The sequence below is a fragment of the Falco punctatus genome (genome assembly GCF_963210335.1).
Source record: "Falco punctatus genome assembly, contig: scaffold_170, whole genome shotgun sequence".
Taxonomy (NCBI): Eukaryota; Metazoa; Chordata; class Aves; order Falconiformes; family Falconidae; genus Falco; species Falco punctatus.
In genome coordinates this window covers 1-124654 of record NW_027660306.1, presented here as the reverse complement: position 1 = coordinate 124654, position 124654 = coordinate 1, and the positions used below count along the sequence as shown (strand labels likewise).

General features: G+C 54.8%; 3 protein-coding genes, 7 long non-coding RNA genes and 4 gene segments (V, D, J or C); 9 read left to right on the top strand and 5 right to left on the bottom strand.

Annotated features, from left to right (window-relative positions):
- Positions 1 to 342: 342 nt before the first annotated feature.
- On the bottom strand, positions 343 to 785 carry LOC308057193 (Ig lambda chain C region-like; the record flags this gene model as incomplete). The annotated part of the segment is given in 2 exons: positions 716 to 785; positions 343 to 645 (listed from the first exon to the last, which is right to left on the bottom strand).
- A 12273-nt stretch (positions 786 to 13058) lies between these two features.
- LOC308057195 (Ig mu chain C region-like) lies at positions 13059 to 23246 on the bottom strand. The segment is given in 5 exons: positions 23086 to 23246; positions 19595 to 19909; positions 18230 to 18571; positions 15869 to 16198; positions 13059 to 13452 (listed from the first exon to the last, which is right to left on the bottom strand).
- LOC308057197 lies at positions 23191 to 24394 on the top strand. Its single transcript, XR_013925174.1, has 3 exons — positions 23191 to 23329; positions 23492 to 23832; positions 23874 to 24394. It is a non-coding gene; the product is annotated as an uncharacterized lncRNA (long non-coding RNA).
- Positions 24395 to 34673: 10279 nt separating this feature from the next.
- On the top strand, positions 34674 to 39414 carry LOC308057191 (Ig alpha chain C region-like). The segment is given in 4 exons: positions 34674 to 34842; positions 34911 to 35240; positions 37229 to 37546; positions 39019 to 39414.
- Positions 39415 to 54711: 15297 nt separating this feature from the next.
- Positions 54712 to 84312, bottom strand: LOC308057194 (Ig mu chain C region-like). The segment is given in 7 exons: positions 84195 to 84312; positions 68029 to 68335; positions 65293 to 65610; positions 64003 to 64332; positions 61754 to 62086; positions 57148 to 57272; positions 54712 to 54916 (listed from the first exon to the last, which is right to left on the bottom strand).
- Positions 59363 to 60516, top strand: LOC308057198. Its single transcript, XR_013925175.1, has 3 exons — positions 59363 to 59482; positions 59577 to 60034; positions 60502 to 60516. It is a non-coding gene; the product is annotated as an uncharacterized lncRNA (long non-coding RNA).
- LOC308057196 lies at positions 60594 to 61016 on the top strand. The gene is made up of 2 exons (XR_013925173.1): positions 60594 to 60804; positions 60971 to 61016. It is a non-coding gene; the product is annotated as an uncharacterized lncRNA (long non-coding RNA).
- Positions 69010 to 74461, top strand: LOC308057187. The gene is made up of 3 exons (XR_013925172.1): positions 69010 to 69277; positions 69559 to 69909; positions 74438 to 74461. It is a non-coding gene; the product is annotated as an uncharacterized lncRNA (long non-coding RNA).
- Positions 84313 to 89000: 4688 nt separating the features above from the next.
- LOC308057199 lies at positions 89001 to 94132 on the top strand. The gene is made up of 3 exons (XR_013925176.1): positions 89001 to 89303; positions 89346 to 93231; positions 93438 to 94132. It is a non-coding gene; the product is annotated as an uncharacterized lncRNA (long non-coding RNA).
- A 6-nt stretch (positions 94133 to 94138) lies between these two features.
- LOC308057200 lies at positions 94139 to 96702 on the top strand. The gene is made up of 3 exons (XR_013925177.1): positions 94139 to 94649; positions 94733 to 96048; positions 96214 to 96702. It is a non-coding gene; the product is annotated as an uncharacterized lncRNA (long non-coding RNA).
- A 4865-nt stretch (positions 96703 to 101567) lies between these two features.
- Positions 101568 to 105217, bottom strand: LOC308057189 (uncharacterized protein; the record flags this gene model as incomplete). Its single annotated transcript, XM_080411330.1, has 6 exons — positions 101568 to 101684; positions 101800 to 102019; positions 102634 to 102781; positions 102885 to 103304; positions 103756 to 104013; positions 104992 to 105217. The coding sequence occupies 6 exons, from the start codon at positions 105215 to 105217 to the stop codon at positions 101568 to 101570; spliced, it is 1389 nt and encodes a 462-aa protein (XP_080267456.1).
- A 5229-nt stretch (positions 105218 to 110446) lies between these two features.
- Positions 110447 to 112184, bottom strand: LOC308057188 (uncharacterized protein; the record flags this gene model as incomplete). Its single annotated transcript, XM_080411329.1, has 3 exons — positions 110447 to 111017; positions 111121 to 111540; positions 111959 to 112184. The coding sequence occupies 3 exons, from the start codon at positions 112182 to 112184 to the stop codon at positions 110596 to 110598; spliced, it is 1068 nt and encodes a 355-aa protein (XP_080267455.1). The 3' UTR covers positions 110447 to 110595.
- A 2655-nt stretch (positions 112185 to 114839) lies between these two features.
- On the top strand, positions 114840 to 118293 carry LOC308057190 (uncharacterized protein; the record flags this gene model as incomplete). The annotated part of the gene is made up of 4 exons (XM_080411331.1): positions 114840 to 115035; positions 116811 to 117101; positions 117535 to 117939; positions 118043 to 118293. The coding sequence occupies 4 exons, from the start codon at positions 114840 to 114842 to the stop codon at positions 118276 to 118278; spliced, it is 1128 nt and encodes a 375-aa protein (XP_080267457.1). The 3' UTR covers positions 118279 to 118293.
- A 1723-nt stretch (positions 118294 to 120016) lies between these two features.
- LOC308057186 lies at positions 120017 to 121171 on the top strand. Its single transcript, XR_013925171.1, has 2 exons — positions 120017 to 120240; positions 120552 to 121171. It is a non-coding gene; the product is annotated as an uncharacterized lncRNA (long non-coding RNA).
- Positions 121172 to 124654: the final 3483 nt, after the last annotated feature.

Here is a 124654-nt window from a genome sequence, read left to right as displayed (position 1 = left end):
GAACGAACCCCCGGGAGATGCCACCACCCAACCCAACGTCAAGAACGAACCCCTGGGAGATGCCACCACCCAACTCAATGTCAAGAACGAACCCCCGGGAGATGCCACCACCCAACCCAACGTGAAAAACGAACCCCCGGAGATGCCACCACCCAACTCAACATGGAACAACCCCCCGGGAGATGCCACCACCCAACTCAAAGTGAAGAACGAACCCCCGGGAGATGCCACCACCCAACTCAACATGGAACAACCCTCCGGGAGATGCCACCACCCAACCCAACGTCAAGAACGAACCCCCGGGAGATGCCACCACCCACCCCCAACGCCCCGGGCACTCACTGAGGCACTTGTGTCCGGTGACCTCGCGCACGGTGCTGGAGCCGGGGTGGGTGACCCTGCAGGTGTAGGCCTTCTCCTGCCAGTCCTCCAGGGAGACGTTGAGGTGGGAGGCGGCGCGGTAGGTGGCGCCGGTGGCCTCGGGCTCGGCGGTGGGGGGGAGGGGCGGGGAGGTCACGGGGTGGTGGTCCTCCAGCCACTCCACCGCCAGCGGCGCCGGGGAGAAGCCGCTGACCAGGCAGACGAGCGCGACGGTGGCGGCGTCGCAGGCGTGGAGGAGGGTGACGGTGGGGGGATGGGCGGGGACTGGGGGGGGGGGGGAGGGGGGGGGGGAGGGGTCAGGGGTGGCGCTGGGGGAGGGGTCCCAGTTCCACACCAGGCCCGTCCCAGTCCCAGTTCCATCCCAGTTCTATCCCAGTCCCATCCCAGTCCCGTCCCAGTCCCATCCCAGTCCTAGTCCCACTGAAATCCCAGTCCCATCCCAGTTCCATCCCAGTCCCACCCCAGTCCCATCCCAGTGCAGTCCCAGTTCCAGTGAGATTCCCAGTTCTCCCGCAATCCCAGTCCCATCCCAGTCCCATCCCAGTCCCACCCCAGTCCCATCCCAGTCCCAGTCCCAGTCCCACTGCCATCCCAGTCCCAGTCCCATCCCAGTCCCATCCCAGTCCCAGTCCCATCCCAATCCCAGTCCCACCCCAGTCCCATCCCAGTCCCACCCCAGTCCCATCCCAGTCCCGTCCCAGTCCCACCCCAGTCCCATCCCAGTCCCACCCCAGTCCCATCCCATCCCCATCCCAGTCCCATCCCAATCCCAGTCCCATCCCAGTCCTATGCCAGTCCCATCCCAGTCCCATCCAGTCCCAGTCCCAGTCCCACCCCACCCCCATCCCAGTCCCACCCCAGTACCATCCCAGTCCCACCCCAGTCCCAGTCCCATTACAATACCAGTCCCAGTCCCACCCCACCCCCATCCCAGTCCCACCCCAGTACCATCCCAGTCCCACCCCAGTCCCAGTCCCATTACAATACCAGTCCCAGTCCCATCCCAGTCCCACCCCAGTCCCACCCCAGTCCCATCCCAATCCCAGTCCCACCCCAGTCCCACCCCAATCCCAATCCCAGTCCCACCCCAGTCCCAGTCCCATCCCAGTCCCACCCCAGTCCCATCCCAATCCCAGTCCCACCCCAGTCCCAGTCCCATCCCAGTCCCATCCCAGTCCCACCCCAGTCCCAGTCCCATTACAATACCAGTCCCAGTCCCATCCCAGTCCCACCCCAGTACCATCCCAGTCCCACCCCAGTCCCACCCCAGTCCCAGTCCCATTACAATACCAGTCCCAGTTCCGTCCCAATCCCACCCCAGTCCCGACCCCCCGCCCCTCCCCCCCCCCCGCCCCTCCCCCCTCCCCCCCCCCGTACCTGCCACGGGGACGGTGCGCTGCGTGCCGGAGGGCGCGTGGGTGACGCGGCAGCGCAGGCCGGGGGGCAGCGTGGGCGGGGCCAGGACCGTCCCCAGCGCGTAGAGGCCGCCGGGGCGCCGGGCGGGGGGGAAGGTGCGTGGGGGAGGGGAGCCGGGGGGCAGGTCCCCCTCCCACCCCACCTCCACCGGCGGCGGGAAGAAGTCGGCCACCAGGCAGGCCACGGCGGTGGGGGAGGGGGAGGAGTCGCGCGCCGGGCAGGAGGCCAGCGGGAAGAGCGCCGGGGCGGTCACGCGGGCTGCGGGGGGAGGGGGAACGGTAGGGGGAGACCACGGGGGGACCTCGAGGAGCCCGAGGGCACCTCAAGGAGACCCCAAGGGCACCTCAAGGAGACCCCAAGGGCACCCAAGGGACCCAAGGAGACCCCGAGGAACCCGAGGGCACCTCAAGGAGACCCCAAGGGCACCTCAAGGTCACCCAAGGGACCTCAAGGGACCCAAGGGGACCTCGAGGAACCCGAGGGAACATCAAGGAGACCCCACGGGCACCTCAAGGGGGCCCCAAGGGCACCCAAGGGACCCGAGGAGACCCTGAGGAACCCAAGGGCACCTCAAGGACACCCCAAGGGGACCTCAAGGAGACCCCAAGGTCACCCAAGGGACCCAAGGGGACTTCGAGGAACCCAAGGGCACCTCAAGGAGACCCCAAGGGCACCTCAAGGAGACCCCAAGGGCAACCAAGGGACCCGAGGGGACCTCGAGGAACCCAAGGGAACATCAAGGAGACCCCAAAGGACCTCAAGGGACCCGAGGAGACCCCGAGGAACCCAAGGAGACCTCAAGGAGACCCCAAGGAGACCCCAAGGGGACCTCAAGGAGACCCAAGGTCACCCAAGCGACCCGAAGAGACCTCGAGGAACCCAAGAGAACATCAAGGAGACCCCAAGGGCACCTCAAGGGCACCCAAGGTCACCCAAGGGACCCGAGGGGACCTCGAGGAACCCAAGGAGACCTCAAGGAGACCTCAAGGGCACCTCAAGGAGACCCCAAGGGCACCCAAGGGACCCGAGGGGACCTCGAGGAACCCAAGGGAACATCAAGGAGACCCCAAGGGGACCTCAAGGTCTCCCAAGGGACCTCAAGGGACCCAAGGAGACCCCGAGGAACGCGAGGGCACCTCAAGGAGACCCCAAGGGGACCTCAAGAGCACCCAAGGGACCTCAAGGGACCCAAGGGGACCTCGAGGAACCCAAGGGAACATCAAGGAGACCCCAAGGGCACCTCAAGGAGACCCCAAGGTCACCCAAGCAACCCGAAGAGACCTCGAGGAACCCAAGAGAACATCAAGGAGACCCCACGGGCACCTCAAGAGCATCCAAGGTCACCCAAGGTCACCTCAAGGGGACCTCAAGGAGACCCCAAGGAGACCCCAGGTCACCCAAGGTCACCCAAGGTCACCCAAGGTCACCTCAAGGAGACCCCAAGGAACCCCAAGGAGATCCCAAGGGACACCGGGTGGACCCTAAGGAGACCCCAAGGAGACCCCGAGGTCACCCCAAGGTCACCCCGAGGTCACCCCAAGGTCACCCCAGGGGACACCAGAAGCTCAAGGAGACCCCAAGGGCATCTCAGCGCCCCGGGGCGCCCAGCGGCACCGGAACTGGCCCCCGCCCCATAGCGACCCCCGCCCCATAGCGACCCCCGCCCCATAGCGACCCCTGCCCCATAGCGACCCCCGCCCCATAGCGACCCCTGCCCCATAGATATCCCTGCCCCATAGCGACCCCCAGCTCTATAGGGACCCTACACTGCAGCATAGGGACCCCTGCCCCATAGCGACCCCTGCCCCATAGCGACCCCCGCCCCATAGCGACCCGTGCCCCATAGATATCCCTGCCCCATAGCGACCCCCAGCTCTATAGGGACCCTACACTGCAGCATAGGGACCCCTGCCCCATAGCGACCCCCTGCCCCATAGCGACCCCCGCCCCATAGCGACCCCCAGCTCTATAGGGACCCTACACTGTGGCTTAGGGACCCCCGCCCCATAGCGGCCTCTGCCCCATAGATCCCCCTGCCCCATAGCGACCCCCAGCTCTATAGGGACCCTACACTGCCGCATAGCGACCCCCGCCCCATAGCGACCCCTGCCCCATAGATCCCCCTGCCCCATAGCGACCCCTGCCCCATAGGGACCCTACACTGCAGCATAGGGACCCCCGCCCCATAGCGACCCCTGCCCCATAGATATCCCTGCCCCATAGCGACCCCCAGCTCTATAGGGACCCTACACTGCAGCATAGGGACCCCTGCCCCATAGCGACCCCTGCCCCATAGCGACCTCTGCCCCATAGATCCCCCTGCCCCATAGCGACCCCCAGCTCTATAGGGACCCTACACTGCAGCATAGCGACCCCTGCCCCATAGCACCTCCGCCCCATAGCGGCCTCTGCCCCATAGATCCCCCTGCCCCATAGCGACCCCTGCCCCATAGGGACCCTACACTGCAGCATAGGGACCCCCGCCCCATAGGGACCCCTGCCCCATAGATCCCCCTGCCCCATAGCGACCCCTGCCCAATAGGGACCCTACACTGCAGCATAGGGACCCCTGCCCCATAGCGGCCTCTGCCCCATAGATCCCCCTGCCCCATAGCGACCCCCAGCTCTATAGGGACCCTACACTGCAGCATAGCGACCCCCGCCCCATAGGGACCCCCTGCCCCATGGGTGCTCCTGCCCCATAGCGACCCCTGCCCCATAGATCCCCCTGCCCCATAGCGACCCCCAGCTCTATATGGACCCTACACTGCAGCATAGCGACCCCCGCCCCATAGCGACCCCTGCCCCATAGCGACCCCTGCCCCATAGCGACCCCCTGCCCCATGGGTGCTCCTGCCCTATAGGGACCCCTGCCCCATAGATCCCCCTGCCCCATAGCGACCCCCTGCCCCATGGGTGCTCCTGCCCTATAGGGACCCCTGCCCCATAGATCCCCCTGCCCCATAGCGACCCCTGCCCCATAGGGACCCTACACTGCAGCATAGCGACCCCCGCCCCATAGCGACCCCCTGCCCCATAGGTGCTCCTGCCCTATAGGGACCCCTGCCCCATAGGGACCCTGTACTGCAGCTTAGCTTAGGACCCCCTGCCCCATAGATCCCCCTGCCCCATAGGTGCTCCTGCCCCATAGGGAGCCCCTGCCCCACAGCGACCCCCTGCCCTATAGGGACCCTTGTTCCATCTCTGCCCCATAGGGTCCCCCTGCCCCATAGGGACCCCCTGCCCCATAGATCCCCCCCGCCCCATAGGGTCCCCCTTAACCAATAGGTGCTCCTGCCCCATAGGGAACCCTCTGCCCCATAGATCCCCCCCGCCCATAGGGACCCCCTGCCCCATAGATCCCCCTGCCCCATAGAACCCCCTTAACCAATAGGTGCTCCTGCCCCATAGATCCCCCTGCCCCATAGATCCCCCTGCCTCATAGCGACCCCTGCCCCATAGGGACCCCCCGCCCCATAGGGACCCCCCTGCCCCATAGCGCGCCCCCCGCCCCATAGCGCACGCCCCGCCCCCCCCCCCCAGCCCCACAGGAGACCCCCCCAGTCCCTACCGCAGCTCCGGCCCCTCCACCCCACGGCGACCCCTCTCCTGCCCCACGGCCGCGGTGTGGGGCTCTCGCGCCGCCGCCCCACGGCCCCCTGGGGGATGATGCAACGGCGCCCCTCCCCCCACCCCGCCCCTCCCCCACCCCCGCCCCACAACTTCCCCTTTCCCGCCCGGCACCCGCCGAGGTCCCACGGGAGAACCCGGTGCCCCACACCTGCTGTGGGGCTGGGCGGACCCAGAGCGCTCCATCGCACCCCACGGCGCCCCATAGCGCCCCATAGAGCCCCATAGCGACCCACAGAGCCCCACAGCGCCCCATAGAAACCCATAGCGCCCCATAGCACCCCATGGCGCCCCATAGAGCCCCATAGAGCTCCAAGGAGCCCCATAGCGCCCCATAGAGCCCCATAGAACCCCACAGTGCCCACAGCGCCCCATAGAGTCCCATAGCGACCCACAGGTCCCCACAGCGCCCCATAGAAACCCATAGCGCCCCATAGAGCCCCATAGCGCCCCATTGCACCCCATGGCGCCCCATAGCGCCCCATCTCACCCCACAGCACCCCACAGTGCCCCATAGCGCCCCATAGAAACCCATAGAACCTCATAGTGCCCCATAGCGCCCCATAGAGCTCCATAGCGACCCACAGGTCCCCACAGTGCCCCATAGCGCCCCATAGAGCCCCATAGCGACCCATGGAAACCCATAGAGCCCCATAGCGACCCATAGCGCCCCACAACCTGACCCACAGCACCCCATAGCGCCCCATAGGTCCCCGCAGCGCCCCACAGCGCCCCACAGTGCCCCATAGAGCCCCACAGCGCCCCATAGCGCCCCATAGCGCCCCATAGCGGGACCCACAGCGACCCATAGCGCCCCACAGCGCCCCATAGAGCCCCACAGCGCCCCACAGCGCCCCACAGCGCCCCATAGCGCCCCATAGAGCCCCACAGCGCCCCATAGCGACCCACAGCGCCCCATAGCGACCCATAGCGCCGCCCAGCACCCCACAGCTGGACCCACAGCGCCCCATAGCGTGACCCACAGAGCCCCATAGCGCCCCACAGCGCCCCACAGCGCCCCATAGCGCCCCATAGCGCCCCATAGCGTGCCCCACAGCTTCCCCCCCCCCCCCCGCCGCCGCACAGAGGCCGAGCCGCCCTGCCCCCACCGGGGGGGGTGTCGATGCCTTTATTGGGGGAGGGGGGGGCGGGGGGGAGGGGCTTATCGGGGGCGCGTGGGCGTGGCTTCTGTCCGGGGGGTGGGCGTGGCCTGCCGTGGGGGGCGGGGCCCTTAGACCCTCTCCTTGGCGCCGCCGCCGCCGCCACCCGCGCTTGAGGTAGAGGACGGTGGAGAAGAACCACTTGACCTGGGTGGGGGTGGGGTGGGGTGGGGTGGGAGGGGCGGTGAGGCCCCGCCCCCTCCCGGCAGGCCCCGCCCCCGGGGGGAGGTGCCATGGGGACCCACCTTGAAGAAGGTGACGGTGGCGCCGTAGCAGAGGCTGAGGAGGAAGAGGCCGAGGAAGAGGCCGAGGGCGGCCCAAGGCCCGTCGGGGTCGGTGGCCTCCAGGCAGGTGGTGGCCAGAAGGTCCAGGCCTGGGGGGGGGGGAGGGGGGAGGGGTGGAGGGAGGTGCTGGGGGTGGGGGAGGGGGGGGGGGGGGCCCATGGAGGAACCAACCCGTGGAGGAACCAACCCGTGGAGGAACCAACCCGTGGAGGAACCAACCCATGGAGGAACCAACCCATGGAGGAACCAACCCACCAACCAACCAACCAACCAACGGACCAACCGACCAACCCATGGACCAACCAACCCATTGACCAACCCACTGACCAACCCATGGACCAACCAACCCATTGACCAACCCACTGACCAACCCATGGACCAACCAACCCATTGACCAACCCACCGACCAACCCATGGACCAACCAACCCATTGACCAACCCACTGACCAACCCATGGACCAACCAACCCATTGACCAACCCACTGACCAACCCATGGACCAACCAACCCATTGACCAACCCACTGACCAACCCATGGACCAACCAACCCATTGACCAACCCACCGACCAACCCATGGACCAACCAACCCATTGACCAACCCACTGACCAACCCATGGACCAACCAACCCATTGACCAACCCACCGACCAACCCATGGACCAACCAACCCATTGACCAACCCACTGACCAACCCATGGACCAACCAACCCATTGACCAACCCACCGACCAACCCATGGACCAACCAACCCATTGACCAACCCACCGACCAACCCATGGACCAACCAACCCATTGACCAACCCACTGACCAACCCATGGACCAACCAACCCATTGACCAACCCACTGACCAACCCATGGACCAACCAACCCATTGACCAACCCACCGACCAACCCATGGACCAACCAACCCATGGACCAACCCACTGACCAACCCATGGACCAACCAACCCATTGACCAACCCACCGACCAACCCATGGACCAACCAACCCATTGACCAACCCACTGACCAACCCATGGACCAACCAACCCATTGACCAACCCACTGACCAACCCATGGACCAACCAACCCATTGACCAACCCACCGACCAACCCATGGACCAACCAACCAACCAACTGACCAACCCATGGAGGAACCAACCCATCGACCAACCAACCAACCCACTGACCAAGCAACCAACTGACCAACCAACCCATTGACCAACCAACGAACCCATGGAGGAACCAACCCATGGAGGAACCAACCCATGGACCAACCAACCAACCCATGGAGGAACCAACCCATGGACCAACCGACCAACCCATGGAGGAACCAACCCATCAACTGACCAACCAACTCATTGACCAACCAACCCATTGACCAACCAACCAACCAACCCACTGACCAACCAACCCATTGACCAACCAACCAACCAACCCACCAACCAACCAACCCATGGACCAACCAACCCATGGACCAACCAACCAATGAACCAACCAATCAACCAACCCATTGACCAACCAACCAACCAACCAACCCACCAACCAACCAACCCATGGACCAACCAACCAACCAACCCACCAACCAACCAACCCATGGACCAACCAACCAACCAACCAACCCATGGACCAACCAAGTGAGCTGTCAGCTGGGCGACCCGTTGAGCAACCACCCAACCCATGGACCGACCACCCAACCCACCAACCCATCAACCAACCCATGGACCGACCATGTCATCAACCAACCAACCGACCAACCCATTGACCAACCAACCCATCAACCAACCATGTCATCAACCAACCAACCCATGGACCGACCACCCAACCCATCGATGACCAGCCAACCCACCAACCAACCAACCATCTCACCAACCAACCAACCCACCAACCAACCAACCATCTCACCAACCAACCAACCAACCAACCCACCAACCCATTGACCAACCAACCAACCAACCAACCAACCGACCAACCGACCAACCCATGGACCAACCAACCCATGGACCAACCAACCCATTGACCAACCAACCCATGGACCAACCAACCAACCAACCCACCAACCAACCAACCCATGGACCAACCAACCCATGGACCGACCACCCAACCCATCGATGACCAGCCAACCCACCAACCAACCAACCATCTCACCAACCAACCAACCAACCAACCCACCAACCCATTGACCAACCAACCAACCAACCGACCGACCAACCGACCAACCCATGGACCAACCAACCCATGGACCAACCAACCCATTGACCAACCAACCCATGGACCAACCAACCAACCAACCCACCAACCAACCAACCCATGGACCAACCAACCCATGGACCAACCAACCCATGGACCAACCAACCAACCAACCCACCAACCAACCAACCCATGGACCAACCAACCCATGGACCAACCAACCAACCAACCCACCAACCAACCAACCCATGGACCAACCAACCCATGGACCAACCAACCCATGGACCAACCAACCAACCAACCCACCAACCAACCAACCCATGGACCAACCAACCCATGGACCAACCAACCAACCAACCCACCAACCAACCAACCCATGGACCAACCAACCAACCAACCCACCAACCAACCAACCCATGGACCAACCAACCCATTGACCAACCAACCCATGGACCAACCAACCCATGGACCAACCAACCAACCAACCCATTGACCAACCAACCCATGGACCAACCAACCAACCAACCCACCAACCAACCAACCCATGGACCAACCAACCCATGGACCAACCAACCAACCAACCCACCAACCAACCAACCCATGGACCAACCAACCCATGGACCAACCAACCCATGGACCAACCAACCAACCAACCCACCAACCAACCAACCCATGGACCAACCAACCCATGGACCAACCAACCAACCAACCCACCAACCAACCAACCCATGGACCAACCAACCCATTGACCAACCAACCCATGGACCAACCAACCCATGGACCAACCAACCAACCAACCCATTGACCAACCAACCCATGGACCAACCAACCAACCAACCCACCAACCAACCAACCCATGGACCAACCAACCCATGGACCAACCAACCAACCAACTGACCAACCAACCCATTGACCCACCAACCCATTGACCAACCCATTGACCAACCAACCCATCAACCAACCATGTCATCAACCAACCAACCCATCGATGACCAGCCAACCCACCAACCAACCAACCAACCCACCAACCCATTGACCAACCAACTGACCCACCATCCAACCATCCAACCAACCCATCAACTGACCACGTCATCTCCAACTGACCCATCGACCGACCAACCGTGTCATCTACTGACCCACCAACTGACCGACCAACCCATCAACCACGTCCCCGTCAACCCACCCACCCACCGACCCGCCGTGTCACCGACCAACCCACCCACCACCCAGGGACCCACCACCCAGCCAAACATCTCACCAACCAACCACCCATCCACCCATCCAACCAACCAACCACCTCACCACCCAACCCGTCAACCACCCATCCAACCATCCCACCATCCCACCAACCATTCATCCCACCACCCATCCATCCATCCCACCATCCCACCAACCACCCATCCATCCAACCAACCAACCATCCCACCAAACATCTCACCAACCAACCATCCCATCACCCATCCAACCATCTAACCATCTAACCATGCATCCATCTCACCAACCATCTCACCACCCATCCATCCAACCACCCATCCAACCATCCCACCAACCAACCAACCAACCACCCGTCCCACCATCCATCCAACCATCCCACCATCTCACCACCCGTCCAACCAACCAACCATCCAACCTTCTCACCAACCATCCAACCATCCCACCAACCACCCATCCATCCAACCAACCAGCCATCCCACCAAACATCTCACCAACCAACCAACCCACCACCCAACCAACCATCCCACCACCCAACCCATCAACCACCCATCCCACCATCCCACCACCCATCCAACCATCCAACCATCTCACCAACCATCTCACCACCCGTCCAACCAACCAACCATCCAACCTTCTCACCACCCATCCCACCAACCACCCATCCCACCACCCATCCCACCACCCATCCACCCATCCCACCACCCATCCAACCAACCAACCATCTCACCAACCAACCACCCATCCACCCATCCCACCACCCATCCAACCATCCAGCCATCTCACCATGCATCCATCCAACCACCCATCCAACCAACCAACCATCCAACCTTCTCACCAAGCATCCAACCAACCAACCAACCATCCCACCAACCATCTCACCAACCACCCATCCCACCATCCACCCGTCCACCCATCCCACCACCCATCCCACCATCCAACCAACCAACCATCCCACCACCCATCCAACCAACCAACCATCTCACCACCCATCCCACCACCCCAGCACCACCTGGTGACCCCTCCTCCCACCAGGCCCCACGGGGTGGACGCCCCATCCTGAGCCCCCAGCTGGCCCCACCCACCCCTGCCCAGGAGAGGACACGCTTGTCCCCGTGGAAGGGGTGGGAGATGGTGCCTCCACCCTGGGGAGATGCTCCTTGAGGTGGTGGGCACCTGCCACCATCTCCTGGAGGTCCCCGTGTCACCTCCTGCCCCTCACCAACGTTCTCCTTGGTGGAACCACCACCCATCTAGAAGCTCCACCACCTGCCACCATCTCCTGGAGGTCCCCGCGGCACCTCCCACCCCTCGCCAAGGTTCTCCTCGGATGGAACCACCACCCAGCTGGAAGCTCCACCACCTGCCACCATCTCCTGGAGGTCCCCGTGGCACCTCCCACCCCTCACCAACGTTCTCCTTGGTGGAACCACCATCCATCTAGAAGCTCCACCACCTGCCACCATCTCCTGGAGGTCCCCGTGTCACCTCCTGCCCCTCACCAACGTTCTCCTTGGTGGAACCACCACCCATCTAGAAGCTCCACCACCTGCCACCATCTCCTGGAGGTCCCCGTGTCACCTCCTGCCCCTCACCAACGTTCTCCTTGGTGGAACCACCACCCATCTAGAAGCTCCACCACCTGCCACCATCTCCTGGAGGTCCCCGTGGCACCTCCCGCCCCTCACCAACGTTCTCCTTGGTGGAACCACCATCCATCTAGAAGCTCCACCACCTGCCACCATCTCCTGGAGGTCCCCGCGGCACCTCCCACCCCTCGCCGAGGTTCTCCTTGGTGGAACCACCACCCAGCTGGAAGCTCCACCACCTGCCACCATCTCCTGGAGGTCCCCGCGGCACCTCCCGCCCCTCGCCGAGGTTCTCCTTGGTGGAACCACCACCCAGCTGGAAGCTCCACCACCTGCCACCATCTCCTGGAGGTCCCCGCGGCACCTCCCACCCCTCGCCGAGGTTCTCCTTGGTGGAACCACCACCCAGCTGGAAGCTCCACCACCTGCCACCATCTCCTGGAGGTCCCCGCGGCACCTCCCACCCCTCGCCGAGGTTCTCCTTGGTGGAACCACCACCCAGCTGGAAGCTCCACCACCTGCCACCATCTCCTGGAGGTCCCCGCGGCACCTCCCACCCCTCGCCGAGGTTCTCCTTGGTGGAACCACCACCCAGCTGGAAGCTCCACCACCTGCCACCATCTCCTGGAGGTCCCCGCGGCACCTCCCGCCCCTCGCCGAGGTTCTCCTTGGTGGAACCACCACCCAGCTGGAAGCTCCACCACCTGCCACCATCTCCTGGAGGTCCCCGCGGCACCTCCCACCCCTCGCCGAGGTTCTCCTTGGTGGAACCACCACCCAGCTGGAAGCTCCACCACCTGCCACCATCTCCTGGAGGTCCCCGCGGCACCTCCCGCCCCTCGCCGAGGTTCTCCTTGGTGGAACCACCACCCAGCTGGAAGCTCCACCACCTGCCACCATCTCCTGGAGGTCCCCGCGGCACCTCCCACCCCTCGCCGAGGTTCTCCTTGGTGGAACCACCACCCAGCTGGAAGCTCCACCACCTGCCACCATCTCCTGGAGGTCCCCGCGGCACCTCCCACCCCTCGCCGAGGTTCTCCTGGGTGGAACCACCACCCAGATGGATGGAACCACCACCACCCCCCCCCCAGCCCCACCATCTCCTGGAGGTCCCCACCCCTCCTGAAGACACCACGCCGTGGAGACCTGGCGCCGCGAGATGCCACCGCTTGGCTTTATTGGAGCTCGGGAGGTGACGGGGTGGGGTGAGGTGGGGTGGGGTGGGTGGGGAGGTCATCTCCAGAGGGGTGGGGTGGGGTGGGGTGGAGACCCCCCTCGTTAATTACCGGGGTTCTTGTGGACCTGGCGTTGGGTGAACTTGAGCGGCAAGCCTTGGTGGACCACCATGCAGCTGTAGGTGGTGCCACCCAACCAGGTGGCCTTGGGGACCATGATCTTGCTGTAGACGAAGAAGGTGCTGCCCCGCGGGTTGTCCCTCAGGGGTGGGGTGGTGACGTAGTCCTCCGGTGGGACCCCCTCGTGGTCCTTCAACCATTGGACCTGGACGTTCTCCGGTTGGAAACCGCGGGCCAGGCAGGTGAGGGTGACCTCGGGTTGGGTCATCTCCTCGGGGTGGGGTGGGAAGACGTAGACTTGGGGTGGGGACACCTTGCCTGGTGGGACAGGAGAAAAGTTGGTGGTTGGGGTGGTCTACGGTGGTCTACGGTGGTGGTGGGAGAGGTTTGGAGAAGACACTCACCCACCCTCTTGGAGGTGGTGGTGGTGGGTGGTGGTGGGAGAGGTTTGGAGAAGACACTCACCCACCCTCTTGGAGGTGGTGGTGGTGGGAGAGGTTTGGAGAAGACACTCACCCACCCTCTTGGAGGTGGTGGTGGTGGGAGAGGTTTGGAGAAGACACTCACCCACCCCCTTGGAGGTGGTGGTGGTGGGAGAGGTTTGGAGAAGACACTCACCCACCCTCTTGGAGGTGGTGGTGGTGGGAGAGGTTTGGAGAAGACACTCACCCACCCTCTTGGAGGTGGTGGTGGTGGGAGAGGTTTGGAGAAGACACTCACCCACCCTCTTGGAGGTGGTGGTGGTGGGAGAGCTTTGGAGAAGACACTCACCCACCCTCTTGGAGGTGGTGGTGGTGGGTGGTGGTGGGAGAGGTTTGGAGAAGACACTCACCCACCCTCTTGGAGGTGGTGGTGGTGGGTGGTGGTGGGAGAGGTTTGGAGAAGACACTCACCCGCCCTCTTGGAGGTGGTGGTGGTGGGTGGTGGTGGGAGAGGTTTGGAGAAGACACTCACCCACCCTCTTGGAGGTGGTGGTGGTGGGTGGTGGTGGGAGAGGTTTGGAGAAGACACTCACCCACCCTCTTGGAGGTGGTGGTGGTGGTGGTGGGAGAGGTTTGGAGAAGACACTCACCCACCCTCTTGGAGGTGGTGGTGGTGGGAGAGGTTTGGAGAAGACACTCACCCACCCTCTTGGAGGTGGTGGTGGTGGGTGGTGGTGGGAGAGGTTTGGAGAAGACACTCACCCACCCTCTTGGAGGTGGTGGTGGTGGGAGAGGTTTGGAGAAGACACTCACCCACCCTCTTGGAGGTGGTGGTGGGTGGTGGTGGGACAGGTTTGGAGAAGACACTCACCCACCCTCTTGGAGGTGGTGGTGGTGGGAGAGGTTTGGAGAAGACACTCACCCACCCTCTTGGAGGTGGTGGTGGGTGGTGGTGGGACAGGTTTGGAGAAGACACTCACCCACCCTCTTGGAGGTGGTGGTGGTGGGAGAGGTTTGGAGAAGACACTCACCCACCCTCTTGGAGGTGGTGGTGGTGGGTGGTGGTGGGAGAGGTTTGGAGAAGACACTCACCCACCCTCTTGGAGGTGGTGGTGGTGGGAGAGGTTTGGAGAAGACACTCACCCACCCTCTTGGAGGTGGTGGTGGGTGGTGGTGGGACAGGTTTGGAGAAGACACTCACCCACCCTCTTGGAGGTGGTGGTGGTGGGAGAGGTTTGGAGAAGACACTCACCCACCCTCTTGGAGGTGGTGGTGGGTGGTGGTGGGACAGGTTTGGAGAAGACACTCACCCACCCTCTTGGAGGTGGTGGTGGTGGGAGAGGTTTGGAGAAGACACTCACCCACCCTCTTGGAGGTGGTGGTGGTGGGAGAGGTTTGGAGAAGACACTCACCCACCCCCTTGGAGGTGGTGGTGGTGGGTGGTGGTGGGAGAGGTTTGGAGAAGACACTCACCCACCCTCTTGGAGGTGGTGGTGGTGGGAGAGGTTTGGAGAAGACACTCACCCACCCTCTTGGAGGTGGTGGTGGTGGGAGAGGTTTGGAGAAGACACTCACCCACCCTCTTGGAGGTGGTGGTGGGTGGTGGTGGGAGAGGTTTGGAGAAGACACTCACCCACCCTCTTGGAGGTGGTGGTGGTGGGAGAGGTTTGGAGAAGACACTCACCCACCCTCTTGGAGGTGGTGGTGGGTGGTGGTGGGACAGGTTTGGAGAAGACACTCACCCACCCTCTTGGAGGTGGTGGTGGTGGGTGGTGGTGGGAGAGGTTTGGAGAAGACACTCACCCACCCTCTTGGAGGTGGTGGTGGTGGGTGGTGGTGGGAGAGGTTTGGAGAAGACACTCACCCACCCTCTTGGAGGTGGTGGTGGTGGGAGAGGTTTGGAGAAGACACTCACCCACCCTCTTGGAGGTGGTGGTGGTGGGAGAGGTTTGGAGAAGACACTCACCCACCCTCTTGGAGGTGGTGGTGGTGGGAGAGGTTTGGAGAAGACACTCACCCACCCTCTTGGAGGTGGTGGTGGTGGGTGGTGGTGGGAGAGGTTTGGAGAAGACACTCACCCACCCTCTTGGAGGTGGTGGTGGTGGGTGGTGGTGGGAGAGGTTTGGAGAAGACACTCACCCACCCTCTTGGAGGTGGTGGTGGTGGGAGAGGTTTGGAGAAGACACTCACCCACCCTCTTGGAGGTGGTGGTGGTGGGTGGTGGTGGGAGAGGTTTGGAGAAGACACTCACCCACCCTCTTGGAGGTGGTGGTGGTGGGTGGTGGTGGGAGAGGTTTGGAGAAGACACTCACCCGCCCTCTTGGAGATGGTCTTGTTGAGGGGCACCTGGAGGTCATCGTGCTTGACCATGCAGGTGAAACGTTCTCCAGCTTCCCAGTCCTGGGTGGAGACCCTCAAGGTGCTGGTGGCCGTGAAGGTCCCGTTGAATTGTTCTTGGAGGTCCAAGAAGTCCGGGTTGAGGACACCTGGTTTCTCCTTGACCCAGGAGAGCTGGAAGCCGGAGTCGCTGGGCAGGTTGGTGGCCAAGCAGAAGACCTTGGGTTGGCGGGTGATGTAGAGGTCGGCCACGTTGGGGGGAAGGACGTAGAGGACGATGTTGGTGGGGTTGGGGGGCTCCAGGCCTGGAGGAGGGGGAGGTGGGGGGAGGTTGGTCTTCTGGAAGCCACCACCGTGGGCACGGGAGGTTCTCCGTCCACAGGTGGGACCCACCGTGGTCACCCTACTTGATGGAACCCACCGTGGTCCCTCAACGATCTCCATGGGTGGAACCCACCGTGGTCACACAACTTGATGGAACCCACCATGGTCACCCCACCTGGTGGAACCCACCATGGTCACTCAATGTTCTCCATGGGTGGAACCCATCATGGTCACCCAACTTGATGGAACCCACCATGGTCACACAACCTTCACTGGTGGAACCCATCATGGTCACCCAACTTGATGGAACCCACCATGGTCACTCAAACCTTCTCCATGGGTGGAACCCACCGTGGTCACCCAACTTGATGGAACCCACCATGGTCACCCAACCTGGTGGAACCCACCGTGGTCACTCAAACCTTCTCCACGGGTGGGACCCACCATGGTCACCCAACCTGGTGGAACCCACCGTGGTCACTCAAACCTTCTCCACGGGTGGGACCCACCATGGTCACCCAACCTGGTAGAACCCACCATGGTCACTCAACGTTCTCCATGGGTGGAACCCACCGTGGTCACCCAACCTGGTGGAACCCATCATGGTCACCCAACTTGATGGAACCCACCATGGTCACTCAAACCTTCTCCACGGGTGGAACCCACCATGGTCACGCAACCTGGTGGAACCCACCGTGGTCCCTCAACGTTCTCCATGGGTGGAAACCATCATGACCACCCAACTTCATGGAACCCACCATGGTCACCCAAGCTGGTGGAACCCACCATGGTCACCACACCTGATGGAACCCACCGTGGTCACCCAACCTGGTGGAACCCACCGTGGTCCCTCAACGTTCTCCATGGGTGGAACCCACCGTGGTCACCCAACCTGGTGGAACCCACCGTGGTCCCTCAACGTTCTCCATGGGTGGAACCCACCGTGGTCACCCAACTTGATGGAACCCACCGTGGTCACCCAACCTGGTGGAACCCACCGTGGTCACCCAAGCTGGTGGAACCCACCATGGTCCCTCAAACCTTCTCCACTGGTGGAACCCACCATGGTCACTCAAACCTTCTCCACGGGTGGAACCCACCATGGTCACCCAACCTGATGGAACCCACCATGGTCCCTCAACGTTCTCCAATGGGTGGAACCCACCGTGGTCACCCTACTTGATGGAACCCACCATGGTCCCTCAACGATCTCCATGGGTGGAACCCACCGTGGTCACCCAACCTGGTGGAACCCACCATGGTCACTCAACGTTCTCCATGGGTGGAACCCACCGTGGTCACCCAACCTGGTGGAACCCACCGTGGTCCCTCAACGTTCTCCATGGGTGGAAACCATCATGGTCACCCAACCTGGTGGAACCCACCGTGGTCACGCAACCTGGTGGAACCTACCATGGTCACTCAAACCTTCTCCACAGGTGGAACCCACCATGATCACCCCACCTGATGGAACCCACCGTGGTCACCCAACCTGGTGGAACCCACCATGGTTCCTCAACGTTCTCCACTGGTGGAACCCACCGTGGTCACCCAACCTGGTGGAACCCACCATGGTCACTCAACGTTCTCCATGGGTGGAACCCACCGTGGTCACCCAACTTGATGGAACCCACCGTGGTCATGCAAGGTTCTCCACTGGTGAAGCCCACCATGGTCACCCAACCTGGTGGAACCCACCGTGGTCCCTCAACCTTCTCCACTGGTGGAACCCACCATGGTCACCCAACCTGGTGGAACCCACCGTGGTCCCTCAAACCTTCTCCACGGGTGGAACCCACCATGGTCACCCAACCTGGTGGAACCCACCGTGGTCCCTCAACCTTCTCCACTGGTGGAACCCACCGTGGTCACCCAACCTGGTGGAACCCACCGTGGTCCCTCCACCTTCTCCACGGATGGAACTTCCTGTGGTCCCCCAACCTGGTGGAACCCACCGTGGTCACCCCAACCTTCTCCACCGGTGCCCCTCCCCCCCTCCGCCGTGCCCTCACCGGAGCAGTGTCGCGCGTGGTCCTGCACGGTGGTGCCCGTGGCGGGATGTTTGACCTGGCAGGTGAAGGTCCTCCCGTCCAACCACTCCGCCCGGCTGACGTTGGTCTGGCTGGTGGCCGAGTAGGTGCCGCTGCCAATGTCCCGCCGTGGTGGCCCTTGGGTGGCCGTCACCAGCCCGGGGACCCCGTCCACCATCCACTGGACCTCCAGGGTGGCCGGGGAGAAGCCGGAGATGAGGCAGAGGAGCTCCACCGACTCGTCCTCCGCCGCCGCCGCGCTGCAGGAGGAGCTGTAGAGGATCTGGACCTCTGGTGGGATGGCGGTGGTGGACGCGGGGCAGGCTGCGGGGGAGGGGCGAGGAGGAAGGAGTTATGGGGGCAGGAGGGGACCCCCCCCACCAGTTATGGGGCCTGGGGGGCACCTCGGAGCAGTTATGGGTTCTGGGGAGAACCTCGGACCAGTTATGGGTCCTGGGGAGAACCTCGGAGCAGTTATGGGTTCTGGGGAGAACCTCGGACCAGTTATGGGTCCTGGGGAGGACTTTGAACCAGTTATGGGTCCTGGGGAGAACCTCAGAGCAGTTATGGGTCCTGGAGAGGACTTTGAACCAGTTACGGGGCCTGGGGAGGCCCTCAGACCAGTTATGGGTCCTGGGGAGAGCCTCAAACCAGTTATGGGTCCTGGAGAGGACTTTGAACCAGTTATGGGTCCTGGGGAGAACCTCAGAGCAGTTATGGGTCCTGGAGAGGACTTTGAACCAGTTATGGGTCCTGAGGAGAACCTCAGAGTAGTTATGGGGCCTGGGGAGAACCTCGGACCAGTTATGGGTCCTGGGGGGAACCTCACACCAGTTATGGGTCCTGGAGAGGACTTTGAACCAGTTATGGGTCCTGAGGAGAACCTCAGAGTAGTTATGGGGCCTGGGGAGAACCTCGGACCAGTTATGGGTCCTGGGGGGAACCTCACACCAGTTATGGGGCCTGGAGAGGACTTTGAACCAGTTATGGGTCCTGAGGAGAACCTCAGAGTAGTTATGGGGCCTGGGGAGAACCTCGGACCAGTTATGGGTCCTGGGGGGAACCTCACACCAGTTATGGGGCCTGGAGAGGACTTTGAACCAGTTATGGGTCCGGGGGGGAACCTCAGACCAGTTATGGGTCCTGGGGAGGGCCTTGGACCAGTTATGGGTCCTGGGGAGAACCTCACACCAGTTATGGGTTCTGGAGAGGACTTTGAACCAGTTACGGGGCCTGGGGAGGACCTCAGACCAGTTATGGGTCCTGGGGAGAACCTCCCACCACTCCTGGCTCCAGGAGAAGACCTCCCACATCCTTCCTCCCCCCCCCCCCACCCCTCCCCCTTACCTGCCACCTCCTTGACCAGCCGGGTGTCGGTGGGGGGGTGGAGGAGGCCGCAGCTGTGGGGCGGGCGGCGGGCGCCGTGGGGCAGGCGCAGGAAGCTGGCGGCGCGGTAGAGGCCGGTGGCGGGGTCGCGGGTGGGGCCAAAGGTCACGGCCCCGGCGGTGACCCCGGCGGTGACCCCGGCGGTGACCCCGGTGGCCCAGGTGAAGGTGACGGGCGGCGGCAGGAAGCCGGTGGCCAGGCAGGCCCAGGTGGCGGCGTCGGGGGCTGCCCCACAGCAGGCGGCCAGCGGGAGGAGGGCGGGGGGCGAGGAGGGCGCTGTGGGGCGGGAGGGGGCGTCAGGGGGCGTCTGCCCCATAGAAGGGAGGAGGAGCTTCTGCCCCATAGAAAGGAGGAGGAGCTTCTGCCCCATAGAAAGGAGGAGGAGCTTCTGCCCCATAGAAGGGAGGAGGAGCTTCTGCCCCATAGAAAGGAGGAGGAGCTTCTGCCCCATAGAAGGGAGGAGGAGCTTCTGCCCCATAGAAAGGAGGAGGAGCTTCTGCCCCATAGAAGGGAGGAGGAGCTTCTGCCCCATAGAAAGGAGGAGGAGCTTCTGCCCCATAGAAGGGAGGAGGAGCTTCTGCCCCATAGAAGGGAGGAGGAGCTTCTGCCCCATAGAAGGGAGAAGGTCCTGCCCCATAGAAAGGAGGGAGAAGGTCCTGCCCCATAGAAGGGAGGAGCTTCTGCCCCATAGAAGGGAGAAGGTCCTGCCCCATAGAAAGGAGGGAGAAGGTCCTGCCCCATAGAAGGGCGGAGCTTCTGCCCCATAGAATGGAGAAGGTCCTGCCCCATGGAAGGGAGGGGGAGGTCCTGCCCCATAGAAGGGAGGAGCTTCTGCCCCATAGAAGGGAGAAGATCCTGCCCCATGGAAGGGAGAAGGTCCTGCCCCATAGAAAGGAGAAGGTCCTGCCCCATAGAAGGGTGGAGCTTCTGCCCCATAGAATGGAGAAGGTCCTGCCCCATGGAAGGGAGAAGGTCCTGCCCCATAGAAGGGCGGAGCTTCTGCCCCATGGAAGGGAGGGGGAGGTCCTGCCCCATGGAAGGGAGGAGCTTCTGCCCCATGGAAGGGAGAAGGTCCTGCCCCATAGAAGGGAGGAGCTTCTGCCCCATAGAATGGAGAAGGTCCTGCCCCATGGAAGGGAGGAGGAGCTTCTGCCCCATAGAAGGGAGAAGGTCCTGCCCCATAGAATGGAGAAGGTCCTGCCCCATAGAAGGGAGGAGCTTCTGCCCCATGGAAGGGAGGAGCTTCTGCCCCATAGAAAGGAGGAGGAGCTTCTGCCCCATAGAATGGAGAAGGTCCTGCCCCATGGAAGGGAGGGGGAGCTCCTGCCCCATAGCGGAGGGAGACTCTGCCCCATAGAATGGGGGGTCGTCAAGTCCACACCTGTCTCCAGCCCCACGGACACGCTCTAAAGCCAGCCCCACAGCCCGCCCCACAGATTCCCCCCGCCCCACAGCTCCCCCCGCCCCACAGCTCCTGCCCCACAGCTCCTGCCCCACAGATCCCGCACCCCACAGCTCCCCCTGCCCCACAGCTCCCCCCGCCCCACAGCTCACCCTGCCCCACAGCTCCCCCTGCCCCACAGCTCCCCCCGCCCCACAGCTCCCCCTGCCCCACAGCTCCCCCAGCCCAAGAGCTCCCCCCGCCCCACAGCTCTCCACGGATCCCCCACCCCACAGATCCCCCTGCCCCACACACCCTGCCCTACAGCCCCCTGCCCCACAGATCCCCCTGCCCCACAGACCCTGCCCCACAGCTCCTCCTGTCCTACGGATCCCCCCAGCCCCACAGCTGCCCCTGCCCCACACACCCTGCCCCACAGATCCTGCCCCACAACTCCCCTGCCCCACAGCTCCCCCCGCCCCACAGCTCTCCACAGATCCCCCACCCCACAGCTCCCCCTGGCCCACACCTCCTGCCCCACAGCTCCCCCTGCCCCACACCTCCTGCCCCACAGCTCCTGCCCCACAGTTCCCCTGCCCCACAGCTCCCCCAGCCCCACAGCTCCCCCCGCCCCACAGCTCCCCTGCCCCACAGCTCCCCCCGCCCCATAGCTCCCCTGCCCCACAGCTCCCCAGCCCCACAGCTCCTGCCCCACAGCTCCTGCCCCACAGCTCCCCTGCCCCACAGCTCCTGCCCCACAGCTCCTGCCCCACAGCTCCCCAGCCCCACAGCTCCTGCCCCACAGCTCCTGCCCCACAGCTCCCCCAACCCCACAGCTCCCCTGCCCCACATATCCTGCCCCACAGCTCCTGCCCCACAGCTCCTGCCCCACAGCTCCCCCTGCCCCACAGCTCCCCTGCCCCACAGCTCCTGCCCCACAGCTCCTGCCCCACAGCTCCCCAGCCCCACAGCTCCTGCCCCACAGCTCCCCCTGCCCCACAGCTCCCCTGCCCCACAGCTCCTGCCCCACAGCTCCCCAGCCCCACAGCTCCCCTGCCCCACAGCTCCTGCCCCACAGCTCCCCCTGCCCCACAGCTCCCCCAGCCCCACAGCTCCCCCCGCCCCACAGCTCCCCTGCCCCACAGCTCCCCCCGCCCCACAGCTCCCCAGCCCCACAGCTCCTGCCCCACAGCTCCTGCCCCACAGCTCCCCCCACCCCACAGCTCCCCTGCCCCACATCTCCTGCCCCACAGCTCCCCTGCCCCACACCCTGCCCCACAGCTCCCCTGCCCCACAGCTCCCCAGCCCCACAGCTCCTGCCCCACAGCTCCCCTGCCCCACAGCTCCCCTGCCCCACAGCTCCCCAGCCCCACAGCTCCTGCCCCACAGCTCCCCTGCCCCACAGCTCCCCTGCCCCACAGATCCCCCCCACCCCACACCTCCTGCCCCACAGCTCCTGCCCCACAGCTCCCCTGCCCCACAGCTCCTGCCCCACAGCTCCCCCCGCCCGACAGCTCCCCCAGCCCCACAGATCCTGCCCCACAGCTCCCCAGCCCCACAGCTCCTGCCCCACATATCCTGCCCCACAGCTCCTGCCCCACAGCTCCTGCCCCACAGCTCCCCTGCCCCACAGCTCCTGCCCCACATATCCTGCCCCACACCTCCTGCCCCACAGCTGCTGCCCCACAGCTCCCCCAGCCCCACACCTCCTGCCCCACAGCTCCCCCAGCCCCACAGCTCCTGCCCCACAGCTCCCCCAGCCCCACAGCTCCCCTGCCCCACAGCTCCTGCCCCACAGCTCCCCTGCCCCACACCCTGCCCCACAGCTCCCCTGCCCCACAGCTCCCCAGCCCCACACCTCCTGCCCCACAGCTCTGCTGCCCCACAGCTCCCCCAGCCCCACACCTCCTGCCCCACAGCTGCTGCCCCACAGCTCCCCTGCCCCACAGCTGCTGCCCCACAGCTGCTGCCCCACACCTCCTGCCCCACAGCTCCTGCCCCACAGCTCCCCAGCCCCACAGCTCCTGCCCCACATATCCTGCCCCACAGCTCCTGCCCCACAGCTCCCTACCGGCCGTTCCTGGGTCCGTCCCGGAGCCCCACAACCCCCGGCCCCAGTTTGGGGTCAATTCCCCCGATTTTGGGGCCCATCACCCGGATTTGACATTTTGGGCTCAAAACCGGAGATTTTGGGGCCGGGCTGAAGCCCCGCCCCCTGCGATGGACTTTTTGGGGCCATAAAACCCGTTTTTGGGTCCGTGATGAAGGTTTTTGGGTCCAGAACTGACGTTTTTGGGTCCACGCGGAGGTTCTGGGTCACTGAAGATCCTTTTTGGGTCCAAAATGGCCATTTTTGGGTCAAGGATGAAGTTCTGGGTCCAAAATGGTCATTTTTGGGCCCACGATGAGGTTCTGGGTGAAGGATGATTTTTTTTGGGTCCAAAATGGTCATTTTTGGGTCCATCAGGAAGTTCTAGGCCCGTCACGGACATTTTTTGGTCCATGATGAAGGTTTTGGGTTCAAAATGGTCATTTTTGGGTCCGTCGTAAAGTTCTTGCTCCATAATTGACATTTTTGGGTCCAAAAATGGACATTTTTGGGTCCATCATGAAGTTCTGGGTCCATAATGGACATTTTTGGGTCCAAAAATGGACATTTTTGGGTCCATCATGAAGTCCTGGGCCCATAATGGACATTTTTGGGTCCAAAAATGGACATTTTTGGGTCCATCATGAAGTTCTGGGTCTATGATGATCCTTTTTGGGTCCAAAATGGTCATTTTTGGGTCCATCAGGAAGTTCTTGGTCCATAAATGACGTTCTTGGTTCCATCACGAAGGTTTTTGGGTCCACGATGAGGATTTTTGGGTCCAAAACGGACATTTTTGGGTCCGCCACGAAGTTCTGGGTCCGTCATGGACGTTTTCTGGTCCAAAATGAAGATTTTTGGGTCCAAGATGAAGGTTTTTGGGTCCAAAACGGACATTTTTGGGTCCACCACGAAGTTCTGGGTCCAGAATGGACATTTTTGGGTCCAAGATGAAGATTTTTGGGTCCAAGTTGAAGGTTTTTGGGTCCAAAACGAAGGTTTTTGGGTCCACCACGAAGTTCTTGGTCCAGAATGGACATTTTTGGGTCCAAAACGAAGGTTTTTGGGTCCACCACGGAGGTTCCTGGGTCCCCGACGAAGCCCTGGGCCGTTAATTAACCCCAATTAGCGGCGCCGGGCGGCCGCGCGCCACCGCCCCTCCCCTTCCCCCCCCCCCCCCGCCCCTCCCCCCCCCGCCCCCGCCGCCGCTTCGGGCGAAATTCGCCAGAAACCGGGGGCGGAGGGGGGGGGAGGGGCGGCCCCGGATCGCCGCGTGAGGCCCCGCCCCCTCGTCCCAGCCCCGCCCCCAGACCCCCCAGCCCCGCCCCCGGCCCCCCCAGCCCCTCCCCCGACCCCCCAGCCCCTCCCCCCGCCCCTCCCCCCCCCCGCCCCCGGCCTCGTCAGGGCGTCTTTGGGGGGGCGGGGGGAGGGGCCCGGAGGGGGCGGGGGGATCCGGTGGGATCCGGTGGGATCCGGTGGGATCGGTCATCAGCGGGGAAATGGGGTCGTTAATTAGCGGGATCGTTAACTGCCGGGATCGGTAATCGATGGGATCGATAATTAACGGGATCTGTAATAGGACCGATAATTAATGGGATCATTAATCAATAGGATCGATAATTAACGGGATCGGTAATCGATGGGATCGATAATTAACGGGATCGGTAATCGATAGGATCGATAATCAACGGGATCTGTAATAGGACCGATAATTAATGGGATCATTAATCAATAGGATCGATAATTAACGGGATCGGTAATCGATGGGATCGATAATTAACGGGATCGGTAATCGATAGGATCGATAATTAACGGGATCTGTAATAGGACCGATAATTAACGGGATCATTAATCAATAGGATCGATAATTAACGGGATTGGCAATTAATAGGACCTATAATTAATGGGATCGGTAATCGATGGGATCAATAATTAACAGGATCATCAATCAATAGGACCGATTATCAACGGGATCTGTAATAGATAAGATCGATAATTAACGGGATCATTAATCAATAGGACCGATAATTAACGGGATCTGTAGTAGATGGGACCGATAATTAACGGGATCGGTAATCAATAGGACCGATAATTAACGGGATCGCTAATCGATAGGATCGATAATTAACGGGATCTGTAATAGGACCGATAATTAACGGGATCATTAATCAATAGGATCGATAATTAACGGGATCGGTAATCAATAGGACCGATAATTAACGGGATTGGCAATTAATAGGACCTATAATTAATGTGATCGGTAATCGATAGGATCGATAATTAACAGGATCATTAATCGATAGGATCGATAATTAACGGGATCTGTAATAGATAAGATCGATAATTAACGGGATCATTAATCAATAGGACCGATAATTAACGGGATCTGTAGTAGATGGGACCGATAATTAACGGGATCGGTAATCAATAGGACCGATAATTAACGGGATCGCTAATCGATAGGATCGATAATTAACGGGATCTGTAATAGGACCGATAATTAACGGGATCATTAATCAATAGGATCGATAATTAACGGGATTGGCAATTAATAGGACCTATAATTAATGTGATCGGTAATCGATAGGATCGATAATTAACAGGATCATTAATCGATAGGATCGATAATTAACGGGATCTGTAATAGATAAGATCGATAATTAACGGGATCATTAATCAATAGGACCGATAATTAATGGGATCGGTAATCGATAGGATCGATAATTAACGGGATCATTAATCAATAGGACCGATAATTAACAGGATCATTAATCGATAGGATCGATAATTAACAGGATCATTAATCGATAGGATCGATAATTAATGGGATCTGTAATAGATGGGATCGATAATTAATGGGATCGGTAATCGATAGGACCGATAATTAACGGGATCTGTAATAGATGGGATCGATAATTAACGGGATCATTAATCAATAGGACCGATAATTAACGGGATCGGTAATCGATAGGCCCGATAATTAACGGGATCGTAATCAATTGGCTCATTAATTAGCAGGATAATTCATTAACAGAACCGGTAACCGATAGGATCAATAACCAATGGGATCGGTAATCAGTAGGATCGATAATTAACGCAATCGGTAACCGACAGCATCACTAATTAACGGGATCGGAAAGAAACAGGATCATTGATTAGCATTAATTAATCAGCAGGGTCATTAATTAACAGAATTAATCCATTGGGATCCGATAGGATCGATAAGGAATGGGATTGGGAATCAACGGGATCGATACGAAACAGGATCATTAATTAACGGAATCCGTAACCAAGAGGATCGATAATTAATGGGATCGGTAATTAGTGGGATCGCTAATTAACGGGATCTCTAAGAAACAGGATCATTAATTAGCATTAATTAATCAGCAGGGTCATTAATTAAAAGAATTAATCCATTGGGATCCGATAGGATCGATAAGGAATGGGATTGGGAATCAACGGGATCGATAATTAACGGGATCGATAGGAAACAGGATCATTAATTAGCATTAATTAATCAGCAAGGTCATTAATTAAAAGAATTAATCCATTGGGATCTGATAGGATCGATAAGGAATGGGATTGGGAATCAACGGGATCGATAATCAACAGGATCGATAATTAACGGGATCGATAATTAACGGGATCATTAATTAACGGATTTGGTGAGAAATGGGATCAATAATTAGCAGGATCATTAATTACCGGAATTAATTACAGGAATTAATTACCGGATCGGGAGCTAATGGGATCGGGGATCAGTCGGATCGCTAACCAACGGAATCCGTAACCAAGTGGATCATTAATTAACAGGACTGATCGCCAGCGGGACCGACGCCCCCAGGCCCAGCGGCCAATGGGATCGGGGATCCACCGGGCCAATGGGATCCAGCGCCGGGGGGGGATCGGCCGCGACCGACGGGGTCCGTGACCGACGGGATCGACCGCCCACGGGATCGATAGCCAATGGGATCGATCACCGACGGGATCGACCACTGACGGGATCGACCACTGACGGGACTGATTACCAATAGGATCAACAGTCGATGGGATCACGGCCAGCGGGATCACCAGCCAAATGGATCACCGGCCAAATGGATCGCTGGCCAAACGGATCACAGGCCAATGGGATCACTGGCCAAACAGGATCCTTGGCCAATGGGATCACTGGCCAAACAGGATCCTTGGCCAAAGGGATCACTGGACAAACAGATCACTTGCCAAAGGGATCACTGGACAAACAGATCGCTTGCCAAAGGGATCACCGGCCAAATAGATCACTGGCCAATGGGATTGCTGGCTAAATTGATCACTGGCCAATGGGATCACTGGCCAACAGGATCCTTGGCCAAAGGGATCACTGGACAAAGAGATCACTTGCCAAATGGATCACTTGCCAAAGGGTTCACCGGCCAAATGGATCACTGGCCAATGGGATCACTGGCCAACAGGATCACTGGCCAACAGGATCACTGGCTAAATTGATCACTAGGTAAAGAAATTACTGGCCAAATGGATCACTGGCCAATGGGATCACTGGCCAAATGGATCACTGGCCAAACAGATCACTGGCCAAATGGATCACTGGCCAATGGGATCACTGGCCAAACAGGATCCTTGGCCAAAGGGATCCTGGACAAACAGATCACTTGCCAAAGGGATCACCGGCCAAATGGATCACTGGCCAATGGGATTGCTGGCCAAAGGGATCACTGGCCAATGGGATCCTTGGCCAAAGGGATCACTGGACAAACAGATCACTTCCCAAATGGATCACTGGCCAAAGGGATCACTGGCCAAATGGATCACTGGCCAATGGGATCGCTGGCTAAATTGATCACTGGCCAATGGGATCACTGGCCAACAGGATCCTTGGCCAAAGGGATCACTGGCCAAACAGATCACTTGCCAAAGGGATCACTGGCCAACAGGATCACTGGCTAAATTGATCACTAGGTAAAGAAATTACTGGCCAAATGGATCACTGGCCAATGGGATCACTGGCCAAACAGATCACTGGCCAGCGGGATCAATAGCCAATGGGATCACTGGCTAATCGATCACTAGCCAATGAGATCACTAGCCAATGGGATCACTACCCAATGGGATCCCCGGCCAAACGGATCCCCGGCCAACGGGATCCCTGGCCAGTGGGATCACCGGTCAAACAGATCCCTGGGCCAAAGGGATGCCCGGCCAGTGGGATCAAGAGCCGACAGGATCAATAGCAAAAGGGATAATTTGCCAAACGGATCCCGGGCCAAACAGATCCCCGGGCCAAATAGATCCCCGGGCCAAACAGATCCCCGGGCCAAACAGATCAGCAGCAAAACGGATCCCTGAGGGAATGGGATCACTGCCCAAACAGATCCCTGAGCCAATGTGATCACCAGCAAAACAGATCCCTGAGCCACTGGGATCCCGGGCCAAACAGATCCCTGGGTCAAAGGGATCAACAGCAAACCGGATCCCTGAGCCAATGGGATCTGTGGCCAAATGGATCCCTGGGCCAATGGGATCACCAGCAAACCGGATCCCCGGGCCAATGGGATCCTGGCTCAGGGATCACGAGCAGATCCCGACTGAGCCCCCGTCCCCCCGGCCCCGCCCCCCCCAGGGATCCACCCCGGCAGCGGGGGAGGGGGAGGGGCAGGATCCCAGCCAGAACGTGGGAGATGGGGGATCCCACCAGTGCGGGGCTCCAGTACCTCCCAGTACAGACCAGTTTAGGTCCTGCTGGTGATGCTGGGCTCCAGTACCTCCCAGTACAGACCAGTTTAGCACCCACCTACCAGTGCTGGGCTCCAGTACCTCCCAGTACAGACCAGTTTAGCACCCAGCTCCCACTGCTGGGCTCCAGTACCTCCCAGTACAGACCAGTTTAGGTCCTGCTGGTGATGCTGGGCTCCAGTACCTCCCAGTACAGACCAGTTTAGCACCCACCTACCAGTGCTGGGCTCCAGTACCTCCCAGTACAGACCAGTTTAGCACCCAGCTACCAGTGCTGGGCTCCAGTACCTCCCAGTACAGACCAGTTTAGGTCCTGCTGGTGATGCTGGGCTCCAGTACCTCCCAGTACAGACCAGTTTAGGTCCTGCTGGTGATGCTGGGCTCCAGTACCTCCCAGTACAGACCAGTTGAGCACCCACCTACCAGTGCTGGGCTCCAGTACCTCCCAGTACAGACCAGTTTAGGCCCCACCTACCAGTGCTGGGCTCCAGTACCTCCCAGTACAGACCAGTTTAGGTCCTGCTGGTGATGCTGGGCTCCAGTACCTCCCAGTACAGACCAGTTTAGCACCCACCTACCAGTGCTGGGCTCCAGTACCTCCCAGTACAGACCAGTTTAGCACCCAGCTCCCACTGCTGGGCTCCAGTACCTCCCAGTACAGACCAGTTTAGGCCCCAGCTACCAGTGCTGGGCTCCAGTACCACCCAGTACAGACCAGTTTAGGTCCTGCTGGTGATGCTGGGCTCCAGTACCTCCCAGTACAGACCAGTTGAGCACCCACCTACCAGTGCTGGGCTCCAGTACCTCCCAGTACAGACCAGTTTAGGTCCTGCTGGTGATGCTGGGCTCCAGTACCGCCCAGTACAGACCAGTTTTGCACCCACCTACCGGTGCTGGGCTCCAGTACCTCCCAGTACAGACCAGTTTAGCACCCACCTACCAGTGCTGGGCTCCAGTACCTCCCAGTACAGACCAGTTTAGCACCCAGCTACCAGTGCTGGGCTCCAGTACCTCCCAGTACAGACCAGTTTAGGTCCTGCTGGTGATGCTGGGCTCCAGTACCTCCCAGTACAGACCAGTTTAGCACCCAGCTACCAGTGCTGGGCTCCAGTACCTCCCAGTACAGACCAGTTTAGCACCCAGCTACCAGTGCTGGGCTCCAGTACCTCCCAGTACAGACCAGTTTAGCACCCACCTACCAGTGCTGGGCTCCAGTACCTCCCAGTACAGACCAGTTTAGCACCCAGCTACCAGTGCTGGGCTCCAGTACCTCCCAGTACAGACCAGTTTAGGTCCTGCTGGTGATGCTGGGCTCCAGTACCTCCCAGTACAGACCAGTTTAGGTCCTGCTGGTGATGCTGGGCTCCAGTACCACCCAGTACAGACCAGTTTAGCACCCACCTACCAGTGCTGGGCTCCAGTACCACCCAGTACAGACCAGTTTAGGCCCCAGCTACCAGTGCTGGGCTCCAGTACCTCCCAGTACAGACCAGTTTAGCACCCAGCTACCAGTGCTGGGCTCCAGTACCTCCCAGTACAGACCAGTTTAGCACCCAGCTACCAGTGCTGGGCTCCAGTACCACCCAGTACAGACCAGTTTAGGCCCCAGCTACCAGTGCTGGGCTCCAGTACCTCCCAGTACAGACCAGTTTAGCACCCAGCTACCAGTGCTGGGCTCCAGTACCTCCCAGTACAGACCAGTTTAGCACCCACCTACCAGTGCAGGGCTCCAGTACCACCCAGTACAGACCAGTTTAGGTCCTGCTGGTGACGCTGGGCTCCAGTACCACCCAGTATAGACCAGTTTAGGTCCTGCTGGTGATGCTGGGCTCCAGTACCACCCAGTACAGACCAGTTTAGGTCTTGCTGGTGATGCTGGGCTCCAGTACCACCCAGTAGAGACCAGTTTAGGTCCTGCTGGTGACGCTGGGCTCCAGTACCACCCAGTACAGACCAGTTTAGGTCCTGCTGGTGATGCTGGGCTCCAGTACCACCCAGTACAGACCAGTTTAGGTCCTGCTGGTGATGCTGGGCTCCAGTACCACCCAGTACAGACCAGTTTAGCACCCAGCTCCCACTGCTGGGCTCCAGTACCTCCCAGTACAGACCAGTTTAGGTCCTGCTGGTGACGCTGGGCTCCAGTACCACCCAGTACAGACCAGTTTAGGTCCTGCTGGTGATGCTGGGCTCCAGTACCACCCAGTACAGACCAGTTTAGGTCTTGCTGGTGATGCTGGGCTCCAGTACCACCCAGTAGAGACCAGTTTAGGTCCTGCTGGTGACGCTGGGCTCCAGTACCACCCAGTACAGACCAGTTTAGGTCTTGCTGGTGATGCTGGGCTCCAGTACCACCCAGTAGAGACCAGTTTAGGTCTTGCTGGTGATGCTGGGCTCCAGTACCACCCAATAGAGACCAGTTTAGGTCCTGCTGGTGATGCTGGCTCCAGTACCACCCAGTACAGACCAGTTTAGGTCCTGCTGGTGATGCTGGGCTCCAGTACCTCCCAGTACAGACCAGTTTAGGCCCCACCTACCAGTGCTGTGCTCCAGTACCACCCAGTACAGACCAGTTTAGGCCCCAGCTACTAGTGCTGGGCTCCAGTACCACCCAGTACAGACCAGTTTAGGTCCTGCTGGTGATGCTAGGCTCCAGTACCTCCCAGTACAGACCAGTTTAGGTCCTTTTGGTGATGCTGGGCTCCAGTACCACCCAGTACAGACCAGTTGAGGTCCTTTTGGTGATGCTGGGCTCCAGTACCACCCAGTACAGACCAGTTTAGGTCCTGCTGGTGATGCTGGGCTCCAGTACCACCCAGTACAGACCAGTTTAGGTCCTGCTGGTGACGCTGGGCTCCAGTACCTCCCAGTACAGACCTGTTTAGCACCCAGCTCCCACTGCTGGGCTCCAGTACCACCCAGTTCATCCCAGTTTGAATCCCAGATTGTCCTGGTTGGGGTCTCCAAGCCCAGGGTGGGGTCTCCAAGCCCACCTTGGGGTCTCCAAGCCCAGGTTGGTTTCTCCAAGCCCAGGTTAGGGTCTCCAACCCAGCTCATCTCCAAGCCCACCTAGAAAGCCCAGGTTGGGGTCTCCAAGCCAAGTTCAGGTCCAAGCCCACCTAGAAAAGCCCAGGTTGGGGTCTCCAAGCCAAGTTCAGGTCCAAGCCCACCTAGAAAAGCCCAGGTTGGGGTCTCCAAGCCGATGTTGGGGTCTCCAAACCCAGGTTGGGGTCTCCAACCCAGCTCATCTCCAAGCCCACCTAGAAAGCCCAACCTTGGGGTCTGCAAGCCAAGTTCAGGTCCAAGCCCACCTAGAAAAGCCCAGGTTGGGGTCTCCAAGCCTAGCTCCAAGCCCACCTGAGAAGCCCAGATGAAGTTCTCCAAGCCCAGGTTGGGGTCTCCAAGCCCAGCCCAGCTCCAAACCCACCTCGAGATGCCCAGATGAAGTTCTCCAAGCCCAGCTCAGCCTCCGCCTTCTTCTAGGAGAGCCAGGTTGAAGGTGTCCTCACCCTCCGGTGGCCCCGTGTCCTCCTCGGAGCCACCCCACCCCACCCCCCACCCCCATCTGAAGAAGCAGGGACCACCCCCCATCAAAGCCAACCCCCAAAGCGGTGGTGGGACCCCAAGCCCACGTCCCCGTCTTTGAGGAACCACTCACCGCTGGTGGGACGGGGGTGGTGGTGGCGATGGTGGTGGTGGCCAGGTCCCCGTGGCGCGATGACGTCAGAGGGGTGGGGGTGGGGGGTGGTGGGTGGGGGTGGGGGTGGTGGGGTCGTCGTTTGGGGTGGGAAAAGCGTCTGGGAGGAAGTTCTCGCGCCCCGGTGAACTTCCTCTTCTGGTGGTGACCTTTTCACCGGCGCTTTCACATCGTCTTTCGGCCAGACCGCTTCCCCCACCGCCTGTCCCACCACCTGTCCTGTCCCACCACCTGTCCCACCACCACCTTCTCCAAAGTTCTTCTCCTCCCCAGTCAAGGCCGCCGCCCCCACCGTCTACCCGCTGATCTCCTGCGAGGACTGCCAGGACAAGGTCACCTTCGGTTGCTTGGTCAACAACTTCTTCCCCGAACCCGTCACCGTCACCTGGGTCTCCAGGATTTCAGGAGAAGCTGAGACCTTCCCGGTCATCTACAGACCAGGGACCTACTACACCCTCAGCAGCGAGTTCACCGTCCCCGCCCTTAACGTGGACAACGAGATCTTCCAGTGCAGGGTGGACCACAGAAGCACCGGAACCATCATCAAGAACATCACGGGTGAGGAGAAGGTGGTGAGGAGGAGATCCCGGCATGGCACGAGGTCTTGGTGGACCTCAAAGAGGGGCTGGTGTCTCTCCAAGGCGTGTGCGATGTCTTGGTGGACACCTAGATGACACCTAGATGGGTTGATGTTTCTCCAAGGCTTGCACGAGGTCTTGGTGGACCTCGAAGAGGGGCTGGTGTTTCTCCAAGGCTTCCACGAGGTCTTGGTGGACACCTAGATGACCCCTGGATGGGTTGGTGTTTCTCCAAGGCTTCCACGAGGTCTTGGTGGACACCTAGATGACCCCTGGATGGGTTGGTGTCTCTCCAAGGCCTGAACGAGGTCTTGGTGGACACCTAGATGACCCCTAGATGGGTTGGTGTCTCTCCAAGGCTTGCACGAGGTCTTGGTGGACCCCTGGATGGGTTGGTGTCTCTCCAAGGCTTGCACGAGGTCTTGGTGGACCTCGAAGAGGGGTTGATGTTTCTCCAAGGCTTGCATGAGGTCTTGGTGGACACCTAGATGACCCCTAGATGGGTTGGTGTCTCTCCAAGGCTTGCACGAGGTCTTGGTGGACCTCGAAGAGGGGTTGATGTTTCTCCAAGGCTTGCATGAGGTCTTGGTGGACACCTAGACCACCCCTAGATGGGTTGGTGTTTCTCCAAGGCTTGCACGAGGTCTTGGTGGACACCTAGATGACCCCTGGATGGGTTGGTGCTTCTCCAAGGCTTGCACGAGGTCTTGGTGGACACCTCGAAGAGGGGTTGATGTTTCTCCAAGGCTTGCGCGAGGTCTTGGTGGACACCTAGATGACCCCTGGATGGGTTGGTGTTTCTCCAAGGCTTCCACGAGGTCTTGGTGGACACCTAGATGACCCCTGGATGGGTTGGTGTCTCTCCAAGGCCTGAACGAGGTCTTGGTGGACACCTAGATGACCCCTAGATGGGTTGGTGTCTCTCCAAGGCTTGCACGAGGTCTTGGTGGACCTCGAAGATGGGTTGATGTTTCTCCAAGGCTTGCACGAGGTCTTGGTGGACCTCGAAGAGGGGTTGATGTTTCTCCAAGGCTTGCATGAGGTCTTGGTGGACACCTAGATGACCCCTAGATGGGTTGGTGTTTCTCCAAGGCTTGCACGAGGTCTTGGTGGACACCTCGAAGAGGGGTTGATGTTTCTCCAAGGCTTGCGCGAGGTCTTGGTGGACACCTAGATGACCCCTGGATGGGTTGGTGTTTCTCCAAGGCTTGCACGAGGTCTTGGTGGACACCTAGACAACCCCTAGATGGGTTGGTGTTTCTCCAAGGCCTGAACGAGGTCTTGGTGGACACCTAGACCACCCCTAGATGGGTTGGTGTTTCTCCAAGGCTTGCACGAGGTCTTGGTGGACACCTAGACCACCCCTAGATGGGCTGGTGTTTCTCCAAGGCTTGCACGAGGTCTTGGTGGACACCTAGATGACCCCTAGATGGGTTGGTGTGTCTCCAAGACCTGAACGAGGTCTTGGTGGACCCCTGGATGGGTTGATGTTTCTCCAAGTCTTGCACGAGGTCTTGGTGGACCTCGAAGATGGGTTGATGTTTCTCCAAGGCTTGCACGAGGTCTAGATGGACCTCGAAGATGGGTTGATGTTTCTCCAAGGCCTGAACGAGGTCTTGGTGGACCTCGAAGATGGGTTGATGTTTCTCCAAGTCTTGCACGAGGTCTTGGTGGACCTCGAAGATGGGTTGATGTTTCTCCAAGGCTTGAACGAGGTCTTGGTGGACCCCTGGATGGGTTGATGTTTCTCCAAGTCTTGCACGAGGTCTTGGTGGACCCCTCTCCCTGATGTCCCTTCTCTTCAGGTCAGTCTGTGTGTCCGTCAGAGAAGGTGACAATCAAGCTCCTGAGCGACCCGGTCCAGGACAGCTCGGAGGGGAAGGTCCTTCTGCTGTGCCTCGTGGAGGGGAAGACGGCTGGTGACGCCAAGGTGCAGTGGCTGAGGAACCAGGAGGTGGTGGACCTGCGGCAGGAGGACAACACCTGCGACCAGTGCTCCACGGAGAAGGCCACCTTCACCAGCAAGGTCAACGTCAGCCTGGAGAGCTGGAACCTGGGGGCCGAGTTCTCCTGCAAGGTCACCCACCCTTCGCTGGAGGAACCGGCCATCCTCAACATCAGCACCTTCTGCTCAGGTAGGCGGGGTTTCTTGGAGGACATGGGGAGATGGAACATCTCAGAAGGTTGGTGGGCTCCACAGAGAGCCCAGAAGGTGCGTAGGGTTGGTGGGCTCCATGGAAAGCCCAGAAGGTCCGTAGGGTTGGTGGGCTCCATGGAAAGCCCAGAAGGTGCGTAGGGTTGGTGGGCTCCATGGAAAGCCCAGAAGGTCCGTAGGGTTGGTGGGCTCCATGGAAAGCCCAGAAGGTCCGTAGGGTTGGTGGGCTCCATGGAAAGCCCAGAAGGTGCGTAGGGTTGGTGGGCTCCATGGAAAGCCCAGAAGGTGCGTAGGGTTGGTGGGCTCCATGGAAAGCCCAGAAGGTCCGTAGGGTTGGTGGGCTCCACGGAGAGCCCAGAAGGTCTGTAGGGTTGGTGGGCTCCATGGAAAGCCCAGAAGGTCCGTAGGGTTGGTGGGCTCCATGGAAAGCCCAGAAGGTCCGTAGGGTTGGTGGGCTCCATGGAAAGCCCAGAAGGTCAAGCCATTGGTCGGTTGGGACACGGAGAGGTGGTGGGGTGGGGGGTTGGCCAGGAGGGTGGTCAGATGATGGAAAACCGGGTGGTTGGTTGGTTGGAGAACGTAGAGATGGATGGATGGTCAAGGTAGGTGGATGGTTGACCTTGGTGGGTGGTTGAACTTGGTGGATGGATGACCTGGGTGGATGGTTGACCTGGGTGGGTGGATGGTTGACCTTGGTGGATGGTCAAGGTGGATGGTTGACTTTCAAGGTGGATGGTCAAGGTGGATGGTTGACCTTGGGGGGTGGTTGAACTTGGTGGATGGATGCCCTGGGTGGATGGTTGACCTTGGTGGATGGTCAAGGTGGATGGTTGACCTGGGTGGGCGGATGGTTGACCTTGGTGGATGGTCAAGGTGGATGGTTGACTTTCAAGGTGGATGGTCAAGGTGGATGGTTGACCTTGGGGGGTGGTTGAACTTGGTGGATGGATGCCCTGGGTGGATGGTTGACCTTGGTGGATGGTCAAGGTGGATGGTTGACCTGGGTGGGCGGATGGTTGACCTTGGTGGATGGTCAAGGTGGATGGTTGACTTTCAAGGTGGATGGTCAAGGTGGATGGTTGACCTTGGGGGGTGGTTGAACTTGGTGGATGGATGCCCTGGGTGGATGGTTGACCTTGGTGGATGGTCAAGGTGGATGGTTGACCTGGGTGGGCGGATGGTTGACCTTGGTGGATGGTCAAGGTGGATGGTTGACCTTGGTGGATGGTCAAGGTGGATGGTTGACTTTCAAGGTGGATGGTTGACCTTGGTGGATGGTCAAGGTGGATGGTTGACCTGGGTGGATGGTCAAGGTGGATGGTTGACTTTCAAGGTGGATGGTTGACCTTGGGGGGTGGTTGAACTTGGTGGATGGTTGACCTGGGTGGATGGTTGACCTTGGTGGATGGTCAAGGTGGATGGTTGACCTGGGTGGGTGGATGGTTGACCTTGGTGGATGGTCAAGGTGGATGTTTGACCTTGGTGGATGGTCAAGGTGGATGGTTGACTTTCAAGGTGGATGGTTGACCTTGGTGGATGGTCAAGGTGGATGGTTGACTTTCAAGGTGGATGGTTGACCTTGGTGGATGGTCAAGGTGGATGGTTGACTTTCAAGGTGGATGGTTGACCTGGGTGGATGGTCAAGGTGGATGGTTGACCTGGGTGGATGGTTGACCTGGGTGGGTGGTTGACCTGGGTGGATGGTTGACCTTGGTCGCTGGTTGACCTGGGTGGTGGACAGACGGGTGGGTGCAGCCCCATCCCCCACCCCCACAAACCACCCCACGACCCCACACAATGATGATGGCCAAGGAGACGTGACACCACCGTGATGGTGGCAACCAAGGGCCAGCATTTTGGGGTGGGGTGGGGTGGTGGTCACCAAATGTCTTCCCCCTCCTCGACGTTTGGCGTCAGCCCAAGGTCCACCCCCCTCAACACCCCTCCCCCACCCACCCCCACCACCAGATGACAGACCAGATGTGGAGGTCACCATCACCCCCCCATCCCTGGAGGACCTCTACCTCAGCCAGAACGCCAACATCACCTGCTTGGCCGTCAACCTGAAGTCCCCCGAGGACGTGAAGTTCTCCTGGAGCCGGGACAAAGGTAACGCCTTGGAGGCCACCAAGGGACCGGTGGTCAAGTTGGAGAACGGTCTCTACCAGATGAGCAGCACCCTCAAGCTCTGCGCCGACGAGTGGAACTCCGGTGAGAAGTTCACCTGCACCGTCAACATCCCCGACCTCGGCGAGCCCATCGTCAGGTCCATTAGGAAAGACACAGGTAGGCCCCCGTCCCACGTCCCACCATCGCGGTCCCGGTGTGGGACGGTCCAACGGAAGAGGCTGGGCTGCTGGGGGAGTCTGCTGGAAGGGTCTGCTGGAAGGGGCTGGTCTACTGGAAGGGTCTGCTGGGAGAGGCTGGTCTACAGGAAGGGTCTACTGGAAGGATCTACTGGAAGGGTCTACTGGAAGGGGATAGTCTACTGGAAGGGTCTACTGGAAGGGGCTGGTCTACTAGAAGGGTCTACTGGAAGGGTCTACAGGAAGGATCTACTGGAAGGGTCTACTGGAAGGGTCTACTGGAAGGGTCTACTGGAAGGGTCTTCTGGAAGGGTCTTCTGGAAGGGTCTACTGGAAGGGTCTACTGGAAGGGTCTGCTGGAAGGGTCTTCTGGAAGGGTCTACTGGAAGGGGATAGTCTACTGGAAGGGTCTACTGGGAGAGGCTGGTCTACTGGAAGGGTCTACTAGAAGGGTCTACTGGAAGGGTCTGCTGGAAGGGTCTACTGGAAGGGTCTGCTGGAAGGGTCTGCTGGAAGGGTCTACTGGAAGGGTCTGCTGGAAGGGTCTACTGGGAGAGGCTGGTCTACTGGAAGGGTCTGCTGGAAGGGTCTACTGGAAGGGTCTGCTGGAAGGGTCTGCTGGAAGGGTCTACTGGAAGGGTCTGCTGGAAGGGTCTACTGGGAGAGGCTGGTCTACAGGAAGGATCTACTGGAAGGGTCTACTGGGAGAGTCTACTGGAAGGATCTAATGGAAGGGGATAGTCTACTGGAAGGGTCTACTGGGAGAGGCTGGTCTACAGGAAGGATCTACTAGAAGGGTCTACTGGAAGGGTCTGCTGGGAGAGGCTGGTCTACTGGGATGGTCTACTGGAAGGGTCTGCTGGAAGGGTCTACTGGAAGGGTCTACTGTGAGAGGCTGGTCTACAGGAAGGATCTACTGGAAGGGTCTACTGGAAGGGTCTACTGGAAGGGTCTACTGGGAGAGGCTGGTCTACTGGAAGGGTCTACTGGAAGGGTCTGCTGGAAGGGTCTGGTCTACTGGAAGGGTCTACTGGGAGAGGCTGGTCTACAGGAAGGATCTACTGGAAGGGTCTGCTGGAAGGGTCTACTGGAAGGGGATAGTCTACTGGAAGGGTCTACTGGGAGAGGTTGGTCTTCTGGAAGGGTCTACTGGAAGGATCTACTGGAAGGGTCTACTGGGAGAGGCTGGTCTACTGGAAGGGTCTACTGGAAGGGTCTACTGGGAGAGGCTGGTCTACTGGACGGGTCTACTGGGATGGTCTACTGGAAGGGTCTACTGGGATGGTCTACTGGAAGGGTCTACTGGAAGGGTCTACTGGAAGGGTCTACTGGGATGGTCTACTGGAAGGGTCTAGCCTACTGGGAGAGCCAACTGGGCCGGCCAACTGGGGGAGCTCCACCCCTCCCACCACCCTTGACCTTCTCTCGCCCCTCCCCCCCTCCCCCTCCCAGACGTCCCCGTGAAGCCACCTTCCGTCTACGTCTTCCCGCCGCCGGCGGAGCAGCTGGCCCAGCAGGAGGTGGCCACCTTGACCTGCTTGGCTTTGGGTTTCACTCCCCGCGACATCCTGGTGACCTGGACCCGAGAGGACCATCCGGTGACCCCCGGTAGCTTCTCCACCTTCGGTCCTCAAGCGGAAGGTGACACCTACACGGTCTACAGCAAGTTGGACGTGCCGGTGGCCGCCTGGCAGCGCGGCGAGACCTTCGCGTGCGTGGTGGGACACCAGGGGATCCCCATGAACTTCGTGCAGAGGAGCTTGGACAAGTCCATGGGTAAACCCACCGCCGTCAACGTCTCGGTGGTCCTGGCCGACGCCGACGTCACCTGCTACTAGAGTTGGGGGGGAGGGGACGGGGTTGTCCACCTGGGGTGGGGTGGGGTGGGAGAAGATGTAAATCCGCATCCGAATAAAAAAAACGACCCAAAAAAAGGTGAAAAAAAACCCAAAAAACAACAAAAAAACCCGGCGATAAAACGCCGAAAGCGCCGCGCGATGCGCCGACGGCAACTGGGACGGTGTACTGGGCTGGGCTGGTCTACTGGGAGGTACTGGTCTACTGGGAGAGGCAACTGGGCCGGTCTACTGGACTGGTCTGGTCTACTGGGAGAGGCAACTGGGCCGGTCTACTGGACGGGTCTGGTCTACTGGAAGGGTGTGGTCTACTGGGAGAGGCAACTGGGCTGGTCTACTGGACTGGTCTGGTCTACTGGGAGGTTCTGGTCTACTGGGAGAGCCAACTGGGCTGGTCTACTGGGAGGTTCTGGTCTACTGGGAGAGCCAACTGGGCCGGTCTACTGGACGGGTCTGGTCTACTGGAAGGTTCTGGTCTACTGGGAGAGGCAACTGGGCCGGTCTACTGGACGGGTCTGGTCTACTGGAAGGGTGTGGTCTACTGGGAGAGGCAACTGGTCTGGTCTACTGGGAGGTTCTGGTCTACTGGGAGAGCCAACTGGGCCGGTCTACTGGACGGGTCTGGTCTACTGGAAGGTTCTGGTCTACTGGGAGAGGCAACTGGGCCGGTCTACTGGACTGGTCTGGTCTACTGGGAGAGGCAACTGGGCCGGTCTACTGGACGGGTCTGGTCTACTGGAAGGGTGTGGTCTACTGGGAGAGGCAACTGGGCCGGTCTACTGGACGGGTCTGGTCTACTGGAAGGTTCTGGTCTACTGGGAGAGCCAACTGGGCTGGTCTACTGGGAGGTTCTGGTCTACCGGGAGAGCCAACTGGGCCGGTCTACTGGACGGGTCTGGTCTACTGGACTGGTCTGGTCTACTGGGAGGTTCTGGTCTACTATGAGAGCCAACTGGGCTGGTCTACTGGACTGGTCTGGTCTACTGGGAGAGGCAACTGGGCCGGTCTACTGGACGGGTCTGGTCTACTGGGAGGTTCTGGTCTACTGGGAGAGGCAACTGGGCCGGTCTACTGGACGGGTCTGGTCTACTGGGAGAGCCAACTGGGCTGGTCTACTGGACGGGTCTGGTCTACTGGGAGGTTCTGGTCTACTGGGAGAGGCAACTGGGCCGGTCTACTGGACGGGTCTGGTCTACTGGAAGGGTGTGGTCTACTGGGAGAGGCAACTGGGCCGGTCTACTGGACTGGTCTGGTCTGCTGGGAGGTTCTGGTCTACTGGGAGAGCCAACTGGGCTGGTCTACTGGGAGGTTCTGGTCTACTGGGAGAGCCAACTGGGCCGGTCTACTGGACGGGTCTGGTCTACTTGGAGAGGCAACTGGGCCGGTCTACTGGACGGGTCTGGTCTACTGGAAGGTTCTGGTCTACTGGGAGAGGCAACTGGGCCGGTCTACTGGACGGGTCTGGTCTACTGGAAGGTTCTGGTCTACTGGGAGAGGCAACTGGGCCGGTCTACTGGACGGGTCTGGTCTACTGGAAGGGTGTGGTCTACTGGGAGAGGCAACTGGTCTGGTCTACTGGGAGGTTCTGGTCTACTGGGAGAGCCAACTGGGCTGGTCTACTGGACGGGTCTGGTCTACTGGGAGGTTCTGGTCTACTGGGAGAGGCAACTGGGCCGGTCTACTGGACGGGTCTGGTCTACTGGAAGGGTGTGGTCTACTGGGAGAGGCAACTGGGCCGGTCTACTGGACGGGTCTGGTCTACTGGGAGGTTCTGGTCTACTGGGAGAGCCAACTGGGCTGGTCTACTGGGAGGTTCTGGTCTACTGGGAGAGCCAACTGGGCCGGTCTACTGGACGGGTCTGGTCTACTGGACTGGTCTGGTCTACTGGGAGGTTCTGGTCTACTATGAGAGCCAACTGGGCTGGTCTACTGGACTGGTCTGGTCTACTGGGAGAGGCAACTGGGCCGGTCTACTGGACGGGTCTGGTCTACTGGGAGGTTCTGGTCTACTGGGAGAGGCAACTGGGCCGGTCTACTGGACTGGTCTGGTCTACTGGGAGAGGCAACTGGGCCGGTCTACTGGACGGGTCTGGTTTACTGGAAGGGTGTGGTCTACTGGGAGAGGCAACTGGGCCGGTCTACTGGACGGGTCTGGTCTACTGGAAGGTTCTGGTCTACTGGGAGAGCCAACTGGGCCGGTCTACTGGACGGGTCTGGTCTACTGGAAGGTTCTGGTCTACTGGGAGAGGCAACTGGGCTGGTCTACTGGACGGGTCTGGTCTACTGGAAGGGTGTGGTCTACTGGGAGAGGCAACTGGGCTGGTCTACTGGACGGGTCTGGTCTACTGGAAGGGTGTGGTCTACTGGGAGAGGCAACTGGGCTGGTCTACTGGACGGGTCTGGTCTACTGGAAGGGTGTGGTCTACTGGGAGAGGCAACTGGGCTGGTCTACTGGACTGGTCTGGTCTACTGGGAGGTTCTGGTCTACTGGGAGAGCCAACTGGGCTGGTCTACTGGGAGGTTCTGGTCTACTGGGAGAGCCAACTGGGCCGGTCTACTGGACGGGTCTGGTCTACTGGAAGGTTCTGGTCTACTGGGAGAGGCAACTGGGCCGGTCTACTGGACGGGTCTGGTCTACTGGAAGGGTGTGGTCTACTGGGAGAGGCAACTGGTCTGGTCTACTGGGAGGTTCTGGTCTACTGGGAGAGCCAACTGGGCCGGTCTACTGGACGGGTCTGGTCTACTGGAAGGTTCTGGTCTACTGGGAGAGCCAACTGGGCCGGTCTACTGGACGGGTCTGGTCTACTGGGAGGTTCTGGTCTACTGGGAGAGCCAACTGGTCTGGTCTACTGGGAGGGCGTGGTCTACTGGGAGAGCCTGGGGTGGGGCTATGGAAGGAGGTGGGCGTGGTCTTCAGCCGTGGAGGTCAACGGTGTTGGGTGGGGGGAGCCCACCCCGCCGCTCCACTCCTCCCAAAGAAGGAAATTCCCCAAAACTGAGGGTTTTCACCCCAAAAAATCCCTTTTTTCCCCACCAAAAATCCCCGTGGTCCCTTTTGGAGGAGATTTTTGGGCGAAAACAAGAGATTTTGGGGAAAAAACGGCTGGAAATGGTAATGGTGGGTTTTTTTCTACCAAAAATCCTCGTGGTCCATTTTGGAGGAGATTTTTGGGGGAAAACAAGAGATTTTTGGGAAAAACCGGGTGGAAATGGTGGATTTTTTTTCCACCAAATCCTCGTGGTCCCTTTTGGAGGAGATTTTTGGGTGAAAACAAGAGATTTTGGGGAAAAAACAGGTGGAAATGGTGTTTTTTTCCCACCATTAATCCCGCTGGTCCGTTTTGGAGGAGATTTTTGGGTGAAAACAAGAGATTTTGGGGAAAAACCGGCTGGAAATGGTGGGTTTTTTCCACCATTAATCCCCGTGGTCCCTTTTGGAGGAGATTTTTGGGCGAAAACAAGAGATTTTGGGGAAAAAACGGCTGGAAATGGTGGTTTTTTTCCACCAAATCCTCGTGGTCCCTTTTGGAGGAGATTTTTGGGCGAAAACAAGAGATTTTGGGGCAAAACCGGGTGGAAATGGTGGGTTTTTTTCCACCAGAAATCCCCGTGGTCCATTTTGGAGGAGATTTTTGGGCGAAAACAAGAGATTTTGGGGAAAAACCGGGTGGAAATGGTGGATTTTTTCCACCCAAAATCCCCATGTTCCCTTTTGGAGGAGATTTTTGGGCGAAAACAAGAGATTTTGGGGAAAAACCGGGTGGAAATGGTGGGGTTTTCCCACCAGTAATCCCCATGGTCCCTTTGGAGGAGACTTTGGGGCAAAACCGGGAGATTCTGGGGCAAAAACAGGTGGATTTTTTTTTTTTCCACCAAAAATCCCCGTGGTCCAGATTTTGGGGCGAAAACGGGTGGAAATGTGTTTTTTTTTGTTTTTTTTTTTTTTTTTTCCTGGACACGCTGAAAATCCCGGTGTCCCCTTTGCCGTTTTACGGGGATCGGGGAGAAGGATTTTGGGCGAAAAACGGGGGAAACCGTGTTGGTTTTTTTCCGCCGCCTTGACCCAAAATATCTGATTCTTGGCTCTGGCGGACAAACGGAAAAAACGGGTGGAAAAACGGGTGGAAAAATGGTGAAAACCGTTTTTTTTTTTTTTTTTTTTTTTTTTTTGTTTTGTTTTTTGTGGGTTTTGTTTTGTTTTTTGTGGGTTTTGTTTGTTTGTTTTTTTCCCCAGAAACGCCGAAAATCCTGGTGTCCCCTTTGCCATTTAACGGGGATCAGGGAGAAGGATTTTGGGTGAAAAACGTGGTTTTTTTTTTTTTTTTCCGCTGCCTGGACCCAAAATATATGATTCTTGGCTCTGGCGGACAAACGGAAAAACGGGTGGAGAAATGGGTGGAAAAATGGTGAAAACCGGGTTTTTTTGGGGTTTTTTTTTGCTTTTTTTTTTTGCTTTTTTTTGGTTTTTTTGGTTTTTTTTGGGTTTTCCTTCCCCAGAAACGCCGAAAATCCCGGTGTCCCCTTTGCCGTTTAACGGGGATCGGGGAGAAGGATTTTGGGTGAAAATATCTGATTCTCGGCTCTGGCGGACAAACGGAAAAAACGGGTGGAGAAATGGGTGGAAAAACGGTGAAAACCATTTTTTGGGGGGTTTTTTCTTGGTTTTTTTGGGGTTTTTTTGTTTGGTTTTTTTTTTTTTTTTTGTTTGGTTTTTTTTTGTGTTTTTTGGTTTTTTTGTTTTTTCCCCAGAAACTCCGAAAATCCCGGTGTCCCCTTTGCAGTTTACCGGGGATCGGGGAGAAGGATTTTGGGTGAAAATATCTGATTCTCGGCTCTGGCGGACAAACGGAAAAAACGGGTTGAGAAATGGGTGTAAAAACGGTGAAAACCGGTTTTTTGGGGGTTTTTTCTTGGGGTTTTTTGGGGTTTTTTTGGGTTTTTTGTTTGGTTTTTTTTTGTGTGTTTTTTGTTTGGGTTTTTTTTTGTGTTTTCTGTTTTTTGTTTTTTTTTTTTTTGTTTTGTTTTCCCCAGAAACACCGAAAATCCTGGTGTCCCCTTTGCCGTTTACCGGGGATCGGGGAGAAGGATTTTGGGTGAAAATATCTGATTCTCGGCTCTGGCGGACAAAGGGAAAAAACGGGTGGAAAAACGGGTGAAAACCGGGGTCGTGGTTTGGTTTTTTTTGTTTTTTTTTTTTTTTTTTTATTATTTTATTTATTTATTTATTTATTTTTGGCTGCAGGTGCCAGATGTCCTCGAGGCGGTGGGTCGCGGGGGTTGGGCTCCGTGGGGTGGGGGTGGGTGGTGGGTGGTGGGTGGTGGGGTGGGGGTGGTGGTGGGGTGGGGGTGTCTCCAGCGGTGTTGCCCCTCCCCCACCGGCGCCCTCCTCTCTCTCGCCCCCCCCTCCCCCTCCCCAGGTGGCGCGGCGGCGGCCGTGGTGGTGGTGGGCGAGGACCCACCTCCGGGGGTGGACCAAGAAGCCGCCGAGCTCTGGACGGCCGCGACCTTCATCGTCCTCTTCCTCCTCAGCCTGGGCTACAGCACCGGGGTCACCCTCTTCAAGGTAAGGCCCCTCCCCCACACCCACCCGCGGGCCGTTGGAGCATCGCCGTTAATTAAAGTTAATTAACCACCCCACCCCTCCCCCCGCCCACCACCACCACCCCCACCCCACCCCCCCCCCCGGTGTCTCCTCCAGGTGCTGTGATGGAGGGTGAAGGACCTTCAGCTGCTTCGGGGTGGGGGATGGGGGGTGGGGGGTGGGGGTGGGGCGCCTCGTGGAGGGGGTCGAGGGATCGAGCCGGCTCGGGAGAAGATTTGTGGATCCTGGAATCCACCCGCCGGCGCGCCAACGGAAAAAAAAAACCAAAAAAAACCCAAAAAACAAACAAAAAAAACCCCCAAAAAACCCAAACCCACACTTTTTTGCCCCAAAAGGAGCCCGGTTTTGGTGGCTCCACACTTCGATTCCCACCAAGCGACAAAAAAAATAAAAATAAAAAAAAATTTCAACAAAAAAATCACTGTTTTCTCCCTGAAATGAGCTCATTTTGTGGCGGTTCCTCACCTCAGTTCCCACCAAAATTACAAAAAACCCGCATTTTCCAATGAAAAAAAAACATTTTCCCCTGAAATAAACCCATTTTATGGTGGTTCCTCACCTCAGTTCCCACCAAAATTTAAAAAAAAATCATATTACAAAGAAAAAACCCATTTTCCCCTAAAATGAGCCCATTTTATGGTGGTTCCTCACCTCGATTCCCACCAAAATTACAAAAAACCCGCATTTTCCAACAAAAAAAAAACCATTTTCCCCTAAAATAAACCCATTTTGGGGTGGTTCCTCATGCTGATTCTCATCAATCCACAAAAAAACGCATTTTCCAACAAAAAAACCCATTTTCCCCTGAAATGAGCCCATTTTGTGGTGGTTCCTCACCTCAGTTCCCACCAAAATTACAAAAAAAAATCATATTCCAAAGAAAAAAACCCTTTTTCCCCCCAAATGAGCCCATTTTATGGTGGTTCCTCACCTCGATTCCCACCAAAATTACAAAAAACCCGCATTTTCCAACAAAAAAAAAACCATTTTCCCCTAAAATAAACCCATTTTGTGGTGGTTCCTCATGCTGATTCTCATCAATCCACAAAAAAACGCATTTTCCAACAAAAAAACCCATTTTCCCCCAAAATGAGCCCATTTTGTGGTGGTTCCTCACCTCGATTCCCACCAAAATTACAAAAAACCCGCATTTTCCAACAAAAAAACCCATTTTCCCCTAAAATAAACCCATTTTGGGGTGGTTCCTCACGCCGATCCTCATCAATCCACAAAAAAACGCATTTTCCAACAAAAAAACCCATTTTCCCCCGAAATGAGCCCATTTATGGTGATGTCCCCCCCCCCCCCCCTTCCCGCCAGACCCCCAATTCCCACCAAAATAACGAAAAAACCCGATTTAGCCCCATTTTCTCCCCTTCCCCCCCACCTCCCCCTCCCCCCGCGGTGCCGACGTGCCGCTCGACCCCAAAATTTCCATTTTTCGCCCCAAAAAAAAAGCCCCCGGCTGGTGTTTACCGTCAGCCCGGGGTTTCGCTTCTCCCCTCCCCCCTCCCTCGCGGGGGGAATTTTGGGGCCGTTTGAGTCATTTTCGGAGCCGCCGTTTCTCCGTCTGAGTCAGGCGGAAAAAACATCGCTCGCCGCACCCAAAATACCCTTTTTTCAGCCCAAAACACCCCGCTGCTTTCCCGTGAGAAAAACGACCGAAAAATCTTGAAAAAAAAGGGGGTTTTGGGTCAAAAATCCTGCGCGGGGGGAGGGGCGGTTAATAAACGGTGAATAACGGCGGCGGTCGGACCCGTTTTTGGGGTTTTTCACCCCAAATTGGGGTGGATGGAGGATCCGGAATTCTCCGGGGTGGGGGGGGGGGGTGGGGGGAGGGGAACCAAGGGGGGGGGTGGGGAACCAAAACCTATAGAACCTGGTATGACCCCACATGGCCCCTATAGCCCCCATAGCCCCTATAGCCCACATAGCCCCTATAGCCCACATAGCCCCTATAGCCCCCATAGCCCCTATAGCCCCCATAGCCCCCATAGCCCCTATAGCCCCCATAGCCCCCATAGCCCCTATAGCCCCCATAGCCCCTATAGCCCCCATAGCCCCTATAGCCCCCATAGCCCCCATAGCCCCCATAGCCCCTATAGCCCCTATAGCCCCCATAGCCCCTATAGCCCCCATAGCCCCTATAGCCCCCATAGCCCCCATAGCCCCCATAGCCCCCATAGCCCCCATAGCCCCTATAGCCCCCATAGCCCCTATAGCCCCCATAGCCCCCATAGCCCCTATAGCCCCCATAGCCCCCATAGCCCCTATAGCCCCCATAGCCCCTATAGCCCCCATAGCCCCCATAGCCCCCATAGCCCCCATAGCCCCCATAGCCCCCATAGCCCCCATAGCCCCTATAGCCCCCATAGCCCCCATAGCCCCCATAGCCCCTATAGCCCCCATAGCCCCCATAGCCCCTATAGCCCCCATAGCCCCTATAGCCCCTATAGCCCCTATAGCCCCCATAGCCCCCATAGCCCCCATAGCCCCCATAGCCCCTATAGCCCCTATAGCCCCTATAGCCCCCATAGCCCCTATAGCCCCCATAGCCCCCATAGCCCCTATAGCCCCCTTAGCCCCTATAGCCCCCATAGCCCCCATAGCCCCTATAGCCCCCATAGCCCCCATAGCCCCCATAGCCCCTATAGCCCCCATAGCCCCTATAGCCCCCATAGCCCCCATAGCCCCCATAGCCCCCATAGCCCCTATAGCCCCTATAGCCCCCATAGCCCCCATAGCCCCCATAGCCCCTATAGCCCCCATAGCCCCCATAGCCCCCATAGCCCCTATAGCCCCCATAGCCCCTATAGCCCCCATAGCCCCTATAGCCCCTATAGCCCCCATAGCCCCCATAGCCCCTATAGCCCCTATAGCCCCCTTAGCCCCCATAGCCCCCATAGCCCCCATAGCCCCTATAGCCCCTATAGCCCCCATAGCCCCCATAGCCCCCATAGCCCCCATAGCCCCCATAGCCCCTATAGCCCCCATAGCCCCTATAGCCCCTATAGCCCCCATAGCCCCTATAGCCCCCATAGCCCCTATAGCCCCCATAGCCCCCATAGCCCCCATAGCCCCTATAGCCCCTATAGCCCCCTTAGCCCCCATAGCCCCTATAGCCCCTATAGCCCCCTTAGCCCCCATAGCCCCTATAGCCCCCATAGCCCCTATAGCCCCCATAGCCCCCATACCCCTATAGCCCCCATAGCCCCCATAGCCCCCATAGCCCCCATAGCCCCCATAGCCCCTATAGCCCCCATAGCCCCTATAGCCCCCTTAGCCCCTATAGCCCCCATAGCCCCTATAGCCCCTATAGCCCCCATAGCCCCCATAGCCCCTATAGCCCCCATAGCCCCCATAGCCCCTATAGCCCCCATAGCCCCTATAGCCCCCTTAGCCCCTATAGCCCCCATAGCCCCTATAGCCCCTATAGCCCCCATAGCCCCTATAGCCCCTATAGCCCCCATAGCCCCCATAGCCCCTATAGCCCCTATAGCCCCCATAGCCCCTATAGCCCCTATAGCCCCCATAGCCCCCATAGCCCCTATAGCCCCCATAGCCCCCATAGCCCCTATAGCCCCTATAGCCCCTATAGCCCCCATAGCCCCCATAGCCCCTATAGCCCCTATAGCCCCCATAGCCCCCATAGCCCCTATAGCCCCCATAGCCCCCATAGCCCCCATAGCCCCCATAGCCCCTATAGCCCCCATAGCCCCCATAGCCCCTATAGCCCCCATAGCCCCCATAGCCCCCATAGCCCCCTTAGCCCCTATAGCCCCCATAGCCCCCATAGCCCCTATAGCCCCTATAGCCCCCATAGCCCCCATAGCCCCTATAGCCCCTATAGCCCCCATAGCCCCCATAGCCCCCATAGCCCCTATAGCCCCCATAGCCCCCATAGCCCCCATAGCCCCCATAGCCCGTATAGCCCCTATAGCCCCCATAGCCCCCATAGCCCCCATAGCCCCCATAGCCCCCATAGCCCCTATAGCCCCCATAGCCCCTATAGCCCCTATAGCCCCTATAGCCCCTATAGCCCCCATAGCCCCTATAGCCCCCATAGCCCCCATAGCCCCCATAGCCCCTATAGCCCCCATAGCCCCCATAGCCCCTATAGCCCCTATAGCCCCCATAGCCCCCATAGCCCCTATAGCCCCCATAGCCCCCATAGCCCCTATAGCCCCCATAGCCCCTATAGCCCTTATAGCCCCCATAGCCCCTATAGCCCCTATAGCCCCCATAGCCCCCATAGCCCCCATAGCCCCTATAGCCCCCATAGCCCCCATAGCCCCCATAGCCCCTATAGCCCCCTTAGCCCCTATAGCCCCCATAGCCCCTATAGCCCCCTTAGCCCCTATAGCCCCCATAGCCCCTATAGCCCCCATAGCCCCCATAGCCCCTATAGCCCCTATAGCCCCCATAGCCCCTATAGCCCCTATAGCCCCCATAGCCCCCATAGCCCCTATAGCCCCTATAGCCCCCATAGCCCCCATAGCCCCTATAGCCCCCATAGTCCCTATAGCCCCCTTAGCCCCTATAGCCCCCATAGCCCCTATAGCCCCTATAGCCCCCATAGCCCCTATAGCCCCTATAGCCCCCATAGCCCCCATAGCCCCTATAGCCCCTATAGCCCCTATAGCCCCCATAGCCCCCATAGCCCCCATAGCCCCCATAGCCCCTATAGCCCCCATAGCCCCTATAGCCCCCATAGCCCCCATAGCCCCCATAGCCCCTATAGCCCCCTTAGCCTCTATAGCCCCCATAGCCCCCATAGCCCCTATAGCCCCTATAGCCCCTATAGCCCCCATAGCCCCCATAGCCCCTATAGCCCCCATAGCCCCCATAGCCCCCATAGCCCCCATAGCCCCCATAGCCCCTATAGCCCCCATAGCCCCCATAGCCCCCATAGCCCCCATAGCCCCCATAGCCCCCTTAGCCCCTATAGCCCCTATAGCCCCTATAGCCCCCATAGCCCCTATAGCCCCCATAGCCCCCATAGCCCCCATAGCCCCCATAGCCCCTATACCCCCTATAGCCCCCATAGCCCCCATAGCCCCCATAGCCCCCATAGCCCCTATAGCCCCCATAGCCCCCATAGCCCCTATAGCCCCCATAGCCCCCATAGCCCCCATAGCCCCCATAGCCCCTATAGCCCCCATAGCCCCCATAGCCCCTATAGCCCCCATAGCCCCCATAGCCCCCATAGCCCCCATAGCCCCTATAGCCCCCATAGCCCCCATAGCCCCTATAGCCCCCATAGCCCCTATAGCCCCCATAGCCCCCATAGCCCCCATAGCCCCTATAGCCCCCATAGCCCCCATAGCCCCCATAGCCCCCATAGCCCCCATAGCCCCCATAGCCCCCATAGCCCCTATAGCCCCCATAGCCCCCATAGCCCCTATAGCCCCCATAGCCCCCATAGCCCCCTTAGCCCCCATAGCCCCCATAGCCCCCATAGCCCCCATAGCCCCCATAGCCCCTATAGCCCCCATAGCCCCCATAGCCCCTATAGCCCCCATAGCCCCTATAGCCCCCATAGCCCCTATAGCCCCCATAGCCCCCATAGCCCCCATAGCCCCCATAGCCCCCATAGCCCCTATAGCCCCCATAGCCCCCATAGCCCCCATAGCCCCCATAGCCCCTATAGCCCCCATAGCCCCCATAGCCCCTATAGCCCCCATAGCCCCTATAGCCCCCATAGCCCCCATAGCCCCCATAGCCCCTATAGCCCCCATAGCCCCCATAGCCCCCATAGCCCCCATAGCCCCCATAGCCCCCATAGCCCCCATAGCCCCCATAGCCCCTATAGCCCCCATAGCCCCCATAGCCCCTATAGCCCCCTTAGCCCCCATAGCCCCCATAGCCCCCATAGCCCCCATAGCCTCCATAGCCCCTATAGCCCCCATAGCCCCTATAGCCCCTATAGCCCCCATAGCCCCCATAGCCCCTATAGCCCCCATAGCCCCCATAGCCCCCATAGCCCCCATAGCCCCTATAGCCCCTATAGCCCCCTTAGCCCCTATAGCCCCCATAGCCCCCATAGCCCCCATAGCCCCCATAGCCCCTATAGCCCCCATAGCCCCCATAGCCCCCATAGCCCCCATAGCCCCCATAGCCCCCATAGCCCCCATAGCCCCTATAGCCCCCATAGCCCCCATACCCCCTATAGCCCCCATAGCCCCCATAGCCCCCATAGCCCCCATAGCCCCCATAGCCCCCATAGCCCCTATAGCCCCTATAGCCCCCATAGCCCCCATACCCCCTATAGCCCCCATAGCCCCTATAGCCCCCATAGCCCCCATAGCCCCCATAGCCCCTATAGCCCCTATAGCCCCCATAGCCCCCATAGCCCCCATAGCCCCCATAGCCCCTATAGCCCCCATAGCCCCCATAGCCCCTATAGCCCCTATAGCCCCCATAGCCCCCATAGCCCCTATAGCCCCCTTAGCCCCCATAGCCCCCATAGCCCCCATAGCCCCTATAGCCCACATAGCCCCTATAGCCCCCATAGCCCCCATAGCCCCTATAGCCCCCATAGCCCCTATAGCCCCCATAGCCCCCATAGCCCCCTTAGCCCCTATAGCCCCTATAGCCCCCATAGCCCCCATAGCCCCTATAGCCCCCTTAGCCCCTATAGCCCCTATAGCCCCCATAGCCCCCATAGCCCCCATAGCCCCCATAGCCCCTATAGCCCCCATAGCCCCCATAGCCCCTATAGCCCCTATAGCCCCCATAGCCCCCATAGCCCCTATAGCCCCCATAGCCCCTATAGCCCCCATAGCCCCCATAGCCCCCATAGCCCCCATAGCCCCCATAGCCCCTATAGCCCCCATAGCCCCCATAGCCCCTATAGCCCCCATAGCCCCCATAGCCCCCATAGCCCCCATAGCCCCTATAGCCCCCATAGCCCCCATAGCCCCCATAGCCCCCATAGCCCCCATAGCCCCCATAGCCCCCATAGCCCCTATAGCCCCCATAGCCCCTATAGCCCCTATAGCCCCCATAGCCCCCATAGCCCCTATAGCCCCCATAGCCCCTATAGCCCCCATAGCCCCCATAGCCCCCATAGCCCCCATAGCCCCCATAGCCCCCATAGCCCCTATAGCCCCCATAGCCCCCATAGCCCCTATAGCCCCCATAGCCCCCATAGCCCCTATAGCCCCCATAGCCCCCATAGCCCCCATAGCCCCCATAGCCCCTATAGCCCCTATAGCCCTTATAGCCCCCATAGCCCCCATAGCCCCCGTAGCCCCTATAGCCCCCATAGCCCCCATAGCCCCCATAGCCCCCATAGCCCCTATAGCCCCCATAGCCCCCATAGCCCCCATAGCCCCCATAGCCCCTATAGCCCCCATAGCCCCTATAGCCCCCATAGCCCCTATAGCCCCTATAGCCCCCATAGCCCCCATAGCCCCCTTAGCCCCCATAGCCCCCATAGCCCCTATAGCCCCCATAGCCCCTATAGCCCCCATAGCCCCCATAGCCCCTATAGCCCCCATAGCCCCTATAGCCCCCATAGCCCCCATAGCCCCTATAGCCCCCATAGCCCCCATAGCCCCCATAGCCCCCATAGCCCCCATAGCCCCCATAGCCCCTATAGCCCCTATAGCCCCTATAGCCCCCATAGCCCCTATAGCCCCCATAGCCCCCATAGCCCCCATAGCCCCTATAGCCCCCATAGCCCCCATAGCCCCCATAGCCCCCATAGCCCCCATAGCCCCCATAGCCCCTATAGCCCCTATAGCCCCCATAGCCCCCATAGCCCCCATAGCCCCCATAGCCCCCATAGCCCCCATAGCCCCCATAGCCCCTATAGCCCCCATAGCCCCTATAGCCCCCATAGCCCCTATAGCCCCCATAGCCCCCATAGCCCCTATAGCCCCCATAGCCCCTATAGCCCCCTTAGCCCCTATAGCCCCCATAGCCCCCATAGCCCCCTTAGCCCCTATAGCCCCCATAGCCCCCATAGCCCCTATAGCCCCCATAGCCCCCATAGCCCCCATAGCCCCCATAGCCCCCATAGCCCCTATAGCCCCTATAGCCCCCATAGCCCCTATAGCCCCCATAGCCCCCATAGCCCCCATAGCCCCCATAGCCCCCATAGCCCCTATAGCCCCCATAGCCCCCATAGCCCCCATAGCCCCCATAGCCCCCATAGCCCCCATAGCCCCTATAGCCCCTATAGCCCCCATAGCCCCCATAGCCCCCATAGCCCCCATAGCCCCCATAGCCCCCATAGCCCCTATAGCCCCCTTAGCCCCCATAGCCCCCATAGCCCCTATAGCCCCCATAGCCCCCATAGCCCCCATAGCCCCTATAGCCCCCATAGCCCCCATAGCCCCTATAGCCCCCATAGCCCCCATAGCCCCCATAGCCCCTATAGCCCCTATAGCCCCCATAGCCCCCATAGCCCCTATAGCCCCCATAGCCCCCATAGCCCCCATAGCCCCTATAGCCCCCATAGCCCCTATAGCCCCTATAGCCCCCATAGCCCCCATAGCCCCTATAGCCCCCATAGCCCCCATAGCCCCCATAGCCCCCATAGCCCCTATAGCCCCTATAGCCCCCATAGTCCCTATAGCCCCCATAGCCCCCATAGCCCCCATAGCCCCCATAGCCCCCATAGCCCCCATAGCCCCTATAGCCCCCATAGCCCCTATAGCCCCCATAGCCCCTATAGCCCCCATAGCCCCCATAGCCCCCATAGCCCCCATAGCCCCTATAGCCCCCATAGCCCCCATAGCCCCTATAGCCCCTATAGCCCCCATAGCCCCCATAGCCCCCATAGCCCCCATAGCCCCCATAGCCCCTATAGCCCCCATAGCCCCCATAGCCCCCATAGCCCCTATAGCCCCCATAGCCCCTATAGCCCCTATAGCCCCCATAGCCCCCATAGCCCCCATAGCCCCCTTAGCCCCCTTAGCCCCTATAGCCCCTATAGCCCCCATAGCCCCCATAGCCCCTATAGCCCCCATAGCCCCCATAGCCCCTATAGCCCCTATAGCCCCCATAGCCCCCATAGCCCCTATAGCCCCTATAGCCCCCATAGCCCCCATAGCCCCTATAGCCCCCATAGCCCCCATAGCCCCCATAGCCCCTATAGCCCCCATAGCCCCTATAGCCCCTATAGCCCCCATAGCCCCCATAGCCCCTATAGCCCCCATAGCCCCCATAGCCCCTATAGCCCCCATAGCCCCTATAGCCCCTATAGCCCCCATAGCCCCCATAGCCCCTATAGCCCCCATAGCCCCCATAGCCCCCATAGCCCCTATAGCCCCCATAGCCCCTATAGCCCCCATAGCCCCCATAGCCCCCATAGCCCCCATAGCCCCCATAGCCCCCATAGCCCCTATAGCCCCTATAGCCCCCATAGCCCCCATACCCCCTATAGCCCCCATAGCCCCTATAGCCCCCATAGCCCCCATAGCCCCTATAGCCCCCATAGCCCCCATAGCCCCCATAGCCCCCATAGCCCCCATAGCCCCCATAGCCCCTATAGCCCCTATAGCCCCCATAGCCCCCATAGCCCCTATAGCCCCCATAGCCCCCATACCCCCTATAGCCCCCATAGCCCCCATAGCCCCTATAGCCCCCATAGCCCCTATAGCCCCTATGGCCCATATAGCCCCTATCGCCCCGCCCCCCCTCGCAGCGCCCCGCCCCCAAATCAGATCGGAAACGGGGAAAAAAACGGGAAAAATGTATTTTCCGGGTGGAGAATATTTACAAGGGTGGGGGAGGGGGGCGGGGGGGGGCGGAAGTGGGGGCGGGGAGTTATGGAAATTTCCAGCAGCTTCCGGCGGCGGCGGGATCTGGCGGCGGAATCCGGTGGGATCCATCGGGATCCATCGGGATCCATCGGGATCCATCGGGAACGGTGTTATTTCACCTGGGGGGGGGGGGAGGGGGATTCGTTATCGGTCGGGGCAATTAGTCGGGAGGGGAGGGGGGGGGAAATGGGGGGATGGTGGGAAATGGGGGGGGAAATGGGGATTTTGGGAAAAAAATGGAGGAAAATGGGAATTTGGGGAAAAAATGGGGGGAAAACGGGGATTTGGGGAAAAAACGGAGGAAAAATGGGGATTTGGGGGGGAGGGGAGGGGAGGAAACGGGGGTGTGGGGGGAAATGGGGGAGGAAACGGGGATTTGGGGAAAAAATGGAGAAAAATGGGGATTTTGGAAAAAACGGGGGAAAATGGAGATTTGGGGGGGGATGGGGGAAATGGGAAAAGGGATTTTGGGAAAAAATGGAGGAAAAACAGGGATTTGGGGGGAGGGGAGGGGGGATGGGGGATGGGATAAATGGGGATTTTGGGAAAAAATGGAGGAAAAAAGGGGATTTGGGGAAAAAATGGAGGAAAAACGGGAATTTGGGGGAAGGAAGGGGGGGGAACGAGTGTTTTGGTGGGAATGGGTGGAAAAATGGGATTTTGGGAAAAAATGTGGGAAAATAGGGATTTGGGTGGAAATGGGGAGAAACCCGGGATTTTTCCAAAGGGGGGGAGGGGAAATAAGGATTTTTTTTGCAAGGATTGGGGGAAAAAAGGGATTTTCTGCAGGAATTAGGGGAAAATAGGGATTTTTTTGCGAGGATTGGGGAAAAAATAGGGATTTTCTGCAGGAATTAGGGGAAAATAGGGATTTTTTTGCGAGGATTGGGGAAAAAATAGGGATTTTTTGCAGGAATTAGGGGAAAATAGGGATTTTTTTGCGAGGATTGGGGAAAAAATAGGGATTTTTTGCAGGAATTAGGGGAAAATAGGGATTTTTTTTTGCGTGGATGTAGGAAAAAGAAGGATTTGGGTGGAAAACCACAGATTTTGGGCAAGAATTGGGGGGAGGACAGGGTGGGGTTTTTTTGTGAGGTTTGGGGAAAATGGGGATTTGTCCAAAATATGGGATAAAAATGGGGATTTTGGGGGAACACAAGGATTTTTTGGCGCAAATATGGGGGGAAAAATGGGGATTTGTCCAAAATATGGGATAAAAACATGGATTTTGGGGGAACACAAAGATTTTTTTGTGCAATTATGGGGGAAAATAGGGATTTGTCCAAAATATGAGATAAAAATGTGGATTTTGGGGGAACAGAAGGAATTTTTTGGCGGGAAAATGGGGATTTGTCCAAAATATGGGATAAAAACATGGATTTTGGGGGAACACAAGGATTTTTCGGTGCAAATATGGTGGAAAAATGGGGATTTGTCCAAAATATGGGATAAAAATGGGGATTTTGGGGGAACACACGGATTTTTTGTTACAAATATGGGGGGAAAATGGGGATTTGTCCAACTTATGGGATAAAAATGAGGATTTTGGGGGAACACAAGGATTTTTTGTCACAAATATGGGGGGAAAAATGGGGATTTGTCCAAAATATGGGATAAAAATGTGGATTTTGGGGGAACACAAGGATTTTTTGGCACAAATATGGGGGAAAATAGGGATGTTTTTTGTGCAGATGTGGTAAAAAGAAGGATTTGGGTGCAAATATATAGATTTTGGGCAAGGATTGGGGGCAGGACTTTTTTTTTTTTTTTTTTTTTTTTTTTGTGAGGGTGGGGGAAAATGGGGATTTGTCCAAAATATGGGATAAAAATAGGGATTTTGGGGGAACACAGGGATTTTTTGGTGCAAATATGGGGGAAAATGGGGATTTGTCCAAAATATGAGATAAAAATGGGGATTTTGGGGGAACACAAGGATTTTTTGGTGCAAATATGGGGGAAAATAGGGTTTTGTCCAAAATATGGGATAAAAATGTGGATTTTGGGGGAACACACGGATTTTTTGGCGCAAATACGGGGGAAAAATGGGGATTTGTCCAAAATATGGGATAAAAATGTGGATTTTGGGGGAACACAAGGATTTTTTGGCGCAAATATGGGGGAAAAATGGGGATTTGTCCAAGATACGGGATAAAAATGTGGATTTTGGGGGAACACAAGGATTTTTTGTCACGAATATGGGGGGAAAAATGGGGATTTGTCCAAAATATGGGATAAAAATGGGCATTTTTGGGGAACACAAGGATTTTTTGGCGCAAATATGGGGGAAAAATGGGGATTTGTCCAAAATATGGGATAAAAATGTGGATTTGGGGAGCGGGGACCCCCGTACCTTGATCAAGGTGACCGTGGCGCTGTAGAAGAGGCTGAGGATGAAGAGGACGATGAAGGTCGACGCGGTGGCCCAGAGGTTGTTGAGGTCCTCCTCCTCCGCCTCCGTGAAGCCTTCGAGCAGAGCTGGGGGGATGGGCGGAGAAAAGGGGGGGGTCAACACCATCACCCCACCGAGGGGGGCACCCTCGGGTGGGGTGCCAAGGGTGGGGGAGGGGACGCTCGGTTTGGGGTGGGTTTGGGGGGTTTTTGGCCATCTATAGGGCGGGTGCGCCCCAAAATCCAGGGTTTGCGCCCCAAAATCCAGGGTTTTCACCCCAGAATCCACGGTGGGGTGCGTACCCTGAAATCGGGGGGTTATAACCCAAAAAATTTGGGGTGCGTGCCTCAAGGTCGTCGGGTCGTAACCAAAATCGTTGGGTTACAACCCGAAATCGTCGGGTTAGAACCCAGAATCTGGGGGTTTCGCCCCAAAATGTCGGGCGCACCGGCAAAAAGCTGGGGGTTACACGGGGAAATTTGGGGGTACGCCCCAAAATCGGGGGGGTTATATCCCCAAATCCAGGTTTAAACACCAAAATCTAGGGTTTAGACCCCAAAATCTGAGGTGTGCACCCCAAAATCTGGGGTTTATACACCAAAATTTGGGGCCTGTACCCCAAAATTTGGGTTTCATACCCCAAAATTAGGGTGTAGACCCCAAAATATCGTATTTAGCCTCCAAAATCTGGGGTTTATACACCAAAATTTGGGGTCTGTACCCCAAAATTTGGGTGTACACCCCAAAATCTGGTATTTAGCCCCCAAAATCTGGATGCAGACCCCAAAATCCTGGTTTTACACCCCAAAATCTGATATTTAGACTCTGAAATCTGGGTGCACACTCCAAAATCTGGGGTGTGCACCCAAAAATCTGGGTTTTATACACCAAAATTTGGGGTTTATACCCCAAAACCTGGTATTTAACTAAGAAATCTGGGGGTTTACCCCAAAATCCGGCATTTAACCCCAAAAATCTGGGTTTTGCACCCCAAAATCTCGTATTTAGCCCCCGGAATTTGGGTGCACACTCCAAAATTTGGGATTTATACCCCAAAATCTGGGCTTTATACCCCAAAATCTGGGGTGTGCCCCCCAAAATCTGCGTTTTATACACCAAAAATTTGGGTTTTATGCACAAAAATTGGGGTGTACACCCCAAAATCTGGTATTTAGCCCCCAAAATCTGGATGCAGACCCCAAAATCTGATATTTAGACTCTGAAATCTGGGTGCACACTCCAAAATCTGGGGTGTGCACCCAAAAATCTGGGTTTTATACACCAAAATTTGGGGTTTATACCCCAAAACCTGGTATTTAACTAAGAAATCTGGGGGTTTACCCCAAAATCCGGCATTTAACCCCAAAAATCTGGGTTTTTCACCCCAAAATATCGTATTTAACCCCAAAATCTGGATGCAGACTCCAAATTTTGGGTGTGCACCCCAAAATCTCGTATTTAGCCCCCAAAATCTGGGTGCAGACCCCAAAAATCTGGGTTTTATTCCCCCAAATTGGGCGTGTGCACCCAAAAAATGTGGGTTTACAACCCAAAATCGTGGGTTTACACCCCAAAATCCGGTATTTAACCCCCAAAATCCAGGGTTTGCACCCCAAAAACCTGGTATTTGGCCCCCAAAATATGAGCGCAGACCCCAAAATCTGGGTTTTTTCCCCCAAAATCTGAGGTGCGCACCCAAAAAACCTGGTTTTACACCCCAAAATCGAGGGTTTACATCCCCAAAATCTGGAATTTAACCCCAAAATCCGTGTTTTACACCCCAAAATCCGGCGGTCACCCCACCGCTGCCCCCTCCCCCCCCAAAAAAAAAAAAAAAATTAAAAAAGACAACACAAAAAAAAAAAAAAAAAGGGATTTGCTAAATTTTTGCACGATTTTGGGGGAGGGGCGCTTGCACGAGGGCAACGCTTGTGCAAGGGTGGGGGAGGGGTGCTTGTGCAAGGGTGTGCGGTGGCAGGGTGCGCGAGGGGGGAGGTGCTCGTGCAAGGGGGAGGGGCGTGCAAGGAGGACACGGCAGGATGCACGGGGGCGACGCTTGCACGGGGACGACGCTTGCACGAGGACGACGCTTGCACGAGGACGACGCTTGCACGAGGACGACGCTTGCACAAGGGTGATGCTTGCACGAGGAGGATGCTTTCACGAGGGTGATGCTTGCACGAGGATGGAAGCAGGCTGCAAGGGGGGGCGCTTGTGCAAGGAGGACGCTTGTGCACGGCTGCAGCAGCCGGGTGCACAAGGATGCTGCTTGCACGAGGAGGGTGCTTGCACAAGGGTGCACGAGGATGGAAGCAGGCCGCACGAGGAGGACGCTTGTGCCCGGATGCAGCAGCCGGGTGCACAGGGAAGATGTTTGCACAAGGAAGGAGTGGAAAGATGCACGAAGACGGTGCTTGCACGAGGATGCACGAGGATGGAAGCAGGCCGCACGAGGAGGACGCTTGTGCACAGCTGCAGCAGCCGGGTGCACAGGGAAGATGCTTGCACGAGGAGGGTGCTTGCACAAGGGTGATGCTTGCACGAGGACGATGCTTGCACAAGGATGCACGAGGATGGAAGCGGGCTGCAAGGGGGGGGCGCTTGTGCAAGGAAGTTGCTTGTGCAAGGATGCAGCAGCCGGGTGCACGAGGATGCTGCTTGCACGAGGAGGGTGCTTGCACGAGGATGCACGAGGATGGAAGCAGGCTGCACGAGGAGGACGCTTGTGCAAGGATGCAGCAGCCGGGTGCACAGGGAAGATGCTTGCACGAGGAGGGTGCTTGCACAAGACGATGCTTGCACAAGGATGCACGAGGATGGAAGCGGGCTGCAAGGGGGGGGGACGGTTGTGCAAGCAGCATCCTCGTGCACGGATGCAGCAGCCGGGTGCACAAGGAAGATGTTCGCACGAGGATGGAAGCAGGCTGCACGAGGAGGACGCTTGTGCAAGGATGCAGCAGCCGGGTGCACAGGGAAAACGCTTGCACGAGGAGGATGCTTGCACAAGGGCAATGCTTGCACAACGGTGCACGAGGATGGAAGCGGGCTGCAAGGGGGGGACGCTTGCACGAGGAGGACGCTTGTGCCCGGATGCAGCAGCCGGGTGCACAAGGAAGATGTTTGCACAAGGAAGGCGTGGAAAGATGCACGAGGACGATGCTTGCACAAGGATGCACGAGGATGGGAGCAGGCTGCCAGGAGGGGACGCTTGTGCACGGATGCAGCAGCCGGGTGCACAGGGATGCTGCTTGCACGAGGACGATGCTTGCACGAGGATGCACGAGGATGGGAGCAGGCTGCAAGGGGAGGACGCAGCAGGAGGGTGCACAAGGACGCACGAGGACGACGCTTGCACGAGGACGATGCACACCCCCCCCGCCCATCCCCCCCCTCCCCGCCCCCCCCCACCCCCCCACCCCCCCCAAGCAAAAACCAGGTGTGGTGGCGCCTTTTTTTTTCCTGTAAAAATTCGATTTTATTGGTTTTTTTGTTGATTTTTCTGGGTTTTTTTGGGGTTTTTTTGTTTTCTTCCCATTTTCTTGGGGTGTTCTTGGGTTTTCTTGGGTGGTTTTTAAAATTTTTGGGGGGAGTTTCTTGGGTTTTCTCAGATTTTCTCAGGTTTTCTTGGGGTTTTTTTTATTACTTTCTTGGGGTTTGGGGATTTTCTCAGATTTTCTTGGGGGTTTCTTGGATTTTCTCAGATTTTCTTGGTTTTTTTTTTATTTTCCTGGGGGTTTTATGGATTTTCTTGGACTTTCTTGGAAGTAATTTTGGATTTTCTCAGATTTTCTTGGGGTTTTCTCAGATTTTCTTGGGGTTTTTTGGATTTTCTCAGATTTTCTTGGGGTTTTTTTTTTATTTTCTCAGATTTTCTTGGGGTTTTCTCAGATTTTCTTGGGGGTTTTTTGGATTTTCTCGGATTTTCTTGGGGTTTTCAGATTTTCTTGGGGTTTTTTATGGATTTTCTCGGATTTTCTTGGGGTTTTCTCAGATTTTCTTGGGGTTTTTAATGGATTTTCTCTGATTTTCTTGGGGTTTTCTCAGATTTTCTTGGGGGTTTTGGGATTTTCTCAGATTTTCTTGGGGGTTTTATGGATTTTCTCGGATTTTCTTGGGGTTTTTTTTGGATTTTCTCGGATTTTCTTGGGGTTTCCTCAGATTTTCTTGGGGTTTTATGGATTTTCTCGTATTTTCTTGGGGTTTTTTTTGGATTTTCTCGGATTTTCTTGGGGTTTCCTCAGATTTTCTTGGGGTTTTATGGATTTTCTCGGATTTTCTTGGTGTTTTCTCATGTTTTTTGGGGGGTTTTATGGATTTCCTTGGGGGGGTGTGTGTGTGGATTTTTTTTATTTTTTGGATTTCCTTGCATTTTTGGGGGGTCGTTCCCCCCCACCCCCCCCGGCGCTGCCTGTTGGCTTGGGGAGGGGCCACCTGGCCCCCTCCCCATCCATCCACGACCCACCCGGGGGGGAGGTGAAGCGGTGGGATGGGGGGGCGTCGAAGGGTCAGTAGCAGGCGGCGGCCGCGTCGGCCAGCACGAGGGAGACGTTGACGGCGGTGGCTTTACCGGAGGTTCTGTCCACCGAGCGTTGGGCCACCTGCAGCGGGATGCGCTCGTGGCCCACCAGGCAGGTGAAGACGCTGCCGGACCCCCAGTCGGCCCCGGTGACCCTCAGGGCGCTGTAGGTGAGGAAGGACGGGGGTGTCCCCGGCTGGGGGGTGGGGGGCAGGGTGACGTAGGCGGCGGGGGGCAGGGGCTCGCCGTCGCGCAGCCAGCGGACGAAGAGGTCGGGGGGGTTGAAGCCCTGCACCAGGCAGGTGACGGTGGCCGCTTCGTGGGACGAGAGCTGGTCCGAGGTCGGGGGGAAGACGTAGATGGAGGGGGCTTTGGCGGTGCCATCTGCGGGGGGGGGGGGAGGGGAGAGAGGGGGGTTAGTGAGGGGGCGAGGGGAGGGGGCAGGGGCGTCGCCCTGCCGGGGGGGGTTGCAAAGTAAAGGGGGCGATGGCATCGTTTTCCCTAGATTTTGCAAAAAAAAAACCCCAAACAAACCAAAAAACGGGGCAATTGAGCCGTTTTCCGCAGGTTTTGCAAAAAAAAAAATTAAAAAAATAAAAATAATTTAAAAAAATGGGGCAATTGAGCCGTTTTCCGCAGGTTTTGCAAAAAAAAAAAAAAAATTAAAAAAATAAAAATAAAAAAAAAATGGGGCAATTGCATGGTTTTCTCTAGATTTTGCAAAAAAACCCGGGGCAATTGAGTCGTTTTCCGCAGGTTTTGAAAAAAAAATAAATAAAAGAAATAATGGGGCAATTGCATTGGTTTCAGCAGATTTTGCAAAAGAATGGGGCAATAGCACCGTTTTCCACAGATTTTGCCAAAAAAAAAAAAAAAAAATGGAGCAATTGGACCGTTTTCTGCAGATTCTGCAAAAAAACGGGGCAATTGCATTGATTTCGGCAGGTTTTGCAAAAGAATGGAGCAATAGCACCGTTTTCCACAGATTTTGCAAAAAAGAAAAAAAAAATGGAGCAATTGCACCGTTTTCTGCACATTTTGCAAAAAAAAAAAAAGAAAGGGGGGGGCAATTGCACCGTTTTCTGCAGAGTTCACAAAAAAATGGGTGAATTGCATGATCTTCTTCAGAATTTGCAAAATAAATGGAGAAATTGCATTGTTTCCCCCAGCTTTTGCAAAATAAATGGGGTAATTGTGTCATTTTCTCCAGAATTTGCAAAAAAAAAATTGGGCAATTGCACCGTTTTCTGCAGATTTTGAAAAAAAAAAAAAAAAAGGGGCAATTGCATAATTTTCTCCAGAATTCACAAAATAAATGGAGAAACTGCATTGTTTCCCCCAGATTTTGCAAAATAAATTGAGGAATTGCATCTTTCCCCCTTATTTTGCAGAATAAATGGGGCAATTTCATCTTTCCCCCCAGATTTTGCAAAATAAATAGAGAAATTTCTTCGTTTTCTCCAGATTTTGCAAAATAAATGGAGAAATGGCTTCGGTTTCACCAGATTTTGCAAAATAAATGGAGAAATTTCATCTTTCCCCCCAGATTTTGCAAAATAAATGGAGAAATTTCATCTTTCCCCCCAGATTTTGCAAAATAAATGGAGAAATTGCTTCGTTTTCTCCAGATTTTGCAAAATAAAAGGAGAAATTTCATCTTTCCCCCCAGATTTTGCAAAATGAATGGAGAAATTTCTTCGTTTTCTCTAGATTTTGCAAAATAAATGGAGAAATTTCATCTTTCCCCCCAGATTTTGCAAAATAAATGGAGAAATTGCTTCTTTTTCTCCAGATTTTGCAAAATAAATGGAGAAATTGCTTCATTTTCGCCAGATTTTGCAAAATAAATGGAGAAATTTCATCTTTCCCCCCAGATTTTGCAAAATAAATGGAGAAATTGCTTCGTTTTCTCCAGATTTTGAAAAATAAAAGGAGAAATTTGATCTTCCCCCCCCCAGATTTTGCAAAATAAACGGGGAAATCGCATCATTTTCTCCCAGTTTTGAAAAAAAAAAAAAAAAAAATTGGGGCAACTGTGCCGGTTTCTCCAGAATTTGCGAAAAACATTGGGGCAATCGGGTCGTTGCCTCCAGAATTCGCAAAAAAAATGGGGGCAGCTGCATCGTTTTCTCCCGATTTTGCAAAACTGGGGCCGCCCAGCTGCACCCATCGCCCCCGCAAATTGCTGAAACCCCGTTTTTTTGCCCCCCCCCAAAAAAAAAAAAAAAAAAAAATTATGAATCAAAGGGCGATGCACCCGCTGCCCCTCCCCCCACCCCCTCGCCCGGCCTGGGACCTACCGGTGACCTTCTGGAGCTTGGCCTCGGTGGGGAACACCAGCTCAGGGTGGGTGACCCTGCAGGTGTAGACCTCCCCCTTGTCCCAGTCGTCGGCGCAGACGCTGGCGACGCCGCGGGCGCCGAAGAGCCCGTTGGGTTGCAGGAGCGGGGGCAGGGTGCGCGTCTCCAGCTCCTGGCCATTCTCCTTCCACCAGGAGATGACCAAGCCGTCAGCGCTCGGCAGGTTGTCCACCACGCAGGTCAGCTTGGCCACCTTCTCCTGGAAGATGTCGGCGAAGAGGGGAGGGACGACGCGCACCACGATCTCCCCGCCGTTGATGGGGCGGTCATCTGGAAGGGACAGCAGAGGGGGGGTCAGTGGGGGCGGTTGGGGGGTCAGTTGGGTTGGGTGGGTCGGTTGGGTGGGTCGGTTTGGTGGTCACTTAGGTTGGGTGGGTCAGTTGGGTTGGGTGGGTCAGTTTGGTGGTCAGTTGGGTTGGGTGGGTCGATTGGGTGGTCAGTTGGGTTGGGTGGGTCAGTTTGGTGGTCAGTTGGGTTGGGTGGATCGGTTGGGTGGTCACTTAGGTTGGGTGGTCAGTTGGGTTGGGTGGATCAGTTGGGTGGTCAGTTGGGTTGGGTGGGTTGGGTGGGTGGTCAGTTGGGTTGGGTGGATCAGTTGGGTGGTCAGTTGGGTTGGGTGGGTTGGGTGGGTGGTCAGTTGGGTTGGGTGGATCAGTTGGGTGGTCAGTTGGGTTGGGTGGGTTGGGTGGGTGGTCAGTTGGGTTGGGTGGGTCGGTTGGGTGGTCAGTTGGGTTGGGTGGGTCGGTTGGGTGGTCCGTTGGGTTGGGTGGGTCGGTTGGGTGGGTCAGTTAGGTTGGGTGGGTCAGGTGGGTCGGTTGGTTGGGTGGGTGGTTTGTGTGGGTCAGTTGGGTGGGTTGGGTTGGGTGGGTCAGGTGGGTCAGTTGGGTGGTTGGGTGGTTGGTTTGGGTTGGTCAGTTGGGTTGGGTGGGTGGGTTGGGTGTTCACTTGGGTTGGGTGGGTCGGTTGGGTGGTCAGTTGGGTGGGTTGGTTGGGTGGGTCAGTTGGTTGGTTAGGTCGGGCTGGTTAGTTGGGTCAATTAGTTGGTTAGCTGGGTGGGTTGGGTGGGTTGGTTAGGTCGGTTGGGTTAGTTGGGCTTGCTTAGGTGGGTTGGGTTAGCTGGGGTGGGTTAGTTGGGTTAGTCGGGCCGGTTGGGTCGCCCCACCAGGAGCCCTCCCCCACCCCACCCCCCCCACCCCACCCCACCCCCCCCGGTGGGACCCCTTGGCTTACAGCCGCACTCCAGCACTTTGCTGGTGTTCCTCATCTCCTCCTCCACCTGGCACGTGTAGACGGCGCCGGTGTCCCACTCGGCTTCGGTGACCACCACCCGGCTGTCGGTGACGTAGGCGGCTCTGCCGTCGGCCACCGAGGTCTCGGTGGTCACCCCCTCGCGGAGGGGGGTCCCGTTCTTCAGCCAGCGGATGGCGGCGGGGGGCTGCCGGGGGCCGCGGATCTGGCAGAGGAGGCTGGAGTTGCGGTAGGGGCCCTCGAAGTCCTCGCGGGACGGCGGGTGGAGCGTGATCACGGGGGTCACGTGGGCCGAGGGACCTGCGGGGAGGGGACACGGGGGGGGGGAGGGGACACGGGGGGGGGGGGGTGAGCGGGTGGAGACCTCCGAGGTGGGGGTGGGGGGAGGGGAGGGGTGCGCGAGTGCTGGGGTGTAGCCGTGGTGGGATGCAGGACCGGGATGCTCAGGGGAAGGATGCTCAGGGCGGGATGCAGGAGAAGATGCGGGGTGGGATGCAGGACCGGGATGCTCAGGGGAAGGATGCTCAGGGCGGGATGCAGGAGAAGATGCGGGGTGGGATGCAGGACCGGGATGCTCAGGGGAAGGATGCTCAGGGCGGGATGCAGGAGAAGATGCGGGGCGGGATGTAGGACCAGGATGCTCAGGGGAAGGATGCTCAGGGCGGGATGCAGGAGAAGATGCGGGGCGGGATGCAGGACCGGGATGCTCAGGGGAAGGATGCAGGGGTGGGATGCAGGAGAAGATGTGGGGTGGGATGCGGGGTGGGATGCAGGACCAGGATGCTCAGGGTGGGATGCTCAGGGCGGGATGCAGGGTGGGATGCAGGACGGGGATGCTCAAGGTGGGATGCTCAGGGTGGGATGCAGGACTGGGATGCTCAGGGTGGGATGCAGGGTGGGATGCAGGACAAGGATGCCCGGGGTGGGATGCTGGGTGGGATGCAGGACCGGGATGCTCAGGGTGGGATGCAGGGTGGGATGCAGGACAAGGATGCTCGGGGTGGGATGCTGGGTGGGATGCTGGACCAGGATGCTCAGGGTGGGATGCAGGACAAGGATGCTCGGGGAGGGATGCTGGGTGGGATGCTGGACCAGGATGCTCAGGGTGGGATGCAGGGTGGGATGCAGGACAAGGATGCTCGGGGAGGGATGCTGGGTGGGATGCTGGACCAGGATGCTCAGGGTGGGATGCTCGGGGTGGGATGCAGGGTGGGATGCAGGACAAGGATGCTCGGGGTGGGCTGCAGGACCGGGATGCTCGGGATGGGATGCTCGGGGTGGGATGCTCAGGGTGGGATGCAGGACAAGGATGCTCGGGGAGGGATGCTGGGTGGGATGCTGGACCAGGATGCTCAGGGTGGGATGCAGGGTGGGATGCAGGACAAGGATGCTCGGGGAGGGATGCTGGGTGGGATGCTGGACCAGGATGCTCAGGGTGGGATGCTCAGGGTGGGATGCAGGACAAGGATGCTCGGGGTGGGATGCAGGGTGGGATGCAGGACAAGGATGCTCGGGGTGGGATGCTCAGGGTGGGATGCAGGACAAGGATGCTCGGGGTGGGATGCAGGGTGGGATGCAGGACAAGGATGCTCGGGGTGGGATGCAGGACAAGGATGCTCGGGGAGGGATGCTGGGTGGGATGCTGGACCAGGATGCTCAGGGTGGGATGCTCGGGGTGGGATGCTCAGGGTGGGATGCAGGACAAGGATGCTCGGGGAGGGATGCTGGGTGGGATGCTGGACCAGGATGCTCAGGGTGGGATGCTCGGGGTGGGATGCTCAGGGCGGGATGCAGGACAAGGATGCTCGGGGTGGGCTGCAGGACCGGGATGCTCGGGATGGGATGCAGGACAAGGATGCTCAGGGTGGGATGCTCGGGGCGGGATGCAGGACAAGGATGCTCGGGGTGGGATGCTCAGGGCAGGATGCAGGACAAGGATGCTCAGGGTGGGATGCGGGGCGGGCTGCAGGACGGGGATGCTCGGGGAGGGATGCAGGGTGGGATGCAGGACAAGGATGCTCGGGGTGGGATGCAGGACCGGGATGCGGGGCGGGCTGCAGGACCGGGATGCTCAGGGTGGGATGCTCGGGATGGGATGCAGGACAAGGATGCTCGGGGTGGGATGCAGGCCAAGGATGCTCAGGGCGGGATGCAGGACAAGGATGCTCGGGGTGGGCTGCAGGACCGGGATGCTCAGGGTGGGATGCAGGGTGGGATGCAGGACAAGGATGCTCGGGGAGGGATGCTGGGTGGGATGCTGGACCAGGATGTTCAGGGTGGGATGCTCGGGGAGGGATGCAGGACCGGGATGCTCGTGGAGGGATGCAGGGTGGGATGCAGGACTGGGATGCGGGGCGGGCTGCAGGACCGGGATGCTCGGGGTGGGATGCAGGGTGGGATGCAGGACAAGGATGCTCAGGGTGGGATGCAGGACCGGGATGCGGGGCGGGCTGCAGGACCGGGATGCTCAGGGTGGGATGCAGGACCGGGATGCGGGGCAGGATGCAGGACAAGGATGCTCAGGGTGGGATGCAGGGTGGGATGCAGGACCGGGATGCTCAGGGTGGGATGCGGGGCGGGCTGCAGGACCGGGATGCTCGGGGTGGGATGCAGGGTGGGATGCAGGACAAGGATGCCCGGGGCGGGCTGCAGGACGGGGATGCTCGGGGTCGGTCGGTCGGTGTGGGGGGTCGGTCCGGGGGGTGGGGGGTGACTCACCGGGGTTGGAGAGGGACCGGCGGCGCGTGCCGCGGGGGTGGGCGGCCGTGCAGGAGAAGGGCTGCTGGGACTTGCCCTGCTCCAGGGGGAGGCTGAGGCGGCTGCTGGCGGCGTAGAGACCCCCGGCCGGGGTGGGGGGGAAGGCGGCCGCCCCCTCCCCCACGCTGCGGTTGGACGCGTCGCTCCAGCTCCAGGTCAGCTCGGGGGGCAGGAAGCCCACCGCCAGGCAGCCCACCGCGTACAGCCCGGGGGTGCCGGGGGGGGCCGCAGGACACCAGCGGGAACAGCTCCGGCGCGCTGGAGGACCCTGGGGGGAGGGGGAGGGGAGGGGGGGGGAGGGGGGGGGAGGGGGGGGGTCAGGGGGCGGGGCACGGCCCGCGAGAGGGGCTGAGCCCACCCCGACCACCCCCCCACACCCCCCGGGCTGGGGGAGAACCCAGGGATTTGGGGGAAAAACCCAGCGATTTGGGGGGCAAAATTTAGCATTTCTGGGCAGTGACCCCGTTTTGGGGCAAAACCCAGTGATTTGGGGGCAAAACCCAGCGATTTGGGGGCAAAATTTACCGTTTCTGGGCAGTGACCCCATTTTGGGGCAAAACCCAGCGATTTGGAGGCAAAATTTAGCATTTCTGGGCAGTGACCCATTTTGGGGCAAAACCCAGCGATTTTGGGGCAGAACCCAGCGATTTGGGGGCAAAATTTACCGTTTCTGGGCAGTGACCCATTTTGGGGCAAAACCCAGCGATTTTGGGGCAAAACCCAGCGATTTGGGGGCAAAATTTACCGTTTCTGGGCAGTGACCCCGTTTTGGGGCAAAACCCAGCGATTTGGGGGCAAAATTTACGATTTCTGGGCAGTGACCCCTGGTTTTGCGGCAAAACCCAGCGATTTTGGGGCAAACCCCAGCGATTTGGGGGGCAAAATTTAGCATTTCTGGGCAGTGACCCCGTTTTGGGGCAAAACCCAGCGATTTGGGGGCAAAATTACCATTTCTGGGCAGTGACTCCGTTTTGGGGCAAAACCCAGCAATTTGGAGGCAAAATTTAGCATTTCTGGGCAGTGACCCCGTTTTGGGGTAAAACCCAGCGATTTGGGGGCAAAACCCAGCGATTTGGGGGCAAAATTTAGCATTTCTGGGCAGTGACCCCGTTTTGGGGCAAAACCCAGCAATTTGGGGGCAAAACCCAGCGATTTGGGGGCAAAATTTAGCATTTCTGGGCAGGGACCCCATTTTGGGGCAAAATCCAGCGTTTTTGGGGCAAAATTTACGATTTCTGGGCAGTGACCCCATTTTGGGGTAAAACCCAGCGATTTGGGGGCAAACCCCAGCGATTTGGGGGCAAAATTCAGCATTTCTGGGCAGTGACCCCGTTTTGGGGCAAAACCCAGCAATTTGGGGGCAAAACCCAGCGATTTGGGGGGCAAAATTCAGCATTTCTGGGCAGTGACTCCGTTTTGGGGCAAAACCCAGCAATTTGGGGGCAAAAAATACCATTTCTGGGCAGTGACCCCTTTTGGGGCAAAACCCAGTGATTTTGGGGCAAAGCCCACCCGGTTTGGGGCAAAAAATACCGTTTCTGGGCAGTGACCCCATTTTGGGGCAAAACCCAGCGATTTTGGGACAAAGCCCACCCGGTTTGGAGCAAAATTCACCATTTCTGGGCAGTGACCCCATTTTGGGGCAAAATCCAGCGATTCTGGGGCAAAATTTAGCATTTCTGGGCAGTGACCCCCGGTTTTGGGGCAAAACTCAGCGATTTTGGAGCAAAACCCACTGGGACCAGTGCTGGACCTCCCAGTTGCTCGTTACTGGGCCAGTATAAGCACCACATAGCTGCCCCTGGAGGACCAGTATGGACCAGTATGGACCAGTTAGGACCAGTACCAGTACCAGCACCCACAGCCGCCCCATAGCTGCTTCTGCAGAACCAGTACGGGACCAGTACGGGACCAGTACGGGACCAGTATGGGACCAGTACGGGCACCCACAGCCGCCCCATAGCTGCTTCTGCAGAACCAGTACGGGACCAGTACGGGACCAGTACGGGACCAGTACGGGCACCCACAGCCACCCCATAGCTGCTTCTGCAGAACCAGTACAGGACCAGTACGGGACCAGTACGGGACCAGTATGGGACCAGTACCGGCACCCACAGCCGCCCCATAGCTGCCCCTGCAGGACCAGTATGGGACCAGTACGGGACCAGTACGGGCACCCACAGCCGCCCCATAGCTGCTTCTGCAGAACCAGTATGGGACCAGTACGGGACCAGTATGGGACCAGTACCGGCACCCACAGCCGCCCCATAGCTGCCCCTGCAGGACCAGTATGGGACCAGTACGGGACCAGTACGGGCACCCACAGCCGCCCCATAGCTGCTTCTGCAGAACCAGTATGGGACCAGTACGGGACCAGTACTGCCACCCACAGCCGCCCCATAGCTGCTTCTACACAACCAGTACGGGACCAGTACGGGACCAGTACGGGACCAGTATGGGACCAGTACGGGCACACACAGCCGCCCCATAGCTGCTTCTGCAGAACCAGTATGGGACCAGTACGGGACCAGTATGGGACCAGTCCCGTCACCCACAGCCGCCCCATAGCTGCTTCTGCAGAACCAGTACGGGACCAGTACGGGACCAGTACGGGACCAGTATGGCCACCCACAGCCGCCCCATAGCTGCTTCTACACAACCAGTACGGGACCAGTACGGGACCAGTACGGGACCAGTATGGGACCAGTACCGGCACCCACAGCCGCCCCATAGCTGCTTCTGCAGAACCAGTACAGGACCAGTACGGGACCAGTATGGGACCAGTACGGGCACCCACAGCCGCCCCATAGCTGCTTCTGCAGAACCAGTACGGGACCAGTACGGGACCAGTATGGCACCAGTATGGGACCAGTACCGGCACCCACAGCCGCCCCATAGCTGCCCCTGCAGGACCAGTACGGGACCAGTACGGGACCAGTACCGGCACCCACAGCCGCCCCATAGCTGCTTCTGCAGAACCAGTACGGGACCAGTACGGGACCAGTATGGGACCAGTACCGGCACCAACTGCCACCCCATAGCTGCTTCTGCAGAACCAGTACGGGACCAGTATGGCACCAGTATGGGACCAGTACGGGCACCCACAGCCGCCCCATAGCTGCTTCTGCAGAACCAGTATGGGACCAGTACGGGACCAGTATGGGACCAGTACCGGCACCAACTGCCACCCCATAGCTGCTTCTGCAGAACCAGTACGGGGCCAGTATGGGACCAGTATGGGACCAGTACTGCCACCCACAGCCGCCCCATAGCTGCTTCTGCAGAACCAGTATGGGACCAGTACGGGACCAGTACGGGACCAGTACGGGACCGGTACTGCCACCCACAGCCGCCCCATAGCTGCTTCTGCAGAACCAGTATGGGACCAGTACGGGACCAGTACGGGACCAGGACGGGCACCCACAGCCGCCCCATAGCTGCTTCTGCAGAACCAGTATGGGACCAGTACGGGACCAGTACGGGACCAGGACGGGCACCCACAGCCGCCCCATAGCTGCTTCTACACAACCAGTACGGGACCAGTACGGGACCAGTATGGGACCAGTATGGGACCAGTACCGGCACCCACAGCCGCCCCATAGCTGCTTCTACACAACCAGTACGGGACCAGTACGGGACCAGTACGGGACCAGTATGGGACCAGTACAGGCACCCACAGCCGCCCCATAGCTGCTTCTGCAGAACCAGTACGGGACCAGTATGGGACCAGTACGGCCACCCACAGCCGCCCCATAGCTGCTTCTGCAGAACCAGTATGGGACCAGTACGGGACCAGTACGGGACCAGTACGGCCACCCACAGCCGCCCCATAGCTGCTTCTGCAGAACCAGTATGGGACCAGTACGGGATCAGTATGGGACCAGTACGGCCACCCACAGCCGCCCCATAGCTGCTTCTGCAGAACCAGTACAGGACCAGTACGGGACCAGTACGGGACCAGTATGGGACCAGTACCGGCACCCACAGCCGCCCCATAGCTGCCCCTGCAGGACCAGTATGGGACCAGTACGGGACCAGTACGGGCACCCACAGCCGCCCCATAGCTGCTTCTGCAGAACCAGTATGGGACCAGTACGGGACCAGTACTGCCACCCACAGCCGCCCCATAGCTGCTTCTACACAACCAGTACGGGACCAGTACGGGACCAGTACGGGACCAGTATGGGACCAGTACCGGCACCCACAGCCGCCCCATAGCTGCCCCTGCAGGACCAGTATGGGACCAGTACGGGACCAGTACGGGCACCCACAGCCGCCCCATTGCTGCTTCTACACAACCAGTACGGGACCAGTACGGGACCAGTACGGGCACCCACAGCCACCCCATAGCTGCTTCTGCAGAACCAGTACGGGACCAGTACGGGACCAGTATGGGACCAGTACGGGCACCCACAGCCGCCCCATAGCTGCTTCTGCAGAACCAGTACGGGATCAGTACGGGACCAGTACGGGACCAGTACAGGCACCCACAGCCACCCCATAGCTGCTTCTACACAACCAGTACGGGACCAGTACGGGACCAGTACGGGACCAGTATGGGACCAGTACGGGCACACACAGCCGCCCCATAGCTGCTTCTGCAGAACCAGTATGGGACCAGTACGGGACCAGTATGGGACCAGTACCGGCACCCACAGCCGCCCCATAGCTGCTTCTGCAGAACCAGTATGGGACCAGTACGGGACCAGTATGGCCACCCACAGCCGCCCCATAGCTGCTTCTACACAACCAGTACGGGACCAGTACGGGACCAGTACGGGACCAGTATGGGACCAGTACGGGCACACACAGCCGCCCCATAGCTGCTTCTGCAGAACCAGTATGGGACCAGTACAGGACCAGTACGGGCACCCACAGCCGCCCCATAGCTGCTTCTACACAACCAGTACGGGACCAGTACGGGACCAGTACGGGACCAGTATGGGACCAGTACGGGCACACACAGCCGCCCCATAGCTGCTTCTGCAGAACCAGTATGGGACCAGTACGGGACCAGTATGGGACCAGTACCGGCACCCACAGCCGCCCCATAGCTGCTTCTGCAGAACCAGTATGGGACCAGTACGGGACCAGTATGGCCACCCACAGCCGCCCCATAGCTGCTTCTACACAACCAGTACGGGACCAGTACGGGACCAGTACGGGACCAGTATGGGACCAGTACCGGCACCCACAGCCGCCCCATAGCTGCTTCTGCAGAACCAGTACAGGACCAGTACGGGACCAGTATGGGACCAGTACGGGCACCCACAGCCGCCCCATAGCTGCTTCTGCAGAACCAGTATGGGACCAGTACGGGACCAGTATGGGACCAGTACCGGCACCCACAGCCGCCCCATAGCTGCTTCTGCAGAACCAGTACGGGACCAGTACGGGACCAGTATGGGATTAGTACCGGCACCCACAGCCGCCCCATAGCTGCTTCTGCAGAACCAGTATGGGACCAGTATGGGACCAGTACGGGACCAGTATGGGACCAGTACGGGCACCCACAGCCGCCCCATAGCTGCTTCTGCAGAACCAGTACGGGACCAGTACGGGACCAGTACGGGACCAGTATGGGACCAGTCCCGTCACCCACAGCCGCCCCATAGCTGCTTCTGCAGAACCAGTATGGGACCAGTATGGGACCAGTATGGGACCAGTACGGGCACCCACAGCCGCCCCATAGCTGCTTCTGCAGAACCAGTATGGGACAAGTACAGGACCAGTATGGGACCAGTACGGGCACCCACAGCTGCCCCATAGCTGCTTCTGCAGAACAAGTACGGGACCAGAACAGGACCAGTACGGGACCAGTACAGGACCAGTACGGGCACCCGCAGCCGTCCCATAGCTGATTCTCTGGGACCAGTACAGGACCAGTATGGGAACAGTACGGGCCCAGTACGGGCACCCACAGCCGCCCCATAGCTGCTTCTGCAGAACCAGTACGGGACCAGTACGGGACCAGTATGGGACCAGTACGGGCACCCACAGCCGCCCCATAGCTGCTTCTGCAGAACCAGTACAGGACCAGTACGGGACCAGTACGGGACCAGTACGGGCACCCACAGCCGCCCCATAGCTGCTTCTGCAGAACCAGTACAGGACCAGTACGGGACCAGTACGGGACCAGTACAGGCACCCACAGCCACCCCATAGCTGCTTCTGCAGAACCAGTACAGGACCAGTACGGGACCAGTATGGGACCAGTACCGGCACCCACAGCCGCCCCATAGCTGCTTCTGCAGAACCAGTATGGGACCAGTACGGGACCAGTACGGGACCAGTACAGGCACCCACAGCCGCCCCATAGCTGCTTCTGCAGAACCAGTACAGGACCAGTACGGGACCAGTACGGGACCAGTACAGGACCAGTACCGGCACCCACAGCCGCCCCATAGCTGCTTCTGCAGAACCAGTACGGGACCAGTACGGGACCAGTACGGGACCAGTACGGGCACCCACAGCCGCCCCATAGCTGCTTCTGCAGAACCAGTACGGGACCAGTACGGGGCCAGTATGGGACCAGTATGGGACCAGTACCGGCACCCACAACTGCCCCATAGCTGCTTCTGCATAACCAGTATGGGACCAGTATGGGACCAGTATGGGACCAGTACAGGACCAGTATGGGACCAGTACGGGCACCCACAGCCGCCCCATAGCTGCTTCTGCAGAACCAGTACGGGACCAGTACGGAACCAGTACGGGACAAGTACGGGCACCCACAGCCGCCCCATAGCTGCTTCTGCAGAACCAGTACGGGACCAGTATGGGCACCCACAGCCACCCCATAGCTGCTTCTCTGGAACCAGTACGGGACCAGTACGGAACCAGTACGGGACCAGTACGGGCACCCACAGCCGCCCCATAGCTGCTTCTCTGGAACCAGTACGGGACCAGTACGGAACCAGTACGGGACAAGTACGGGCACCCACAGCCGCCCCATAGCTGCTTCTGCAGAACCAGTACGGGACCAGTACGGGCACCCACAGCCACCCCATAGCTGCTTCTGCAGAACCAGTACGGGACCAGTACGGGACCAGTACGGCACCAGTACGGGACCAGTACGGGCACGCACAGCCACCCCATAGCTGCTTCTGCACAACCAGTACAGGACCAGTACGGGACCAGTACGGGACCAGTACGGGACCAGTACGGGCACCCACAGCCACCCCATAGCTGCTTCTGCAGAACCAGTACGGGACCAGTACAGGACCAGTATGGGACCAGTATGGGCACCCACAGCCGCCCCATAGCTGCTTCTGCAGAACCAGTACGGGACCAGTACGGGACCAGTATGGGACCAGTACGGGCACCCACAGCCGCCCCATAGCTGCTTCTGCAGAACCAGTACAGGACCAGTACGGGACCAGTATGGGACCAGTACGGGCACCCACAGCCGCCCCATAGCTGCTTCTGCAGAACCAGTACGGGACCAGTACGGGACCAGTATGGGACCAGTACAGGCACCCACAGCCGCCCCATAGCTGCTTCTGCAGAACCAGTACGGGACCAGTACGGGACCAGTATGGGACCAGTATGGGCACCCACAGCCGCCCCATAGCTGCTTCTGCAGAACCAGTATGGGACCAGTATGGGACCAGTACGGGACCAGTATGGGACCAGTACGGGCACCCACAGCCGCCCCATAGCTGCTTCTGCAGAACCAGTATGGGACCAGTACAGGACCAGTAGGGGACCAGTACGGGCACCCACAGCTGCCCCATAGCTGCTTCTGCAGAACCAGTATGGGACCAGAACAGGACCAGTACGGGACCAGTACAGGACCAGTACCGGCACCCACAGCCGCCCCATAGCTGCTTCTGCAGAACCAGTACGGGACCAGTACGGGACCAGTATGGGATTAGTACCGGCACCCACAGCCGCCCCATAGCTGCTTCTGCAGAACCAGTACGGGACCAGTATGGGACCAGTCCCGGCACCCACAACTGCCCCAATGCTGCTTCTGCAGAACCAGTACGGGACCAGTATGGGACCAGTCCCGGCACCCACAGCCGCCCCATAGCTGCTTCTGCAGAACCAGTATGGGACCAGTACAGGACCAGTATGGGACCAGTACGGGCACCCACAGCTGCCCCATAGCTGCTTCTGCAGAACCAGTACGGGACCAGAACAGGACCAGTACGGGACCAGTACAGGACCAGTACGGGCACCCGCAGCCGTCCCATAGCTGATTCTCTGGAACCAGTACAGGACCAGTATGGGACCAGTACGGGCCCAGTACGGGCACCCACAGCCGCCCCATAGCTGCTTCTGCAGAACCAGTATGGGACCTGTACGGGACCAGTACGGGACCAGTACAGGCACCCACAGCCGCCCCATAGCTGCTTCTGCAGAACCAGTACGGGACCAGTACGGGACCAGTATGGGACCAGTACTGGCACCCACAGCCACCCCATAGCTGCTTCTGCAGAACCAGTACAGGACCAGTACGGGACCAGTACGGGACCAGTACGGGCACCCACAGCCGCCCCATAGCTGCTTCTGCAGAACCAGTACAGGACCAGTACGGGACCAGTACGGGACCAGTACAGGCACCCACAGCCACCCCATAGCTGCTTCTGCAGAACCAGTACAGGACCAGTATGGGACCAGTACGGGCACCCACAGCCGCCCCATAGCTGCTTCTGCAGAACCAGTACAGGACCAGTACGGGACCAGTACGGGACCAGTACAGGCACCCACAGCCACCCCATAGCTGCTTCTGCAGAACCAGTACAGGACCAGTACGGGACCAGTATGGGACCAGTACCGGCACCCACAGCCGCCCCATAGCTGCTTCTGCAGAACCAGTATGGGACCAGTACGGGACCAGTACGGGACCAGTACAGGACCAGTACCGGCACCCACAGCCGCCCCATAGCTGCTTCTGCAGAACCAGTATGGGACCAGTATGGGACCAGTACGGGACCAGTACGGGCACCCACAGCCGCCCCATAGCTGCTTCTGCAGAACCAGTATGGGACCAGTACGGGACCAGTACGGGCACCCACAGCCGCCCCATAGCTGCTTCTGCAGAACCAGTATGGGACCAGTACGGGACCAGTACGGGACCGGTACGGGCACCCACAGCCGCCCCATAGCTGCTTCTGCAAAACCGGTATGGGACCAGTACGGGACCAGTACGGGACCAGTACGGGCACCCACAGCCGCCCCATAGCTGCTTCTGCAAAACCAGTATGGGACCAGTATGGGACCAGTATGGGACCAGTACGGGCACCCACAGCCGCCCATAGCTGCTTCTGCAGAACCAGTACAGGACCAGTACGGGACCAGTATGGGACCAGTACAGGACCAGTACGGGCACCCACAGCCGCCCCATAGCTGCTTCTGCAGAACCAGTACGGGACCAGTATGGGACCAGTATGGGCACCCACAGCCGCCCCATAGCTGCTTCTGCAGAACCAGTACGGGACCAGTATGGGACCAGTCCCGTCACCCACAGCCGCCCCATAGCTGCTTCTGCAGAACCAGTACGGGACCAGTACGGGACCAGTATGGGACCAGTACCGGCACCCACAGCCGCCCCATAGCTGCTTCTGCAGAACCAGTACGGGACCAGTACGGGACCAGTATGGGACCAGTACGGGCACCCACAGCCGCCCCATAGCTGCTTCTGCAGAACCAGTACGGGACCAGTATGGGACCAGTCCCGTCACCCACAGCCGCCCCATAGCTGCTTCTGCAGAACCAGTATGGGACCAGTACGGGACCAGTACAGGACCAGTACGGGCACCCACAGCCGCCCCATAGCTGCTTCTGCAGAACCAGTACGGGACCAGTATGGGACCAGTACAGGCACCCACAGCCGCCCCATAGCTGCTTCTGCAGAACCAGTATGGGACCAGCACGGGACCAGTACGGGACCAGTACAGGACCAGTACCGGCACCCACAGCCGCCCCATAGCTGCTTCTGCAGAACCAGTACGGGACCAGTACGGGACCAGTATGGGACCAGTACCGGCACCCACAGCCGCCCCATAGCTGCTTCTACACAACCAGTACGGGACCAGAACGGGACCAGTAACAAGTGGTACCAGCACCAGCTGCCCCCATATCAGTACCAACTGGTACCAGTACCGGCTACCCCATACCAGTAGCAGACCAATACCAACTGGTATCAGTACCGGCTGCCCCATACCAGTAGCACACCAGTACCAGCTGCCCCATCCCAGTACCAGACCAGTACCAACTGGTACCAGTACCAGCTGCCCCATAGCAGTACCAGACCAGTACCGGACCAGTACCGACTGGTACCAGTACCAGCTGCCCCACACCAGTACCGGACCAGTACCAACTGGTATCAGCACCAGCTGCCCCATAGCAGTATCAGACCAGTACCGGACCAGTACCAACTGGTATCAGTACCGGCTGCCCCACACCAGTTCCAGACCAGTACCGGACCAGTACCAACTGGTACCAGCCCCGGCTGCCCCACACCAGTACTGGACCAGTACCAACTGGTAATTATCTGCACTAATTAATTAATTAATTGATTGATTAATTAATTAATTAATCCCATTTCTCTGAGCGGGGCCCTTACGCTCGGCTTAATGAGGCGATCTGATTGGTTACGATGGATGGATTAATTAGATTTATCGGTGATTAATTGGATTAATTGGTGATTAATCGTTGGCAGAGTGGGAGAATGTATGGATTCCATATCTCCCTATGGGCACCGAGGCGTTTAATTAATTAATAATTGGATTTAATTCAGACGCCGCTATTAATATATCGATTAGACCTCATATAGATCTAAATTAACGTATTAATAGGGGCTAATAATTGACGATCGGGAACGTATAGGTGATATATAATGGGTATGTAACAGCTGCTACCCCTACCGTATATTATATTATCGATAATTAATAATAATCGTGGAGATGCGCGATAGCCGCGAGGCAATTGCCATCTATAAAATTTATATCGATTGATATAAAAAAGCTGATATCGATGGATACCGTTATCGATCGATCGATATAATTCCAGCGGATGGGTGCCTATAGGGCTATCATATATATCCCGGGTAGCGATATCGATTAGGTAGCGTTGGAACGTATGGAATGTATAGGGCAGCGGTTGCCTACGGGTCCGGTATCCATGATATTTTATAGCGCTAATCATTTATAATCAATTAAAAACCTATTCTGTATCGGATTTACATCGATATTGTAAGATATACGTTAAAAATCTATTCTATATCAGATTTATATCGATATAGTAAGATGTAAGTTAAAAAATTACTCTGTATCAGATTTATATCGATATATTAAGATATAAGACAAAAACCTATATCAGATTTATGTCGATATAGTAAGATATAAGTTAAAAATCTATATAAGATTTATATCAATATAATAAGATATAAGTTAAAAATCAGTTCTATATCAGATTTATATTGATCTATTAAGATATAAGACAAAAATCTATTCTATATCAGATTTACATCGATATAGTAAGATATAAGTTAAAAATCTATTCTATATCAGATTTATATCGATATATTAAGATATAAGACAAAAATCTGTTCTATATCAGATTCATGCCGATATATTAAGATATAAGATAAAAATCTTTACTATATCAGATTTATATCGATATATTAAGATTTAAAATCTACTATATATTAGATTTAGATCTATATATTAAGATATAGGATACGAGATATAAATCTACTATATATTAGATTTCTATCTATACATTAAGATATGTGATATAAATCTACTATATGTTAGATTTCTATCTATACATTAAGATACGTGATATAAATCTACTATATATTAGATTTATATCTATATATTAAGATATTTAAATCTACTATATATTAGATTTCTATCTATACATTAAGATACGAGATATAAATCTACTATATATTAGATTTCTATCTATACATTAAGATACGTGATAGAAATCTACTATATATTAGATTTCTATCTATACATTAAGATACGAGATATAAATCTACTATATATTAGATTTCTATCTATACATTAAGATACGTGATAGAAATCTACTATATATTAGATTTCTATCTATACATTAAGATACGAGATATAAATCTACTATATATTAGATTTCTATCTATACATTAAGATACGAGATATAAATCTACTATATATTAGATTTCTATCTATACATTAAGATACGAGATATAAATCTACTATATATTAGATTTCTATCTATACATTAAGATACGAGATATAAATCTACTATATATTAGATTTCTATCGATGTATTGAAATGTGTGATAAAAAATTATGATACATCACATTTATATCCATATATTAAGATCACCCTATATCCGTGGGGCCACATCTCTATATTTAAATATATATAGCCACATATATAAAATATAGATGTAAAATCACATATGGGGATATAAGTTGTGTGTTTTTATATCTATATTAATAGCGTGCGTTAAAACATACACTTTTCTATACCATGAAACATATAGATATTGAATCTCTATGTAAAGTGTATTCTATATATATTAAAATATAGAGATTTGTTTAAAAAACCACACACCTATTTTTTTATAGCGCCCCTACAAATTGCCATAAAAACGCCTCTTTCGGGGAAAGAGCTTTGCCCCCAAACCGCCTGAATTCAACCCAAAACAGCCCCCCACCAAAAAAAAAAAAAGCTGTTTTCGCCCCAGGCCAGGTGGTGTTTTTCAGACGGGGTCGGTCATTTTTCATGCAAAAAAAAGGGGAATTGGGAAAGAAAACCCAAAAAACACCAACCCGTCCACTTCCCCTTTCTTGCTGTTTTCGAAACCGCTATTTCGGGCAATTTTGGGCTGAAAAACACGGGGCGCAGCTGCCACCTGCGGGCCGCCCCCTCCCCCACCCAAACAACCTTTAATTAATCTCGTTATGTCGCCTCGGATCTCGCTTCTCTAAAAGCCAAAAAAAGACCCAAAAATAAAAAATGGGGAAAAAAAAACCAAAACAAAACAAAAAAACAACATTTTTGTGGTATTTTGTCACTGAGATTTCAAGCCCCGGAGCCGCTCTGTAACTCACGAGCCCTAAATTTAAAATATATTAATTTTTTTTATATATATATATATATATATATACTGTGTTTTATATATTGAAATTGTTATAAATTTAATTTTTAAAGATTTATCTATAGTGTATATATTTTTTATATATTTATTTCAAATATATAGGCTCGATGTTTTGTATGTATATAATATATATTATATACTATATGTAAACCACTATGAATTATATAGTATATATTATATACTATACACAATACTATGAATTATATAGCATATAGTATATACTATATATAAAAAACTATTAATTATATGGTATATATTATATACTATGCATAATACTATGAATTATATGGTATATATTATATACTATATATAAAATACTATGAATTATATAGTATATATTGTATACCATACACAATACTATGAGTTATATAGTATATATTATATACAATACTATGAGTTATATAGCATAGAGTATATACTATATATAAAAGACTATGAATTCTATAGTATATAGTATATACTATGCATAATACTATGAATTATATGGTATATATTATATACTATATATAAAATACTATGAATTATATAGTATATAGTATATACTATATATAATACTATGAATTATATGGCATATAGTATATACTATATATAAAAAACTATTAATTATATGGTATATATTGTATACTATAGATAAAATAGTATGAATTATATGGTATATATTATATACTATATAAAAATACTATGAATTTTATAGTATATATTATATACTATATATAATACTATGGTTTATAGTGTATATATTATGTATATTATATATACTGTATTTAAAAGACTAGCGTACAGTACATTTTTTTCTACATTATATACTATATATGGCCATATATTATATAGTATATTTAATATATATTATATATACACTATATAAAAATTGCTATCTATTATATAAGGGGTACCCTGCGTTTTGTAAATGATATATATTCTATATGTTTAGATACATGTATAAAAATAATAACACTGAATCCCGCAACCTGCACCATAATTCACCCTTAATTTGACCAAAAAACACCTAAAAACTTTTTATAAAATCTGACAATTTCTTGCGTAAATCAAGTTTTCATCGGGGGTGGGGGTGGGGCAGGGAGAAATATAAGATTAATTTTATGATTGCGTGAATTTAATTAAACGTGTCAGCGTTCTGCGGGGGTTAATTACGTTTTATCCTAAATAAATCCCATAAGATGCATTTTCTTCATGAAAAAAAAAAAAAACACCTCCCTCGAAAACCCGATTTTCAACCTATTTTTATTTTTAAAAATTATTTAAATAATTAATTTAATATAATTAATCTTTTTATAAAGCCGAGATGCTGATCCGCCTCCCCGAAGCCACTGATTTTTCCCTCCACTCCTCAAAAAAAATCACTTTTTCGACCCAAAATGACCCACCCTGAGCCAAACTGGGGGGGGGGAGGTGTGTCATCATTATTTCTGTCGTAATTAATAAATTCCCTGTTAACGAATTAATTAGAAAGAAGTCCCCTAATTACGGATTTTAATACAATTTTTTCAGCGTCCTAAAAAGTCAAAACAGCCCCCAAAAAGCCAAATTAACCTTTTTCTACGTCAAAATGCGGCTCCCTAAAAAAAAAAATCTAAAAAATCTAAAACTGCCTGAAAAAGGGTATTAAAAAAACTTATGTTTTCACCCAAAATCCCACAAAAGGGCTCAAAAAAATGAGAGGTTTCATAAAAATTGCATTTTTCAGCCCAAGTCTTAACCCATCATTTCAGGTTGGACCTCAAAATTTATATAAAAATAAATACTTCGTATATTAAAAATATATAATTATTTATATATTTATATATGTTAAATATGTATATATATTTATTTATATAAAATATATATATAAATATTCAGATTTTTGAAAGATTTTCGAAAAAAAAAAAAAGAGATTATCCTCGGGCTGAGCCCCCAAACCTGCCTCTTTGACCCCAAATTCCATATTAAAAAAAAAAAAAAAAACCAAAACAAAACTAATGCACCTGCCCTAAAACCTAAAACTAAAAATTTGGTCTTTTTGCACCATTTTTGCCATCAGATTTCCACCAGGTTAATTCTTTCAGAAAAAAAGACCCCAAAAATCACCTTTCTCTGCCCATTGCTGCCACCAAATAACCTAAATGTTGGGTTTTCTGCCGAAAAAAACACCTTAAAATCGTCTTTTTTGCCCAATTCTGCCAGAAAATCACCCACCGATGAGTTTCCCACCTAAAAAGGTCCTAAAAATTGACTTTTTGACCTATTATTATTTATATTATATATTGTATATAAATATATTTATCTATAATATCTATGTTAATTTTTATATATTTTATATATACACAATACTGTCAGATCCCTTCCAAATTATTTTTTTTTGCCAAAAAAACAGCCTAAGACCTTTTTTATAATTTTTTGCCCAAATCTGCCATTAAAATCATCTAGAAATCAATTTTTTCCCCTATAAAAATAAAAAAAGAAGACCCTAAAATTGACATTTTTGCCCAATTCTGCCAACAATTCGCCTCGGGGTGAATTTTTTCCCCCTGAAAATCAATTTTTTTCACCCATTTTTGACAATCAAATCGCCACCGGCCAAATCCTCCACCAAAAAAACCTCCAAAATCAATTTTTTGTCCATCAAATCGCCTCAAAATTAAATTTTCTCTAAAGAAAAGACCCTAAAATCCACCTTTTTTGCCCAAATCTGCCATCAAATCACCTCGGGGTGAATTTTTACCCCCCAAAAACCCTAAAATCGACGTTTTGACACATCTTTGACCATCAAACTGCCACCGGCCAAATCCCAATTCCCCCCCAAAAAACCACCAAAATTGGAATTTTTGACCGCAAATCACCCCCAGATGGACATTTCCACCCTAAAATCGACATTTTGACCGAACAACCGGCATTTTGCCCCGATTTAGACCCCCCAAGGGGGGGGGTCTCCCACCCTCGACCTCCCCCCACCCCTCTGCCCCGGCCAAAATTTGGGGAGAAAAAGACCAAAATCCGTCGTGACAGGACGTCGACGACGGGGACTCACCGGAGGAGACGGTGACGACGACGCCGCTGCCCCACGCGTCGATACCACCAGCATTACACAGCGGTGCGACGCCCATGTCCCGGCGTGCAAAAACTCCTCCCCTGGCAACTTTTGGGGCTAAACACCAAAAAAAAAGTTTTTTACCATCTTTGGGCATTTTTATCCAAGGCGCTCCAAAAAAAACACCTAAAAATGAGGGTTTTTGTCCTCCTTGAGTTCGTCCTTCAGGTTTGAAATTGGTTTTTTTTTATTTCTTCTCGTCGGGCGCATCGTCAGGACCGGTGGAACAGATATCAGAGGAAAAAAAATGAAAGAAATGGGAAAAAAGCCACCAAAGGGAAAAAGCATCAACATATTTGGGGGAAAAGTGGGTGTAAAGGTGAGTAAAACCCGAATTCGGGATCTCAGTGCCCGTGTTTGGGGCAAAAATGGTCCAAAAGGCAAAAAAATCCCAATATTTGGGGAATAAATAGCCAAAAGAGGCAAAAAAAATCCCAAAATTTTGGGGAGAATGGCCGAAAGAGGTAAAAAAGTCCAATATTTGGAGAACAAATAGCCAAAAGAGGCAAAGAAGTCCAATATTTGGGGAATAAATGGCCAAAAGAGGTAAAAAAAATCCCAGTATTTGGGGAATAAATAGCCAAAAGAGGCAAAAAAAACCCCAACATTTTTGGGGAAATTGCCAAAAGAGGCAAAAAAGTCTAATATTTTGGGGGAAATGGCCAAAAGAGGCAAAAAAGTCCAATATTTGGAGAATAAATAGCGAAAAGAGGCAAAAAAAAATCCCAACATTTTTGGGGAAATTGCCAAAAGAGGCAAAAAAGTCTAATATTTTGGGGGAAATGGCCAAAAGAGGCAAAAAAGTCCACTATTTTGGGGAAAACGACTAAAAGAGGCAACACCCCCCCCAATACTTGGAGAATAAATAGCCAAAAAAGGCAAAAAAGTCCAACATTTGGGGGGAAATGGACAAAAGAGGCAAAAAAGTAAAATGTTTTTGGGGAAATGGTCAAAAGAAGCAAAACAAGTCCAATATTTTGGGGGGAAAATGGCCAAAAAGAGCAAAAAGGGCCAAATCATGCCCAGATTTGGGTCAAAAATGGCCAAAAATGGCCAAATCATGCCTGGATTTGGGTCAAACATCAGCCAAAGAGCCAAATTATGCCCAGATTTGGGTCAAAACCAGCTGAAAATGGCCAAATCATGGCCTGGTTTGGGTCAAAAATGGCCCGAAGGGTCCAAATATTGCCCAGATTTGGGTCAAAAATCCACCAAAGAGCCAAATCATGCCCAGATTGGGGTAAAAATGGCTGGAAAAGGCCAAATCATGCCCGGATTTGGGTCAAAAACAGCCAAAAATGGACAAATCATGCCCAGTTTTGGGGCAAAAATGGCCAAAAATGGCCAAATCATGCCCAGATTTGGGTCAATAGTCAACCAAAGGATAAAATTTCGCTCAGATTTGGGTCAAACCCCGCCAAAATGGCCAAATCATGGCCAGATTTGGGTCAAAACCAAACCAAAGAGCCACAACAATTTGGGTCAAAAATTACCTAAAAAAGGCAAAACATGCCCAGGTTTGACTCAAAAGTCAAGCAAAGAGAGAAAACGGACCCAGATTTAAGTGAAAACCTGCCGAATAGGGCAAAATCGTGCCCAGGTTTGGATCAAAAGTCAATAAAAAAGCCAAAGCAGACTCTGACTGGGAGAAAAAAAAAGAGAAAATAGAGCAAAAAATGACTCAATTTGCTAAAAATAATGACTTAAAAGGAAAAGCGTCGCCGGGCTCCGTCAGACGCGGCCAGAAAGGGGAAGAGGCACCACCGGGGGATGGTCCCGCGGGAAAGACCCCCCCGGCCGCAGCGGGGCTGAGCCCCGGCACCTTTTTGGCACCGCCGGCACCACCGTGGGATAACCAGTCCAACCAGTACCCACGGTGACACAGAGCGGGACAAAATCCCCCCTGCCCCAGCGGCCACCGGCTGAGCTCGTCCCTCCCACGCCACAAAACGCCCCCAAAAAGAAAAACTCCCCCAGGTTTGCACCAGCAATGCCCGGACAAGGCAAGAGTGCCCACAGGCGTGGGGCAAAACTGGACCCAAAGGGTCAAAATGTGCCCAGATTTGGGCCAAAATTGGCTCCAAGAGAAAAAACTTCCCAGGTTTGAAGGCAAAAGTTTATAAAAAGGCAAAAGTGTGCCCAGATATGGAACAAAATAGGCCCAAAGAGCCAACACGTGCCACAATTTGGGTCAAAATACGACCAACGAGGCAACCAGTGCTCAGACTTCTGTCAAAATTTGACCAAAGAGCGAAAATGTTCCCAGGTTTGGGTCAAAATCGGCCCAAAGTTTAAACCAGGGCCTGGATTTGGGTCAAAATAGGCCCGGAGTGTCAACCAGGACCCAGATTTGGGTCAAAATAGGCCCAAAGTTCAAAACCAAGGCCCAGATTTGGGTCAAAATAGTCCCAAAGTGTAAACCTGGGCCAACATTTGGGTCAAAATAGGCCCAAAGAGCCAAAATGTCCTCAGGTTTGGGTCAAAATAGGCCCAAAGTTCCAACCAGGGCCCAGATTTGGGTCAAAATAGGCCAAAAGTTCCAACCAGGGCCCAGATTTGGGCCAAAATCGGCCCCAAGAGACAACCAGTGCTTGGATCTGGGCCAAAATTGGACCAGTGTGTCAAATCATACCAAAATTTAAGGCAAAAGGGGTCAAAAAGGGTCCAAGCGTGCCCAGATCTGAGACCACACAAGACCCAAGAGCCAACCAGTGCCCAGATTTGGGTCAAATGTCAACCAAAGGGGCAAAGTGTGACCAGGTTTGGGTCAAAATTGGAACAACGAGCCAACGAGTGCAAAGATTTAAGGCAAATCTGGACCAAGTGGGTCAAAGTGGGACCAGATTTGGGACCAGACAGGTCCCCAGAGCCAGCAAAGGGCCGGATTGAGGACAAAACAGGCAAAACAAAGAAAAACATCCCGGGATTTGCAGAAAAATTGACAATAAAGGGTAAAAAATGCCCCCAATTTGCTGAAGAAGTGGTTGGGACAGGAAAAGCGTCGCCGGGCTCCGTCAGACGCGGCCAGAAAGGGGAAGAGGCACCACCGGGGGATGGTCCCGCGGGAAAGACCCCCCCGGCCGCAGCGGGGCTGAGCCCCGGCACCTTTTTGGCACCGCCGGCACCACCGTGGGATAACCAGTCCAACCAGTACCCACGGTGACACAGAGCGGGACAAAATCCCCCCTGCCCCAGCGGCCACCGGCTGAGCTCGTCCCTCCCACGCCACAAAACGCCCCCAAAAAGAAAAACTCCCCCAGGTTTGCACCAGCAATGCCCGGACAAGGCAAGAGTGCCCACAGGCGTGGGGCAAAACTGGACCCAAAGGGTCAAAATGTGCCCAGATTTGGGCCAAAATTGGCTCCAAGAGAAAAAACTTCCCAGGTTTGAAGGCAAAAGTTTATAAAAAGGCAAAAGTGTGCCCAGATATGGAACAAAATAGGCCCAAAGAGCCAACACGTGCCACAATTTGGGTCAAAATACGACCAACGAGGCAACCAGTGCTCAGACTTCTGTCAAAATTTGACCAAAGAGCGAAAATGTTCCCAGGTTTGGGTCAAAATCGGCCCAAAGTTTAAACCAGGGCCTGGATTTGGGTCAAAATAGGCCCGGAGTGTCAACCAGGACCCAGATTTGGGTCAAAATAGGCCCAAAGTTCAAAACCAAGGCCCAGATTTGGGTCAAAATAGTCCCAAAGTGTAAACCTGGGCCAACATTTGGGTCAAAATAGGCCCAAAGAGCCAAAATGTCCTCAGGTTTGGGTCAAAATAGGCCCAAAGTTCCAACCAGGGCCCAGATTTGGGTCAAAATAGGCCAAAAGTTCCAACCAGGGCCCAGATTTGGGCCAAAATCGGCCCCAAGAGACAACCAGTGCTTGGATCTGGGCCAAAATTGGACCAGTGTGTCAAATCATACCAAAATTTAAGGCAAAAGGGGTCAAAAAGGGTCCAAGCGTGCCCAGATCTGAGACCACACAAGACCCAAGAGCCAACCAGTGCCCAGATTTGGGTCAAATGTCAACCAAAGGGGCAAAGTGTGACCAGGTTTGGGTCAAAATTGGAACAACGAGCCAACGAGTGCAAAGATTTAAGGCAAATCTGGACCAAGTGGGTCAAAGTGGGACCAGATTTGGGACCAGACAGGTCCCCAGAGCCAGCAAAGGGCCGGATTGAGGACAAAACAGGCAAAACAAAGAAAAACATCCCGGGATTTGCAGAAAAATTGACAATAAAGGGTAAAAAATGCCCCCAATTTGCTGAAGAAGTGGTTGGGACAGGAAAAGCGTCGCCGGGCTCCGTCAGACGCGGCCAGAAAGGGGAAGAGGCACCACCGGGGGATGGTCCCGCGGGAAAGACCCCCCCGGCCGCAGCGGGGCTGAGCCCCGGCACCTTTTTGGCACCGCCGGCACCACCGTGGGAGCACCCCAACTAGCACCAGCACCCACGGTGACACAGAGCGGGACAAAATCCCCCCCGCCCCAGCGGCCACCGGCTGAGCTCGTCCCTCCCACGCCACAAAACGCCCCCAAAAAGAAAAACTCCCCCAGGTTTGCACCAGCAATGCCCGGACAAGGCAAGAGCATCCTCAGGCGTGGGGCAAAACTGGACCCAAAGGGTCAAAATGTGCCCAGATTTGGGTCAAAATTGGCTCCAAGAGAAAAAACTTGACAATTTGGAAGGCAAAACTGAACAAAAAGGCCAAAGTGTGCCCAAATTTCGGCCAAATTGGCCCAACGAGCCAAAATGTGTGCCCAGATTTGGGACAAAATTGGGCCCAAAGAGCCTACATGTGCCCTGATTTGGGTCAAAATATGACCAACGAGGCAAGCAGTGCTCAGACTTTGGTCAAAAGAGGCCCAAAGTGCAAACGAGGACCCAGATTGGGGTCAAAATAGGCCCAAAGTTCAAAACCAGGGCCCAGATTCAGGTCAAAATTGGCCCAAAGAGCCAAAATGTGCCCAGATTTGGATCAAAATAGGCCCAAAGGGCCAACCAGGGCCCAGATTTGGGTCAAAATAGGCCCAATGTGCCAACCAGGACCCAGATTTGGGTCAAAATAGGCCCAAAGAGACAAAACACGCCCAGATTTCAGTTTTAAATTGGCCCAAAGTGCCAACCAGGGATCAAATTTGTGTCAAAATAGGCCCAAAATGCCAACCAGTGCCAGGATTCGGACCAAAATAGCCCAAAAAGTGCCAACCAGGGCCCAGACTTGAGTCAAAAGAGGTTCAAAGAGCCAAAATATGCCCAGATTTGGGTCAAAGTTGGCCCAAAGTGCCAAAATCTGCCCTGATTTGGGGCAAAGTTGGCCCAAAGAGCCAATCTGTGCCCAGTATTGTCAAAAATTGGCCCCAAGAGACAACGAGTCCCCTGATTTTGGTCAAAACTGCACCAGTGGGCCTAAACATGCCAAAGTTTAAGGCAAAATTGGCCAAAAAAGGTCCAAGTGTGCCCAGGTCTGAGACCACACAAGACCCAAGAGCCAACCAGTGCCCAGGTTTGGGCCAAATGTCAACCAAAGGGGCAAAGTGTGACCAGGTTTGGGTCAAAACTGCCCAAGCAGCCAACGAGTGCAAAGATTTAAGGCAAAACTGGACCAAGAAGGTCAAAGTGGGACCAGATTTGGGACCAGACAGGTCCCCAGAGCCAGCAAAGGGCCGGATTGAGGACAAAAGAGGCAAAACAAAGAGAAATATCCCGAGGTTTGCAAAAAAATTGACAATCAAGGGTAAAAAATGCCCCCAATTTGCTGAAGAAGTGGTTGGGACAGGAAAAGCGTCGCCGGGCTCCGTCAGACGCGGCCAGAAAGGGGAAGAGGCACCACCAGGGGATGGTCCCGCGGGAAAGACCCCCCCGGCCGCAGCGGGGCTGAGCCCCGGCACCTTTTTGGCACCGCCGGCACCACCGTGGTTAACGAGAACATTACCGACTCCAGGAAGTTTAACGTAATAACCAGCACCCACGGTGACACAGAGCGGGACAAAATCCCCCCTGCCCCAGCGGCCACCGGCTGAGCTCGTCCCTCCCACGCCACAAAACGCCCCCAAAAAGAAAAACTCCTCCAGGTTTGCACCAGCAACGCCCGGACAAGGCAAGAGCATCCTCTGGCGTGGGGCAAAACTGGACCAAAAGGGTCAAAATGTGCCCAGATTTGGGACAAAATTGGCTCCAAGAGAAAAAACTTCCCAGGTTTGAAGGCAAAAGTTTATAAAAAGGCAAAAGTGTGCCCAGATATGGAACAAAATAGGCCCAAAGAGCCAACAAGTGACACAATTCGGGTCAAAATATGACCAACGAGGCAAGCAGTGCTCAGACTTCGGTCAAAATTTGCCCAAAGAGACAACCAGGGCCCAGATTTGGGTCAAAATAGGCCCGAAGTGCCAACCAGTGCCACAATTTAGACCAAAATAGGCCCAAAAAGTTCCAACCACGGCCCAGATTTGGGTCAAAATAGGCCCAAAGAGACAAAACATATCCATATTTTGGTTTAAAATTGGACCAAAGTGCCAACCAGGACTCAGATTTGGGCCAAGAATAGGCCCAAAGTGCCAACTAGGGCCAAGATTTGGGCCATTATTAGCAACAAAGATCTAACTAGGGCTCAAATTAGTGTCAAATTAGGGCCAAAGTGCAAACCTGGGCCCAGATTTGGGCCAAAATCGGCCCCAAGAGACAACCAGTGCTTGGATCTGGGTCAAAATTGGACCAGTGTGTCAAATCATACCAAAGTTTAAGGCAAAAGGGGTCAAAAAGGGTCCAAGCGTGCCCAGATCTGAGACCACACAAGACCCAAGAGCCAACCAGTGCCCAGGTTTGGGTCAAATGTCAACCAAAGGGGCAAAGTGTGACCAGGTTTGGGTCAAAATTGGAACAACGAGCCAACGAGTGCAAAGATTTAAGGCAAATCTGGACCAAGAGGGACAAAGTGGGACCAGATTTGGGACCAGACAGGTCCCCAGAGCCAGCAAAGGGCCGGATTGAGGACAAAAGAGGCAAAACAAAGAAAAACATCCTGAGATTTGCAGAAAAATTGACAATCAAGGGTAAAAAATGCCCCCAGTTTGCTGAAGAAGTGGTTGGGACAGGAAAAGCGTCGCCGGGCTCCGTCAGACGCGGCCAGAAAGGGGAAGAGGCACCACCAGGGGATGGTCCCGCGGGAAAGACCCCCCCGGCCGCAGCGGGGCTGAGCCCCGGCACCTTTTTGGCACCGCCGGCACCACCGTGGGAGCAAGATAACCAGTACCAGCACCCACGGTGACACAGAGCAGCACAAAATCCCCCCCGCCCCAGCGGCCACCGGCTGAGCTCGTCCCTCCCACGCCACAAAACGCCCCCAAAAAGAAAAACTCCCCCAGGTTTGCACCAGCAATGCCCGGACAAGGCAAGAGCATCCTCTGGCGTGGGGCAAAACTGGACCAAAAGGGTCAAAATGTGCCCAGATTTGGGCCAAAATTGGCTCCAAGAGAAAAAACTTCCCAGGTTTGAAGGCAAAAGTTTATAAAAAGGCAAAAGTGTGCCCAGATATGGAACAAAATTTGGCCCAAAGAGCCAACACGTGCCACAATTTGGGTCAAAATACGACCAACGAGGCAACCAGTGCTCAGACTTCTGTCAAAATTTGACCAAAGAGCGAAAATGTTCCCAGGTTTGGGTCAAAATCGGCCCAAAGTTTAAACCAGGGCCTGGATTTGGGTCAAAATAGGCCCGGAGTGTCAACCAGGACCCAGATTTGGGTCAAAATAGGCCCAAAGAGCCAACACGTGCCCTGATTTTGGTCAAAATAGGCCCAAAGTTCAAAACCAAGGCCCAGATTTGGGTCAAAATAGGCCCAATGTGCCAACCAGGACCCAGACTGGGGTCAAAATAGGCCCAAAGTTCCAATCAGGGCTCAGATTCTGGTCAAAATAGCCTGAAATTGCCAACCAGGACCCAGATTTGGGTCAAAATAGTCCCAAAGTGCCAACCAGGGCCTAGATTTGTGTCAAAATAGGCCCAAAGAGCCAAAATGTGCTCAGGTTTGGGTCAAAATAGGCCCAAAGTGCCAACCAGGGCCCAGATTTGGGTCAAAATCGGCCCCAAGAGACAACCAGTGCTTGGATCTGCGTCAAAATTGGACCAGTGTGTCAAATCATACCAAAGTTTAAGGCAAAACGGGTCAAAAAGGGTCCAAGTGTGCCCAGATCTGAGACCACACAAGACCCAAGAGCCAACCAGTGCCCAGGTTTGGGTCAAATGTCAACCAAAGGGGCAAAGTGTGACCAGGTTTGGGTCAAAACTGCCCAAGCAGCCAACGAGTGCAAAGATTTAAGGCAAATCTGGACCAAGAGGGTCCAAGTGGGACCAGATTTAGGACCTGACAGGTCACAAGAGCCAGCAAAGGGCCGGATTGAGGACAAAAGAGGCAAAACAAAGAAAAACATCCTGAGATTTGCAGAAAAATTGACAATAAAGGGTAAAAAATGCCCCCAATTTGCTGAAGAAGTGGTTGGGACAGGAAAAGCGTCGCCAGGCTCCGTCAGACGCGGCCAGAAAGGGGAAGAGGCACCACCGGGGGATGGTCCCGCGGGAAAGACCCCCCCGGCCGCAGCGGGGCTGAGCCCCGGCACCTTTTTGGCACCGCCAGCACCACCGTGGGAGCACCCCAACCAGCACCAGCACCCACGGTGACACAGAGCAGCACAAAATCCCCCCCGCCCCAGCGGCCACCGGCTGAGCTCGTCCCTCCCACGCCACAAAACGCCCCCAAAAAGAAAAACTCCCCCAGGTTTGCACCAGCAATGCCCGGACAAGGCAAGAGCATCCTCAGGCGTGGGGCAAAACTGGACCAAAAAAGTCAAAATGTGCCCAGATTTGGGTCAAAATTGGGCCCAACAAGCCAAAATGTGCCCAGATTTGGGTCAAAATTGGCTCCAAGAGAAAAAACTTGACAATTTGGAAGGCAAAACTGAACAAAAAGGCCAAAGTGTGCCCAAATTTCGGTCAAATTGGCCCAACGAGCCAAAATGTGCCCGGATTTGGGACAAAATTGGGCCCAAAGAGCCTACATGTTCCCTGATTTGGGTCAAAATATGACCAACGAGGCAAGCAGTGCTCAGACTTTGGTCAAAAGAGGCCCAAAGTGCAAACGAGGACCCAGATTGGGGTCAAAATAGGCCCAAAGTTCAAAACCAGGGCCCAGATTCAGGTCAAAATTGGCCCAAAGAGCCAAAATGTGCCCAGATTTGGATCAAAATAGGCCCAAAGGGCCAACCAGGGCCCAGATTTGGGTCAAAATAGGCCCAAAGGGCCAACCAGGACCCAGATTTGGGTCAAAATAGGCCCAAAGAGACAAAACATGCCCAGATTTCAGTTTTAAATTGGCCCAAAGTGCCAACCAGGGATCAAATTTGTGTCAAAATAGGCCCAAAATGCCAACCAGTGCCAGGATTCGGATCAAAATAGCCCAAAAAGTGCCAACCAGGGCCCAGACTTGAGTCAAAAGAGGTTCAAAGAGCCAAAATATGCCCAGATTTGGGTCAAAGTTGGCCCAAAGTGCAAAATCTGCCCTGATTTGGGGCAAAGTTGGCCCAAAGAGCCAATCTGTGCCCAGTATTGTCAAAAATTGGCCCCAAGAGACAACGAGTCCCCTGATTTTGGTCAAAACTGCACCAGTGGGTCTAAACATGCCAAAGTTTAAGGCAAAATTGGCCAAAAAAGGTCCAAGTGTGCCCAGATCTGAGACCACACAAGACCCAAGAGCCAACCAGTGCCCAGGTTTGGGTCAAATGTCAACCAAAGGGGCAAAGTGTGACCAGGTTTGGATCAAAATTGGAACAACGAGCCAACGAGTGCAAAGATTTAAGGCAAATCTGGACCAAGAGGGTCCAAGTGGGACCAGATTTAGGACCTGACAGGTCACAAGAGCCAGCAAAGGGCCGGATTGAGGACAAAAGAGGCAAAACAAAGAAAAACATCCTGAGATTTGCAGAAAAATTGACAATAAAGGGCAAAAAATGCCCCCAGTTTGCTGAAGAAGTGGTTGGGACAGGAAAAGCGTCGCCGGGCTCCGTCAGACGCGGCCAGAAAGGGGAAGAGGCACCACCGGGGGATGGTCCCGCGGGAAAGACCCCCCCGGCCGCAGCGGGGCTGAGCCCCGGCACCTTTTTGACACCGCCGGCACCACCGTGGGAGCAGCATCCCAACTAGCACTAGCACCCACGGTGACACAGAGCGGGACAAAATCCCCCCCGCCCCAGCGGCCACCGGCTGAGCTCGTCCCTCCCACGCCACAAAACGCCCCCAAAAAGAAAAACTCCCCCAGGTTTGCACCAGCAATGCCCGGACAAGGCAAGAGTGCCCACAGGCGTGGGGCAAAACTGGACCAAAAGGGTCAAAATGTGCCCAGATTTGGGTCAAAGTTGGACAAAAAGCCAAAATGTGCCCAGATTTGGGACAAAATTTGGCCCAACGAGCCAAAATGTGCCCAGATTTGGGACAAAGTTTGGGCCCAAAGAGCCAACAAGTGCCACAATTTGGGTCAAAATATGACCAACGAGGCCACCAGTGTTCAGACTTTGGCCGAAATTTGCTCAAAGAGCCAAAATGTGCTCAGATTTGGGTCAAAATAGACACAAAGCGCAAACCAGGGCCAACATTTGGGTCAAAATAGGCCCAAAGTGCCAACCAGGGCTCAGATTTGGGTCAAAATTGGCCCAAAGTTCGAACCAGGGCCAAGATTTGGGCCAATATTAGCAACAAAGATCTAACTAGGGCTCAAATTAGTGTCAAATTAGGCCCAAAGTGCAAACCTGGGCCCAGATTTGGGCCAAAATCAGCCCCAAGAGACAACCAGTGCTTGGATCTGGGCTAAAATTGGACCAGTGTGCCAAATCATACCAAACTTTAAGGCAAAAGGGGTCAAAAATGGTCCAAGTGTGCCCAGATCTGAGACCACACAAGACCCAAGAGCCAACCAGTGCCCAGGTTTGGGTCAAATGTCAACCAAAGGGGCAAAGTGTGACCAGGTTTGGGTCAAAATTGGAACAACGAGCCAACGAGTGCAAAGATTTAAGGCAAATCTGGACCAAGAGGGACAAAGTGGGACCAGATTTGGGACCAGACAGGTCCCCAGAGCCAGCAAAGGGCCGGATTGAGGACAAAAGAGGCAAAACAAAGAAAAACATCCTGAGATTTGCAGAAAAATTGACAATCAAGGGTAAAAAATGCCCCCAGTTTGCTGAAGAAGTGGTTGGGACAGGAAAAGCGTCGCCGGGCTCCGTCAGACGCGGCCAGAAAGGGGAAGAGGCACCACCAGGGGATGGTCCCGCGGGAAAGACCCCCCCGGCCGCAGCGGGGCTGAGCCCCGGCACCTTTTTGGCACCGCCGGCACCACCGTGGGAGCAAGATAACCAGTACCAGCACCCACGGTGACACAGAGCAGCACAAAATCCCCCCCGCCCCAGCGGCCACCGGCTGAGCTCGTCCCTCCCACGCCACAAAACGCCCCCAAAAAGAAAAACTCCCCCAGGTTTGCACCAGCAATGCCCGGACAAGGCAAGAGCATCCTCTGGCGTGGGGCAAAACTGGACCCAAAGGGTCAAAATGTGCCCAGATTTGGGCCAAAATTGGCTCCAAGAGAAAAAACTTCCCAGGTTTGAAGGCAAAAGTTTATAAAAAGGCAAAAGTGTGCCCAGATATGGAACAAAATAGGCCCAAAGAGCCAACACGTGCCACAATTTGGGTCAAAATACGACCAACGAGGCAACCAGTGCTCAGACTTCTGTCAAAATTTGACCAAAGAGCGAAAATGTTCCCAGGTTTGGGTCAAAATCGGCCCAAAGTTTAAACCAGGGCCTGGATTTGGGTCAAAATAGGCCCGGAGTGTCAACCAGGACCCAGATTTGGGTCAAAATAGGCCCAAAGAGCCAACACGTGCCCTGATTTTGGTCAAAATAGGCCCAAAGTTCAAAACCAAGGCCCAGATTTGGGTCAAAATAGGCCCAAAGTGCCAACCAGTGCCCAGATTTGGGTCAAAATAGTCCCAAAGTGCAAACCAGGGCCCAGATTTGGGTCAAAATAGGCCCAAAGTGCCAACCAGGGCCTAGATTTGTGTCAAAATAGTCACAAAGTTCTAAGAAGGGCTCAAATTACTGTCAAAATAGGCCCAAAGTGCAAACCTGGGCCCAGATTTGGGCCAAAATCGGCCCCAAGAGACAACCAGTGCTTGGATCTGGGTCAAAATTGGACCAGTGTGCCAAATCACACCAAAGTTTAAGGCAAAATTGGCCAAATACGGTCCAAGCGCGCCCAGATCTGAGACCACACAAGACCCGAGAGCCAACCAGTGCCCAGGTTTGGGCCAAATGTCAACCAAAGGGGCAAAGTGTGACCAGGTTTGGGTCAAAGTTGGACCAACAGCCAAGGAGTGGCAAGAGTTCAGCCAAAACTGGACCAAGAGGGTGAAAGTGTGACCAGATCTGGGTCAGTACTGGCCCAAGTGTGACCAGATCTGGGTCAGTACCGGCCCAACGTCCCCTGGGGAAGTTTCTCAGGGGGTTTGGGCTCCACGGGCACTTGGGTTCAGCACGAGTGTGTGGGTGCTGTGCGAGGGTGCTTGGGTGACGTGTAAGGGCGCTTGGGTGCTGTGCACCACCTCCAGGATCCGTGCCAGGGCACTTGGATGCCCTGTGAAGGTGCTTTGCAAGTTTCCAGGCTCCTGGGTGCCGTGTGAAGGCTCCGCATCGCGTGGCACCAAGGGCTTGAGCGCTGCCGGGCATCACATCGCTGCCCGCCAACTCCCGTGGGTGCTGACCGCAGCCACCCCAGGCAACGCAGTCAGCGCTATCAAGGGCAGTCAACCGAGTCCGTGCGGTCGATGCCGTCAACCGCGTCAACGGAGTGCAGCCAGCTGAGTCAGCGCTGCCGACGCAGTCGACGCAGTCAAGTGAGGCGATGCGGTCAACCCAGTCAACCGAGTCAACGCTGACAATGCAGTCAAACAAGTCGATGCGGTCCACCGAGTCAACGCGGTCAACGCAGTCAACCGAGTCAACGCGGTCAACCGAGTCAACGCGGTCAACCGAGTCAATGCGGTCAACGTAGTCAACGCAGTCAACCAAGTCAACGCCGTCAACCAACTCGATGCGGTCAACCAAGTCAACGCGGTTAACCAACTCAACGCGGTCAACCAAGTCAACACAGTCAACGCAATCAACCAAGTCAACATCGTCAACCAACTCAACGCAGTCAACCGAGTCAACGCGGTCAACGCAGCCGGCGCAGGGTTTTTTCCTGCCGGCTCATGGGTGCGGCGCCACCGTGAGCACTTTTGGCGCAGTAGTAGGTGGCCGTGTCGTCGTCCCTGAGGCTGCTCATCTGCAGCGTGACCGTGCTCTGGCCGTTGTCCCTGGAGATGGTGAAGCGCCCCTTGACCGACGGCGCGTAGTAGGTGCTGCCACCGCTGCTGATACCCGCGACGTACTCGAGCCCCTTCCCGGGCGCCTGCCGCACCCAGTTCATGCTGACGCTGCCGAAGGTGAAGCCGGAGCCCTTGCAGACGAGGCGCAGGGACCCCCCGGGGGTCTGGAGACCCCCTCCGGACTCCACCAGCTGCACGGCCGCCCGCAGCCCTGGGGAAGGAAGAAGGGCCGGGTTGAGTCTCCCGCTCCCGGCGTGGCGCCCACCCCTCCCCCCCCCCATCTCCGCGCCCGGGGAGCGGGTCAGGGCGTCCTACCTGGGAGGGCGGCCAGGAGGAGGAGGAGGGTGGTGGCCACGGGGACGCCCATGGTGAGGAGATGCTGGGGGAGGTCGGGATGTGCCACCATGGGGGGCTCGGCGGCTCTTAAAGGCGCTGGGGGACGGTGATTTGCATGGGAGGGGGGGGGCCCCTCCCCCCGGGTTTTAATTGCAAATCTCTGCCGGGCCCTCGTTAGCCATCGTTAACCATCCCGGGGTGATTTCTTTAATTACAGGCTCCGCCGGGTGCTCGTTAAGCCGTGGGGGGTCGATTTCCTTAATTGCCAGCTCCGCTACGCGCCCGCCGCGGCCGCTGGCACCCAACCGCTCGATTTAATTAAACGCGATTAATGTGTCTGAATGCCTTTAATTATTTAATTATTTATCGATTAATTATTTAATTGCGACGCCTCTAGAGAATTAACCGCTTGTCTACGGTTAATTATTTAATTGCCGCACCGCCAGGGAATTAATCGCTTGTGCGTGATTAATTTTTTAATTGCCGTGCCTCCAGGGAATTAATCACTCGTTTATGGTTAATTATTTAATTGCAAGGTCTCTAGGGAATTAATCACTTGTTGATGATTAATTCTTTAATTGCCGTGCCTCTAGGGAATTAATCGCTTGTTTATGGTTAATTATTTAATTGCAATGTCTCTAGGGAATAAATTAGTTATTGATGATTAATTCTATAATTGTCAGGCCTCTAGGCAATTTAATCGCAGGTGTACAATTAATTATTAAATTGTGATGCCCCTAGGGAATTAATCACTTGTTTATGACTAATTCTTTAATTGTCAGGCTTCTAGGCAATTTAATTGCAGGTGTACCATTAATTATTTAATTGCGATGCCCCTAGGGAATTAATTACTTGTTTATGATTAATTCTTTAATTGTCAGGCCTCTAGGCAATTGAATCGCAAATGTACAATTAATTATTTAATTGCCGTGCCTCTAGGGAATTAATCACTTTTATATGATTAATTCTTTAATTGTCAGGCCTCTAGGCAATTTAATCACAGATGTACCATTAATTATTTAATTGCAATGCCCCTAGGGAATTAATCACTTGTTTATGGCAAATTATTTCATTGCAGTGCCTCTAGGGAACTAATTGCAGATGTACCATTAATTATTTAATTGCGATGCCTCCAGGGAATTAATCACTTGTTTATGGCCAATTATTTAATTGCCGCGCCTCTAGGATTTAATCACTTGTTTATGATTAATTATTTAATTGCAATGCCTCCAGGCAATTAATCACTTGTTTAAGGCCAATTATTTAATTGCAGTGCCTTTAGGATTTAATCACCTTTTTATGATTAATTATTTAATTGCAATGCCTCTATGGAATTAATCACTTGTTTATGGGTAATTATTTAATTGCCGTGCCTCTAGGGAATTAATTACTTGTGTATGATTAATTCTTTAATTGTCAGGCCTCTAGGAGTTTAATCGCAGGTGTACCATTAATTATTTAATTGCCGTGCCTCCAGGGAATTAATCGCTTCTTTATGGGTAATTATTTAATTGAGATGCCTCTATGGAATTAATCACTTGTTTATGGTTAATTATTTAATTGCAATGCCTCTAGGGAATTAATCACTTGTTTATGGTAAATTATTTAATTGCAGTGGCTCTAGGGAATTAATTGCAGATCTACCATTAATTATTTAATTGCAGTGCCTCTAGGGAATTAATCACTTGTTTATGATTAATTCTTTAATTGAGATGCCTCTATGGAATTAATAACTTGTTTATGGTTAATTATTTAATTGCATTGACTCTAGGGAATTAATCACTTGTTTATGGCAAATTATTTTATTGCAGTGCCTCTAGGGAATTAATTGCAGATGTACCATTAATTATTTAATTGTGATGCCTCCAGGGAATTAATTGCAGATGTACCATTAATTATTTAATTGCCATGCCTCTAGGGAATTAATCACTTGTTTATGATTAATTATTTAATTGCAATGCCTCTAGGGAATTAATCACTCGTTTATGGGTAATTATTTAATTGAGATGCCTCTAGGGAATTAATTGCAGATGAACCATTAATTATTTAATTGCAATGCCTCTAGGGAATTAATCGCTTGTTTATGATTAATTATTTAATTGCAGTGCCTCTAGGGAATTAATCACTTGTTTATGGCAAATTATTTAATTGCAATTCCTCTAGGGAATTAATCGCAGGTGTACCATTAATTATTTAATTGCAACTCCTCTAGGGAATTAATCGCTTGTTTATGATTAATTCTTTAATTGCCGTGCCTCTAGGGAATTAATCGCAGGTGTACCATTAATTATTTAATTGCGACGCCTCTAGGGAATTAATTGCTGCTGCGCACCGAATTCATTCATTGCGCCCTCTGCAGCGCGCCCTCATGTTTTATTGACGGCCAATTAATTAATTGCAAGCTCTGCAGAGCCCTGATTAATTATTTACTCTGGATTCTTTAATTGCAAGCTCTGCAGATCCCTGATCACTCATTTGCACTGAATTAATTAATTGCGAGCTCTGCAGATCCTTGATCACTCGCTTTACAACGAATTAATTAATCGCAAGCTCTGCATTGCCCTGATTAATTATGTACACTGAATTAATTATTTGCAACCTCTGTAGATCCCTGATCACTTCTTTACACCCAATTAATTAATTGCAAGCTCCGCAGAGCTCTGATCACCCGCTAACGCCAAATTAATTAATTGCGAGCTCTGCAGATCCTTGATCGCTCGCTTTACAACGCATTAATTAATTGCAACCTTTGGAGATCCCTGATTAATTATTTACCCTGAATTAATTAAATGCAGTCCCGGCAGATCCCTGATCATTTTAATTGCACTGAGTTAATTAATCGCAAGCTCTGCAGTGCCTTGATTAATTATTTCCGCTGAATTAATTAACTGCAAGCCCGGCAGATCCCTGGTTAATTATTTACACTGAACTCTTTAATTGGGAGCTCTGCAGCCCGTATTAATTATTCACACCGAATTAATTAATCGCAAGCTCTCTCAGGCGCTGATCGCTGCGGGCTTAATTACTTAATTATCCCGCCCCCCCGATGACGTCATCAGCGTTGTTCTGGGGTGGGAGCCAGGAAAGGGGGGAGGGGTGGCTTTCCCGCCCCTCCCCCACCGCCGCCACCCCCCTCCCCCCCGCCCTGGCGCCAGGAGTTTGGGGGGAAATGCTGGGATTTTGGGAAAAACGCTGGGGTTTGGGGATGCAGGGCAGGGATGCGTGGGCTCAGGGCAAGGATTTGGGGGAAAATAATGGGATTTGGGGAAAATACTGGGATTTTGGGGTGCTGGGAAAGGATGTGTGCGCTCAGGGCAAGGATTTGGGGGAAAATAATGGGATTTGGGGAAAATACTGGGATTTTGGGGTGAAGGGCAGGGATGCCTGTGCTCAGGGCAAGGATTTGGGGGAAGATGCTGGTATTTTGGGAAAATATGGGGATTTTGGGATGCCTGGGCCAAGATGCCTGGGCTCAGTGCAAGATTTGGGGGAAAATGCTGGGATTTTGGGATGCAGGCAGGGATGCCTGGGCTCAGCGCAAGATTTGGGGGAAGACACCGGGATTTTGGGCAAATACCGGGCTCAGCGCAAGGATTTGGGGGAAAATACGGGGATTTTGGGCTGCCCGGCCCCGGTGCAAAGGTGCCCGCGGCCCACGGCGGATGCCGGAGCTGCCGGACCTGCATCCAGACGGCCTTGCTGGGGAGTCACAAGGGAATAATTTGGGCCAAAACCTGCAGAATTTGGGATCTACAAAACGCATTGTGCTTGGTGCAACGCTCGCGGGTCCCCAGGGGGAGGCGGCTCTCGGCGCCAAAACACGGGGGAGGTGCCGGGACGCGGCAACAGGGTTGGTACCACCAGCAGCACCGTCACCTTTGGCGCAGCAGTAGGTGGCCGTGTCGCCGTCCCTGAGGCTGCTCATCTGCAGCGTGACCGTGCTCTGGCCGTTGTCCCTGGAGATGGTGAAGCGCCCCTTGACCGACGGCGCGTACCTGGTGTTGCCACCATTGTTGTTGATACCCGCGACGTACCTGTGACACTTGATGCTCCTGGTCACATTTGGGGTAAACTGTTGACGTTTGGGGCTGGTGGTCAGTGTTTGGTGGAAATGGTCAATGTTTGGTGGAGAAGGTCAAGGTTTGGGTCAAAATCATATGAGGTTGCGTGGAAATGGTCAAGGTTCACGGCAAATGGTTGGGTCCTGGGACCAACGGTCAATGTTCGGTGCCCGTGGTCAGGGTTGGGTGGAGAAGGCCAAGCTTTGGGGCACAACCAGGTGTGGTTGGGTGGAAACGGTCAAGGTTTGGGGCAACTGGTTGAGTTTTTGGACCAAAGACGAAGGGTTGGTGGGCATGACCAAGGTTTGGTGGATCACGCCAGGCTTTGGGGCCAACAGTTGAGGTTGGGCCAAGGACCTGGGGGTACCAAAGTTGGGGGGCCCGGGCTGGGGTCCGGCGGGACGATCTCATCAGCATCATCATCAGCGCCTCTGGCGCAGTAGTAGGTGGCCGTGTCGTCGTCCCTGAGGCTGCTCATCTGCAGCGTGACCGTGCTCTGGCCGTTGTCCCTGGAGATGGTGAAGCGCCCCTTGACCGACGGCGCGTACCAGGTGCTGCTCCCACCGCCATCGATCGCTGCCACGTACTCCAGCCCCTTCCCGGGCGCCTGCCGCACCCACTGCAGGCAGTAACTGCCGAAGTCGAAGCCGGAGCCCTTGCAGACGAGGCGCAGGGACCCCCCGGGGGTCTGGAGACCCCCTCCGGACTCCACCAGCTGCACGGCCGCCCGCAGCCCTGGGGAAGGAAGAAGGGCCGGGTTGAGTCTCCCGCTCCCGGCGTGGCGCCCACCCCTCCCCCCCCCATCTCCGCGCCCGGGGAGCGGGTCAGGGCGTCCTACCTGGGAGGGCGGCCAGGAGGAGGAGGAGGGCGGTGGGGTGGCGGTGGTGACGCAGGGAGGGCAGACACGGAGCCCGGACCCTGGTGAGGCCTCCAGCGTCACCGTCGGCAGCCACGGAACGTTCTGGGCGCGGCAGGCGCCCGGGAAGGGGCTGGAGGCCGTCGCGGGTATCGAGAACGATGGTGGCACCACCGGCTACGCGCCGTCGGTCAAGGGGCGCTTCACCATCTCCAGGGACAACGGCCAGAGCACGGTCACGCTGCAGATGAGCAGCCTCAGGGACGACGACACGGCCACCTACTGCTGCGCCAGAGGCGCTGATGATGATGCTGATGAGATCGTCCCGCCGGACCCCGGCCCGGGACCCCCAACTTTGGTACCCCCAGGTCCTTGGCCCAACCTCAACCGTTGGCCCCAAAGCTCAACCTTCTCCACGAAAACTTGGTCATGGCCACCAACCCTTCGTCTTTGGCCCCAAAACTCAACCATTTGCCATGAAACTTGAACATTTCTACGCAACGTCATCAGATTTTCACTCGAACGCTGACCTTCTCCACCAAACATTGACCATTTCCACCGAACACTGACCGCCGGCCCCAAACCTCAACAGTTTTCCGCAAAAATGTGACCACGCGCACCACGTCTGACACGTCCCCACCCAGCCCCATCCATTCCCGCCCCAAACCTCACCCGCTCTGGCCCCAGGCGGTGACTCGTTGCGCCCAACCTCCACCTCGGCCCCAGATCCCAACTGGGTGTGTCCCACATCTCCAGGCTCTGCCTAAATCTCGATGGTTTTTCCCCAAAACTCATCGATTTGCGTCCAACGTGCCCCAACCACCACCAGCTCCACCACCACCACCATCATCACTTTTGGCGCGGCAGTAGGTGGCCGTGTCGCCGTCCCTGAGGCTGCTCATCTGCAGCGTGACCGTGCTCTGGCCGTTGTCCCTGGAGATGGTGAAGCGCCCCTTGACCGACGGCGCGTAGTAGGTGCTGCCACCGCTGTAGCTGATACCCGCGACGGCCTCCAGCCCCTTCCCGGGCGCCTGCCGCGCCCAGTCCATGCCGTAACTGCCGAAGGTGAAGCCGGAGCCCTTGCAGACGAGGCGCAGGGACCCCCCGGGGTCTGGAGACCCCCTCCGGACTCCACCAGCTGTAGACCCTCACCCAGACCCTTCCCCCAAGCCCAGACCCCGCTGAGGGCTCTGGTGTCACCTTCAGCAGCTCCGGAATGTTCTGGGTGCGGCCAGTGCCCGGGAGGGGGCTCAAGTTCGTCGCGGGTATTTGGGATGATGGTGGCACCTGGTACGCGCCGTCGGTCAGGGGGCGCTTCACCATCACCGTTCACTTGGCTTGAAGGCTTGACCTCCACCAAAGCTTGACCATTGTCCCCAAACCTTGACCATTTCCACCAAACCTCAACCATTGGCCCCAAACCTTCACCATTTCTAAGGAACCTTGACCATTGGCCCCAAATTTTGACCATTTCCACCAATCCTTAACCATTAGCCCCAAACCTCGACCATTTCCACCAAACCTCGACCATTGGCCCCAAACCTTGACCGCTGGCCTCAGACCTCCACCGTTTTCCAGGTTCCTCGACCATTCCCACCAAATCTCATCCGGTTTTGCCCAAGCCTTGACCTTTTCCACCAGGCCTCGACCCCTTACCGTTAGCCTCAACCGTCCCCGTGCCAATTCCCAACCGTTTGCCACGAGCTTCCACCGTTTTTACCCCAAACTTCATCCATTTGCCCCTAAACTTGACCATTTCCACCCAACCTCATCTGCTTTTGACCCAAACCTTGACCTTGTCCACCAAACCTTGACCTTCTCCACCAAACATTGACCACCAGCCCCAAACCTCAACAGTTTTCCGCAAAAATGTGACCCCGTGCACCATGCCTGACACGTCCCCACCCAGCCCCATCCATTCCCGCCCCAAACCTCACCTGCTCCGGCCCCAGGCGGTGACTCGTTGCGCCCAACCTCCACCTCGGCCCCAGATCCCAACTGGGTGTGTCCCACATCTCCAGGCTTCGACCAAGGGTCCGCGTTTTTTGCCCCAAAACTCGTTTATTTGCGTCCAACGTGCCCCACCCACCACCACCACCACCATAACCAGCATAAACATCTTTGGCGCGGCAGTAGGTGGCCGTGTCGCCGTCCCTGAGGCTGCTCATCTGCAGCGTGACCGTGCTCTGGCCGTTGTCCCTGGAGATGGTGAAGCGCCCCTTGACCGACGGCGCGTAGTAGGTGTAGCGACCGCTGTAGCTGATACTCGCGACCCACTCGAGCCCCTTCCCGGGCGCCTGCCGCACCCACTGCATGCTGGAGCTGCTGAAGGTGACACCAGAGCCCTCAGCGGGGTCTGGGCTTGGGGGAAGGGTCTGGGTGAGGGTCTACAGCTGGTGGAGTCCGGAGGGGGTCTCCAGACCCCGGGGGGTCCCTGCGCCTCGTCTGCAAGGGCTCCGGCTTCACCTTCGGCAGCGTCGACATGTTCTGGGTGCGGCAGGCGCCCGGGAAGGGGCTGGAGTTCGTCGCGGGTATCAGCAGTGGTGGCACCACCTGGTACGCGCCGTCGGTCAAGGGGCGCTTCACCATCTCCAGGGACAACGGCCAGAGCACGGTCACGCTGCAGATGAGCAGCCTCAGGGACGGCGACACGGCCACCTACTGCCGCGCCAAAAGTGATGATGGTGGTGGTGGTGGAGCTGGTGGTGGTTGGGGCACGTTGGACGCAAATCGATGAGTTTTGGGGAAAAACCATCGAGATTTAGGCAGAGCCTGGAGATGTGGGACACACCCAGTTGGGATCTGGGGCCGAGGTGGAGGTTGGGCGCAACGAGTCACCGCCTGGGGCCGGAGCGGGTGAGGTTTGGGGCGGGAGTGGATGGGGCTGGGTGGGGACGTGTCAGACGTGGTGCGCGTGGTCACATTATTGGGGTAAACTGTTGAGGTTTGGGGCCGGTGGTCAGTGTCTGGTGGAAATGGTCAATGTTTGGTGGAAATGGTCAATGTTTGGTGGAGAAGGCCAAGCTTTGGGGCAAAACCAGGTGTGGTTGGGTGGAAATGGTCAAGGTTTGGGGCAACTGGTTGAGCTGTGGGACCAATGGCCAAGGTCTGGTGGAGAATGTCAAGGTTTGGGGCAAATGGTCAAGGTTTGAGGGGAACAGCTGAGTTTTGGGGTAAATGGTCAAGGTTTGGGGCACATGGTCAAGGTTTGGGGCAAATGGTCAAGGTTTGAGGGGAACAGCTGAGGTTTGGGGTAAATGGTCGAGATTTGGGGCAAATCATCAAGGTTTTGGGCAAAGGGTCATGGTTATGGGCAAATGGTCAAGATCTGGGTCAAATGCTCAAGGTTTTGGGCAAATAGTCAAAGTTTGGTGGAAATGGTTCAAGATTTTGGGGCAGATGGTCAAGGTTTGGGGCAAACGGTTGAGGTTTGGGGCAAACGGTTGAGGTTTGGGGCAAACGGTTGAGGTTTGGGACAAACGGTCGAGATTTGGGGTAAATGGTCGAGGTTTGGGGCAAATGGTTGAGATTTGGGGCAAATCATCAAGGGTTTGGGCAAATGGTCAAGTTTTGGGGCAAATGGTCAAGGTTTGGTGGAAATGGTCGAGATTGGGGGCAAATTTTCAAGTTTTGGGCAAATAGTTAAAGGTTGCTGGAAATGGTCAAGATTTTTGGGCAGATGGTCAAGGTTTGGGGCAAATGGTCAAGATTTGAGGAAAACAGTTGAGGTTTGGGGCAAATGGTCAAGGTTTGAGGGAAACAGGTGAGGTTTGGGGTAAATGGCCAGGGTTTTGGGGCAAACGGTTGGGGTTTGGGAAAAATCAAGGTTTTGGGAAAACTGTCAAGGTTATGGGCAAATGGTCAAGATCTGGGGCAAATGCTCAAGGTTTTGGGCAAATAGTCAAAGTTTGGTGGAAATGGTTCCAGATTTTTGGGCAGATGGTCAAGGTTTGGGGCAATTGGTCAAGATTTGGGGCAGACAGTTGAGTTCTGGGACAAATCATCAAGGTTATGGGCTAACGGTCAAGTTTTGGGGCAAATGGTCAAGGTTTGGTGGAAACGGTCGAGACTGGGGGCAAATGGTCGAGGTTTGAGAGAATCAGGTCAAGGTTTGGGGCAAATGATGCAGGTTTTGGGCAAAGAGCTGAGGTCGGGGGTAAGGACCTGCTCTGGGTGGAGGAGTCAGGGGGAGAAGCGGGGACAACGCGCGGGTGGGACGTGGGCTGGCGCTGGGGTCGGGGCGGTGACCAGCGCCCTGGGGACACTCGTAGGTGCCGCCACCACCGCTGCCACCACCCGCGACGGCCTCCAGCCCCCTCCCGGGCGCCTGCCGCGCCCAGAACATTCCGGAGCTGCCGAAGGTGACACCAGAGCCCTCAGCGGGGTCTGGGCTTGGGGGAAGGGTCTGGGTGAGGGTCTACAGCTGGTGGAGTCCGGAGGGGGTCTCCAGACCCCGGGGGGTCCCTGCGCCTCGTCTGCAAGGGCTCCGGCTTCACCTTCGGCAGCGTCAGCATGAACTGGGTGCGGCAGGCGCCCGGGAAGGGGCTGGAGTGGGTCGCGAGTATCAGCAAGAGTGGTGCCAGCATCTACTACGCGCCGTCGGTCAAGGGGCGCTTCACCATCTCCAGGGACAACGGCCAGAGCACGGTCACGCTGCAGATGAGCAGCCTCAGGGACGGCGACACGGCCACCTACTACTGCGCCAAACGTGATGGTGCTGGTGGAGCTGGTGGTGGGACGCCGGCCCCACGACCCGAGATCCCCGCCCTGGGGCAAAACCAGGAGCATTTTGGTGGCAATCATTGAGGTTTGGGGCCAGTGGTCGAGGTTTGTGGCCATGGCCAAGGTTTGGTGGAGATGGTCCAGGTTTGCGGTAAATAGTTGAGGTTTTGGGGGAGGGGTCCAGGTCTGTGGCACATTGTTTGGGTTCGGGGCTGGTGGTCAACGTCTGGTGGAAATGGCCAAGGTTTGGTGGAGAAGGTCAAGGTTTGGGTGAAAACCAGCTGAGGTTGGGTGGAAATGGCCAAGGTCTGGTGGAGAAGGTCAAGGTTTGGGTCAAAATCAGATGAGGTTGGGTGGAAATGGTCAAGGTTCGGGGCTACTGGTTGAGCTGTGGGACCAGTGGCCAAGGTCTGGTGGAGAATGTCAAGCTCTGGGGCCAAACCAGATGTGGGTCAGAGGAAATGGTCGAGGTTTGGGGCCAGCGGTTGAGGTTTGGGTGCCATGGTCAGGTCTGGTGGAGATGGTCGCGGTTCCTGGGAAACAGTTGGCGTTTGGGGCCAGTGGTCGGGGTTTGTGGCCAGGGGCTGAGCTTTGGGGCCAGCGGTTGAGGTCGGTGCCATGGCCAAGGTCTGGCGGATCACGCCCAGCTTTGGGGCCAGCGGTTGAGGTGGGTGCCATGGCCAAGGTCTGGTGGATCAGGCCCAGCTTTGGGGCCAGCGGTTGAGGTGGGTGCCATGGCCAAGGTCTGGTGGATCAGGCCCAGCTTTGGGGCCAGCGGTTGAGGTGGGTGCCATGGCCAAGGTCTGGTGGGTCAGGCCCAGCTTTGGGGGCAGCGGTTGAGGTGGGTGCCATGGCCAAGGTCTGGTGGATCAGGCCCAGCTTTGGGGCCAGCGGTTGAGGTGGGTGCCATGGCCAAGGTCTGGTGGGTCAGGCCCAGCTTTGGGGGCAGCGGTTGAGGTGGGTGCCATGGCCAAGGTCTGGTGGGTCAGGCCCAGCTTTGGGGCCAGCGGTTGAGGTCGGGGCCAAGAGGCGGCGCCTGGGACCAAGGGCCGGGGCCGGGTGCAGGAGGTTGGGGCAGGTTTGGGGACGCGGCGTAGGGGGGTCGGGGCTCCGCGCCACCGTCACGGCCACCACCACCATCAGCAGCTTTGGCGCAGCAGTAGGTGGCCGTGTCGCCGTCCCTGAGGCTGCTCATCTGCAGCGTGACCGTGCTCTGGCCGTTGTCCCTGGAGATGGTGAAGCGCCCCTTGACCAACGGCGCGTAGCCGGTGGTGCCACCATCGTTGTTGATCCTCGCGACGAACTCCAGCCCCTTCCCGGGCGCCTGCCGCACCCAGAACATGCTGACGCTGCCGAAGGTGAAGCCGGAGCCCTTGCAGACGAGGCGCAGGGACCCCCCGGGGTCTGGAGACCCCCTCCGGACTCCACCAGCTGTAGACCCTCACCCAGACCCTTCCCCCAAGCCCAGACCCCGCTGAGGGCTCTGGTGTCACCTTCAGCAGCCTCGGAATGTTCTGGGCGCGGCAGGCGCCCGGGAGGGGGCTGGAGGCCGTCGCGGGTGGTGGCAGCGGTGGTGGCGGCACCTACGAGTGTCCCCAGGGCGCTGGTCACCGCCCCGACCCCAGCGCCAGCCCACGTCCCACCCGCGCGTTGTCCCCGCTTCGCCCCCTGACTCCTCCACCCAGAGCAGGTCCTTACCCCCGACCTCAGCTCTTTGCCCAAAACCTGCATCATTTGCCCCAAACCTTGACCTGATTCTCTCAAACCTCGACCATTTGCCCCCAGTCTCGACCGTTTCCACCAAACCTTGACCATTTGCCCCAAAACTTGACCGTTAGCCCATAACCTTGATGATTTGTCCCAGACCTCAACTGTTTGCCCCAAACCTTGACCAATTGCTCCAAACCTTGACCATCTGCCCAAAAATCTTGACCATTTCCACCAAACTTTCACTATTTGCCCAAACCCCTGACCATTTACCCCAAACCTCAGCTGTTCCCCTCAAGCCTTGACCATTTGCCCCAAATCTCGAGCATTTGCCCAAAACCTTGATGATTTGCCCCAAATATCAACAATTTGCCCCACATCTCAAACGTTTGCCCCAAACCTTGACCATTTCCACCCAACCGCACCTGGTTTTGCCCCAAACCTTGACCTTCTCCACCAAACCTTGGCCATTTCCACCAAACACTGACCACCAGCCCCAAACCTCAACAGTTCACCCCAATAATGTGACCACGCGCACCACGTCTGACACGTCCCCACCCAGCCCCATCCACTCCCGCCCCAAACCTCACCCGCTCCGGCCCCAGGCGGTGACTCGTTGCGCCCAACCTCCACCTCGGCCCCAGATCCCAACTGGGTGTGTCCCACATCTCCAGGCTTCGACCAAGGGTCCGGGTTTTTTGCCCCAAAACTCGTTTATTTGCGTCCAACGTGCCCCAACCACCACCAGCTCCACCAGCACCACCTTCTTTGGCGCAGCAGTAGGTGGCCGTGTCGTCGTCCCTGAGGCTGCTCATCTGCAGCGTGACCGTGCTCTGGCCGTTGTCCCTGGAGATGGTGAAGCGCCCCTTGACCGACGGCGCGTACCTGGTGTTGCCACCATTGTTGTTGATACCCGCGACGTACCTGTGACACTTGATGCTCCTGGTCACATTTGGGGTAAACTGTTGACGTTTGGGGCTGGTGGTCAGTGTTTGGTGGAAATGGTCAATGTTTGGTGGAGAAGGTCAAGGTTTGGGTCAAAATCATATGAGGTTGCGTGGAAATGGTCAAGGTTCACGGCAAATGGTTGGGTCCTGGGACCAACGGTCAATGTTCGGTGCCCGTGGTCAGGGTTGGGTGGAGAAGGCCAAGCTTTGGGGCACAACCAGGTGTGGTTGGGTGGAAACGGTCAAGGTTTGGGGCAACTGGTTGAGTTTTTGGACCAAAGACGAAGGGTTGGTGGGCATGACCAAGGTTTGGTGGATCACGCCAGGCTTTGGGGCCAACAGTTGAGGTTGGGCCAAGGACCTGGGGGTACCAAAGTTGGGGGGCCCGGGCTGGGGTCCGGCGGGACGATCTCATCAGCATCATCATCAGCGCCTCTGGCGCAGTAGTAGGTGGCCGTGTCGCCGTCCCTGAGGCTGCTCATCTGCAGCGTGACCGTGCTCTGGCCGTTGTCCCTGGAGATGGTGAAGCGCCCCTTGACCGACGGCGCGTACCAGGTGCTGCTCCCACCGCCATCGATCGCTGCCACGTACTCCAGCCCCTTCCTGGGCGCCTGCCGCACCCACTGCAGGCAGTAACTGCCGAAGTCGAAGCCGGAGCCCTTGCAGACGAGGCGCAGGGACCCCCCGGGGGTCTGGAGACCCCCTCCGGACTCCACCAGCTGCACGGCCGCCCGCAGCCCTGGGGAAGGAAGAAGGGCCGGGTTGAGTCTCCCGCTCCCGGCGTGGCGCCCACCCCTCCCCCCCCCATCTCCGCGCCCGGGGAGCGGGTCAGGGCGTCCTACCTGGGAGGGCGGCCAGGAGGAGGAGGAGGGCGGTGGGGTGGCGGTGGTGACGCAGGGAGGGCAGACACGGAGCCCGGACCCTGGTGAGGCCTCCAGCGTCACCGTCGGCAGCCACGGAACGTTCTGGGCGCGGCAGGCGCCCGGGAAGGGGCTGGAGTTCATCGTGGGTATCACCAACAATGGTGGCTGGACCGGCTACGCGCCGTCGGTCAAGGGGCGCTTCACCATCTCCAGGGACAACGGCCAGAGCACGGTCACGCTGCAGATGAGCAGCCTCAGGGACGGCGACACGGCCACCTACTGCTGCGCCAGAGGCGCTGATGATGATGCTGATGAGATCGTCCCGCCGGACCCCGGCCCGGGACCCCCAACTTTGGTACCCCCAGGTCCTTGGCCCAACCTCAACCGTTGGCCCCAAAGCTCAACCTTCTCCACGAAAACTTGGTCATGGCCACCAACCCTTCGTCTTTGGTCCCAAAACTCAACCATTTGCCATGAAACTTGAACATTTCTACGCAACGTCATCAGATTTTCACTCGAACGCTGACCTTCTCCACCAAACATTGACCATTTCCACCGAACACTGACCGCCGGCCCCAAACCTCAACAGTTTTCCGCAAAAATGTGACCACGCGCACCACGTCTGACACGTCCCCACCCAGCCCCATCCATTCCCGCCCCAAACCTCACCCGCTCCGGCCCCAGGCGGTGACTCGTTGCGCCCAACCTCCACCTCGGCCCCAGATCCCAACTGGGTGTGTCCCACATCTCCAGGCTCTGCCCAAGGGTCGGGTTTTTTGCCCCAAAACTCGTTTATTTGTGGCCAGGGCCCACCCACCACCAGCACCTCCAGCTCCACCACCATAGTCACTTTTGGCGCAGCAGTAGGTGGCCGTGTCGCCGTCCCTGAGGCTGCTCATCTGCAGCGTGACCGTGCTCTGGCCGTTGTCCCTGGAGATGGTGAAGCGCCCCTTGACCGACGGCGCGTAGTAGGTGCTGCCATCGTTGTCGATACCCGCGACCCACTCGAGCCCCTTCCCGGGCGCCTGCCGCACCCACTGCATGCTGGAGCTGCTGAAGGTGACACCAGAGCCCTCAGCGGGGTCTGGGCTTGGGGGAAGGGTCTGGGTGAGGGTCTACAGCTGGTGGAGTCCGGAGGGGGTCTCCAGACCCCGGGGGGTCCCTGCGCCTCGTCTGCAAGGGCTCCGGCTTCACCTTCGGCAGCGTCGACATGTTCTGGGTGCGGCAGGCGCCCGGGAAGGGGCTGGAGTTCGTCGCGAGTATCAGCAGCGGTGGCAGCACCTACTACGCGCCGTCGGTCAAGGGGCGCTTCACCATCTCCAGGGACAACGGCCAGAGCACGGTCACGCTGCAGATGAGCAGCCTCAGGGACGGCGACACGGCCACCTACTGCTGCGCCAAACGTGCTGATGGTGGTGGAGCTGGTGGTGGGACGCCGGCCCCACGACCCGAGATCCCCGCCCTGGGGCAAAACCAGGAACATTTTGGTGCAAATCGCTGAGATTTGGGGCCAGTGGTCGAGGTTTGTGGCCCATGGCCAAGGTTTGGTGGAGATGGTCCAGGTTTGCGGTAAAGAGTTGAGTTTTTGGGGGAGGGGTCCAGGTCTGTGGCACATTGTTTGGGTTCGGGGCTGGTGGTCAATGTCTGGTGGAAATGGTCAAGGTTTGGTGGAGAAGGCCAAGTATTGGGTCAAAATCAGATGAGGTTGGGTGGAAATGGTCAAGGTTCACGGCAAATGGTTGAGTTTTGGGACCAACGGTCAATGCTCGGTGGATGTGGTCGGGGTTGGGTGGAGAAGGCCAAGCTTTGGGGCACAACCAGGTGTGGTTGGGTGGAAACGGTCAAGGTTTGGGGCAACTGGTTGAGTTTGGGGACCAAAGACGAAGGGTTGGTGGCCATGACCAAGGGTTGGTGGAGAAGGTTGAGGTTTGGAGCCAACAGTTGAGGTTGGGCCAAGGACCTGGGGGCACCAAAGTTGGGGGTCCCGGGCCGGGGTCCGGCGGGACGATCTCATCAGCATCAGCAGCAGCAGCTTTGGCGCAGTAGTAGGTGGCCGTGTCGTCGTCCCTGAGGCTGCTCATCTGCAGCGTGACCGTGCTCTGGCCGTTGTCCCTGGAGATGGTGAAGCGCCCCTTGACCGACGGCGCGTACCAGGTGCTGCCACCATCATCCCAAATACTCGCGACAAACTCCAGCCCCTTCCCGGGCGCCTGCCGCACCCAGTTCATGCTGACGCTGCCGAAGGTGAAGCCGGAGCCCTTGCAGACGAGGCGCAGGGACCCCCCGGGGTCTGGAGACCCCCTCCGGACTCCACCAGCTGTAGACCCTCACCCAGACCCTTCCCCCAAGCCCAGACCCCGCTGAGGGCTCCGGCTTCACCTTCGGCAGCTTCGCCATGGAGTGGGTGCGGCAGGCGCCCGGGAAGGGGCTGGAGGCCGTCGCGGGTATCAGCAGTGGTGGCACCACCTGGTACGCGCCGTCGGTCAAGGGGCGCTTCACCATCTCCAGGGACAACGGCCAGAGCACGGTCACGCTGCAGATGAGCAGCCTCAGGGACGGCGACACGGCCACCTACTGCTGCGCCAAAGAAGGTGGTGCTGGTGGAGCTGGTGGTGGTTGGGGCACGTTGGACGCAAATAAACGAGTTTTGGGGCAAAAAACCCGACCCTTGGTCGAAGCCTGGAGATGTGGGACACACCCAGTTGGGATCTGGGGCCGAGGTGGAGGTTGGGCGCAACGAGTCACCGCCTGGGGCCAGAGCGGGTGAGGTTTGGGGCGGGAGTGGATGGGGCTGGGTGGGGACGTGTCAGACGCGGTGCGCGTGGTCACATTATTGGGGTGAACTGTTGAGGTTTGGGGCTGGTGGTCAGTGTTTGGTGGAAATGGCCAAGGTTTGGTGGAGAAGGTCAAGGTTTGGGGCAAAACCAGGTGCGGTTGGGTGGAAATGGTCAAGGTTTGGGGCAAACGTTTGAGATGTGGGGCAAATTGTTGATATTTGGGGCAAATCATCAAGGTTTTGGGCAAATGCTCGAGATTTGGGGCAAATGGTCAAGGCTTGAGGGGAACAGCTGAGGTTTGGGGTAAATGGTCAGGGGTTTGGGCAAATAGTGAAAGTTTGGTGGAAATGGTCAAGATTTTTGGGCAGATGGTCAAGGTTTGGAGCAATTGGTCAAGGTTTGGGGCAAACAGTTGAGGTCTGGGACAAATCATCAAGGTTATGGGCTAACGGTCAAGGTTTGGTGGAAACGGTCGAGACTGGGGGCAAATGGTCGAGGTTTGAGAGAATCAGGTCAAGGTTTGGGGCAAATGATGCAGGTTTTGGGCAAAGAGCTGAGGTCGGGGGTAAGGACCTGCTCTGGGTGGAGGAGTCAGGGGGCGAAGCGGGGACAACGCGCGGGTGGGACGTGGGCTGGCGCTGGGGTCGGGGCGGTGACCAGCGCCCTGGGGACACTCGTAGGTGCCGCCACCACCGCTGCCACCACCCGCGACGGCCTCCAGCCCCCTCCCGGGCGCCTGCCGCGCCCAGAACATTCCGGAGCTGCCGAAGGTGACACCAGAGCCCTCAGCGGGGTCTGGGCTTGGGGGAAGGGTCTGGGTGAGGGTCTACAGCTGGTGGAGTCCGGAGGGGGTCTCCAGACCCCGGGGGGTCCCTGCGCCTCGTCTGCAAGGGCTCCGGCTTCACCTTCGGCAGCGTCAGCATGAACTGGGTGCGGCAGGCGCCCGGGAAGGGGCTGGAGTGGGTCGCGAGTATCAGCTACAGCGGTGGCAGCACCTACTACGCGCCGTCGGTCAAGGGGCGCTTCACCATCTCCAGGGACAACGGCCAGAGCACGGTCACGCTGCAGATGAGCAGCCTCAGGGACGACGACACGGCCACCTACTGCCGCGCCAAAAGTGATGATGGTGGTGGTGGTGGAGCTGGTGGTGGTTGGGGCACGTTGGACGCAAATCGATGAGTTTTGGGGAAAAACCATCGAGATTTAGGCAGAGCCTGGAGATGTGGGACACACCCAGTTGGGATCTGGGGCAGAGGTGGAGGTTGGGCGCAACGAGTCACCGCCTGGGGCCGGAGCGGGTGAGGTTTGGGGCGGGAGTGGATGGGGCTGGGTGGGGACGTGTCAGACGTGGTGCGCGTGGTCACATTATTGGGGTAAACTGTTGAGGTTTGGGGCCGGTGGTCAGTGTCTGGTGGAAATGGTCAATGTTTGGTGGAAATGGTCAATGTTTGGTGGAGAAGGCCAAGCTTTGGGGCAAAACCAGGTGTGGTTGGGTGGAAATGGTCAAGGTTTGGGGCAACTGGTTGAGCTGTGGGACCAATGGCCAAGGTCTGGTGGAGAATGTCAAGGTTTGGGGCAAATGGTCAAGGTTTGAGGGGAACAGCTGAGTTTTGGGGTAAATGGTCAAGGTTTGGGGCACATGGTCAAGGTTTGGGGCAAATGGTCAAGGTTTGAGGGGAACAGCTGAGGTTTGGGGTAAATGGTCGAGATTTGGGGCAAATCATCAAGGTTTTGGGCAAAGGGTCATGGTTATGGGCAAATGGTCAAGATCTGGGTCAAATGCTCAAGGTTTTGGGCAAATAGTCAAAGTTTGGTGGAAATGGTTCAAGATTTTGGGGCAGATGGTCAAGGTTTGGGGCAAACGGTTGAGGTTTGGGGCAAACGGTTGAGGTTTGGGGCAAACGGTTGAGGTTTGGGACAAACGGTCGAGATTTGGGGTAAATGGTCGAGGTTTGGGGCAAATGGTTGAGATTTGGGGCAAATCATCAAGGGTTTGGGCAAATGGTCAAGTTTTGGGGCAAATGGTCAAGGTTTGGTGGAAATGGTCGAGATTGGGGGCAAATTTTCAAGTTTTGGGCAAATAGTTAAAGGTTGCTGGAAATGGTCAAGATTTTTGGGCAGATGGTCAAGGTTTGGGGCAAATGGTCAAGATTTGAGGAAAACAGTTGAGGTTTGGGGCAAATGGTCAAGGTTTGAGGGAAACAGGTGAGGTTTGGGGTAAATGGCCAGGGTTTTGGGGCAAACGGTTGGGGTTTGGGAAAAATCAAGATTTTGGGAAAACTGTCAAGGTTATGGGCTAATGGTCAAGATCTGGGGCAAATGCTCAAGGTTTTGGGCAAATAGTCAAAGTTTGGTGGAAATGGTTCCAGATTTTTGGGCAGATGGTCAAGGTTTGGGGCAATTGGTCAAGATTTGGGGCAGACAGTTGAGTTCTGGGACAAATCATCAAGGTTATGGGCTAACGGTCAAGTTTTGGGGCAAATGGTCAAGGTTTGGTGGAAACGGTCGAGACTGGGGGCAAATGGTCGAGGTTTGAGAGAATCAGGTCAAGGTTTGGGGCAAATGATGCAGGTTTTGGGCAAAGAGCTGAGGTCGGGGGTAAGGACCTGCTCTGGGTGGAGGAGTCAGGGGGAGAAGCGGGGACAACGCGCGGGTGGGACGTGGGCTGGCGCTGGGGTCGGGGCGGTGACCAGCGCCCTGGGGACACTCGTAGGTGCCGCCACCACCGCTGCCACCACCCGCGACGGCCTCCAGCCCCCTCCCGGGCGCCTGCCGCGCCCAGAACATTCCGGAGCTGCCGAAGGTGACACCAGAGCCCTCAGCGGGGTCTGGGCTTGGGGGAAGGGTCTGGGTGAGGGTCTACAGCTGGTGGAGTCCGGAGGGGGTCTCCAGACCCCGGGGGGTCCCTGCGCCTCGTCTGCAAGGGCTCCGGCTTCACCTTCGGCAGCGTCAGCATGAACTGGGTGCGGCAGGCGCCCGGGAAGGGGCTGGAGGCCGTCGCGGGTATCAGCTACAGCGGTGGCAGCACCTACTACGCGCCGTCGGTCAAGGGGCGCTTCACCATCTCCAGGGACAACGGCCAGAGCACGGTCACGCTGCAGATGAGCAGCCTCAGGGACGGCGACACGGCCACCTACTGCCGCGCCAAAAGTGACTATGGTGGTGGAGCTGGAGGTGCTGGTGGTGGGTGGGCCCTGGCCACAAATAAACGAGTTTTGGGGCAAAAAACCCGACCCTTGGGCAGAGCCTGGAGATGTGGGACACACCCAGTTGGGATCTGGGGCCGAGGTGGAGGTTGGGCGCAACGAGTCACCGCCTGGGGCCGGAGCGGGTGAGGTTTGGGGCGGGAATGGATGGGGCTGGGTGGGGACGTGTCAGACGTGGTGCGCGTGGTCACATTTTTGCGGAAAACTGTTGAGGTTTGGGGCCGGCGGTCAGTGTTCGGTGGAAATGGTCAATGTTTGGTGGAGAAGGTCAGCGTTCGAGTGAAAATCTGATGACGTTGCGTAGAAATGTTCAAGTTTCATGGCAAATGGTTGAGTTTTGGGGCCAAAGACGAAGGGTTGGTGGCCATGACCAAGGGTTGGTGGAGAAGGTTGAGCTTTGGGGCCAACAGTTGAGGTTGGGCCAAGGACCTGGGGGCACCATAGTTGGGGGTCCCGGGCTGGGGTCCGGCGGGACGATCTCATCAGCATCATCATCAGCGCCTCTGGCGCAGCAGTAGGTGGCCGTGTCGCCGTCCCTGAGGCTGCTCATCTGCAGCGTGACCGTGCTCTGGCCGTTGTCCCTGGAGATGGTGAAGCGCCCCTTGACCGACGGCGCGTAGCCGGTGGTGCCACCATCGTTCTCGATACCCGCGACGGCCTCCAGCCCCTTCCCGGGCGCCTGCCGCGCCCAGAACGTTCCGTGGCTGCCGACGGTGACGCTGGAGGCCTCACCAGGGTCCGGGCTCCGTGTCTGCCCTCCCTGCGTCACCACCGCCACCCCACCGCCCTCCTCCTCCTCCTGGCCGCCCTCCCAGGTAGGACGCCCTGACCCGCTCCCCGGGCGCGGAGATGGGGGGGGGAGGGGTGGGCGCCACGCCGGGAGCGGGAGACTCAACCCGGCCCTTCTTCCTTCCCCAGGGCTGCGGGCGGCCGTGCAGCTGGTGGAGTCCGGAGGGGGTCTCCAGACCCCCGGGGGGTCCCTGCGCCTCGTCTGCAAGGGCTCCGGCTTCACCTTCGGCAGCTTCGGCATGGGATGGATGCGGCAGGCGCCCGGGAAGGGGCTCGAGTACGTCGCGGGTATTTACAGCGGTGGCGGCACCTACTACGCGCCGTCGGTCAAGGGGCGCTTCACCATCACCGTTCAGTTGGCTTGAAGGCTTGAGCTCCACCAAACCTTGGCCACATGCCCCAAGCCTTGACCATTTCCACCAAACCTCAACCATTGGCCCCAAGCCTTCCCCATTTCTAAGGAACCTTGACCATTGGCCCCAAATTTTGACCATTTCCACCAATCCTTGACCATTGGCCCCAAAACTCGACCATTTCCACCAAACCTGAACCTTTGGCCCCAAACCTTCACCATTTCCACCAATCCTTGACCATTGGCCCCAAACCTTGACCATTTCCACCAAACCTTGACCATTTCCACCAAACCTGAACCTTTGGCCCCAAACCTTCACCATTTCCACCAAACCTCGACCATTGGCCCCAAACCTTCACATTTTCCACCAAACCTCGACCATTGGCCCCAAACCTTCACATTTTCCACCAAACCTCGACCATTGGCCCCAAACCTTCACATTTTCCACCAAACCTCGACCATTGGCCCCAAACCTTGACCGCTGGCCTCAGACCTCCACCGTTTTCCAGGATCCTCGACCATTCCCACCAAATCTCATCCGGTTTTGCCCAAGCCTTGACCTTTTCCACCAGGCCTCGACCCCTTACCGTTAGCCTCAACCGTCATCGTGCCAATTCCCAACCGTTTGCCACGAGCTTCCACCGTTTTTGCCCCAAACTTCATCCATTTGCCCCAAACCTCGTCCATTTGCCCCAAATATCAAGGGTTTTGCCCCAGATCTCAACCGGTTTTGCCCCAAACTCAACCCTTGGCCGCACACGTTGACCGCTTTTGCCCCAAACCTTCTTCTCTTACACCAAAACTCGACCGTTTGCGCCAGGTCTGGACCGTTCGTTCCACAATTCCCAACAATTTGCCCCAATACTCGAACATTTGCCCCAAATTTCAACCGTTTTCGCTCAAAACTTGACATTTTGCCACGTACCTCACGCATTTGCCGCAAAATTTGACTGTTTTTGCCCCAAACGTTGACCGTTTGCACAGAGTCTCGACTGGTTTTGCCACAAAACTTGTCCTTTTGCCCCAAATCTGGGCTCTTTGCCCCAAACCGCAAACATTTCCCCCAAGTCTCAAGCATCAGACTCAAATTTCAACGTTTTTGCCCAAATCTCGACTGGTTTTGCCCGAATCTCGACCGTTTTCGCCCAAAACTCGACTGTTTTTTGCCCAGAACTTGACCCATCCCACCATCCTCCCAATGCTCCGAGCCCAGAAACCTGCTGGGTACCCGGACCCTAATACACTTAATTATTAGTGAAGTCATAATGAATTTTATTAATTATTAATAATAACCACCATTAAATAAGAGGGTCTTGGGGATTAATTTAATTATTAGCCCTAATATACTTAATTATTAACCCTAATGGACCTGATTATTAGCCGTAATGTTGGAGGCACAAGGGATAAATTTAATTATTAGCCCTAAAACACTTAATCATTAACCCTAACGGGCCTGATTATTAGCCACAAAGTTGGAGGGACGGGGGAATAAATTTAATTATTAGCCCTAATATACTTAAACGTTAACCCTCATGGGCCTGATTATTAGCCATGAAGTTGGAGACATGGGAAATAAATGTAATTATTATTGCTAACACACTTAATTATTAACGCTAATGGGCCTGATTATTACCGGTAAAGCTGGAGGGATGGAGAATAAATCTAATTATGAGCCCAAAGGACTTAATTATCAGCCCTCATTTAGGCAGGACGGCAGATCAATGGACCTATGAGGCCTCAGAGAGTTAATTATTAGCCCCAACAGGCCTAATTATTAGCCCTCATTTAGGGTGGCCTGGGGGTGAATTTAATTACCAGCCCCAACAGGCCTAATTATTAGCCCTCATTTAGGGTGGCCTGGGGTGAAATTAATTACAATCCCTAACAGGCCTAATTATTAGCCCTCATTTAGGGTGGCCTGGGGTGTGAAATTAATTATTAGCCCCTACAGGCCTAATTATTAGCCCTCATTTAGGTGGCCTGGGGGTGAAATTAATTATTAGCCCCTACAGGCCTAATTATTAGCCCTCATTTAGGGTGGCCTGGGGGTGAAATTAATTATTAGCCCCTACAGGCCTAATTATTAGCCCTCATTTAGGGTGGCCTGGGGGTGAAATTAATTACAAGGCCTAACAGGCCTAATTATTAGCCATAATTTAGGGTAGCCCGGGGGTGAATTTAATTACAATCCCCAACAGGCCTAATTATTAGCCCTCATTTAGGGTGGCTGGGGGTGTGTAAAATTAATTACCAGCCCCAACAGGCTAATTATTAGCCCTCATTTAGTGGGGATGGGAAATATATTTAATCAAGAGGCCTAATAAACTGAATTATCGGCTGCAATTCGGGGCGCGGGGAATTCCGTTTGGTTTTAAGCCGCCACGTGCTTAATTACAGCTGTACTAGACAGGGTGTTCAGCCCTAATTAGGCGATAAACTTAATTAAACCCCAAGTGCAGGTGCCGAGAGCAGCAGCTGCGAGGCCTAGGCCGGGGAAGGAGAGCGGCGACCGAAACGGGGGGGAAAAGGCCATTTTTGGGGTTTCGGGCCAGTAATGGGTATTTTTGGCGGCGCAGGAAAACCCCGTCGGTCGGAGCGCGGCGGCGGGAAACACCTGCCCTGCCTGCGCTGACATTAGTGCTGCCGCCGCTGTTATTGTTATTATTATTACTGTTATTATTACTAATATTACTATAATTATTATTATTATTATCATTATCATCATTATTACTAGCACTACTGCTGTTTTTATTATTATTATTTTCTATTTTATTTTATTTTTTGAAGTACTGTTTTTCATTGAGGTTATTATTAGTGTTGTTATTATTTCTATTTATACTTTTACTGATATATTTTATTATTTTTTTCAAAATATATTATACATGTAAATACATTTATAATTATTATTGTTATTGTTGTCATTATTACCGTTTCTATTGCTATTAATTCGGTTATTTCTATTTCTATTTCTAGTATCATATTCTATTAATGTTATTATTGTCATTATCACCGTTATTATTTTTATTATTCTTCCATTTCTACTTTTTTAATTATATTATCTATGCTGGCGATAACACACGCTGCCTCATATTTTTTTAATTACTAGCAGAAATAATTTGACCTAATTTTTTTGTTGCTATCGGTATTAGCAGAAATACTTCCACGTTGCTGCTGTTATCATTATTATTACCATTATTAAATATTCTTATCAATATTATTGGTATTAGTATTAATATCGTTATCATTATTATAATCATTATTACCATTATTATTATGACTATTACTGTTTTTACCATCAATATTAATATTATTATCAACATTATTGGTATTAGTATCATTATCATTCTTACAATTATTATTTCCATTAATATTATTATTGCTATATTTTTATATTATATAATATAAATATTATATAACATATATGTTTATTATATATAATTATATATATATAATTATATAAAAATAATATTATTAGTGTCATTATCATGATTCTATTACTGTTATTGCCATCATTATTCTACTTTATTCTTTTATTAGTGGGGTAGCGGGAAATCAGTCTACTCAAATTATTAATTTTAGCAGGAATTTTATTTCTTTTTTAATGATGACTATTACCAGGGAGACTTTAATTAATTTGCGATATCCTCAGCAGCGATACTTTATTTTCATTATTATTCTTACTATGAGCAGAAGTAGGGCTGCTTTATTGCAATTATTATTTATTAATTGCAGATATTATTAATATTAATATAAAAATAATAACTATTAAAACTACCTTTATTTTATTAACGGTCTATTTTTTACTATTATTATTTTCAGTCACTATACTTAATATAATATTCTTTATCATTTCATATAGATACGTTCATTTTTTTAAATTATCAATTTTTAACTTTTTTTCTAATTAATTTTTTATGATTTATCTTCTCTTCGGCAAGAAGACGCGCCCACTTGATTGAATTGTTTTTCTTTTATTTATTAAAACTCCTTTTCTTGATGTTGCCTGAAAAAAGCATAAAGTTTGTAAAACCGGCAAAAATCGTTAAATTCTATTTTTTTTTTTTTGGGGGGGGGGAGGGGAGAGGGGCAGAGCCACGTGCCCCAGGGCGGGGAAACAAACTGAAATTAAAGGAAATAAACTAAATAAAGGAAAAAAACTAGGAAAATAAATGGTAATAAAGGATAATGAAGGGAAAAAATCGAAAATAATGGAGAATAAAAAAAAAATAAAATTAAGGAAAATAAAGGATAATAAAGGAAATTACTGAAAATAAAGGAGAATGAAAAACAAAACAGAAAGAAAATAAGGGAGAATAAAGGAGAAAAAAGGAAAATAAAGGAAAATAGTAGGAAAATAAATGATAAATTATAATAAAGGAAAGGAAAATAAAGGAAAAAATAAAATAAAAATAAAACAAAGGAGAATAAAGGAAAATAGTAGGAAAATAAATGATAGTAAATGATAATAAAGGAAAATAATTGGAAATAAAGGAAAGTTTAGGAGAATAAAGAAAATAAAAGGAAAATAAAGGAGAATAAAGGAAAATAAAGGAAAACAGTAGGAAAATAAACGATAATAAATGATAATAAAGGAAAATAAAGGAGGATAAAGGAAAATAATTGAAAATAAAGGAGAATAAAAAAATAAAAGAGAATAAAGGAAAATAAAGAAGAATAAAAGGAGAGTAAAAGGCAAAAATAAAGGGAATAAAAGGAAATAAAAGGAATAAAAGGAAAGAAATATATAAAGAAAGAAAAAATACGTAAACACGTAATAAAAGACAAGAAACAGAAAAAACCGCACAGAAAGAAAGGAAAAGGGAACTGAAAAACGTGAAAATAAATTAATTACGGAGAAACCGAGGAACGATAAAAATACCTAAAAAGAAATGAAATAAACGAATAAAAATGAGACGAAAGAGACGAAATAAAACAAATGACAGTATAGGTAATAAAGAAAAAAAAAAAATTAATAAATGAAAAAAAGTGAAATAAATGCGGAAAAATAGCCGAAAGAGACGGGGAAAAAAAAAAAATGAACGGAGGATTAAATGGGGGAAATAAAATAATTAATGAAATTAAATAATTAAATAAATGACACGGAACTCGGAGAAACGCACAAAATTAAATGAAATAAAAGCATGGAAAGAAATTACAGCTCAGAAACAGAAACAAGTTTAAAGAAATAAAATTAATTTCAAGACGTAAACCCCAAGGGTAAGCATGGAATTAAAGTGCATTAAATAAATGCCTAAAAATGAATTTGACAGAAAAAAAAAAAAAAAAAAAAAAGAGAAAGGAACGAAATGAATGAAATGAAAAGCCAAATTGAAATTAAATTAAATTTTAAAATAAATTAAATAGAAGTAAAAATAAATACAAGGAAAAAATGAAATTCAAAGTCAATTAAATTAAAAGCCCATTAAAATGAAATGAAAAATAAAATAAATAGGAAAAAAAATTAAAAGGAAATTAAGGAAATAAGTGACATTAAAAGCCAATGAGATTAAAAGCCAGTTAAAATTAAATTAAAAATAAAAAATAGAACAAATAATAAATGAAAGGAAATCAGTGAAATAAATGCAATTAAAAGTCAATGAAATGAAAAACCCATTAAAATAAAATTAAAAATAAAATAAATAGGAAAAAATAAATAAAAGGAAATAAAGTAAATAAGTGAAATTATGCGTCAATGAAATGAAAAGCCAAATTAAATTAAATTTAAAATAAAGAATAGAAAAAAATAGATAAAAGGAAATAAATAAATGCCATTAAAAGCCTATGAAATTAAAAGCCAATCACAATTAAAAATAAAATAAATAGGAATAAATAAGTAAAAGGTAATGAATTAAGTGTAATTAAAAATCAATTAAAGTAAAAGCCAATTAAAATTAAATTAAAAATAGGCTGAATAAAGAAATGGAATAAATAAAGGAAATAAATGAAAAAAATGATATTAAAAGCCAATGAAATTAAAAGCCGACTAAAATTAAATTTTAAAAAATAAATTGAAATAGAAATATAAATAAATTTAAAAATGAAATTAAAAGCCAATGAAATTAAAAGCCGACTAAAATTAAATTTTAAAAAATAAGTTAAAGAAATAGAAATAAATATAAATAAATTAAAAAATGAAATTAAAAGCCAATGAAATTAAAAGCCAACTAAAATTAAATTTTAAAAAATAAGTTAAAGAAATAGAAATATAAATAAATAAATTTAAAAATGATATTAAAAGCCAACTAAAAGCCAACTAAAATTAAATTTTAAAAAATAAGTTAAAGAAATAGAAATAAATATAAATAAATTTAAAAATGAAATTAAAAGCCAACTAAAAGCCAACTAAAATTAAATTTTAAAAAATAAGTTAAAGAAATAGAAATAAATAT